The 143,567-nt window shown below is 48.8% G+C and overlaps 3 protein-coding genes across 3 annotated transcripts; 2 read left to right on the top strand and 1 right to left on the bottom strand.

Annotated features, from left to right (window-relative positions):
* The first annotated feature begins 72,484 nt into the window (after window positions 1-72,484).
* On the top strand, window positions 72,485-81,724 carry mRpL19 (mitochondrial ribosomal protein L19). The gene is made up of 6 exons (XM_089571802.1): window positions 72,485-72,553; window positions 72,763-72,877; window positions 73,339-73,463; window positions 76,015-76,149; window positions 78,479-78,666; window positions 81,284-81,724. The coding sequence occupies exons 1-6, from the start codon at window positions 72,499-72,501 to the stop codon at window positions 81,554-81,556; spliced, it is 891 nt and encodes a 296-aa protein (XP_089427928.1). The 5' UTR covers window positions 72,485-72,498; the 3' UTR covers window positions 81,557-81,724.
* Window positions 81,725-88,984: 7,260 nt separating this feature from the next.
* Window positions 88,985-106,711, bottom strand: LOC149359655 (serine/threonine-protein kinase 40-like). Its single transcript, XM_089571801.1, has 8 exons — window positions 106,351-106,711; window positions 105,694-105,779; window positions 105,449-105,583; window positions 102,261-102,488; window positions 98,984-99,152; window positions 96,784-96,928; window positions 93,633-93,752; window positions 88,985-93,226 (listed from the first exon to the last, which is right to left on the bottom strand). Exons 1-8 carry the CDS (start codon window positions 106,460-106,462, stop codon window positions 92,827-92,829), a joined length of 1,395 nt encoding a protein of 464 aa, XP_089427927.1. The 5' UTR covers window positions 106,463-106,711; the 3' UTR covers window positions 88,985-92,826.
* A 175-nt stretch (window positions 106,712-106,886) lies between these two features.
* On the top strand, window positions 106,887-131,099 carry hd (humpty dumpty). The gene is made up of 11 exons (XM_089571800.1): window positions 106,887-107,008; window positions 107,153-107,239; window positions 107,733-107,925; window positions 110,279-110,375; window positions 113,670-113,762; window positions 114,918-115,091; window positions 118,064-118,436; window positions 121,479-121,578; window positions 122,390-122,494; window positions 123,309-123,498; window positions 126,444-131,099. Exons 2-11 carry the CDS (start codon window positions 107,230-107,232, stop codon window positions 126,789-126,791), a joined length of 1,683 nt encoding a protein of 560 aa, XP_089427926.1. The 5' UTR covers window positions 106,887-107,008; window positions 107,153-107,229; the 3' UTR covers window positions 126,792-131,099.
* Window positions 131,100-143,567: the final 12,468 nt, after the last annotated feature.

Genomic DNA, 143,567 nt, shown 5'->3' with positions numbered 1-143,567 from the left:
CCAAGCCAAACACCTGTGGTGTGGAGTAGAACGTGCTCCAAGCACCATTTCGTCATCGCGGTCCGGGTTTGACGCCTTGCAAGCAGGTGTGACGCGCCGTCAGCGTTGTGCTGTGTCTTACGTGGTTGCAACAGGCTATAGTGTTGTGCAATCTTGGTATGCGAGCGAAGAAATCGGCGGCTGTCGCCACGTTGCGTGTCCTTCGCAGAGGTGCTTAGATTAATCAGCGATGACGTCCGTTTTGCCTGTTATATTTCGATGGTCAACATCGTCGATGTCTGTCAGCAATCAGCACAGCCGCGCAGCATACCTGTAGCCGGCAGGGATGTTGGGAGTGGCCCACCCAAAGCGCGTACGCCTATAACTTATGTACGGCACGCCGGGGGCGTGAACAATGGTTTTGATTGACAGGTGAACTCGGAGCTAAACTCGTGAACGTGAAGTGCCCCGAATTCATCTCGGGACTGTCATGGCGGCAGCAGCAGCAGCCTGGGTCATCGCTTCCTCTGACGGAAAATGTCAGTACGGCCGGCTGGACCCGTTTACTGCCTTGGCCGACGACGAATTCCAGTGACATTTTCGCCTCTCCAAAACATCGGTACGATGGTTGTGTAAAGAGTTAGGCGGCGACCCACGCCTGCGGAGAGTGCGTACCGGGCCTCATTCGCTTTCGAACAGCAAGTCCTCTGCGCCCTCCGGTTGTTCGCGACCGGGAGCTTCCAGGGGAGCGTCGGCGCAGACCGTTTTATTGGACGCCACCAAAGCACTGTGAGCCGCTGTGTGAAGGACGTCTCCGACGCGCTTATCGACGCGGCTGTGCAGAAGCGGTGTGTTGCTTTCCCCACGACTGCGGCCGAGCGTGCGTATGTTAAGGAGCGTTTCCTTCTGCGCGGCGGCATCACAGACGTCGTGGGATGCGTCGACAGGACCTACATTGGCGTAAAGGCCCCTTCGAAGTCCAGCTCTGACGTGGTGAAGGCCTACTATTTCACGAGGAAGGCACATTATGTATTGAACACAATGGTTGTAAGAATGCTGTTTTTGCTTTCATGCATGTCACGGTTAATGGAACGTTCTCCCATTTATTAGTGATAGTGGTCCGTGTACTGTGCAGTGTCAGTGGATGTTAAGGAACCCCATATGGTTGAAGTTATTGGCAGCCCTTCACCATGGCATGCCTCCTCGCTTGAGTTACTTTGGGGTATTAAACCTCAAAAACCGCTTCCGTTTATCAGTAACTGAGCAGTTTTACACTCAGCGTAGATAATTTTTTTTACCTCATGTTTGCGCACGTAATAGGTGCATGGATTTTTCCAGCTATTTCATGCATGCATTTTAATGGGTTTTTAAACGGTAGCATTTGTGTCGCTTGGCAGATTGCATTCTTATGCAATATTCATGATCGTAAGTCGCAATAAATGTTTCACTTTGGCTGAAGTGGAAAAGCTCCTGCCGGAAGCACTGGCGTCTGTAAGCCAGGAAAACTGGCATAACTGTTGTGTTCATGTGGAGCAAGTTGAGGCTGAAGTATGGCAACGTGATATGATTGTTGACGCTGAAATTGAACCGGTTGTCTTCAGCATTTCCGACTCGTGCAACTCCTCCTCTGATGAGTCGAGCACTGATTCCAGTGATGAATATTTGAGTGGCATCGAGGAACTTGTCTGACTTCGAATTGATGTGTAATACATATGCTAACGACGAAAGAGAGAGGACTCATCGGCTTGCTGTGATCACCTTTGTGCGTGTGTGTGGAAATGTGAAATATCTGTGTATGTGGGTGTGTGTGTCGATCAGTCTACCGAGAAAATTGTAACATTTCCATCAAATCATTGCATCACTGCAATTCGTTGCATCAAATTGTATTGGGGAGTAACTTGTAGTGAAGGTGTTGAGGTGGTCATGTTAATAGTGTCTGTAGAGAAGTAGAATTTGTAAAGGAGTGCAAATAGTACTTTTTCCAATTAGAATACGTATACTGGTACACGTCGTCAATGTGTGCAGTTTTTGGAAGTTTAATTGCAGAAAAATACGGTGGAGCTTAATGAAGCGTTGTGTGAATTATTCGGAAAGTATATGAAAATTTGAGAGTAAATTGGATTCATTTAAAATAATTTTGAACATATACTGTTTGATTCGTTCGACTAACTCAACAGAAATTTATTCAATTATGCTGTCCAAAAAGTTCGAACATTCACAAACCCCTAGGCATTGGCCTCATTTTGTGTGTGAGGGTTGGGAATGGTATGTATGGGTTTCTGATCTTCATGTCCTGAAAAGGAATTCCTGGTTTGGTGCTGTCTTGCATTACCGTCAATCCCTGGCCGTTTCGACATGTTATGCAGTGCCAGTGTTGAGGTAGCCAGTACTGTATGTTTTGTCCTTAATTTTTCGGAGGCGTGAATGATTTCAAGCTGGCTCTTGCTCAGTTGAGTGTGAATTTGTTTCGGGTCACGTCTTTGCTAGTACATTGGTCAGGTTTTCGTTTTATCAAATAGTGTTGTTCGATGGCTCCACATTTTTTTTTTTTCAGTTTTGGAGCACTTAACTGATTGTGTGTTGGTGCACATCCACTGCACGTGTCCTTTAATTTGTGTGCACTGTGATCCATGCCACTGGCTGTTCCCAGAATAAACCATTTCTCGCAAACACTGCGGGGTCAGCATTCTTTATTGTTCTGTCTCATTTATTGTTTGCTCTTTTGAAAAACATTTTCCTAGCATTGTACAACTTTTTCTGCATTCTTTCTTGACGCTCCCACAGCTTGGAACTCTTTGTACCTGGCTGCATGAAAATCCTGCCTGAGCAGCTTCTGCTCTTCTAGGAGAGCAGGGAAATCGAGCCAAGCTGACTCTTGAGGCAGTACTATTTGCTGTCACTGTGGGAATCAATACTATGTTCAAAATTTAACACTTAACACGAGAAAACAGGCCATATCGAGGTGGTGTATGTATGGTGTATGCGGTATGCATCAAATGAACAGATGCATCCTGTTCCTTTCAGAACACAGAATAATATTCAAGCGATTCTGAACAAAACGAGTTTTCTCCAAGTCACGCGAAATTCAACTTGGGATGAAAAAAAAATGTGGGAAAAAAAAGCTTAACTACGCGGGATTCGAACCCACGCACTGCCATTGCCTGTCGACCCTCCGGAGCGACGCGTTAGACCACACGGCCACAAAACAGCGCGATACACCTCTATTTATTTTATTTGCGGACTACTTCCGTAGCCTTCACAGCGTTGCTAGCCCTAGCGTTGCACATGATGTAGCGTTGGTAGCGTTCCCTCGCGGTACAAAGGAAAATTTAATAATGTATGAATCACTCTAAAGCGCTTTAAATCCAAATCTTGCACACTATAAAATCCTTATAAAGGTGTACTAAGTGCATTATAAAATTCAACAAACCTCGTTTGTTGAATTGCACACGCAATGCACTTGGTGGAGTGACAGACAAATGAAAAGTGCACCGGCGATTGGCTCACGTGACCCGTTCTTTGTAGACCGCCCAAGACCATGAGGTGGCGCCGATGCGATGATAAAGCACGGAATATATCCAGATAACCCAATGAAGCTGGAGGCGTGACGAGGGTGGGATTTTGTCTTGCTACCATTAGTTCACTCATCTGAGGGCGTCGCCAGAACTCGGGAAGATTCCGAGTTTCAGCAAACTCGGGCCTTCCAGCATAGCGCCCCATAGCAGCCAAATTATTCCGGCTATGTGAAAAAATAAATTGCTTAAGAGTTGAACCTACGATTGCTTTAAGTGGGGCCAACTTACAATTATTCGTAGACAGTTTACATACATAACTGATCATGCCGACGATTAATTGAACCAGAACCGTTAATAGTCTTTTAACGTTAATGGTCTTTTAACGTCTTTTAACGTTTTTATCAGGCTATTTTTCACAGGAAAAGTGTGATGAGACGCAGGTTCATGTATAGAGGACCTTCAGTGCTTTTTTTGCTGTCCTGGAAGCTTTTTGCCTCAATATGCTTAGATCACTCGTCAAAAAGGGATAAGAGGAACGCGAGCAGTAGCCTTCAAAAAAGTGTGCTTTGAAGAAAGTCCAGTGTGACTATACTTCAGCCGTATAGCTTAGAGGACGAAATACTGCCTTGTAACAGAATGAAAAGGTGGCCACGACAGTTGAGGGGTGTGTGTTAAGCCGTTTTATCGTTCTTTTTTTTTTTTTTTGAATGTCAATGCCTTCTGGCTTCTGTATGAACGCCACCAGTGTTGCCGGCCGTTTGCTGATTGAAGACAGTCTGGGGCACTTAGCGGACCGGCACGCAGAATAGCCGTCCGTAGAAAGGAGCTCCTCTAGGAGGTCGGCAAAAGCATCCAGGTCCACACGGTTGTCCTCGTCTTTGTCCGCCACGACACTGTCGGAAAGACAAAATGCGTGTTTACGAATAGAGAGAAAGAACGAGCAAAAAATAGAGAGAATTTCTTTCTTTCGAGAGGGAAGTAGGATAGCATTTAGTCGTAAGGAGTAAAAAGTTTGGCAAAAAAGCGGAGAGCATTGGTTTCATTCTTTTGTCCCCTTACCTTTTCTTTCCTATATCACACGATCACATGCGTGTGTATTTACGTTAACTGCTTCTCTGCCGCAGCAAAAAAGAAAACCGACCCACAACTGCGGTGCTTTATTGTTCTTTTTTTTTCTTTCTGTAGTAATATACACAGTTGTAACAGAGGGCTGTGTGCTGCTTGTAGAGGTTATTGTTTGGCTCAAGTGTTCATGACAACACAATGTACGGATTCATCGAGTGTATTTACCCTCCTGAGAAGCTGTTCTAGCACAGCTGCTATTCGCTAGGACCGGACCGAGCATCGGCGCCCCCTATAACCGAGAATGTCGGCAGCGATAGCGACTGAAGACCGCGCTTGACCCGTCGACAGCCATGATAACCAATGGAGGAGCGTTGCAGTCGCCGCTTGATGAGCGCTCGGAGAACCACGCCAGCTTTTCGCTGGTGTAAGCCATGTTATCGTATTAGCGTAACCATTTGTAACTACTGTTAAAACCGCATTTGGAACAGAAATTGGGTTTAAGCTCGAGGAAGACACGGTTTAAAAAAACTGTGCTTTCCCGGAGGACGAAGGGCTATAATTAAGACTTTTGGGTTTATAAAGTGGGACATCACGTATAAGCATGGTTTCGTGTTTCGCCAATGCAGTTGACATTGCAGTTTGCTGTCCGTCTGTATTTGATGCCTTCACATATGCGAAATAGCAACTTAACGATGTGCCAGTACTAACGATCAAAATTATGTTTAAAGGGAGGTGGAATTATTTCTATAAACAGACGAGATTAACCCAGTTCTACGTCAAGTTCGCGAACCTTATCACCGCAACTTTTTAATCTAACCTGCACGCACTACCGTCTGCCGCCCCCTGCTACACGTGATCTCTTATGTAATCTTTTGAATATATAACTAATTCCATACACAAAACACTCCCCTGTGTTACCTTGCGGAACCGTTGGTACCCTTCCTTTCGTATTACATGCCTTGCCCATGTTTATTTCTTCTTCGTGATTTCAGTTAGGACACCAGTTAACTGCATTTTGTTCCCTATCCCTTTTCGCTCCCCCAAAGATAACTGAATCACTATCAAACAAGTCGGTTGCATTTCTGTGCATTCGTTGCAGAGGAAGCTATCGCTTCCTCAAAAGTAAGCGATAACCGGATGGGGACCAACAAGCTGCTGTATGTTGTATTATAACAATGTTTCCGCGAAATAATGTACACACAGCTTATAAAAACTTGCTTTAGTATGGATGGCGCTGGTTATTTTGCCAGCTACGACTGTATCAGCAAAGTAAAAGCAACTGCACGAATAACAGGAGGCGCGTAGTGCGGTGACAAAGAGCCAGGCTGAAAAGGAAACTGACTCAATCGCCCGACAGCTCAGTAGGACTGCATGGGATTATCGTTGCGCGATAATAGCATGGTGGCCTGTACAAGTGTGCTAATTTTTTTCCTCCCGTATAGTTGCAATATGTAAAACGACCTCAATACGGCCGACACTGCAGTGTGCGAGTGAGATGAAATCGGCACCACCTGAAACTACCGCACTAGTATCCGGGGAAAAAAATACATTTGACCCCAGCTTCCAAAGCGGCACTGCCCATGCGTATCGGGTACCGCAGGTAGAGCGGAAGCCAGATCACATACCTTCCCACGGACAGAATGCAAATCCGACTGCCGTGTTCAGACAGCGGTATATGCTTCAGGTAATCAACCACGCTAAAAGCACAAATTCAGAGAAATTCAATTCGCGATGTCTACTCCGGCATCCAAAAACACCCATCGAGTCTTTCATACCAAACCGCACTGTCTCTATTAAATTCTCTATTCTTTATTAGATAAAGAGCACGAAGTTCTCGAAAACATTGCATACAGATGTATACAACTCATCATACAGATTTGTGGAAATTTCCCAGGTGCCGTACTAATTATGGCGATCAAATGCTTCAGTGTCGCCTATCCAAACTTCTAGTTTTCACAATAGAGGCAGAAATTTTCATCCAAACTCTGCCAGAATTCAGGTTTCTCGTGAAATGTCACCTCTAATCAATATGTCCACCACTTGTTATACATTTTACGCTGCAATATTATTTTTCTTTTTTTTTTTAAGAAACCATGTCTTTTGATCCTCGCGTTATATACATTTTTTTTTTTCATTGTATTATACCAGTTATGACCTGTCACCCTGTGAAAGTGCCCCATAAAGTGTGTGTATGGCTTGCGCTGCTGCTGCTTGCACGGGAGTTGAGGGCTCCTCAAACTGCTTGCATGCAGCATTTACCTCGGATTCCTCCATCCGCGAGAATGGGAAATAAAGAAGGAAATGAAATGAAATTGGGCGCACCTTCTTAGTTCTTTTTTTTTCTTTCATTAAAACTGGCAAGCACGTACCTGAGCAGGACACGCTGTCTTGAAGGAGTCGTCAGGGGACGCAGGGACTCCAGCTCTGTGTCAAAGAGTGCAATCAGGAATGTTAGCGGCAGAAAAAGTAAACTTAGATATAGTCGATTCTATATGTATGGAATTATTTCCCCTGTCAAGCAGTGAACGCGTCCCCTTGAAAATCCCAAGCAAAATCGTAGCACTTATGTGTGGGTATATAGAACTGCCGCTCAGCGGAGCCATTCAGTTCATCCAAAAGCGCACCACTCGCCAGCAAGACGGCGTTTTTGCTAACGGCACTTGCGAGATCACCTTTTCGTGCGCGAAGCCGCGTCGCCGAGCAGCCTCGAAGACGAGAAAGCGCAGTCACATCAGCTGCGTGGCCTAGGCTGCGACACGTTCTGTATGTGCTAGCCCTGCAAAGATGTGGTAAGAGCACGTACCGAAAGAACCACCCAAGCAGCACAGTTAATCGGCCCAATATTGCAAATGGATGGTTTCACTCTGGTCCCAAGGGGTTTGCCTCTAAGCTGTTTAGCGGGTTCAGCTTAGAGTTAAGGACAAAGCAGCGAGCTATGGAAATAATAATGATAGGTGTAACGTCAAGAGATCGGAAGCGGGCAGAGAGGGTGAGGGAACAAACGCGGGCTAATGACCCCCTAGTCGGAATCAATAGGAAGAAATGGGCTCGGGAAGGGCATGTAATGTGAAGGCAAGATAACCGCTGGTCCTTAAGGGTAACGGAGTGGATTCCAAGAGAAGGAAAACGTAGCAGGGGGTGGCAGGAAGCTAGGTGGATGGATGAGATTAAGTTTGCGGGGATACGGTGGCCGCAACTGGCGAAGGACAGGGTTAGTTGGAGAGACACGGGAAGGGCATTTGCCCTGCAGTGGGAGTAGTCAGGCTGATGATGATGATCATAATGATGATGATGATGTTTAGCGGGACTCCCTAGCACACCTGGCAGACTGAGAGGATCTGAGACGATTGAAGACGCGAAGCCATTCCTCTTTCGAGAGGTTACGGTCGCTGAGGATGCACTACAGAGCGTGAAGCAGGCCTCACAAGCAAACCCCATTGGCTGTATACATTTGACGGGGAGTGTACATTCCAGAATTACGAACACCGCATACCCAACAATTCTGGACGAAAGCATTTTTGAACGAGAAGGAGTTTATGAACGCCATTTTTTTTCATATTTTCTAAGACTTCTCTATAAAAACAATATACCCGCTAATCTTTCGTCGGCAGGCTTGCATTTTTTTGCTATCGTCAAAAGCCTTCCCCATGGGTTTTTTTTCTATGGCAGTCTGAATTGCTCGATGGGAGCCATGGGAAAACTTTGAAAGAAAGGTTTTGCTACACATCGGAAGAATGGGCCATTAACTTCAATATATCGATAACAGTACCTAACAATTTTCCACTCTTCAAAATTTTTGCCAAGAATGTTGGACATGATTGGTCATATGCGCCTACCCATAGTCTGCCTTAAGAAGAAGATAAGTTCTCTCTGCTGAAAAACTCTTATGGTGAAACTCTTTGGCCTTTTACACTCACTCAGAGAGCATAAATGAAACTCCAGCGACGAGGAGGCACAGCGTGACAGACTTCATTTCTTTCGCTTCCGCGGCGCCTAGAGGAGATTACACTTGACGACGAGACAGATTTCTTGCGCCAGCAGCAGTTCTCGAGGTCGCGTTTTTTTTTTTTTTTTTCGCGGCAAAATGCAACCTTTATAACCGCATATTACGATTTGTTTCTTTTATTTATTTAGCCCAAAAGAATGGGCGCAGCTTTGTAATAATGCTCACTTTGATATGCTGGCACGATAAAAGTTATGCAAATAGCTGTAAAATGCAAAATATTCCATAAGTATGTATCTATAACTCTGCATCTGCGACCAAATAAAAATTCATGTATGAATGACGCCGCCAACAAGAGCTCATGCGAAGTTAAAATTACTTCTAGAAATTCTTAATGCATTCTCGAAAAGGATATCTTCATGAGGCTGTTTAGTTTTTACGCTTATTTTAAAGCACTCATGTAAACCCGCAGTGAAAAGTTTATGGGAGAAATATTTCCATTTCATCGCCGCCTTTCCATAGATCCTGTAAGATATATCTATATTCAGTAGCTTGGGCCAACCAAAAATAATAAAAAATAATAGCCTCCGCCTGCACCACGTAGATACAACAGGTTTAAACCAATTATAGAATAGAAGAGGAAGCCCTAGAGCAATTTTCAGTTTTGCCACCCTAACAGTGGAAAAACAAAATCGGGGGGGGGGGGGGGGGGGGGGGGGGGGGGGGGGGGGAATCTACTATAGCGAACCACAGCATCTACAGCCTAATTTTCATTGTGCGATTCATACTGTGCACCGAAGAAATTTCAATTTCTTCGTAAGAGTCGCCTTCTATGAACATCTGACGCCGAGTGCCTTCATGATCTGGGCAATGAATTTCGCGCCGGGTTTGCGACATCGAAGAGATATTATAGCGGGGTTGCGGAGACGTCTCTACTTCTTTCAGTTCAGAGGTGTCACAGATTGGTTACCAGGACTTCAGTCCTTTTCCTGAGCTATAGGATCAATCGGAGCACAAAGCAGTAACTGTAGAATTTGGTCTGTCTGTATGGATGCACAGGTCGCAAAGATGATTTTACATCGACGCCACACCTTAAACAAACAAAAAAGAAATACGGCGGCACTTAAGGAGCTCACATGCGCATAATTCGAAACAATTGCAATTATATTACAATTCCATTCTAATTCTATTTTAATCCTCTTCAAATTCTATTCTAATTCTTTTGACCTATATTGCAATTCTACTCTAATTCTATTCCTTAGTACTTTATGCAAACGTAATTACTAGTACTGGCTAACATTTTGTATTTTCCCGTCGTTGATGACGTCACATCGTTTTGACCAATCATGAGTTTTGTAACGCCGCCGGGTTTTCGTGTCGACTAGCCATCTAATGCTTTTCCATTAATAAAAATTACATTTACCAGAAGCGCCCAACGTCGAGAGCATAACTAACACCCGCTAACTTCCCTAATGGAATGTTCTCCCGCGCTCCCTATAATCTGTCGCAGTGCGAAAGCGAATCTTCCGCTCTAGAAAGGGTAAGGCTTAACCGAATATGAAACAGCACTATGTCCAATGTCGCTGGAATTGAGCTAGGCAGTCGAGCCCTATTTTATCACACAGGCTCGGTCTTATCCAAGCACACTGGAAACCAATGAGAGGAGTCAATTTGATTCCCGACCGTGACCGATCGTTGGCTACCGGCCAATGCTGCTTAGGTTGAAGCGCTGCTGGAGGGAAGTTGTGGTACGACACCGCAGGTACGGTGTCGCTGCCTTCTCCCCATCAGAGCTCCGAAACCTGGGCCACTTTAGTCGCACGAGTACTCATGGGCGGGGCATCCAATGCGATGGCAAGATAACCGCTGGTCCTTAAGGGTAACGGAGTGGATTCCAAGAGAAGGCAAGCGTAGCAGGGGGCGGCAGAAAGTTAGATGGGCGGATGAGATTAAGAAGTTCGCGGGGATAAGGAGGCCGCAGCTGGCAAAGAACAGGGTTAATTAGAGAGACATGGAAGAGGCATTTGGCCTGCAGCGAGAGTAGTCAGGCTGATGATGATGATGATGATGATGATGATGATGATGATGATGATGATGATGATGATAAGTAGAGACTAATAGCGCCTTTTTCGCGTTCTGCTCGGACCAATGAGTGTGTCTTACCTCTTGTGGTAGCGTTGTTTGCGCTTATATCACGTTATGAACACGCAGGAGCTATCCCTACATCGCACCAGAGCAACAGTTTTGGGGTTATTTGTGTGGTTTTATTGAACTTCAATGCGCTTCCCATCTGCCGCTAAACTTGTACAAGACGTCGCCACATAATAAATCACCTCCTCTCGAAGCCACGCGAGAGTAGTCAGCCAGTAGCGACCAAGTTGAGGCGCCCATAAGCAGTAGCTCTTCTCGGGGGCCGGCAAACGCAGCCACCGCACTGTTGTCCTTGTCTAAGTTCCACAGAGCACTGTTTGGAAGGGCAAGCACACAATTAAAGGGAAACTGAAGAGGTTCTAGTATTCGATAAGTTTCAACAAGCCGAATGAGTGAAACTTGCAGGTAAAGCATGCGAAATATTTTCGCGCTAGCATTTGAAATGGTGACGTAATCGCAGACTAAAGCTGCGTCGGTGTTCAGGTTTCTCTGCACTGCACAGCGACAGGCGGGGGCCGCAATGATGACGTCACGTACGGCGGCGCCACATTTTCAGCGAAGAAGCTGTTGTTTCAAGAAAGAAAACCAAGGTGAAGCTCACGAAGCATTGTTTAGCGGCATCGGAAGACGCACGGCAGCGTGTATACGAAGGCAGCGGACATCTGAAATTTCGGCAGCTATGACGTCACAACGAGTTTCCCCGCCCGCACTCCTCCGGCGCAGTGAGGAGAACCGTGAACAATGTCACGGTTTTAATCGATGATTACATCCCTGTTTTAAATGTTAGCGCAAAACTACTGTGCATGCTTTACCTAGAAGATTTATATATTCAAATGCTTCAATAATCTCGAAATTTCAAAAAAAAACATTTAACCTTCCCTTTAATAAAAGACTTAAAAAGCCCTGAGAAGAGGCAACATTTTTCGGCGTAATGCGTGTTTTTATGATGCAGATGATGCGGTGCTGGACCTGTACACTGTACACTGTACCTGTACACTGTATGCAGTGTACAGGTACAGTGTACAGGACCTGTACACTGTATGCAGTGTACAGGTCCCCTGATTCCACACCAGACGGCTGAAGGAAACTACACGGACAGTCTTAGCCAAAAGTAACCACGCGGCATGGTTTGCTTGTCACTTGTACACTCTAGACAGAAAGGAGTATAAAGGGAGTAAGTGGCCTTCTAGCGCACTCCCTTTTATAAAAAGTAGTGCGTTGGAGAACATCTTGAAGGTGCACTGAAGAGGAATCTGAACTCGTCTTTCTGCCGCGGGAACTCAATCTGCACGTTCCGAGCATTCTTAGAAACTTCGATTTATTGCCCTGTGTTGCTGATTTTCCTAATTAAATCGAATTAACGTCCGGCTCCCGCCTTTTTCTTTGAATTCTCCCTCGTACGGTGGGCGGAGTCGACCAACGCGGCGGCTCCCGCGGCGGCTTGCCACTCTGCCATCGGCGGAGTAATACGTAGTAGTCCGTAGAAGCAAATAGTCCGCGCGTATTTTTATTTCTGCGGGCTTATTTTGCGGCTATATTATCTGCGAATGAAACTATTTATTCACGGAAACCTAAAAAACAAAATAAAGCGAAAGCAAAGCCTCCATGGAGCTGGCTGCAAGGCACTCCACACGTTGGTCGACTCCGCCCACCGTACGAGGGAGAATTCAAAAAAAAAAAGGCGGGAGCCGGACGTTAATTCGATTTAATTAGGAAAATCAGCCACACAGGGCAATAAATCGAAGTTTCTAAGGATGCTCAGAACGTGTAGATCGAGTTCCCGCAGCAAAAAGACGAGTTCAGATTCCTCTTCAGTGCACCTTTAATCTCTTTTTACCCCGATAGAGTCGGGTGTGCACTGTGTGCACACCCTGGCATCGTAGAGGATGTGGAGGTCCTCGGTAAGGTCCGTTGTAGCGACCACAGAATGGTAAGGTCTAGTGTTAGCGTAGATTTGAAGAGGGAACGGAGGAAACTGGTGAAGTGAAAGGCTATTAACGAGTTAGCGTTAAGAGGGAAGGTAGAGGAATTCAGAATGTCGCTGCAGAACAGATTTTACGCTTTAACTGAAGAAGACAACCGTAGTGTGGAAACAATGAATGATAATCTCACAGCTATCGTTACAGAGTGCGCCGCAGTAGTAGGTGGTAGGATGGTTCGACAGGATACCAGCAAGCTATCTCAGGAGACTAAAGATATGATTAAGAAACGCCAAAGCATGAGGACGTCTAAATCCACAGACAGGATAGAACTAGCAGAGCTATCGAAGTTAATAAATAAGCGCAAGGTAGCCGACATAAGAAAGTTTAACATGGAGAAAATCGAGCATGCTCTAAGGAACGGAGGTAGCCTAAAATCAGTAAGGAGAAAACTGGGCATAGGTAAAAACCAGATGTATGCGCTAAAAGACAAACAGGGCAATGTCATCAGCAATATGGATAAGATAGTTGAATTAGCCGAAGAGTTCTACCCAAATCTATACTGTAGCGAATGTAATCATCAAGTTACTGAGGGAGGCAGTCGAGCACAGCAGTGGGACATCCTGCGAGTAACGAAGGAGGAAGTAAAGAAAGCCTTAGGAGCAATGCAAAGCAGGAAAGCAGCTGGTGAGGAACAGGTAACAGCAGATTTGTTGAAGGACGGAGGAGAGATTGTGCTACAAAAACTAGCCACCCTGTATACGCAATGCCTTGTGGCCTCGAGAGTACCAGAAGCTTGGAAGAACGCTAACATTATCTTAATTCATAAGAAAGGAGACGTCAAGGACTTAAAGAATTACAGACCAATCAGCTTATTGTCCGTTGCCTACAAGGTATTTACCAAGGTAATCGCTAATAGAGTCAGGACAACCTTGGACTTTAGTCAACCAAATGATCAGGCAGGCTTTCGTAAAGGATACTCGACAATAGACCACATTCACACTATCAATCAGGTGATAGAGAAATGCGCAGAATACAGCCAACCCCTATATATAGCCTTCATTGATTACGAGAAAGCATTTGACTCAGGGGAAACCTCAGCTGTCATGCAGGCATTGCGGAATCAGGGTGTAGAAGAGTGTTATGTGAAAATATTGGAAGATATTTATAACGATTGCACAGCTACTATAGTTCTCCATAAAGTCAGCAATAAAATTCCAATACGGAAAGGTGTCAGGCAGGGAGACATGATCTCGCCAATGCTCTTCACTGCCTGCTTACAGGAGGTATTCCGGGGACTGGAATGGGAACAGTTGGGGATAAGAGTTAATGGAGAATACCTGAGTATTTTGCGATTCGCTGATGACATTGCCTTGCTAAGCCACTCAGGACAAGAACTGCAAAGCATGATCAATCAGTTAGACAGGCAGAGCAGAACGGTGGGGCTAAGAACTAACATGCAGAAAACCAAAGTAATGTAGCGAGGTGCTGGAAGTAGTAAGAGAATATGTCTACTTAGGGCAGGTAGTGACCGCAGATCCGGATCATGAGAGGGAAATAACTAGAAGAATAAGAATGAGGTGGAGCGCATATGGCAGGTTCCCTCAGATCATGAACGGTAGCTTACCAATATCCCTGAAGAGAAAAGTATACAACAGCTGTATCTTACCGGTACTCACCTATGGGGCAGAAACGTGGAGGCTAACAAAGAGGGTTCAGCTTAAGTTAAGAACAATGCAGCGAGCTATGGAAAGGAAAATGACGGGTGTAACGTTAAGAGATCGGAAGAGGGCGGAGTGGGTGAGGGAACAAACGCGGGTTAATGACACCTTAGTTGAAATCAAGAGGAAGAAATGGGCTTGGGCAGGGCATGTGATGCGAAGGCAAGATAACCGCTGGTCATTAAGGGTAACGGAGTGGATTCCAAGAGAAAGCAAATGTAGCAGGGGACGGCAGAAAGTTAGGTGGGCGGATGAGATTAAGAAGTTTGCGGGTATACAGTGGCGGCAACTGACAAAGGACAGGGTTAATTGGAGAGACATGGGAGAGGCATTTGCCCTGCAGTGGGTGTAGTCAGGCTGATGATGATGATGAGAGTCGTATTTGTGTTTAGAGTGTGTAGTAGAGCCTTCGGCTGCCCTAAAGATTAAAAGGTCTTGGGAGGTGAAGACGAGGTTTCTCCTTACTTCACACAGATGTACAGCTTAGGGGTTGCGTAAGTGCTCCACTATACGACTGAGGAGTAGACAATTCAGGTTCGTTACCTTTTGAAAAATAGTACATATGTCGCAATTTGAATAAAGCGTAATTTTAATAACTGGTGATTTTTGTCCGCCGCGGTGTCTCAGCGCTTATGGCGCTCGGCTGCTGACCCGAAAGACGCGGCTTCGATCCCGGCCGCGGTGGTCGAATTAGGATGGAGGCGAAATTCTAGAGGTCCGGGTTCTGTGCGATGTCAGTGCACGTTAAAGAACCCCAGGCGGTCGAAATTGTCCAGAGCCCTTCACTACGGTGTCTCTCATAGCCTGAGTCGCTTTGGGACGTTAAACCCCATAAACTCAAACTGATTTTACTTTACTGATGTCAACTGGGGGCCACTTCAAGCATGTTCTTACCATGTTTAAAACATTGATAATATGTTTGATATAATGCTAGCGCATGACATGATCCTAGTGGTTGACAAGCCAACTCGTGTGCATAGATCTTGTAGTTCTGTTTTGGATTTGGTACTCATGAGTCATGATTTCACTGAATACCCGTGCATATTCAGCAGGAGCTCACTGACCCCCCCCCCCCCCCCCCCTTATCTGGTAAGTGCTCCCGTTCTTCTTTTACCGCTTAGGAATTAAGAACTGCTGGATTAAGTGTTTTAAAGGTTATTAGCGTTCCTATGATGCCTGGATAATAAAATATATGGAAAGTTTTCTCCATAGTTTCTTTGGGACTAATATCCGCATCGTGTGAGACATTTTTATGCAAATGCGCTATTACTGAATTAATATCTTCGTGCCTAACAAGCGCAAGAAAGTTAGCATACAGGCGTCCTGGATGATGCGTGGCATTATATGCACCAGAAGAGCAAAATAAAACGATAAACGAGAGATAATAAAACGCAGGCTTCATCAAGAACCTGCAGGAAAGCCTTGCACATTCAATGTACTTCAACACATGATTGCCAAACTTGATAAAGAATGCACCGTAAAGTTCTAGAATTACATAAGCGGGAAAAAAAAGGTTGTGTCCGAGATATAAGTTTTCGACTCAACAGTAACTGATCAGAGAGGCATGTCGAAACATTTTAGTGGCCATTTTCAAGGCGTTTTTTTTTTCAGTTATAGTACACACACTTCTATTCGCAGAGTTTCATTACTCTGAAGTTAATTTTGTTTCTTTCTCGGAGGTGCTCTCTATGCTACGGCGCACTTGAAAACTAAAAAGACATGCGGTCCGGATAACATTACGAACGGCCTTTTCCGACTGCATGCTGAATCGCATGCAAAGGCTTTGATTATCATGTTTCGAACAACCTTGCGATTGCCAGATGACTAGAAGACCAGCCAAGTAATTTCTGCACCTAATGAAGGCGATCGTTTACTCCTAGGAAAACTGTCGCGAAATCTCTCAAATATGATTATGTCGAAAACTGATCGAACACGTTGTTGCTAATCACGTGAATAAATTCTTAAACTTGCACTCCATCATATCTAAATTACAAAACAGCTTTCGTAACGACCATTCGACAGCGACTCAATTAGTAGCAATTATTCATCCACTTGCATTGCCCTTTCACAGTATCGGTCAAGTCAATTTAATACTTCCGAATTTCACTAAAGCTTTCGATAAAGCTCGTCATTATTAATTATATCTAAATCTTACTTCCATCGGCATTCCTACGGTGTTACCATTTCTGGCTTCAGACTATTTGACTAACCTCAAGCAGCAGGTTTAAAATGAGGGAACAGAAACCGGACAGAACAAACTTTGATTTACTTCTCGAGTTTCTCATGAGAGGGTATGTGGATGTTTTTTTTATTTCTGCTGTATATTACCGCCACTGTTGAAACTGTTGTTCCTGATGTTCAGAATTATTTTTTGCAGATGGCGGCACGTTGCATCGCTATATTAAATGATCTCATCATACATACATTACTGTCAGTCACAAAGAAGGAAATGCGCCCTCGCTGGTAAGGAGCTCGAGTCCTGACTACACTTTTAGTCTTCTTCCAGCGGACTCCAGATACCAACTTATAAAAAGTGCCTCACAGACAAATGCAGACATCGCCATCAAGAACAAGCAGCATGAATATTGAATAAGTTTTGAAAACGCAACTCTAGTGCACGCTCCGTTGATTGATAACGATTCCTCGTGACACATACCAGCTTCCCTGCGTTTCGCAAACGGAACAGGAAGCTCTGCTACCCAGAAAAACTTGTTACTGGGCTAATTGGCGCTTCATTTTCCAAGGTACCAAGTTAACGCAACACTAAAACATTCACGAAGTAAGGAACTCGTTGTCTTGTGCGTCTGCTTCGTGAACGTGTTTATATAGCGCTACGCTGTCACCCGAGAGAACTGCAATCGAGCCCGAGAATGACGAGGCGAGTAAAGGCTGTTTCACATGGTGCGACGCGCACGAAAAAATACAGCCCAGCCCGTTGCGACGCAATTCGCAGCAGCTATTTCACACGCTAACAATTTCAGTCGGGGCGGCGCGAGCGGCTTGTTTTTCATAGGCAAGAAAGGCTTTGGCAAATATAAATGTTAAACACCTTATTTTACGTTTATTTTATAATCGTGACTAATTCCACTGAGCTGTCTTGCATCTTTACGTTCGATAAAACATTTCAGCATTTTTGCACTCGTCAACACATACGCAACTACGAGCAGCCTATCACCCTTGAAATCCTATTGGTTGACGGCTGGGCCCGGGAGAGGCGGTTAGGTCACATTTTTTGAGGCCGGCTCCCCCTGCCCATGCGCAGCAGGCATTGCAGCAGACTACGACGCTGCGGCCGGCGCTATTATTGGCTGCGCCTTCGGCCAAAGACTCCAAGTAGCCCTTGAGAAAGCGCGTGAATACCGGCACACTTTTTGCCGTGCAGCTGGGATAGCGAGGGCCTCTCCTGAGTTTTCCTTACTCCATGGTTGGGCCGTTCGCAGCGATCGCATCGATAATTCACCGACGGTGCAGCATTGCGATCAACTCGTTGGAATTCTGCCGCAAAGCGTTTGCGACGGCATCGACGCGCGGTTCCGTCGCAAAACGACGGAAATCGCGCAGAGTTGCGGCTACAATCCCTGCTGCTAAGTGCGATGCTGCTAACTGAAGCATGCATTTCAAGCCAGGTCACGATAAGTGCTGATGATGGTGCCGCGCCGCGAGTGACGACAGCTGTGTGGCGTAGGCGAACACGGAGATACAGTCATGATCGATGCTCTTCTGCCCGTTTTGTCGTAGAAGCAGAAATATCAATTACGGCGTATTGTATTCGGTGATCCGGAGAAAGTCTTTTTTTGCTCCACAAACCGAAAATCTTACTTCACTGAACGATTTGGATTCAAATCCGGAATACTTATTGTCCAAGACAGATTTTTGTTTGCATCTCCGTGGATTCAGCGCATAGCTCCGTATCGCTGACTGGAATAGGTCATCCGACATCACCGAACCAGCGACAAATGAAGTTCGATAAGGAGCAAAGAATGGATCAAACAGTCTGATATTATGCCCCCGACGGCTCCAGCAAGGTGGTCTGGAATAAGGAGGGACAAGAGTACGACAAGGCAGATATGATGCAAGGAAGACAAAAGGAAGGGTTGCAGCATCAAGCACGCAGACAGGTTTGTCTCGTTCAAAAGTGGGGTAGTGTACCTGGGCAAATGCGACATAGGACAAACCGAACGTTGCATGAACGTAAGACTACAGAAGCGCCACGTAGACGCATTGTCACGGGATGTGCATCTGGCCTACCATAGTCGCCGCTGCCTTAATTGCACGCCTCGGCTTCGCAACACGCGAATCTTGCAAAAAAGTTGCATTCCAACGCATCAGAGAGATTTACGAAGTGTATTGTATGAAGGAAGAAATTGGCTGTTTAGTCACACTCTCTTATTTATTTTTTTTATTTAAAAATGACTACCATGAAGACAAATTTCCCATGGCACATGATTTCCAGTGGCACCTGATTTCAATTTTCACAAACTGCACTCAGAAATCCACTGACTGCAAGTTGAAGTTGTGCTTATGAAACTGTTAAGCACGTATGGCTTTTAACTCCCATTCTCGCCAATCTCTTTCGAACATTGTTTCGAAATCAAGGCGACGAAGTTCACACTGAAACTGAAGTTGAACGCGACGATCGTCAAAGCCGTAAATTTCATACAAATTGTATAGACGGAAATTTAACTTTTCTAGAGCTGAGAGCTTGGCTCGAACCAACGCCGGTGCAAAGCATGCAGTTAAGCTTCTTGACGCCCAAGTCCACTCGGCCAACGCCACAACATTTCTTTTTCTTTATTGCATGTATTAAATATTGAATTGCTTCATGCCTCACATAACTGTCTCTCATTATACGATCACGTGATACCATCTCGCTTCACAGCCAGCACGTACCGTCTTTTGTAGAAGTAAGATTTGGTAAGTCGCAATTCTGCTGAATATAAATATTCCTGTTGCAGCTAGATGGTTTATCGCATTGCTGACTTTGGCACGCGTGATGTATATTCTGAGATTCTTCCCGGATCCTCGATTAGAGACAACCTGGATGAAGAATAAAACAATGTAAACAAAACAAAGAAAACATAACGCAAGGCCAAACAAGTCGCTGTCACAGCCCTCAGGAAAGAAACGTCGGTGAACAAGGGCTTATTCCAAGGGCTCTGCACTCCTCCTCCACCCTCCTTTCAGCCTTTTTTGGCACATGCTATTTACACATCGCATGGAAATATCAAAAATGTAAAAACGAAAATAACAGTCTCGGCTTGTTGGCAAAATTGGTTCCTGTTCTAAAACCAGATGGCGCCACTAAGCTGAAGTTATGAAGTTATCGTTGTGTCTTCGTTTGCATGCGCTGAACTAAAAGTGTCGATGTAAGAGTGTAAACTCCCGCAAAACGCGAATGACTGAGACATTCTTTGGGCGCAGGCTCTCTTTTTTTATTTTTGTTATTCTTACCGGCGTATACCTAACACCCCCCGAAAAATATTTCTGGCTACGCCACTCTCGGTGAATCGATGGCTACTCGCTGCCGAGAGCTGTTTTCACCGCTTGAAGGCTGCGAAGCAGATTAAATATTTATTCGGCAGAACTATAGTCTGATACAATTCAAGCAAAAAAGAAGGCGGTATTTCCCCGTCGAAAGACTCCCTTCCAGCCAACAGCGTCAGCAGTTTCTCATGAACCTGCTATTGTAACAATGCTGGGACTGGCATTGCAGTCCCCCACAATGCAGGGTGGGGGACTTCACCTTCCCTGCATTGTCACGTTACTCACGCTAGCAGGTTCATGTGAATCGGCCGACGCCATTGGCTGGAAGGAAGTCCTTTGCAGGTGAAAAGCCGCTATTTTTCTTGACTTCTATCCGACTTTAGAAGTCGACATAAGCAGTCTGCGGTCGGAAATGTTAGCGCCATGCGCGTTTCCACCTGTTCTCCGCGCTGACGAACACACAAGCGGGCACCTCTCGGCCGTCGACGTATGCATCCATGGGAGCGCCTCTACGCACTCTCCTGATTCGTCTTCAACTGTACCATCCGGGGTCCCTTCGTCGGCCAAAGCGATGGATGTCATGCATCTTGTTCGTTGGGGGATGTAGGCGACACGTCCTCCGGACAACGCTGGTCCATCTTTGCAGCGTGTAGTTTCTCCTTCCGAGGTGCTCTACTCGGCATACCAGATGCCGAAGCGTCGCCGACATAAAGAGCAGTTGTCTGTTTTAGTAAAAACAGTTTCGAAAGTAAATAATTACTTGCGACAAAACTGGCCCAAAGTAATTCCTTACATTACTAAATCAGTTTATTTTCCCATCTTAAAGTACGGACGGAGGCGTAGTAGAAAAAACTGCACAGGGGCAGCTTCACCAGCCTACAAACCTAAAGTTCAGATGGGAGGCAGTATGAAAGGTTGCACAGTTTTAAAACAAAGACAGATACTTCAAAGAATATACAAATAATACAAGAAACAGCAATATGTATACAAGTAAACTTAAGCCATGTTAAATGAATACATAGTGTGAACTTCTCGCCGCGAACAGGCAAACAAATCGAAAATCAATCCATTTCATCACATTACCGAAAAAAAAAAGGAATTTACTACTGTAATTTCATTAAAGTAACTCAGTTGCTGCCATGTCTGATCCTGAGGTCACGAGTTTGATCCCTGTCGCGGTGCAGCATATCTGTGGAGCCTGAATACAGAAATCAGGGAAATCATCATTATCATCAGCCTGACTACGCCCACTGTAGGGCAAAGGCCTCTCCCATGTCACTCTAATTAACCCGGTCCTTTGCCGGTTGTGGCCACCGTATCCCCGCAAAATTCTTAATCTCATCCACCTACCTATCTTTCTGCCGCCCCCTGCTACGCTTGTCTTATCTTGGAATCCACTACGTCACCCTTAAGGACCAGCGGTTATCTTGCCTTCGCATTACATGACCTGCCCAAGCCCATTTCTTCCTCTTGATTTCGACTAAGATGTATTTAACCGGCGTTTGTTCCCTCATCCACTCCGCCTGCTCCCGATCTCTTAACGTTACACCCATAATTTTTTCTTTCCATAGCTCGCTGCGTTGTCCTTAACTTAAGCTGAACCCTCTTGGTTAGCCTCCACTTTTCTGCCCCATAGATAAGTACCGGTAAGATATAGCTGTTGTATACTTTTCACTCGGGGGATATTGGTAAACTGTCATTCATTACATGAGAGAACCTGCCATATGCGCTCCACCTCATTCTTATTCTTCTAGTTATTTCGCTCTCATGATCTGGGTCAGCGGTCACTACCTGCCCTAAGTAGACATATTCTGTTACTACTTCCAGCACCTCGCTACCAATTGCGAACTGCTGTTCCCTTGCTAGGCTGTTGAACATTACTTTAGTATTCTGCATGTTAATTTTGAACCCCACCATTTTGCTCTGCCTGTCTAACTCAATGATCATGCTTTATAGTTCTTGTCCTGAGTGGCTTAGCAAGGCAATGCCATCAGCGAATCGCAAATTACTCAGGTATTCTTCATTAACTCTTATCCCCAACTGTTCCCATTCCAGTCCCCGGAATACCTCCTGCAAACAGGCAGTGAATAGCATTGGCGAGATGGTGGCTCCCTGCCTGACACCTTTCCTTATTGGAATTTTATTGCTGACTTTATGGACGACTATGGTAGATGTGCAATCGCTACAGATATCTGCCAGTATTTTCACATAACACTCTTCTACACCCTGATTCCGCAGTTCCTGAGTGACAGCTGAGGTTTCCACTAATCAAATGCTTTCTCGTAATCAATGAAGGCTGTATACAGGAGCAGGTTATATTCTGCGCATTTCGCTATCACCTGATTGATAGCGTGATTATGGTCTATTGTCGAGTATCCTTTACGAAAGCTCGCCTGATCATATGGTTCAGTGAAGTCTAAATTTGCCCTGACTCTATTAGCGATTACCTTAGTAAATACACCGTAGGCAACGAACAGTAAGCTGATCACTCTGTAATTCTTCAAGTCCTTGACGTCTCCTTTCTATGTATTAAGGTAATGTTAGCGTTCTTCCAAGCTCTAGGTACGCTCGAGGTCACACGGCATTGCGTATACAGGGACACCTAATGGTATATGTGTCGGCAGTGCAATAGCATTCGAAGGTGTTGCTGATTTTGCTGGAAGTGACTAGCGGGACTCGCGAGACCCAGGTTGTCGAGCTTTTCCCGTACGCCACCTGCCACCTGCTACGGTTCGCAGGTGGAGGCTGCACACAAACGAACCTTGTCTGGTGACGTCACAGCCGTTCTGGTGACATCACTTTTCTATGGCTGATGGGCATTCTCTGGTCTGGTGACGTTACCCCATCTTTCTCTTGTCGAGGTCTTCCCGTACATCACACACTCATGAAGCTAGTCAAGTGACGTCGCTTCCCTCCTACCAACAGGCATTCCATGATCTGGTGACGTCACACCCCTTCAACCAATGGGATTTCTCCACTCTGGTGACGTTGTTTATGATGTCCACCAGCCAATCAGGACTTTTCTGGACGACACCGTACTGTAGCCGCCGGCGTTTCGCTCTGGTGAGGCTTCTACGCTATCGCATAAAACGCCCGTGCGCTGTGCGATATCAATGCACGTCAAAGAGCCCGAAGCGGTCTAAAGTAATCCGGAATCCTTCTCGTTCTGGCAGCAAAAGACGCATTATGGCTGAGCAAATAGAATTCAAACATTTTCCCGCTATCTGTTTCAAAGTTGGGACGTCTACATCGAGCAAGACTGGTTGCCGCCTCTGTGAAGTGAATAGCGATGTAACATAGAGATCCACGGCCAAAATTCGATGTCAACGCACTCACTTTGCCTGCGAAATCGGCCAATGATGGCGACACTTGTGTTTCTGTTTTTGGTCTTTTCTAGCTTGGAAAACATCCCTTTTCGCTGAGAGTGGTCTATTTCTTGTTAGAGTGCCGTAATCTATCGAAACAGGTCAACTTCAATTTGTCCACAGCGTTCTGTTAAACCCCACGATTAACAACTTTACGAGAAATATGCTCTCCCGACACTTTGGTTCCGCAACGCCGGCGTGGCCACTGATGTTTATACTGAATCGAATACTTCCTCGTAGCCTATGAATGCCATAAGGGGAAAATGTTGTATTCCGCGAATTTCTCAATAATTTGATCGATAGCATGAATGTAAACTATTGCCGAGTACCCCATCCAAAAACCTACATAGCTGCTCTTTAGGCTGGTTGAAGTCTAGTCTTACCTAACTCTGGCAGCAATTACCTTAGTCAGTGTCTTTAATTAATTAAATAACTGTGGGGTTTTACGTTCCAAAGCGACACATGGGCTGTGATGGATGTCATAGTGGAGGGATGCGCATTAATTTTAGACCACCTCGTATTCTTCAACGTGCGCTGACATCGCACAGCAGACGGGTGCCTTTTGCGTTTCGCTTCCATCGCAACGCGGTCGCCTCGGTCGCAATTGAACACGAGTCCTCCGGCTCAATCGCCGAGCAGCCTAACCATTGAGCCACCGCAGTGGGTGTCAGTGTCTTGTACAGAATGGAGGGCATAAGCTAGCCTACATATGATTTTTAAGGCGAAAGCCTTTAAATGGCTCATACTCCCGCCCGTCCGTACGGCGTTAAATCCAGCCCATAGGGTTACTCGTCGAGGATGACGGGTGTCCACCGAGATATGAGAGACAGTTACTGCTTAATTTCCGTTCCTCAAATGCAATTTCCATTTTCTTCATTACGGCCCCTCTTTCTCTTTCTTCTTTCACTCCCACTTCCTCCCTTCCTCTACAAACGGATGACGGGTGTCCACCGAGATATGCGAGACAGTTACTGCGTAATTTATTTTCCTCAAATACAATTTTAATTTTCTTTATTACGGCCCCTCTTTCTTTTTCTTCTTTCACTTCCACTTCCTCCCTTCCTGTACGGTGTGGTTCGGGTGTCCACCGAGATGAGAATGAGTGCGATCTCCTTTCCTCAAAAAGCGTTGTGTTCAAAGGGGTTCCCAACCGGCCAGGCATCGCGCTGAACGGGTGGTGGCGTTCCGTGTGCTCCCTGGCAGCGCTACAGCACGTTGTCGCGTTCCACTCCTAAAGACGAAGCTTAAGCGTCATTAATTAGCAGTTAATTAGTATTTAGCCATTAATCAGTAATTAGTCATTAATTAGTAGTTTGTCCTTACTTAGTAATTTAGTCATTATGTGTGATGTCATTCAGTGGTGACGTCACCAGTGCCACAGAGGCAGACAAAATGGTGCGGAAAACGCGTTCGCCTCTATGCACTTAGACAGTCAATGTGCGCCCTGAATTTTTAGGGATTCAATATCGCCTTTTCATCCAGTGAGTATAATTGTAGCGTTCTTCCGTGTCGGTGATGTTCTTGCACCGAAACCAAATTGCCTTTTTTTTTTGTGCACCGGCCCCAGGGTGCCCACTTCTGATATGGCACCTCAACATGTCCGCGGCCATCGACTACAACGTGTAAATAAGCTTCGCAGGTCACCGCTTTCGGAACGTGCAGGCCTCAGCTGACGTTCGCCAGTCTCTTGGTCCACCGTGCTCTTGGTGCGCAGACGGCACTGCAACCGTATTACCGCTAGGGTGCCCCAGTGCGCGCGCTCTGTACAGTCACTAGTGTCCTGCGGCGGTGGAGCGGGCGCATTGAGGCACCATAATTGCCAGTGATCTCGGCCTAAAGAGAGAGAGAAACCCTTTAATGAAAAACAGAGGTTTGAAAATGGAGTAGTGAGATAAATTTCCGCGTCCGAAACAACAGCAGAGATCAGCAAATTTCGTATAGTAACTGCATAATTAGTTCACAGAGTTTATTTTGGTATGCACATAAGTGAAAACTGGCAAACAAAAAATTACCGACGATTACGTTACTTCCTAATGCGAAATTTGAGCGCAGCAAATAAACTGTTTCACCTTTTCGATAGATTGAGGCAAAGAAATCGAGCAACACATGTATGCGCTATCACAGAATTTTTTTTTTATTTTTCACACGTATTCCTTTAACAAAGACTCCACTAACAGTTCTTGACAGTCATGAAGGAAGCTTTGTGGTCGGAGAAATAGACTGATATATGTTCGACTTGGTACACCAATGCTTGATTCTCAAAGACGAGATCTATACAAGTGCCTCGCGAGGTTGTCACAGCCGTGGGACGCGTTACGAGCGAGAGGAACGGGATGTTCTCCCGCATAAGTGTTAGGAAATTGCTGTTTGTCTTTATGTCAACATTAAAGTCCCCCACTACTAACATCGGTGTGGATCGATGGACGGTTAATACGTCTTTCGTGAGTGCGGTAGGGGCGAAGTAGGCAGCTACTACCAGCAAGCCGTTGGGCAACTTTGCGGCGCACAGTTCGCCAACTTCATGTGACGTGCCAAACATTTCGACTGGTATTGCAGAGAGACCTGTGCGCAAGTAGATAGCGACTCCCGCCGCTCTGTTGTGGTCTCTGCGAGCACCACAGCAGTATAGGAAATCTATGATTTCGAGAGGCTCTTCGGGATCCATCCAGGTTTCAGCAAAGCAAAGTACAGAGGAATGGCGCAGAATGTGATCGTGGTGTACGTCCTTGGCATGTGCGGCAAGGGAGCGTACGTTAAGAATGTGGTTGTGAATGATGCATCAAGTGCTGCCAGCGAATGACGCGTCCATTGGCTGTCTGCGTGTGTTACTGATGTGTGGTTAACATGTTAAGCTTCGCCTGTAAGAGTGGAACGCGACAGCGTCTTGCAACGCTGCCAGGGAGTCCACAGAACGCCATCGCCAATTCGGCTGTACGCCTTGCTGGACGGTAAATTTATTTTTTGAGGAAAGGAAATGTATCTCTCTCGCATATCTGGGTGGACACCTGCACCTCGCCGTAAGGGAAAGGGGGAAGATGGGAGTGAACGAAGACGCCGTATTAGCTAGACGCGCCTTTGTTCATTCCAAACCATTCAGCTGGCATTACAGAGTGGCTAGCGTGCTCGTATCGCACTCCGGAGACCCTGGTTCGATTCCCCAACTCGACCAATTTCGTTCTCGGTTTTATTGATTTATGCGGTCTAACTAGAAAGGTTAATTAGGCTATTTCATATTTATATCATTGTATTTCTATCCATCGTGTTCTGTATTAACCTGTCAATTGTTGGAACTGTCTAGGATGTTCGACACAACGTATATGAAACGAGCAACGTCTTACTGAGTAAAAGGAGTATCTGTCCTCGCTTCGGCGAGCGCGGCTTCGGCCGCTTATCCGATTCTTTCAGCAGCGTCCGCTCCGGCGGACGCAGTTGTTGCTGCGACGCGCGTATTTTCTTGCCTTTCTTCTTTCCTCTGATCTCTTACCTCTCCTCTATCTGCACGTGGCAGCGGTGGTGGCTTGGCTAGAGCCAGTAGCAGGCCCGTGCAATTTCCTTTTCATCCTTCTCTCAGTCACAACAACAACTTACTGAGTGGGGAAGTGCGTGGTGGTGGAGGGAACGCGGCTTCGTACTTATGTTTTTTTCAGCAGCGTCTCCTTCCGCGGACGCTGTTGTCGCTGCGGCGCGCGTCTTTCTTTTCTTTTCTTCTGACCTCTTCATTCTCCTCTATATTAATTAGGCTAATTGATTAATTAAGCAATTAACTAAACTCAGTCCAACTTAGTTGCAGCATCACTATACGATCCCTTTGATTGGTTGCATGGTTACTAGCCAAAGTACAATTGGCCCCATTTGAAATTCGCGCACTGTGACGTCACGAGCATTACGACCAATTGAAAAGCGTGACATTGGGGGCGGAGCTGGTTACGAGGCCGACGACGACGCGAAATCCAGGAACGGACGCCAAAGAGCTGCGCTCTAAAAATTAGCTGCGGTTCTATCTGCTGCTGTACCTAGTTAGAGAGCGAAAGCTATGGCGTATCAGGCAACTATAAGCGGCTTGGCGTCTGTAACGTTCGTTCCGGACGCTGGATAGGCAGCGCACCCGCCGTGCCACCCTAGCAGGTGGCAGTTAATGGTTTATCGCGATGGTTTCCTCACCCAGTGAACGCTGCGGCCTATTGCAGCAGTGCCGCGTGCCTGCCACAACGTTGTCAGCGCTAACGCATGCAGCCCACATTTCTCTCTCGTCACCCCACGCACATACCTTACATAAGTGCGATTCAGGCGTCCACAGACCCAGGGAGCCAGTTATGCGCACTTCCTTTCCTTAAAATCATCGGAGTGTAAAAAGTTGTCAACGCCAGTGAACACAATGTACGCCTACGGCCTATGGCTTCAGCATCGCGTTTCTGGCACAACGTTGTCAATGCCTGCAGCGCACATCTCTCTCTCATGACCGGAGTTTCGAGAAGAACGAATGATACGTGGCGGAGTAATATAGTTTCGCGGACGCACTACTTCAGCAACCTCCGCAGCGTTGCCTGCTATGTTTGAAACGCAGTATAGGGAGCCAGTATTAAGGCAAAAGCCTTTAATGCCTCATACTGTCGTTAGCAGACGCGTCGGCAGCCGTGTCGACAGACGTGTCGGCAGGAGTGTCGACAGACGCGTCGGCAGCCGTGTCGGCAGAAGTGTCGACAGATTCGTCCGCCTTTCGGCGCTCAAGGTTCCAGCATGAAGAGAGAGAGAGAGAGAGAGAAACAACTTTATTGCCATAGATTGGCGGGATTTAGGGCAGGTGGGCTTGGTGTGGCCCCCAGGTGGGGGCGACTTCCTGGGCCCACGAAATGAGTGCCAGTTGGATGCTCTTGTCTGGCCTTCTGAGGAGTTGGTTCCATCCGTCTTCGGAGGGAGCTGGCAGTAAGGTTCGAGGGGGCGGATTTCCCGCGCAACCCCAGAGGATGTGAGCCTGGGTGGCGATTTCTCCCTGGTAACAATTTTGGCAGACGGGGTCGTATTCCCCGTCTGTGATGAGTGAAAGTCTAGAATGGCTAAGGATGGAGTGTGTCTGCAACCTGCGGAGCAAGGTGGCTTGCGCTCGATTCAAGTCGGGGTGTGGAGGAGGGAACTGGCGTCTCATCTCTCTGTAGAGGTTGGTAATTTCGGCAAAGGTCTGGGGAGCCTCGGCAAGAGCCTCTGGGTCCGTGGGGCCGGCCGCCCGGTTGGTTAGTCCTCGGGCTAATCGGTCGACCCCTTCGTTTCCAGAGTTTCCCGCGTGGGCGGGTACCCAGACCAGATTGATCTTATGGTCGGGAGTGCAGCCGCGAAGGATGCGTGCAGCGGGGTGGCAGATAAAACCTGCCGAGTAATTTTGTATCGCTCTTTTGGAGTCGCTGAGGACTGTGCGCGTACGTGGGTCAGCGATGGCCAGCGCGATGGCGGTTTCTTCTGCCGCTGTCGAAGAGTGAGCTACTACTGTGGCGGCGGTGACGATAGTAGATTGTGGCGTGGTTGCACAAGCCACGTATGTGTTTGCACTTTGCCGTGCAGCATCTACGTATATTGCGTGTTCGTCGGCAAGGTATGTGGCATCTAGTGCTTGGGCTTTCAGCTGACGGCGAGTATCATGGCGGCCAGGTAGCATGTTTTTGGGGATTGGTTTTATAACTAGGCGGCTATAGACCCCTATCGGTATGGGCGTCGTGGGGTGGACGTCGCCTATGGGGTTGATGTTGAGACGGTCAAGTATGAGCCGCCCGTGTTTAGTGCGTGAGAGGCGGTGGATTTGGGCGGTCTTGTGTGCCTCTATGAGTTCTGTGAGCGTGTTGTAGATGCCGAGTTGGAGGAGGTGCTGTGTGCTGGCGTACTGAGGTAGCCCCAGTGCCGCTTTGTACGCTGAACGTATAATGCTGTTCACAGCTTCCTCGTCCTTCCGGCGGAGGTGATAGTAGGGGTAGGAGTAGACTATCCTGCTAATGAGGAAAGCTTGCGTGAGCCGACAGAGGTCATCCTCCTTCATACCTCTCCGGCGGGTGCTGATGCGGCGGATAAGGCCGTTGATCTGATTGGCTGTGGTGCGGAGGCGCTGAATGGCCTCCGAGTTTTGCGTGTTGTTCTGTATTAACATACCCAGAACGCGGATGGTGCGGACCGGAGGTATGGGATGGGTGTCGACTTGAAGCACAATAGGTTCTTGCGGGTCGGGTACGGGCAGGCGAGCTCGTCTGTCCCTGATGACTAGTAATTCGGACTTCGTGGAGGAGCATGTGAGCCCGTTCGCCTGTACAAAGGAGTGTACTTTATTGATTGCTGTTTGGAGGGAGTTTTGGATTTCCCCGTCAGAGCCAGAGTTGGTCCACAGGGTAATGTCATCGGCATATATTGAGTGTTTAATGTGAGGTATCTCTTCCAGGAGCGGAGGGAGGCCTCTCATTGTAGTGTTGAAAAGGAACGGAGATAGCACTGCTCCTTGTGGTGTTCCTCGGGTGCCTAGTGTGATCTTCTCGCTGTGGAGGTCTGCAATGTGAAGTTCTGCTGTACGGTTATGAAGAAAGTCGGCGATGTAGTTGTAAGTGCGAGTGCCTACATTCATTTGTGAGAGGTTTGCCAGGATGGAAGCATGTGACACGTTGTCGAAAGCCTTGCTGACATCTAGGCTTAGGATGGTTCGTGTAGCTCGGATGGGTCTCGGATCGAGGATGTCGTTCGTGTTGGATTTGCCACATAATGTCTTGAGTGGAGAGGCCGGTCCTGAAGCCGATCATAGTGGGGGGAAAAGGTCCTCTTGGTCTACATGAGTGTGGAGTCTATTGAGTATGACGTGTTCCATGACCTTTCCCAGGCAGGACGTGAGCGAGATGGGCCGAAGGTTGCCCAGCTCGAGTCGTTTGCCTGGCTTAGGTATGAAAATCACTTTGGCATGCTTCCAAGTGTCTGGAAGGCGACCCTCATGCCAGTGTTGGTTGAAGAGGTCCGTGAGTGCCTCGACGGACTGATCTTCGAGGTTACGAAGCATCTTGTTGGTTATGTGGTCGTCGCCAGCGGCCGCGGTGGTTTTAATTTGGTTGAGGGCGGCGCGGACTTCTCCTGCCGTGATGTCGGCGTCCATGTTGGTGTTCTGAGCACCCGTGTATCCTGAAGGGATGGGAATTTCAGTGGAAGTATTGATGTATTTGTCTTTCAGGGTAGCGAGGAGTTCCTCATTTGTTCCCTGAAAAGCGTGTATGACACGAGTGAGGTTCTTGTGAGATGTGGATTTTGTGTGGGTTGGGTCCAGTAGATGTCTGAGCAAGAACCACGAGTTTTTGCATCCTAACTGGCCGTTAAGACGGTCGCAGGTTTGATGCCATTGCTCCTGACTCAGTTTGATGGAGTAAGCTTCCATCTCTCGCTCGAGGCGAACGAGACGGAGCTTGAGGGGTCGATTGTGTTTTTGGCGGAGCCAGCGAGCGCTAAGACTGCGCTGGGCCTCCCACATGTGTATGAGTTTGGCGTCGGGAGAGGGGCCATCCTCGTCCTGGGTAGTCGTGGAGGTGGCATTGGCGGTGTCTTCGAGCAGCGAGTTTGTCCATGTGTCCAGGTCGTCTATGGGGGCCGAAGTGCGTTTGGCGCGCACGTATCGGAAGGCGTCCCAGTTAGTGTGCCTGATTGTTCGGTTGGGGGCTTTGCTGTGTGTAGCCGTGAAGGTTGTGCTGAGAACATAGTGGTCGCTACCTATGTTCATGCCGAGGTTTTCCCAGCGTGCGTCTGGGATGTTGCGGGCGAAAGTGAGATCGGGGCAGCTGTCCTGTGAGACACTGTTTCCAATCCGAGTAGGCCTGTCGGGGTCTAGGAGTAGTGTCAGGCCCAGTGTTTGGGCTGTCTCCCACAATTTGGCTCCCTTACGACCGCATGCTTTGCGGGGGTAGCCCCACTCGGTATGCGGCGCGTTGAAGTCACCTAAGATGAGTAGCATCCCTGTTTGTGCAGTCGCGCAGGCCTTACGAACGAGGGTTGCCACTCGTGTGCTTTTGTCGCTAGGGGGGCTGTAGACGTTGAGGATGTGGAGCGGGGCTTGTGAGCGGCTGTTCGGTAGGACCTGTACGAAAGTGTGCGGAACCTCGGGGTAACTAAGGTCTATATGATTAGCTGCTAAATTTCGGTGGACCAGGATGGCGGTGTTGGGCCGGTGGTCTGGTGTCGTTTGTTGGTTATATGCGGCGTAGCTGGTAAGTTTCGTGTCCATGTAGGTTTCCTCAAGTGCGATGATGTGGGGGGTGTGCGGCTGGGCCTGCAGGGTGTGCTCCAAGGCTCGCCGCTTCGCCTTGAAGCCCCTGCAGTTCCATTGCCAAACTGTAAAGGGGGAGCTAGCCATCGCGTTTCCCGTAGGGTTCGGGGCGCTGTGATAGCACGACGGGTGATTTAAGAATGCCGCCTGCACGTGAGCGCGCGGTTGCACTCTCCGACGTGGCGACAATAATGGGTGCTGGGTAGTTAGGAGGGGTTGTCGACTTTAAGGGGGTTGCGGATGTCGGGGGATTCGTGAGGGTATCGAGCCTGGCATGAAGGGTTTGGATGTTGGCTGCCATTGCGGCGCAGCTTTCTACTAGACGGTCAATGGTGGGGGCGAGTCGAAGGAGGGCACCCTCGAATTGGGCCATTCGCGTATCAGCTGCCTCGAATTTGGCATCTATGTCTGCTTGTGAGGAGGGGGGAGGTGCTTTACGCTTGGTGCGCTTAGACTGCTCAGTGTCCATGCGTGGATCACCTACGGGGTCGGATGTGGGAGCGTGAGCCACCTGCTGCGGTTGCAATTTGGGGTTTGCCTGTGCTGATTCTAGGCTATGAATTTTAGCGTTTGCTTTGGCCAATTGTAGCTGTAGTTCCTTGACCATGTCTGCCAGCTCCCTTACCAGTGAATCTGGTGGAGAAGCGGTGACTTGTGCAGGAGTCTTCCATCCAACTTGTTTGGCTGCTTTGATCTCCGGCCGGCCTTGAGAGCTGGCCCGAGAGCTGCGTGAGGCGGATGTGTAACGGCTGCGAGTGCTGCTGGAAGGGCTGTCGCTGCCAAGCGGGGGGAAGGAGTCGTCCCGCAGTAGGTTGTGGTCGCCGCGTTTGCGGTCTCGGGACCGGGACTGGCGTCCGGGGTTTGCCGAGTTGGAGCCGGTATCGGTGTCAGTGACCGATGGGGAAGACTTGGGACGAGTGGAGGACGTGAACCGGTATTTGCAGCTTCTGCTGCCTGTAGGGTGGGCACCTTTGCAGACGATGCATGAGGCTTGGCACGTGGGCGGTTGGCCAGCTGGAGGAGGGTCATGGGCTGCGCCACAGCGTCGGCAGGTTGGTTGTCGCGGGTGGGGGCACACATCCGCCCTGTGGCCTAGCTTCCGGCAGTTGAAGCATGCCTCCGGACGGCTTTTGTAGGGGAACACCTCAAAAGTGAAGCCGAGGTACCTCACGTAGCGGGGTAGCTTGGCATTAGCGATAGTCACCACGAAATGTCGTGTGCGGCCCATGCGGCGTGCGGCGACTACGGGGAGATCGGGGTTTCGAGCTTGGAGCTCAGCGAGGATCTCAGCGTCGGTCTCGTGACTGTAGGCTCTATATATGATTCCTCGCACGGAGTCATCGGGGGCTGGGGCGTACGTGGCTACCAGGATGGCGTTGGAGTCAATGGTTAAAGTTCGTATTTTAGCATACAGGAACGCCCGTTCTTTCTCCGGTGTGCTGATGGTGACAGTGTTGTTTGTGGGGTGGACGCGGACTTGGTCGGCGGTGATTGCAAGGCGGCCGTCGATCTTGGCGGCGTTGTAGATGGCCATCGCCAATTTGGCCGGGCCGATTGCGTTGAGGTCGACGGTGCCTTGCGGTCTGAAGACGATTTTGTAGTCCTCTATAGGCAGGCGAGGAAGTGGCCGTCTTTTAGTTGGCGGTGGTGGACGGCCGCGGGGTCGTTGGTCTGACAGGCCAGTGGTGGCTGCTCCCGGCCGCGGCGGCTAGAATTTCTTTGGAGGAGAAATTCTAGAGGCCCGTGTACTGTGCGATGTCAGTGCACGTTAAAGAACCCCAGGTGGTCGAAATTTCCGGAGCCCTCCACTACGGCGTCTCTCATAGCCTTAGTCGCTTTGGGACGTTAAACCCCATAAACCATAAACCAGTGGTGGCTGCGGGCGTTTGGGTGGTGGCCGGCGGCGTTGCCGGTGGTGGCGGGCGTCTGTAGCGGCGTTGCATTTCGAGTGCCGTCCAAGTGCCATCGGCCAGCTCCGCGGCGGTAACATCCGTGCCGGTGACTGTGTACTGCATCTTTAAATGCAGGGAAGCGCCGTCGAGGCGAAGCGGGCGTCGCCGCCGCAGGTGGGAGCAGAGCACGCACTAGGCGTGCTGAGCCGTTAGGCCTAGCTCCCGCGGTCGGGAGTGGCCGCAAATCGGCCGTAAAATTGAAGGCACTCGCCTGAAAGTGGTTAAAAGTCCCACAGGTGACGCCGGATCGGTGGCGGGCCGTCCTGTGAAAAATTGGTGGCTGTAAATAGCCGGAAACTGGTGAAATCGCCGGGAAATCGCAGACCGCATATAAGATGCGTCCGCTCGCTCCGAGCGCAGTCGGCGTTCTTCTTCCAGCATGAATAAAGGCGCATCTAGTGAATGCATGGGCTTCATAAATAAAATAAAAGGAGTAAAGTCAAAAGGAAAATAACAATAAAAATAAGAAAATAAACGAAAATAAAAACAAAATATAGATAAGATGTGAAAATAAAAATAAATAATAAAATTAGAAAAGGAGTAAAAATAAATAAAAACAAAATATGAACAATAAAAAAAGTAAGAGAAAACAAACAGTGGCCAGGAAACGCTTTCGCCTTGCAGCACTTTAGAGAGCCAAAGTGCCCCCTGAATTTTTGCGCATTGTGGCTGCAACGCCGAGTTTCTGGCACAACGTTGCCAACCCCAACGCATGCAGCGCACATCACGACCGCCACCCGCCGCGGTGACTCAGTGGTTAAGGCGCTCGTCTACAAAGCCGTAGTACAGGGGTTCGAACCTGACCGCGGCGGCCGCGTTTCTATTTAAGCGGAACGCAAAAGGCACCCGTGTGCAGTGCGATGTCAGCGCACGTCGAAATTATTCCGGAGACCTCCACTACGGCATTTCAATACATCCTTTGATGGCGCGTGCCAGTTCTGTGGGGAGGTGGCTGACACCTTCCACATGGTTTGGGCGTGTCAGTCAAACCCATCTATCCCCCCCAACCCCAACCCCACCAGAGAGGACTGGGAGGCGGCCCTGCTCGGCTGTCAGGACCTAAAGACCCAAAAGGCCTTGGTTCACCGGACGCGGGCGGCGTTGCTTGCCAATGGGGCCCCGGAATAGGGGCTCCACCTAGTATTGTTAGGGGAAAGGGCCAATAGGGCCTACCCCAATCACCTCTCTGTAAATATTTATTGCATTATAAATGTTTTTCACCACCACCATCCACTACGGCACCTTTCTTCTTTCACTTCCACCTTCCTCCCTTCCCTAAGGCGCGGTTCAGGTGTCCACCGAGATAGGTGAGATAGAGAGAGAGAGAGAGAAAACTTTATTTACAAAGGAATTCCGGGCACGCCCCAGGGTCCCCGAACGACCCCACTGCACTCAAGTGTTTATGTTCCTGAGGTCCATAACACTGGCAGCACGGCCGGTGGCGATGGTCTGCACGGCCGGGTCCTCCGAGCGCAGCAGGGTCTCCCAGTCCTCCCAGGTCTTGAGGTTCTCTAGGTCCCGCGGGGGAGGGTCCGCCGAGCAGAGGGAAAGGATGTGGAGGGAAGAAGCGAAGGGTTATGGGCATAGGGCGCAAGCAGGAGTGGGGAAGGAGGGATGATAGTGGGTTACGGTAAGGGGCGAGGGGAGAGTATGTGTTTGTAATCTGCGCCAGAGTGTTGCGGGTCTGTTATCTAGGGAGGGGTGGGGCGGGGGGTAGAGCTGGCGAGAGGCTCTGTATGCCTGGGTCAGCTCACTGAATGAGTGCATGCGATCCTTCGTGAATCCCCGATCCGAGGCCACCTGAGCCCGGTTTAAAGAACCTCGGAGAGCGCAGGCGCCCATATCAGCTCCACATGGCGGGGCGGGGGTGCATCGGGCGAGTCCAGTATGTCAAAAGCAGGGACATGAACTCGGCCTCGAGCAAAATTTAGAATCGCAGTTTTAGAGTCAGTTAAAATATACCGGGCTTCCGTGCGGGTTATAGCAAGTGCAATGGCGGCTTACTCTGCAGCCTCTGGGGACGTGTCTGGAGGGAGAGGTAGTGTGAGGAGGGTGGATGAAGAGGAGTCCACCGCAGCTGCTGTCGCCTCGTCACCCGTGCAGGCAGCGTCCACCCATACGGCGTCCGGCTCGGGGCCGTACGCTCGATGGAGTGCCTTCGCACGGGCTCTGCGGCGCTGCTCATGGTCGGACGGGTGCATATTCCTCGGGAGCGGCCTGATGAGAAGCTCTCGGTGAAGGGATCGTGGGATGGCGAGGAGAGTTGGGTCGTTGGCCGGTATCTTGATTCCCAGGGAGTCCAGGATATACCGACCTGTGGAAGTTTTTGTGAGCCTGATGTATTGGGCCTGTCGGTGGGCCTCCACCAGTTCCCCGATCGTGTTGTGGAGGCCCAGACCTAGTAATCTGTCTGTGGGTGTGTTGAGGAGAAGATGAAGTGCTACCTTGAATGCCTTGCGAATCAAAGCATCCAAAACGTTTATGTCATGTTTGGATAGTTGTAAGTATGGGGTAGTGTACAGTACACGGCTGAGGACAAAGGCATGAATGAGGCGACATAGGTCGCGCTCCTTCATGCCTCTATGATGTCCCGAAACCCTGCGGATGAGGTGCGATATCGCGCCTGCAACCTGCTTGAGTTTCTTGAGGATAGTGGTGTTTTTGCCATCGTTCTGGATGTGCAGGCCCAATACACGGAGGGTGCCAACCTCAGGTACCGGGTAACCATTTAATTCAATGGCAATGGGGGAGCGGGGACAGCGGCGGTTTAGGCCGGATGAGGAGCAGTTCGGACTTCTCTGGGGAGCAAGACAGTCCGATGGTCCGTGCGTAATTTTGGGTGAGGGTGGCTGCTTCCTGTAAGGTGTTCTCTATGTCGCCGTCACTGCCGTGGGTGGTCCACAGGGTGATATGGTCGGCATAAAGAGTGTGCTTGAGGTGGGGAATAGTTGCCAATTTCCGGGCGAGGGGTATGAGGGTTATGTTAAAGAGAAAGGGGGAAAGGACGGACCCTTGAGGGGTGCCGATACTCTGAAGTGTGTAGGAGGGGGAAGACAGAGGGCGAAGTGTATCTTAGCCGTGCGGTCAGTCAGGAATGCTTGAATGTAGGCGTACGTGCGCACACCCACATTCAATGGGGATAGAGCAGTCATGATCGCCTGATGTTCAATGCGATCAAAAGCTTTGGAGAGATCCAAAGCTAAGACTGCCTTGGTGTGACCTGGAAGAAGCGGGTCAAAGAGGTTGTGTGTGAGTTGCAGCATGGCATCCTGTGCGGATAGATGAGGGCGGAATCCCACCATGCTATGCAGGTAGAGATTGTTGTCCGCCATGTGACTTGTGAGTCTCGCTAACACAACATGCTCGAGGAGCTTCCCGAGGCATGAGGTTAGCGAAATCGGGCGAAGGTTTTGAATGGTGAGTGGTTTGTTGGGTTTTGGTATAAATATTTCCTTCGCGTGGCGCCAGGACCGCGGGAGGTTACCCTCCCTCCAGCACTGGTTGAAGTATTCCGTAATGTGGGTGATCGATCGGTCATCCAAATTACGGAGCATGGAGTTTGTGATTTGGTCTGCACCAGGTGCGGAGTTGGCGCGGAGAATTAGGAGGGCCGCTCTGACTTCCGTCTCCGTGATGTCGGTGTCGAGTGTGGGATTTGGTTGTCCTGTGTAGTGGGGTAGAGGTGTGGGGCTGCCTGGAGATGTGTACATGGTTTGAAGTGTGTCTAAAAGGGTGTCGATAGATACTGCGCCATTTCCTCAGGAAGATGGGAGTTTACGAAGCCGCCGTATTAGCTAGACGCGCCTTTGTTCATTCCAAACCATCGAGCTGGCAAGTCGGAGTGGTTACGGTGCTCGTCTCGCACTCCGGACCTGGTTCGTTTCCCCAACTCGGCCAATTTCCGACTCGGTTTTATTTATTTATGCGGTCTGACTAGAAAGATTAATTAGGCTAATTAGTATTTACCATTGTTCTAATGCCATCCATCATGTCCTGTCACTCACCTGTCAAGTGATGGAACTCTCTAGAATGTTCGACAAAATGTCTATGAAATGTCTAGAAACGACGTCTATTAGTGATGATTAATGATAGTTAAGCATGACTTGTACGGTGTGTTAAAAAGGTCATGGTGTTTCTGGGTGGCCACCCACTTTGTATACATTTGTTTTACCCTCAGTCATGAGTGTGTATGCAATGTTTTGCGGCCGGTAGCCACGTTTGACCTTTAGAATGACCTCTGACGTCATACCAGGGTGAGAGATGGGCTACCAAGTCGAGTCGTCGCGCAGCGGCGGCCGGTAGCCACGCGTGACCTGTAGAGAGGAACGCGCGCGTTCGCACGGGGAGTCAGACGTGCTGCTCGTCGGCTTCGGCGATTTTCAGCCGGAGCAGCGGAAGTTTCCGCCTGACCCTAGCAAGATCATCCCCAACGTGCACCGAAAGCTGTCGGGGACATCTGGACACCAGTTTTTTCCAAGGTGGGCCCGGTTAAACCCCTTTTTCGGGCAACACATGGCCCGATGGGGCCGGTGACGCGGCTAGGCCTAACGGCCGAACCGGTACCCGGCACATCGGGGCCTCTGGCCACTGACGCCAGTATGGCTGCTACGCAAATCTCCTGCCGAGGCTACGACCCCGAGAACATGCACTGGACAACGGTTAACCCAGCGGCAACCGAAGGCCCAGTTTCGGCAACGGTTACCCCAGCGGCAACCGGAGGCCCAGATTCGGCAAGATTTCGCTGCGCCGCGTTGAACGCCGCAGTGCTGCGCCGAGCGCAAGACCAAGCCTTAAAGCCGGCGTCCGTAGACGCGGCCGGCGTTCACGCCGGAAACCAGCAGTCACCCGCCCCGCGCGCGGCGGGCCGCAGTCGGCGAATGCTCACGAAGTGGAAACCGCCTGTTATTCCCAAGCCTGCTCCAGACGACTACGTCGTCGTCATCAAGCCCCGGACCCGCGTCTCGTTGTACGAGACTTTCCAGGAGACCGGCTACGGCCGGGCGTTCACGGCTCTCCTGGGCACGCAACCCGCAACAGATCTTACCATAATACCGGTAAGAGAACAAAACCTCATTATTGTTCAGACTGCGAAACCTGAGCTAGCCGACCGTATCATCGGCGAATTTGAACTTAATGGACCCGACGGGAGGGTCCCCCTTGTGGGGCACCTGCGCCAAGACGGCAAGGACGTCTGCTACGGCGTCATTACCGTGCGTAACTCTGAAACTACGGACTCGCTCCGTACTAGGCTCCAATGGCGCTACGGCACCATCGTGGAAGTGCGAAAATTTGGGACATCCAACAAAGCGAGACTGACTTTCGCCGGAACAGAGAAGCCACGTTTCGTGCACTACGACTCGGAGCTTGTACAAGTTAGGCCTTACCAGCGAACCATTCCAGCCTGCCGACATTGCGGTGTGGTCGGCCACCGCGTGGACGCCTGCCCCGGCCAGAGGCTGGACCGGTGTGACCTGTGCGGACAGCAGGCTCTACTCGTTGAGGGGGTGCGGGCCCCTCACCAGTGCAACCCAAAGTGTTCAGTGTGCGGCGGGGCCCATGCCACGGGGGGCCCTGCGTGTACGGCTAAATATCGCGCTATCCAGCCCACGCATGCCGAGCGCGGGCGTAAATCGAAGCGGAACCGACCCAAGCGTGGCAAGCGTCGCCCGGACAAGCTGAAGGCCAAGGCTGCCGACCAAGCCATGGACCAGCCTGTGAATTCCTCTACCGGGAGCCAGGGGAAACCTCCAGCTGCGCCACCGCCGCCTCAAGCCGGTGCAGCGAAGCCCCTCGGACCTCCCCAGAACGGCGGCTCCAAGACGTGGGCAAACGTTGTCAAGCAACACTCCCAGGTGAGCGGCGCGGGCAGGGCAGCTTCTCCCTTCCCTCCCCCTTCCCAATCCCAACCACGGCCAATCTCTGCCGAACAAAAAGAAATATCTGCCCTCCGCGAGCAGGTTGCAAATTTTCAAAAGCGCCTCGCAATAGCGGAGGCCCGCCAAAATTCCCCCAACCACACCTCTGCCTCACCCGCAGCAGAGGCAATGGAAAGCGACGCAACCCCTTCAGGACAGGCTGCGCATGCCCTCACGGCACTCGAGGCGAGAGTGAGCGCGCTCGAAACTCAAGTTAACAACAGAATATGCGCATTGGAGACGCAAATCAATGCCACACTTACGGCGGCACTCAACAAAATTAGCCACCTTGCGGCATCTATCCCAAACCTCATAACCGCTCAGTTCGCTGAACTCACCCGCGCTCCCAAGCGCGCTGGCCCGCTCAAAACCTTCGCAGGCCGGCAGCTCAAAGCGTCTAGGCGTCGAATCGCTGGAGAAGAAGAAGAGGTCCCCTGTGCCATCCTCAGTATAGAGAACGCTCCTCTCTTTGGAGCCACTGGCTCTCGAGCCTCCTCTCTCCAAACTCACAACTCTACCCTTGATCATGGCGGGCGCCCCTAGAAATAGGAAGCATCCGCGAAGCAATTCAATCCCTATTCAAATTGTACAGTGGAACTGTCGCGGATTCAAGGCACGCACAAAGCGAGCCGATCTACGCCTTTTCCTTACAACTTTCACAGAATTACCTGCTGTGGTGGCCCTTCAGGAGCCAGGAAATGGCGCCGCCCTTGCCAGTTACACGGTGTACCAGCAGGATGCGCAGAGCTGCCTCTGCGTACATAAAAATTACACGGCCTCCCAGGTTGACCTGGATCTTAGCGCTAATTTCTCCTATGTAATGGTGACGATCCTTCCGCTACGCAAACAGGACCCCCCATTGCACATACTCAACATTTACTGTCCCCCAAAGCTACCAAATGTTACATTCGCAGATATCTTCACCCGGCTTTGAAGGTCGCGAATCGGGATCCCTCATAATCGTTGGGGACTTTAATGCTCCCAGCACCTTATGGGGGTACACACGTGAAGAGAAACGCGGACTCAAGTTGGCGGAGCTTGTTTCCACACTGGGCCTTACTCTTCACACGGATCCCGCGCAACCCACTCGTATAGGTAACTCCGTTACACGCGATACGTGTCCGGACCTCACCTTTACGAAAAATATTCGCTATGCAGATTGGAGGAACACCGAGGAATCCCTCGATAGCGACCACTGCATAATTACCACTACAATCCATACCAAGCGACTCACAAGACCACAGGCCAATGCAAAACTACCCGACTGGACCAAATTTAGGAGCAGCTACACCAATCCTCAATCGATAATGGACCAAGGATACTCAACGTGGTCCCAACACCTAGTATCCCACTTGAAATCAGTCGAGCAAAATGTTCAACTCTCAGAGGCTAGCCCGGCGGTGGATAACCACCTCCTCCACCTCTGGGAGGCACGACACAGCCTAGTCCGCCGCTGGCGTCGTCAAAAACACAATCGGAAAATCAAAATTCGCATCGCGGATATCACCCACCAGGCGGCACAATACGCGGCCCAACTCGCCGACTCCAATTGGGTGCACCGATGCAACACTGCAGCTCGGCAAATGTCGAGTCGGAGTACGTGGCGCCTCTTCCGCGCCCTTATTGATCCGGCACAAACCCGTACTGAGACACAAAAACAGCTTCAAAGGGCTATACATAACTTCACTGGAGACACGGCCAAACTGGCCGATGCGCTCCGCGACAAATATTTGAGTCTACACCAGGATCCCCGTGGTCAGGCGTACTCGTATGCAGGTTCCGAGAACGCGGATTTGGATCAACCGTTCCAGCTCCATGACCTAAAAGCGGCCCTGGCTAAAATGAAGCGAGGTACAGCACCAGGCCGGGACAAGGTGACGGTAAAGCTTATTGCCAACCTCCCAGATCCCGCCTACGAAACTCTCCTCGATTACTTCAACACTATCTGGATTGGAGGCACACCACTCCCCATAGATTGGAAAACGGCACTAGTAACTTTCATTCCCAAGTCAGGTAAAGCCATTAACACCGACAACCTCCGGCCCATCTCCCTCACTTCGTGTGTGGGGAAGCTGATGGAGACTATGGTCCGCGACAGATTGTCGGCTTTCCTGGAGCAGCAAAACATTTTCGCAGACACCATGTACGGTTTCCGCCCACACCGGTCCGCACAAGATGTCCTGTTGCAACTTCACAAGGAGATTCTCGACCCCGTCGAGCACCCCAGCAATGATAAAGTAGTCGTCGCACTTGACCTGCGGGGGGCTTTCGACAATGTGACCCACGAGATCATCCTATCCCACTTGTCGCAAACACATTGTGGGCGCAATACTTTCAATTATATCAAACAATTCCTTACAGATCGCCAATCATATATCCGGCTGCAAGACACAGAATATGGCCCATATCAACTTGGCACACGAGGGACCCCACAGGGAGCTGTCCTCTCGCCATTACTATTTAATCTGGCCATGATGAAGCTCCCTACCCAGCTGGCAGAGGTCGCCGGTGTGCAGCACGCTCTGTATGCGGACGACATCACCCTCTGGGCAACACAACAATCGGTTGGAGACATCGAGACCAACCTGCAACAAGCGGCAGCTATAGTGGACGAATACGCTCGTCGCTGTGGTCTTGAATGCTCCCCGAGCAAATCTGAATTTGTGCACATACGCCCCAACTCAAAGTGCACAACCAAAATTGCCCTTTCCCTACTTAGCGGACCGATACCTGAACACGAGGAGATCCGGGTACTGGGGCTTTTCATTCATCATAGGCGCAAGATAGACACTACCCTAAACAAGCTACGTAAGGTGGGGGACCAGGTGGGTCGGATGCTCCGCCGGGTGTCCAAAGAAAGGGGGGGACTACGATGCAAAGATGCCCTGCGGCTGGCCAATGCATTCGTGACCAGCCGGATTTTATATTCGGCTCCCTACCTCCACCTACGCAAATGCGATGAGAATGCCTTAGAAGTAGTTCTCCGCAAGATTTATAAGAGAGCGCTTGACCTCCCCATAACGACGTCCAACAAGCGTCTCCTCGGTCTGGGGATGACCAACACCTTTGGGGAGTTACGAGAAGCTCATCTTAACAATCAATACTTGCGCCTAAGCAAAACACCTGCGGGGAGCCGCCTTCTGACCCGCTTACACATTTCCTACGCAACACATACAGAAGAACGGGTCCGCATCCCTGAAGCCTGGCGCTTTGCACTCCAGGTGCGACCCCTTCCGAAGAACATGACTGCAGACACCCATGATGGTCGCCGTCTCGCGCGGGCGGAGGCTATTTCTCAACAATATGGCCACAAGCCAGGTGTCTTCTATGTGGATGCGGCCGGCCCACACCATGGGGGTTGGTACACGGCGGCCGTCATCCACCAAAACACTACAGTTCAGGGCCTTGCTTTCCGTGCCCCAAACATTACATTTGCGGAAGAGATCGCCATTGCACTGGCCGCCGCAGATCCAGAGTCCCGAGTCATTATTACGGACTCCAGGGGCGCCTGCCGCAATATTGAGCAAGGGTATATTCCAGACCGTGCTTTCAAAATTCTCCACGCATGCGATTACACAGGGTTTCCGACCCATCGTACCATCGTGTGGGCTCCGGCTCATGCGGGTCTTGAGGGGAACGAGGCAGCCGACGCTGCCGCCCGCGCGCTTACTCACCGGGCGTCGCCTCATCCGCAGCCTGATCCGGAATGCAATTTCAATCCGGCCATCACCTTTAAAGAGATCACCTCTCTTTATCAAAATTTCCATGGTCTCTATCCCCCTCCCTGTAAAGGCCTAGAGAGGGTGGAGGAGCGCTGGCTTCTCCGCCTCTATACCAATAGTGTACTGTGCCCGGCAGTACTTAAGCACTTCAATTCTTCTTTCTCGGGCGCGTGCCCACACTGTGAGGAGGAGTTTTCGGACACCTACCACATGGTGTGGGCATGCCCTTCCAATCCTGCCTACCCACCCCACCTCCACCCCACTCGAGAGGACTGGGAAGCTGCCCTGCGCGGCTGCTCCGAACTCCATGCCCAACAGGCATTGGCAGCTAGAGCCCGGGCCGCTGCGGAAGCTACAGGGATCCCGGACTAGGGATCCCTCCTAGTGTTTGTAAGGGGCATGGGCGTCCGGAGGGGAGGGGCAAGGGGGGGCGGCTGCACCCCCTGGAAAATCACTCACTCGAACCGTGAGTGATGGCCGCACGCCAGGGGCGGTGGTGCGCTCAGCCAAAAGGGTAAAAGCAGCCCCGCTTCGACGCTTGGTCACATCTGCGAAATGCCGCGTCCGGGCGCGCGTCGTTCCGCCGTTTTCAAACCACGCCACCGCCAGCTCTGCTGAAGGACGACCTGTTGCAGACATGCAGCGGCACCGGCGAGCATGTGCTTCGAGCCGTCTTGAGATGGGTGTCTGTTTCTTTGATCTCTAGAGAGATAGCGACACGGAGGCAGACAGTGCACAGGGCACAGGTCGCTCGCTATAATCATGATACGTTCGTACGCCGGCCACCGATGAATTCTTGAGGGGGGAAGGACAAATCAGCCGTGTCCACCCCCGCTTTGTCGGGCTGCTCAGGGGCAAGCGGGCGACGAGTTGGCGCCGCCGCCGCGCGCTGTCTCCTCCGATCCACGGGAGAGCTCGGTGCGGTAGAAGCGCCGCTTTCAGAACCTTCGGCAAAGGGGATTAGCTGCTTTTGTTCACGGCGACGCAGTCTCCAGAGGCGCCCCCACACCAGCGTTCCTTGCGTCTTCTCCGAAAACCAGCGCCTTTGGTCAACGCAGCCCGATGGCGCCTGCCTGGCTCGCCTGTCACCTCTGGCTGGGCCTCAAATGACAACAGCGCCCATGTACTGTGCGTGTCAGTGCATGGTAAAGAGACCCAGGTGGTCGACATTATCCGAAACTCTGTACTACTCCGTCCCTCATAGCCTGAGTCGTTTTGGGGCTCTGAACCCCATAAAAGCACAAAAACAAATTTTCCGGCCGAATTAGTTGCGGGTGTCCCTTCCCCTCGGAAGTCGCGCGGCGTTCCTTACACCCCAAAAGTGCGCATTCGTGGATATTGTGGCAAGTAAGCCCTTGCACGTGTGCGCGCCTCTGTGTTTGTGCTTCGGTGTTTTTAGTGGCGGGTTGTCAGCGAAGGTGAGAACAACCAAGACAGCGGACGAGAAAACGACGAGCGGCGAGCAGTGTGTGTGCGGTTGCTCGACTGTGCGGATGCGCGAGCAAGATGGAGCGAGGTGTATGAAGCTGCGAGCGTGCATTTATCTTGTAAATAAGTTTTCGTTGTATATATAGTCATCTTTTGTTTTCAACGTACTCGTTCAACCATTTTTCCAATCAATATATATGATGACTGTGCACTGAGAGCGTGTAATGAAGCGCAGAAATGAATTTATCACCCGTGTAACTACGCAATTCGCCCAGAAAAATCCGAGGCGCCTACAGTTGCTGTTCAAGGAAGACTGACTGAGTGACTGTAGTTGCGTGTTTGTGAACATATTGCGCTGTGTGCTGGTCATCAATTCGGGTGAGTCGAGAACCCGTATGCAGTAAGACTGAGCACTTCGAGTATTGATAGTATCTTTTTGCATTTTTATTAATTTTAATTGTTTCTTTGTTGATAAACTCCAATGTATCTCTACAATCCGCGCTTTAATTTGCTGCTTGTAATTTTCTTTCATGTGTGTATTTTACTTATTTTTTATTTATATATAAATAAATAAATTTACTCCGCAAATAGTGCCTTTTCGCTACGAATATACCCCCCCCCCCCCCCTCCGGCGCCAACAACCAATGGGCCCCCCCCTGCAAAAAATTCTGCGGACGCCCTTGGTAAGGGGCGGGCCCTTCCGGCTCGCCCCATCGACCTCTCACTGTAAATAGAAATAAAAGTTTTCCTCCTCCTCCTCCTCCTCCTGTAGACGCGACGCACTGCGTTCCTTCTTTAGACGCGGCGCGCCGCGTTCCTTCCGTTAGAAGCGCCGCGCTCGCTTTCGCAACCTACCAGGCTTAACCAAAGCTAAGCCCCCCGCCAACTTTTTTAAACGCCGGCTAAGTTCTAATAAATAAATAATAATAAATTGGTTTTTGGTAAAAGAAATAGCGCAGTATCTGTCTCACTTATCTCGGTGACACCTCAACCACGCCGTAAGGGAAGGGATATAAGAGGGTCTGAGAGAAGAAAGGGAGGCAGCGCTGCAGTGGAGGGCTCCGGAATAATTTCGACCTCTGCTACTGAGCCGAAGTACCCGGGTTCGAACCCGACCGCGGCGGTAACGTTTCGAAGGAGGCGAAACTCAAAAGGCGCCCGTGTTCTGTGCGATGTCAGTGCATGTTAAAGGTGGTGTTAAAGATCCCCGAGCGCGAGGTACTTTTTATTAAGCATGAAATGCTTTTAGCTCCCATTGTCGGCAGTGTGGTGACGTCACGCCGAGACCGAGAGCCAACATCCGGGCACTGAATTCCACTCATCCGGGCACTGAATTCCACACATCCGGGACCTGAAACGAGAGCATCCGGGCACCGTACGAGATTTAACGAGGCTCTCAGCCCTCCTACAGGACTGGCATACAAGCGCCGGTAGCTTCGCGCCGAATGGGTGGTGGCGTTCCTCCCTTCCTGTGCGGTGCGGTTCGGGTCTCCACCGAGATGACAGAGAATTACTGCGTAATTTCCTTTCCTCAAAAAGCGTCGCGTTCAAAGGGCAAGGCATCGCGCCGAACGGGTGGTGGCGTTCCGTGGACTGCCTGGCAGCGCTACAACACGCTCTCGCGTTCCACTCCTGAAGGGGAAGCATAAGCGTCATAAATTAGCAGTTAACTAGTATTTAGTCATTAATCAGTAATTAGTCAATAATTAGTAATTTGTCATTACTTCGTTATCAATTATGTGTGACGTAATCCAGTGGTTACGTCACCAGTGTAACATAAACAAAGTGGTGCGGGAAACGCTTTCGCCTCTACGCACTTAGTTTCGAATGCGCTGCATATACATTCTTGTCAGGCCTGCGTCTCGTCGTGTCCGCGTACGATTCTGAATCGTCCTGCATTCCAATCCCTCCACCGTCACAGCTGCTTGCTTAAGCCGAGCAATGGAGCCTGATGAAAGGAGAGGTAGGAAGCGTCTTGCGGAAAGCGATCGCTTTGCGAGTGATACGCCACAGCAGAAGACTGCTCGCCCCTGCCGACAACGCCATGATTATCAATGTGTTATGCCCGTAAACATTTCATTCTTTGCTCTCGGTGACGGGATGATGAAAACGTTTATTAAAGCCTTAGTTGAAGGGAAGGCTGATCGGGTCCCTAGTCCGGGACGCCGTTGGTGAAAGCCGCTACCCGTGCTCTGGCGACGAGGGCTCGTTGTTCCTCGAGGTCCGAGCTGGACAGGGCCGCCTCCCAGCCCTCCCGCGTTGGCTGATTTATGATCTCAATGCTGTTATTTTTCTGACAAGCCCATACCATGTGGTACAAGTTTGCCTTCTGGCCACAAAATTTGCACTGTGCCGAAAAGGACTCGGGCTCAATGGCGTGAAGCGTAGCTGGGTTATTGAAAGACATAGTTTGTAGCCTGCGAAGGTGACATTCCTCTGATTTACTGAGACCCTTAGCGGGCCTCGGGAGTGTCTGCCTTTCAAGGCGCAAATGTTGCAATATTTCTGAATATGTCGTTAGCGGAGAGGGGGAGCCAGAATCAGGAAGGGAGGACGTAGAAGGATGCCGGGGAAGAAAAGCTCGGGCCGAAGCGTGTGCGCGCTCGTTTCCTTCAACTCCCCGGTGACCTGGTACCCATATTAATTCCTTCCGTTCAGCTGAAGTCCTACATTGACTAAGAATTTTGCAGGCCAGCGGCGTGATTCTGCCACGCATATAGTTTCTATAAGCCGCCTGGGAATCTGTAACTATGTATTTAGATTCGGAGTGCGTTGCGGCTAGGGCTATCGCTACTTCCTCCATAGCCTGTGTATCCCCGTTACGAACTGAAAGCCCGTCCACGACTTGCATTTGGTGCACCACTGATCTTGTTGATATTCCTTGTAGAGGACCCGCAGCGTCCACGAAGAAGGCTCCTTCTTTTGTTGAATAGCACTCGTTCATCTTCTTGCTCCTCGCCACTCGTCTAGCATGATGATGCTCCGGGTGCATGTTTTTGGGAAGCGGAAGCGTAAGGAATTTGCTCTTTCACTCTTTAGGTATATCTTGTCTCCCAGCCACTTGCTGCGGAAAGCTAATGTTTAAGGTTTAGGTTTATGGGGTTGTTGTGTCCCCTTATTGCTTTTGTGTGTGTGCGCCCCCGCACCCTCCTCCTAACGACCACTCGCATCCTCCTCCTAACGACCACTCGCATCCTCCTCCTAACGACCACTTGCCCCTCGTCGCACGCTGTCGCCAGATGCCCCCCCCCCCATGGTGCGCCCCCGCATCCTCCTCCTGTTTTGGGAAGCCACTCCCTCCCGTGGACGCTTCTCCGCTCCCTCCTTTCTTCGGGCGGCCAGTTCGGCTCCTGCCTCGGTCGACGCTGGTCGCACCCTCATCGGCTTAAAATAAACGAAGTCTTAAAGTACCGTGTGCGTCTTTCGCTGCATTCAACACAGCGACCGGACACGACAGTGGCGACGAGAAAGTGGATTCGACCCGCGCTACGCAACGCTATTGACAAGCCATGGCTACGCGAGGGTTTCCCAATCAGATACCAGAGTTCAACGGCTCATCGTGGTCATCGTGGGTTGGACGCCTTCAGTTCTACTTTGAAGCTAACAACATCACAGACCCAGCCTTGAAGAGGGCCAACCTGCTGACGCTGTGCGGGGAGCAGACCTACGATACTGTCTGCGCCCTTATTCAGCCAAGCACACCAGCGGCAGTGTCTTACGACGACATCGTAAAAGCGCTGCAAAAGCACTACGACCCAAGGCCATCCGAGGTCTACAGCCGGGCTCGCTTCCAACGACGAGATCAACTGGGAGGAGAAACTGTGAGCGCCTACGTAGCCGCGCTCAAGAAGCTCGCTGCCGACTGCAATTTTGGAACGCTGTCGACAACAGCTACCGGGCAGGAGGGAGACGCAGCTTCTTCTGCTAACACCACCATGCTTCCCTTGGACGTGATGTTACGCGACAGATTTGTGTGCGGACTGAGTGACGAGTCACTGCAGCAGCGCCTGTTCGCTGAGAAGGACCTCACATTCAGCAAAGCTTACGACATCGCCGTTCGAGCGGAGAGCGCCGGTCACCAGCAGAGAGGGATTCGCCGGAACACCGAGCCGGTACACCAGACAAGCAACCAGGTGCGCAAGCCTTCTGTTGTTGTAAAATCGGTCAAAAAGGCACAACGCTGCTGGCGGTGTGACGACCAACACAACCCCCAGGGATGTCGATTCCAGTCAGCCACGTGTAATTTTTGCCACAAGCGAGGGCATATCGAAAGAGCATGCATTACGAAACGGAGACTTGCCAAGATAAAGTCACCTTCCCAGCCTAATCACAGCGTCAACGCCTCAGAGAATACGCCGCTATCTGATCTCCATGGAACAACATCAGCAACACCATCTGTGTTGTACGACCTGAACACCATGAATCTCGGCACGCGACCGAAGATTTTTACAGAAGTAAGCGTACATCACCAGCTGATTAAGTTCGAGGTGGACTCCGGCGCAGCCTGTACTCTGATCAGTGAGGACACGTTCCGAACTTCATGGCCATCTGACGCACCCGCCCTGCAACAAGACGACACGCACCTGCGAACGTGGTCAGGACAGAATCTGCCACTATTGGGCTCTGCCAACGTGCAGGTTAACTACAACGGCCAGACCCATACGCTACCTCTGCTTGTTGTGAAGGGCACAGGATCAAGCCTTCTAGGGAGAAATTGGTTTTCTCCACTAGGCGTGATGATATGCGGCATACACCAGACGCCGAGCCAGAACATGGTTGAGCAACTGCAAGGGAAATACGAAAGAGTATTCTCGGAAGAGATTCCAGGAAACGAAGGGCCCCCGGTCACACTGGAGTTGTTGGACAACGCGCAACCCAAATTTCTGAAGGCCAGGCCGGTGCCGTTTGCTCTCCGAGATTCAGTTGAAAAAGAGTTGGACAAACTGGAGCAGCAAGGTGTCATCGAGCCGACGCAGCATTCAGAATGGGCCACACCACTTGTCGTAGTTCGCAAGAAGAACGGAACCATACGCCTCTGCGGAGACTACCGGAGCACCGTCAATCTTGCGACTAAAGCGTCCTCTTACCCGCTACCGACACCTGAAGAAGTATTCAGTGTACTACGTGGCGCAAGAGTCTTCAGCACATTGGACCTCACCCAGGCGTATCAGCAGCTGAAGGTGAGCGAGTCAACTGCTGAATTATTGGCAATTAACACACTGAAAGGCTTGTACAAAGTCAAGCGACTGCCTTTTGGCGTAGCTGCAGCCCCGGCCATATTTCAAAAATTCATGGAGACAGTGCTTCAGGGCATCCCAGGAGTTTGTGTCTACCTTGACGATGTCATCATCAGTGGCACTTCCACTGAAGAGCATGCAGTGCGCCTAGAGCTCGTTCTCGAAAGGCTAGCAAACGCTAATTTGTGCATAAGCAAATCGAAGTGCTGTTTTGCGGTGCCAGAGGTGCAATTTCTGGGACACCGAATTGATGCGGAAGGCATTCACCCTACCGAGGACAAAGTGCGAGCGATCACAGAAGCACGAGCTCCAACAAACAAGCAGGAGCTACAGGCTTTTCTCGGACTCTTGACGTTCTACGACCGGTTCTTGGAACAAAGAGCTACCGTGGCCAACGACTTATACCAACTCCTTCGGAAAGATGTGACATGGACATGGTCGCCACGCCATCAGCAGTCATTCGATGCCCTGAAAGACCTGATTCGAAGATGTACAGTCCTCCGCCACTACGACGAAAGGAAGCCTCTGCTTTTGGCTTGCGACGCATCACCGTACGGAGTCGGCGCGGTTCTATCGCAAACTGACGAGCAAGGAAGGGAAGCTCCCATCGCCTTCGCCTCACGTACGTTGTCGCAAGCAGAACGCAACTACGCGCAACTTGACAAAGAAGGGCTAGCCATCGTCTACGCGGCGACACATTTTCACCAGTACATTGCCGGCCGGAAGGTGACCTTTATAACCGATCACCGACCGCTATTGGGCATTCTGGGACCACAAAGGCCTATGCCACCAACTTTGTCTCCGCGAATGACACGTTGGTGCATCAAACTCTCAGCGTACGACTACGCTCTGGTCTACCGCAATGGGAGTAAACATCAAAACGCCGATGCGCTAAGCCGTCTGCCACTAGACGCAACTGTTGACGAACCATTTCCACCAGGAGACGTTCTGATGTTCGAAGCACTGCCAGAACCTCCGCTTACAGCAGGCACAGTTGCAGCATCTACGCAGAAGTGCGCAGCTCTCCGGCTAGTTTACACAGCTGTTCAACAAGGCAACGTGCATAAACTCAAAGGGGACAACTTCGACGCTTACCGCAGGCGAGCTACAGAGTTGAGCACCCATCGCGGCTGCATCATATTTGGGTCCCGAGTTGTGATGCCGAGAGAACTACGCGCACAAGCTATGTCTCTCATCCACGCCGGACATCGGGGCATCGTTGCAATGAAAAAGTGTGCCAGAAGCTACATGTGGTGGCCTGGCATTGACAACGACATCGAAACAGTGGTGCGAGAATGCAAGCCTTGCCAGAGCAGCCGGAGCGCCCCGCCGAAAGCTCCTGTCCCAGAATGGGAAAAGCCAGACACACCATGGCACACACTGCACATTGATTTTGCAGGACCAATTGAGGGCTGCACTTTCCTTGTGGTCGTAGATGCCTACACAAAGTGGCTTGAGATAAGGCAAATGGGACAGACGACTTCGGCAGCAGTCATTGACAACCTCCGATCACTATTTGCAACGTTCGGCCTGCCGCGCAAGGTAGTGTCGGACAACGGAACACCGTTTGTGTCTGCAGAGATCCTCAAGTTTTATCGCGACAACGGGATCTCATCAGTTACATCGGCCCCCTACCACCCAGCGACAAACGGACAAGCCGAGCGCTACGTAGCCGAGCTAAAACGCGCCCTTGAAAGAGATCAGACAGGCTCGCTGCAGCGCCGCCTTGCGCGCTTTCTCTTCAAGCAGCACACGACGGTTCAGAGCACAACAGGCGAGACCCCCTCGAAAATGATGTTCGAGCGTGAAATGCGAACCCAGCTCACAGCCATCCTCCCCGAGCCAAAGGCAGAGACGTTCCGGGAAGAAAAAGCAATTCCGTGCTGCGGCACGCTTAATGAGGGGCAGCGCGTCCTCGCCCGACAGTTTCTGAAAAAGCCACGCTGGGAGGAAGCTACAATTGTCAGACGCATAGGCCTGCGCTCTTGGCTCGTCAACATACATGGCACAGTAGCACGCCGACATCTCAACCAGCTGCGTAGATTTACGACGCCGTCTGAGAGCTGTCCGCCAGCGGAGAGAACACGTGCACCATCTTCCCACATAGCCTGGCACCTCTTCCCGGAAGAAGAGACTTCGCCCAGGACAGACCTAGGAGACACAGCGAACAACAGCCAGCCTACAAGTGTTTCTCCCCCGAGCGCACAAAGCCAGCGCGCCTCCACGCGTGAGCGCCGACCCCCTGCACGATACCAGGCAACTTTCTAAGGGGGAAGGAACTGTTGTGTCCCCTTATTGCTTTTGTGTGTGTGCGCCCCCGCACCCTCCTCCTAACGACCACTCGCATCCTCCTCCTAACGACCATTCGCATCCTCCTCCTAACGACCACTCGCATCCTCCTCCTAACGACCACTTGCCCCTCGTCGCACGCTGTCGCCAGATGCCCCCCCCCCCATGGTGCGCCCCCGCATCCTCCTCCTGTTTTGGGAAGCCACTCCCTCCCGTGGACGCTTCTCCGCTCCCTCCTTTCTTCGGGCGGCCAGTTCGGCTCCTGCCTCGGTCGACGCTGGTCGCACCCTCATCGGCTTAAAATAAACGAAGTCTTAAAGTACCGTGTGCGTCTTTCGCTGCATTCAACACAGCGACCGGACACGACAGGGGTTTGACGTCCCAAAGCGACTAAGGCTATGAGAGACGCCGTAGTGGAGGGCTCCGGAAATTTCGACCACCTGGGGTTCTTTTACGTGCACTGACATCGCACAGTACACGGGCCTCTAGAATTTCTCCTCCAAAGAAATTCTAGCCGCCGCGGCCGGGATCGAACCCGCGGCGGCTAGAATTTCTTTGGAGGAGAAACCAAACCAAACCTAATGTTTAAATCTTCTAAGACCCTGCGGCCGGTCGTAGTTGTGGCCAGTCGCACTACCTGGCTTGTTTGATGGGCGCTAATCAATTCATCAGCCGTGTTGTGTACCCCTAGTTTTAGTTTGTGTAGCGCGTGCCGCTACCGCCACCGCGTACCGTGCCCTGCCACTGCGCGCTGATGACTGGAACGTGGCTCCATCTGGCAGCCGCGCCCTGTGATCTTCCTCAAGCTGCCGATGCGCTCTGGTAAATGTGAAACCAGTGTCTTTTTAACGCGATAGCGTGAAGAGCCCCGAGTCGCAGAAAAGCCGGTGTCGTCGTCGACGCCGCTGGCCGTGAGCGAAAAATCCCAGAAGCATTAATAAATATTTCGGGTCGTAGCTTGGATTAGTCTGCAAGGTTTTAACTGATCTATTGTATTGACATCCTGTCGTATACGTCATTCAGGCTTTTATCGGTACGCAAATGCGGCTCGGCTACTGCGTGCCTCTGCAAACGTCTGAGCATAATAGGGAAGTTATGCAACTGTTGTACAACCTTCGCGCACTGCTGCTTAACCAGTTGCGATCGCACACTCGCACTCCTGCGTCATGATGTAAAACACGCGTGAGTGCCCCGGCCATGTTTTAATTTCTACTTCCACTGCCCATCTGCACCCTTGCGTTCGAAGGCTAGCACTCACGCTCGCATGTGATGCCGCACAACCCGCATATCTTTTACTCTGGGGTTAAGGTTAAAAAAAATGACATGACGGTCACCACGTGTCAACGCGATATTCAGCGACAGCTTTTAATGCGATATGTTGTGACATAATATGAGCGCGACCTCTTATCTGTGCAGTTTTATTACGAAAGCAATACTACGCCAGATGTCGCCTATTCGCGGTACCGCATCTTACCCTTCACGGTCGGTGGTCGGTCATGTGACTACTGACGTCATACCAGAGCGAGAGATGGGGCACCAAGTCGGCTCTTCAGCGCGCCACAGCTAGACTTCGCGGCCGAACGACAGTTGGCGGTCGGTCATGTGACTACTGACGTCGTACCAGAGGGAGAGATGGGGCACCAAGTCGGCTCTTCAGCGCGCCGCAGCTAGAACTTCGCGGCCGGTCGGCCACCTGCGAACGGCGGCAAGCGATTGACGTCATACAAGTTGCAAGAGCTTGCAGGCCTTGCTGCGGTGATGGATGTGTGTTGCAGCGTGTGGTTTGACGTCATCCACAGACATCCAGGCGCTATCGGGTGTAGAGAAAAGTAGCGCCTGCTCGCCGGTTCTACGTTATAGCTATGGAAGGCTTCGGACGAGAGTCACGATTCTTGTGTTGTACCGTTTAACCTGATGGGGGCTATGGATATCGAAGATGCTACAAGCTACACCACTTGCTTTCGCAATTACCTAGGCTTAACCAAACGAACGCTTGTAGAATGGTGGTGGTATGCAATGGCTCGACCAGGTCGATTCCGCCAAGCCGTCCTCAGATACAGTGCTGCTTCCTATTTCATAGATATGTACAGAGAGGTGAAAAGTCCTCCGATGTAGAATAATAGCCAGAGCCTCTGGTAGCATTTTTTTTTTGGTTTTGCTTCCTTTGAAGTGCTTTTACATAAGGCAAACGTGTTGGTTTTGTTGATCTAATATAAAACCCCAAAACATGGCCAAACGTACATTCATTTATTAACACAGTTTGCAGTATATTTACTGTTTGTCCAATCATCAAGCTCGCGCCCGGTGATGTCACATCCACTGCTAAAAACCGCCACTCTGTGGTGACACCCTCAGCGCCAACCGGAATATACGCGGTACGGCCAATTCTAATAGCATCACTATAACTCATTCTATGCAATCAACAGCTCCAGGTCCATAGCCATATTCGCCGCGAACTACTTATCAAACCTCTCCCCAAACACATGCACTCCACTTTACCCTCCCCTTATATACGCTCGCGATATCACGAAGTCCACCCAAACCCCTCCTGTACCCTCTGCCACCACCTCAAAGCCACTCTCGACCATATTCTTTTCCTCTGCCCGGCGGATCCTCCACCGCGGGGATTGGAGAGAGAGAGAAAAAAAAACTATTTCAACAGGAAGTCGAGGCAAGCCCCAGGGTCCCCGCACGACCCCTCTGCACTCAAGTGTTTATGTTCCTATGGTCCATAACACTGGCAGCACGGCCGGTGGCGATAGTCTGCACGGCCGGGTCCTCGAGCGGTCCTCCCACGTCTTGAGGTTCTCTAGGTTTCGCGGGGGAGGGTCCGCCGGGCACAGGGCAATGATGTGGAGGGAAGAGGCGAAGGGCATAGGGCGCATGCCGGAGTGGGGAAGGAGGAATGATAGTGGGCTAGGGTAAGGGGTGAGGGGAGAGTGTGTGTCTGTAGTCTGCGCCAGAGTGTTGCGTGTTTGTTATCTAGGGAGGGGTGGGGTGGCGGGTAGAGCTGGCGTGAGGCTCTGTATGCCTGGGTCAGCTCGCTGAATGAGTGCATGCGCTCCTTCGTGAATCCCTGATCCGAGGCCACCTGAGCCCGGTTTAAAGAACCTCGGGCTAAAAGGTTGGCGGCCTCGTTTCCGGGATTCCCGGAGAGCGCAGGCACCCATATCAGCTCCACATGCCGGGGCGGGGGTGCATCGGGCGAGTCCAGTATGTCAAAAGCAGGTACATGAACTCGGCCTCGAGCAAAATTTCGAATCGCAGTTTTAGAGTCACTTCAAATATTCCGATCTTCCGTGCGAGTGATAGCAAGTGCAATGGCGGTTTCCTCTGCAGCCTCTGGGGACGTGTCTGGAGGGAGAGGTAGTGTGAGGAGGGTGGATGAAGAGGAGTCCACCATAGCTGCTGTCGCTTCATCACCCGTGCAGGCAGCGTCCACCCATACGGCGTCCGGCTCGGAGCCGTACGCTCGATGGAGTGCCTTCGCACGGGCTCTGCGGCGCTGCTCATGGTGGGACGGGTGCATATTCCTCAGGAGCGGCCTGATGAAAAGCTCCCGGTGAAGGGGTCGTGGGATGGCGAGGAGGGTTGGGTCGTTGGCCGGTATTCTGATTCCGAGGGTGTCCACGATATACCGACCTGTGGAAGTTTGTATGAACCTGATGTATTAGGCCTGTCGGTGGGCCTCCACCAGTTCCCCGATCGTGTTGTGGAAGCCCAGGCCTAGTAATCTGTCTGTGGGTGTGTTGAGGGGAAGATGAAGTGCTACCTTGAATGCCTTGCGAATCAAAGCATCCAAAGCGTTTATGTCATGTTTGGATAGTTGTAAGTATGAGGTAGTGTACAGCACACGGCTGAGGACAAAGGCATGAATGAGGCGACATAGGTCGCGCTCCTTCATGCCTCTATTATGTCCCGAAACCCTGCGGATGAGGTGCGATATCGCGCCTACAACCTGCTTGAGTTTCTTGAGGGTAGTGGTGTTTTTGCCATCGTTCTGGATGTGCAGGCCCAATACACGGAGGGTGCCAACCTCAGGTACCGGGTCACCATTCAGTTCAATAGCAATGGGGGAGCGGGAACAGCGGTGGTTCTTAGGCCGGATGAAGAGCAGTTCGGACTTCTCTGGAGAGCAAGACAGTCCGATGGTCCGTGCGTAATTTTGGTTGAGGGTGGCTGCTTCCTGTAAGGTGTTCTCTATGTCGCCGTCACTGCCGTGGGTGGTCCACAGGGTGATATCGTCAGCATAAAGAGTGTGCTTCAGGTGAGGAATAGGCGCCAATTTTCGGGCGAGGCGGATGAGGGTAATGTTAAAGAGAATTGGGAAAGGACGGACCCTTGAGGGGCGCCGATACTCTGAAGCGTGTAGGAGGGAGAAGACAGAGGGCCGAAGTGTATCTTAGCCGTGCGGTCAGTGAGGAATGCTTGAATGTAGGCATACGTGCGCGCACTCACATTCAATGGGGATACAGTCATGATCGCCTGATGTTCAATGCGATCAAAAGCTTTGGAAAGATCCAAAGCTAAGACTGCCTTGGTGTGACCTGGAAGAAGCGGGTCGAAAATGTCGTGAGTGAGTTGCAGCATGGCGTCCTGTGCGGACAGACGGGGGCGAAATTCCACCATGCTATGCCGGTAAAGATTGTTGTCCGACATGTGACTTGTGAGTCTCGCTAAAACAACATGCTCGAGGAGCTTCCCGGGGCATGAGGTTAGCGAAATGGGGCGTAGGTTTTGGAGTGTAAGTGGTTTGTTGGGTGTAGGTATGAATATTACCTTCGCGTGGCGCCAGGACTGCGGGAGGTTACCCTCCCTCCAGCACTGGTTAAAGTATTTCATAATGTGGGTGATCGATTGGTCATCCAGATTACGGAGCATGGAGTTTGTGATTTGGTCTGCACCAGGTGCGAAGTTGGCGCGGAGAATCAGGAGGGCCGCTCTGACTTCCGTCTCCGTGATGTCGGTGTCGAGTGAGGGATTTGCTTTTCCTGTGTAGTGGGGTAGAGGTATGGGGCCGCCTGGAGATGTGTACATGGTTTGAAGTGATCGTCAATGTGTTCATGTGTGAGGCGTGTCACGTGGTGCTGTGTTGCTGATTTGGTGCGTGTGGGGTCAATGAGGTGTCGGAGGAGTTGCCATGCGCTTTTGCTGGACAGGTTTCCGGCGATGCCGTAACATATCTGTCCCCAGTTTGGATCGGCAGAGCTCCTCAGAGTGCTGTTGTATTTGTGTCTGCAGCGCGGCCAGCCGCTTTTTAAGCGTTCTCTTGTGTTTGTTGCCTTTCCAGCGTTCCAGGATGCTGTGATAAGCCTCCCAGAGGCGGGCTAGGCGTGTGTCGAGGGTAGGGGTTTCGGTTGTAGTTTCAATGTGTCGCGTTTTGAGGTGAACATCATGCTTGAGTGACTGCACCCATGCGTCGATGTCTGCGATGGGAATGTCTGGGAGGGCGGTGCGTGCAGCGCGAAAGGCATCCCAGTTAATGAGTTTGTGTGTTGTATTTGCGTGACGGGGTGGTTTGTACGGATCAGTGATTTGTATAATGTAATGATCACTGCCCAGTGTATGTTGTGTTCTGTTCCAGGTAACGCCGCGGATGCAGCGGCTCAGCGTCAGGTCTGGACTGGTGCCCTTGCTGACACTGCTGCCGATCCGCGTAGGCGTCTGAAACGTGTTGTGCACAGTGAGTAGGAGGTTCTGCAGGAGCAGCCAGAGCCTGCGACCTCAATGTGTCGTGGTTGTGTATCCCCAGTCAATATGCTGACTGTTAAAGTCCCCACCGATGAGTAGGGGATGCTTCCCTGCTAGATGGTGTAGTTTTCGCAGAAGTGATTCTAGCGGGGCCATCGTCAGAGACGGGGGGTGGTATATGTTTGCTATAAATATAGAAGGAAGCGAATATGTGTGATGTATAAGTTCTGTGATCACGCAGGGCGCCTCAGACGTGATGTGATGAGTTTTGTAGGTGAGGCTGCGAAGGATGTGTGGACGCCCTGGGTGTGTTAGTGGTATCCGAGTGTGTAGATGTGTAGCAGGGGAGGGTTGCCCGGTGTGCAGTCTCGTGGAGAAGTATGTGGGACGTGGGTGTGATGGTGGGAAGGAGAAGTTGCAGAGGTGCGCGCTTTTCCCGGAAGCCGCGTTGTAGTGACGGCAGTCCAGCGGTCACGAAAACACCAACAAGACTTGGAAACGAAGCTCTTTATTTCGGCTGACTTGCGCCCGGAAAAGAACTGAATCACTCGGCGGCGGCGTAAGCAACAAACGTGCTCATCGGTCGTCGAACTACGAATGTCCGCCGCTCGCGGCATCGCTCAATTTAAAGCCGGCAAGGAAACTTCCAGATAACAGGTCAAGATCATCTAGAGTAATCTGGAAAAACCTAGATGCAGCCTTTCATGGCTGCGATTAATCGAAATTAGTCTGGTCGCTTCTCGCGTCACGAACAAAAGTGATAACGACCCTTTCCTGCTGCCTTGAGCGTGAACGAACAAACACTACAATGATACGTGGCATTACCCCCCTTCCAAAGAAGCATCGCCTCGATGCTTTAAAATGAAAATAAACACGGAGAATGAAACTTCGAGTCCTTTAGCGTTCATAATATGGCTTCAGGCGTACGACATGTACGACTTCCGGGCGTGTGCGTCGTCGCTGAGATGCCGTCGTTCCGTCGGGGATGACTTCATAGTCCAGGTCACCGATGCGGCGGAGAACCCTGTACGGGCCAAAGTAGCGTCGCAGCAACTTTTCACTCAATCCACGGCGGCGAATTGGTGTCCATATCCAAACACGATCACCTGGCTTGTAATGCGTGTCTCGTCGGCGCAGATTGTAGCGTCGGGCGTCGGTGTGCTGCTGGTCTTGAATGCGAAGCCGCGCAAGTCTTCGGGCTTCCGCGGCGCGATGAAGGTAGGCGGCGACGTCGAGGTTGTCTTCGTCAGAAACGTGCGGGAGCATTGCGTCGAGTGTTGTCGTGGGCTTCCTGCCGTATACCAGCTGGAATGGGGTAAACCTGGTTGTCTCCTGGACGGCAGTATTATACGCGAAGATCACGTAGGGCAGAATGGAGTCCCACGTCTTGTGTTCGGCGTCGATGTACATGGAGAGCATGTCTGCTATGGTCTTGTTCAGACGCTCTGTGAGTCCGTTGGTTTGTGGATGATAGGCGGTTGTCCTCCGATGGCTTCTCTGGCTGTAGTTTAAAATGGCTTGCGTCAGCTCCGCAAGCCAAGTACTCCAAGTACTCCGCTCCGGCGGATATCCTCGACAGAGAGCAGGCCACCACGCTCAGACGACTACAAACAGACACCTACCCAAGCAGAGCCATGTATCACAAAATGTGGCCGAACAGATACGCGAAAGAGTGCGTGTGGTGTGGGGGCTACGCCACAACGTACCACGCCACCTGGGGCTGCGAAAAAAGCCCTTTACTACCAAAGGTAAATAGCCCTAGTCTAGAGCAGTGGGAGGCCCTCCTGGCTGACTCCGACCCGAGCACTCAGCTTATGCTGGTGACGAGGGCCAAGGCAGCGGCGGAGGCCAACGGTATCCTGGACTAGGGAAGACCGACCACTGTAGCTCCACATCTATCTATCCCCATCCCCCTACTCCCTAACTCTTCCTTTTGAAAAAAAAAATAAATGTTTTTACTACTACTACTCAGCTCCGCTGTAAATGCCGTCCCTCTGTGTGTGATGAGCACTTCAGGGGCGCCGTGTCGCAGGAGAACTTGCTCGACAAAAAATTTTGCGACTTCTGTTGCGGTACCATTAGGCAACGCTTTTGCTTCGGCGTATCGGGTCATGTAGTCGGTGGCCACGATGATCCACTTGTTACCTGATGATGAAGTCGGAAAGGGGCCGAGGAGGTCCATTCCTATTTGCTGAAAGGGCTTAGTTGCAGGTGGTATGGGGTTCAGGAGTCCGGCGGGTCTAGTCGGAGGCGTTTTGCGTCGCTGACACTCACGGCACGTTTTCACGTAATGGGAAACGTCGGTAGCTAGCCGCGGCCAATAGTACTTCTCCTGGATGCGGTGCAATGTGCGAGCAATCCCGAGATGCCCTGCAGTCGGCTCATCATGACATGCCTGCATAATTTCTTGCCTAAGATTCTTGGGCACGACAAGAAGATGTACTGTCCTGTTGGGCGCGAAGTTCTTCTTCAGGAGGACATTATTGTGAAGGACGAAGGACGACACTTGGCGCTTGAACCCCCGGGGAGGCGATGCGGTCTTGCCTTTCAAATAATCAACTAGGCTTTGCAACTCAGGATCCGAGCGCTGCTGCTGCGCGAAACTGCTGGCGCTTACCGGTCCTAGGAAAGCATCGTCGTCTTCCTCTTCCGGTGCTGCGTCTACGGGGGCTCGCGATAGGCAGTCTGCATCGGAATGTTTGCGGCCAGATTTATAGACTACAGTTATGTCGAATTCTTGAAGACGCAGGCTCCAACGAGCAAGGCGGCCGGAGGGATCTTTCAAATTGGCCAGCCAGCAGAGAGCATGGTGATCGCTCACAACCTTGAATGGTCGTCCGTATAGGTAGGGGCGAAATTTCGACGTGGCCCAAATAATGGCGAGACATTCTTTCTCTGTCGTCGAATAGTTGGCTTCGGCTCTCGACAGTGAACGGCTAGCGTACGCTATAACTTTCTCCTGTCTGCCATTTTTCTGAACGAGGACCGCTCCTAAGCCCACACTGCTTGCATCGGTATGAACTTCGGTTTCGGCGTTTTCATCAAAGTGCCCGAGCACAGGAGGGGACTGTAAGCGGCGCTTCAGCTCGTTGAAAGCTTCCTCTTGCGGCCTTTCCCATTTGAAAGGCACGTCAGCCTTGGTAAGTTGGGTCAAAGGTTCAGCGATGCGCGAAAAGTTCTTGACGAATCGCCGGTAATAAGCGCACAATCCAAGGAATCTGCGTATAGCTTTCTTGTCACTAGGCTGCGGAAACTCTGCGATCGCAGCCGTCTTCTGGGGGTCTGGGCGAACTCCATCCTTGCTTACGACGTGACCAAGGAACAGCAGCTCCTCGTAGGCGAAGTGGCACTTCTCTGGTTTCAGTGTCAGGCCTGAAGACTTGATCGTTTCCAGCACTAGCCGAAGCCTTCTGAGGTGGTCTTCAAACTTTGAGGAGAAGACAACGTCATCTAAGTAGACGAGGCAAATCTGCCACTTCAAGCCTGCGAGCACCGTATCCATTACTCGCTGGAACGTCGCTGGTGCAGAGCAGAGGCCGAATGGCATCACCTTGAACTCGAAGAGTCCGTCTGGCGTGATAAACGCAGTCTTCTCGCGATCTCTTTCGTCGACTTCAATTTGCCAGTAGCCGCTCTTCAGGTCCATCGATGCGAAGTACTTAGCGTTGCATAGCCGATCCAGTGTGTCGTCGATGCGGGGGAGGGGGTAGACATCCTTCTTCGTAATGCTGTTCAGGCGGCGGTAATCGACGCAGAAGCGAAGGGTGCCGTCTTTCTTTTTCACTAGGACAACTGGTGCTGCCCATGGGCTCCTTGATGGCTGGATGACGTCTTCACGTAGCATTTCCTCAACTTGCTTGCGAATAGCTTGGCGTTCTAGCGGCGATACGCGGTAGGGGCTCTGTCGCAGTGGTCGGGCGTGTTCGTCTGTGACAATGCGGTGCTTGGCAAGCCGGGTTCTTCGCACATTCGATGCTGATGAGAAGCAATCGCTGTACTTTTGAAGAATACTGCGTATTTGGTCTTGTCTGCTCCGTGGTAATGCTGGGTTGATATCAAACGTTGGTTGATGGCCTTGGTCAGATGGTTCTACGGGTTGGTCGGGTAGGGCAAATATGTCTCTGATGTCTGCCAGCTCGTCGAGGAAAGCGATCGTCGTACCTTTGTTTAGATGCCGGTATTCTTCGGTGAAGTTGGTTAGCAGCACCTGGGCTTGGCCATTTCGGATTTGGGCGACTCCCCTTGCGACGCCCAGTCCTCGATCAAGGAGTAACTGGGTGTTCCCCTCGACGACGCCTTCGGCAGTTTCGACGTCTCCAGTACCTATGCAGGCGAAGACACTTGATCGGGGCGGCACGCTCAGTACTTCGTCAAGGACGTTTAAGGCAATGCTATCAGTCGCTGTCGTCGCTGCAGATATGGCTTTGTCCGTAGAAAGCTTGATCGACTTGGATCGAAGGTCGATGATCTCCCGATGTTCATTCAAGAAGTCCATTCGTAAAATCACGTCTCGCGAGCATTTCTGTAGGACCAGGAAGGTTGTAGCATAGGTTCGCCCATTTACTGTAACTCTCGCGGTGCAGCGTCCTGACGGCGTAATAAGGTTACCACCTGCGGTGCGGATCAGCGGGCCATCCCAAGTTGTTGTCACTTTCCTGAGTCGGACAGCGAGTGGCCCGCTCATGACTGAGTAGTCAGCTCCCGTGTCGACCAAGGCAGTAACCGCGTGACCGTCAACCGTAACTTCAAGGTCGCTTGTTCGCGTTCTCGTATTGCACGTTGTCTTCGGTGTCCGATCTCGGCTTCGTCGAGTAGTGGGGCTGCGGTGGGCGTACTCCGACGTTACTTCACTGGGCAGCGGTAAAAGCTTCAAGTCTGGCCGCGTCGTCGTCGTCGTCGTCGGTGTTGTCGTCGTCGTCGTAGTCGAGGTATGGTCTTGAGTAATCGTCGATGGAGGATCTTTGTCATTGCGCTTAGAAGCAACCTCACCTCCAGAGGCTGCTTTATTTAGTTTAACCTTCGGGGGCTGGGGGAGCGTCCACGCACGGCGTAACCTCGGTTAGGAGATACAAAGCGTGGTGACGATGGCGACGGAGAACGTGACAGGCGGCTCGGCGATGAGCATCCTTCCCGACGCAAAAAATCCTCGATTTCGGCTGGTCGCTGGCCGGGTCGGGGTCGTGGAGCGTCGTAAGAGAACCCTCGGATGTCCAGTCTTCTGTATGGGCAGTGCCGGAGGACGTGACCGGCTTCGCCACAGTGAAAGCATAGTGGGCGCCGCTGGTCGGGAGTTCTCCACTCGTCGCATTTCCTCGGCTGAGTGCGACGCTCGTACGTTGGGCGGGTTGGGGCGAGAGGGCGGCGGTCCAGCGCAGCTGGCTGAGGGCGATAGGGGCTTGGGTCCAGTCGTCGAGGAGCAGGACGGCGCACAGCTGCGGCGTAAGTCATGGCTGGGGGCTGCAGAGGCTGCGTGGGTGTCGGCACCACACCCAAGGCCTGTTGAACCTCGTCCCGGATGACGTCGGTGAGCGAAGTAAGCTGCGGCTGCGTTCCCGTTGGCAGCAATCGTCGGAGCTCTTCACGCACAACTTGACGTATAACCTCCCGCAGGTTACCGTTGTTAACGGTGTCCATGCAGCTTGCTGACAAAAAGGGCTGCTGGCGGTCATACTGGCGGGCTCGGGCGTCAAGAGTTTTCTCCATTGTGGATGCCTCTTCTACGAATTCCGCGACGGTTTTCGGTGGGTTGCGAACGAGGCCGGCAAATAGTTGCTCTTTAACTCCTCGCATAAGCAACTTCACCTTCTCTTCTTCCTTCATGCTCGCGTCGGCACGCCGGAAGAGACGCTTCATTTCCTCAGTGTACACAGCAACGGTCTCGTTTGGGTGTTGTATGCGAGACTGTAGCAGCTGCTGGGCTCTCTCCTTTCGCACAACGTTCGTGAAGGTCTTTAGAAGCTGCTCCTTGAAGGTTTCCCAGTTCGTGAGGTTAGCTTCCTCATTCTCAAACCAGACTTTTGCTGGTCCCTCCAAGGCGAAGAAGACGTACCTAAGTTTCGTGGCATCGTCCCAGTTGTTGAAGATAGCCACACGGTCGAACTGCTCCAGCCATTCTTCGGGGTCGGCGCCAGGCGAAGCGTCGAAGGTTGGTGGCACCCGGGGCTGGTGAAGAATGATTGGAGTCATCGTCTGGGGCAAGCTCATGGTAGACGTTGCGGCTGGCTTCCGCTTCCGGGTAGGGTCCGGCAGATTCCCGAACTCTGGTGCGTCCCCTTGAAGGCGTCGGCTAGCGCGGTGGACTGGACTCAGGTCCTGCGGTTGATGACTCAGAGGGCTGGCGTCACGGCTTGTAGGGGGTGTCCGGTACATGGAAGGCTACCCAGCACCTCCACCAGATGTCACGTTGTAGTGACGGCAGTCCAGCGGTCACGAAAACACCAACAAGACTTGGAAACGAAGCTCTTTATTTGGGCTGACTCGCGCCCGGAAAAGAACTGAATCACTCGGCGGCGGCGTAGAAAGAGAAGTTTATTTTTTCTGTTTTAACATAGAAAATACAAAACAAAACAGATGAACTTAATTCTCTGATCAGTCAAGCACATGCGCAGTGACGCAGCACTGCGCACGTCAGTAATGCAGTAAAAATGCCGATACTCGACCGCCGCGCAGGACGATAAAGTATGTCGACCATTTGCGCAAGAACTCAGCCTCGCTCATTGACAGAGCGTCCATGCATGCTTGTTCAAACAGGCGCGTGCGCAGGCGCTGCAACATTGGGAACATTGTTCTTTGCGGACGCCCATTTAAGGATGCCACTCCACGCTGCCGCCACAAAACGAACATGCCGACACACAAGAGCATATTTTGAAACACTTCGGGAGAACTAGTGCGCGCTTCCAGGCGGGTTAAAAACATGCGTGACACTAATGTCCAAAAGGTGCGCGCAGCTACACACTCAAACATTGCGTGCTGCAAAGTTTCAAGCAGACCGCACTGCGGGCATTGGGCGGAGGGCGCCACGCCCCACGCCGCAAGGCGGTCTCTTGTGGGCAGGACCCGCCAGCCTCGCAGCCGGCCGAAGTCCCTGACATCTGCAGGAAGCGTAGCTGAGGTCAGTTGGCGCCAGCGTGCCCGTCTCGTTTTCTGGAGTTGTTCGCGGGTCAGCGCGGCGACCGTTAGTGCTTCGCACATTCTGGAGGGCGGGGTTTCATCAACATCCAGATCGGGCACGCCGGCAGTCAACGACGTCAGTGTGCGACGCACATTAACGAAAAATGCCGGCGGCTGCTCGGCTGTAGGGCCAACCACGTGTTGTGAAAAAAACACGTTACGCGCTGTACCCAGAAAATATGTGAGGAGTGTTCTCCCGGGATAGTCTGGGTTGCGTACAAGATCTCGTACTCCTCGCAAGGCGAGCACATTGCACATGGTGCGGATACAAGGTATACCAAACCCACCCATGTACGATGGAAGGCGCATGAACATTCGTGACACAAGTTCGGTTTTGCCCGCCCAAACGAAAGAGCCACAGGCCGAGGTTAGCCTGCGCGCAAACGTGCGCGGTGGGTTTGCGACGCGGGCGACAAAAACATGCGGCTAGGATTGTGGACTTAACTATATAGCAGCGCTCTGCCATTGAAAGGCGGAAAGTTGACGCCACCGAGAGGCGTTTCTCAGCGCTCGTGCGGAGGTTAGTCCAGGTTTCGCGGGCTACTTCTCCGCTGGCGAGGAATACTACTCCCAGGACTTTCACTCCCTGCACCCACTCCACCTCACCCGCAAGGTTCGGTGTGAATGTGCCAAACCTTAGTGCCTTGCTTTTTCCCCTGTTCAATATAGGGCCCCAGATATCTCGCTGTACTCGAGAAACAGCCGCGAAAAAGCGGCGTAGCTATCCTCGTCCTTGAGGAAAAGCGAAACGTCATCGGCGTAGGCCGATACCTTGATTTGGCCCTGGCCAGGCAGAGGGAAGCCGCGTATGGATGAGCTGTCGTTAATGCGCCGGATGAGAGGATCCAGGCACAACACGAAGAATGTTGGGGAGAGAGGGCATCCTTGCCTTATGCCCCTGGTGACTGAGAAGGGAGCGCTCTGGTGGCCGTTTACGGAGAGACGAGCATTCAGGTCTGCGTAAAGTAAGCGCAGCCTGCTGACAATTTGCGGAGGGAATCCGAAGGCTTCAAGGACTCCGAACAGATACGAGTGTTCCACCCGATCGAATGCTTTCGCCTGGTCTAGTGAAACAAAGCACCCGCTGAAGCCCGTCCTGCTGGCAAATGTGAGCAGGTCTCTAGTGAGTGCCAATGCATCAAACACAGAGCGGTCAGGGACGCTGCTGGTTTGAGCCCGGTGGATTAGGTGAGGTAGGATCGTCCGCATTCTTGTGTTCAGTAAAGATGTGACTATTTTGTAATCTGCGTTTAAGAGGCTTATGGGCCGCCATGCTTGCGGGTCGGAGGGGTCACCGCCCGCTTTCGGAATGAGTATGATGCGACATTCGCGGAAAGAGTTTGGACGTAACCCATCCGCGAGGAAGCCGTTGACCATCTTCAGGAGCGCTCCTTGGATCTCGTTAAAAAAGTTTGAATAAAAACTGGTTGGAATGCCGTCTGGACCGGGAGCAGAGGCTGCATTCATACTCTGCAGGATGGCGTGCAGCTCTTGGCTTGTGGCTGGTGCGCAAAGGTTTTCATGCAACTCTTCAGCTACTCGTGGCAAGTTTCCAAAAAAACTTTGTAGAAGCCGGTCATAACCATCTTGAAGATGTAGCCAACTGTCCGTAGAGAACAGGTTCGAAAAGTGGCTTGCGAAGATCGTGCAGATATCGGCCGTGGTTTTGCTTTGGGTGCCGTCTGGGAGTGTCACGAAAGGCACAGTAGCGGGAGCGAATTCCTCTGCCGTGCCTGCCCGTACGTGTCGTAGCACAGCCGGGTCTGATATCGGCCGCCCGAGCTGGTGTGCACGACTAGCTGCCCGTGATGACTGGCAGAGCAACACGTGGTAACGTGCTTTAAGTAGACTCAGGTAATCGCTCATGGCAAAGGTTAAGGGTGCTCCCCTTTGCACTATACGGATGCGCTTGAGGGTGTCATTCAGTGCATGAGTTACCCGGCGTCTGCGGTCTTGACCGGCCGCCACCAGAGTTGCCTGCCAACGAGCCTTGAGTGTGTCCCATGAATCAGTCACAACGAAGCTCTTGCACGATGCTGCCAACGCCGTACGCAGTGACGCCATGCTTTCCGGGTCCGCCAGTAGGCTCGTGTCCATGCGCCACGTAACAGTACGTGGGGTGTCCTCACCAAAGTCGAGCCTGACTGACAAGGGGTGGTGATCGGAAATCACCGGCGTGCCTGCAGGGAACGCGAGAACTTCGCAGCTAACGACAAAAGAAGCGAGCTCTGGTGGAAAATAGAATTTGTCTATCCGACTCGCTGACTGTGCTCTCTCAAACGTCGCTCCAAAGGCATCCCCGTGAAGCTGCACCCACGCGTCAGACAAGCGGAACTGAGTCACGAGATCGCGGAGCGCGGGGGCACCGCAGTAACGGCGACCGTGACCCTGTCCGCGGACGTCACGGTCGATGTTAAGTACACAATTGAAGTCACCGACAATAAAAGTGGGGTAGGGATCAAGGAGGAATGAGTCGAGGCGCTCAAAAAAATCAGAACTACTAGTCTGCCGTGCTGGCGCATATACAACCAACGCACGTACCCGCCGCTGGTTTAGTGTGAAGTCGACCGCAAGAGTGCGGCCGTCCAGCCCGAAAGTGCAATGAGCACCCGCGCGCAGGCAGGGGTTTACAAAAACGACACCAACACCGCACATATGAAAATCAGTCAACGAAAAATAAGCAAAAACAGAAAACCGGGTGGTGAAATTCAGCACATCAAGTGAAGTACGGAAGTTGCATTCCTGTAAAAACAGGATGTCGACGCCCCTAGCCCTGGCAAAGTGCATCACCTCTCTCTGTCTGTCTACGGATTGAAATCCCCGAACATTCAGGGAGAGGAGATGCACAACCGCCATGACTGCCAAGAGCACCGACGGCATAGCATACAACCTAAAGAGCGCTGCCATGGGCGGCGCTTGGCGCGCGCGGCACTTTTTTGCTAGAACGTTCGTTAACTGTCCCTTCGGATTCCGATGATTGGGGGTGGGCACGTTTGAAGTCTGGTCGGGAAAAGTCCATGTTTTCGGGGCCGTCGGCGCTTGTGGCCTCGCTCACCGGTTGCTGCGTGGTCTTGGCGACGCTCGCAGCTGAAGCCGATGCCGACGCCAGGGTCGCCGATGGGAGGGTGTGGCTGGCTGGTGACGGGAAGCGCGCGTCGTCCGCACCTCCAGGAGTCGTCGGTCCTGACACCTGGCCGCACGTCAAGTCGCCTGTCAGGCGAAGCGGCGTGACTTTGTCCGGTACGTCCACCAGGTCGCCCGACGCCACGCTCGACTCATCGCCGCTGCTGCTCTCGGTGTTGAAGGAAGCTGTGCGGGGTAGCGGCGGCAAGGGTTCCGCGAAAACAGCACCGAACGGCTCCACCTCGTTTGAAGGCGTCCCCTCGAGCTGCTCCTTCACGGGCACCTCCGTCGCGGGGGTGGGCTCGGGCTCCCTCGGGCTGCTGGTCGTAGGGTCCGCGTCGGCAACAGGCGTCCGGACGGTTGGAGGGCTCCGCGTTTCTGCGGCCACGTTGTCCTTACTCGGTTCCTTCCTCGAGGCGGCGGCCGCCGCATAGGACCGTGGCCGCAGGCAGTCAGCTGTGGCGTGGCTTCCACCGCAGCGCCTGCAAGCCGCTCCGCATCCGGCCGTGTCGTGGCCGAACACCTCGCAGCGAGCGCACCGCGGCGTTCGACACGCCGCGCCGATGTGGCCGTCCTGCCCGCAGCGGGAACACACCTTCCGGACGCCTCGGTAGTCAAACATGACGCGGTGGCCCTGGACGGTCAAGAAGTTCGGCACCGCCTGCTTCATCTCGATCCGGACCACGCGCGTCCCGTTGCCGACGTGACGACGGCCCTTGAGGACGGGGTGGGTGATGTCCAGCACCTTGCCGAAAGAGCTCAGTGCCGCTGCCAGCGCCGCGTCTCCCACGAACAGCGGCACACGAAAAGCAGTCACGTGGACCACGGCAGGACCCACGCAGGCTACTGGGACGGAAGTGCCGTTCACGTTGAAGGCGCCTTCCACGAGCATCTTCTCCGCCGCCGCAGCCGAGGCCATGGCGACGCAGAACTTCAGGCCTCCATGGTGCTGGAGGCTCTCTAGCCCTTTCGGGCCGACAACCAACTCGATGCCGTCGACGATGTCGTCAGCTGTCGCGTCGGAAGTAACTGTGAACGAAAAACAGTGCGCCTTTGGGGGCGGCGCACGGAACACCGGAGGGGCAGCAGGTCCCGGGCCTCCCATGACGTCACGGGCGGCCGACTGGGCTGCTGCTTGAAGGCCAGGAAGTTGCCCGAGCACCGGCAAAGGCACGGCGCCTGGGCTGGGAGGCTGGTTGCGGATCCTCGGGGTCGCAGTGGATCCGAGGCCCGCCTGCACTTGTCAAAACTTCTCAGCAAGCCAGCGCCGAAAAAACTTCGCTGGTTCTGGACGAGCTCGGGCAGCAACAAACGTGCTCGTCGGTCGTCGAACTACGAATGTCCGCCGCTCGCGGCATCGCTCAATTTAAAGCCGGCAAGGAAACTTCCAGATAACAGGTCAAGATCATCTAGAGTAATCTGGAAAAACCTAGATGCAGCCTTTCATGGCTGCGATTAATCGAGATTAGTCTGGTCGCTTCTCGCGTCACGAATAAAAGTGATAACGACCCTTTCCTGCTGCCTTGAGCGTGAACGAACAAACACTACAATGATACGTGGCAATATCTGTCCCCAGTTTGGATCGGCAGAGCTCCTCAGAGTGCTGTTGTATTTGTGTCTGCAGCGCGGCCAGCCGCTTTTTAAGCGTTCTCTTGTGTTTGTTGCCTTTCCAGCGTTCCAGGATGCTGTGATAAGCCTCCCAGAGGCGGGCTAGGCGTGTGTCGAGGGTAGGGGTTTCGGTTGTAGTTTCAATGTGTCGCGTTTTGTGGTGAACATCATGCTTGAGTGACTGCACCCATGCGTCGATGTCTGCGATGGGAATGTCTGGGACGGCGGTGCGTGCAGCGCGAAAGGCATCCCAGTTAATGAGTTTGTGTGTTGTATTTGCGTGACGGGGTGGTTTGTACGGATAAGTGATTTGTATAATGTAATGATCACTGCCCAGTGTATGTTGTGTTCTGTTCCAGGTAACGCCGCGGATGCAGCGGCTCAGCGTCAGGTCTGGACTGGTGCCCTTGCTGACACTGCTGCCGATCCGCGTAGGCGTCTGAAACGTGTTGTGCACAGTGAGTAGGAGGTTCTGCAGGAGCAGCCAGAGCCTGCGACCTCAATGTGTCGTGGTTGTGTATCCCCAGTCAGTATGCTGACTGTTGAAGTCCCCACCGATGAGTAGGGGATGTTTCCCTGCTAGATGGTGTAGTTTTCGCAGAAGTGATTCTAGCGGGGGCATCGTCAGAGACGGGGGGTGGTATATGTTTGCTATAAATATAGAAGGAAGCGAATATGTGTGAATATGTGTGTTGGTGGCGGAAGCGTCCGTCGCAGTAGGCCTAGCTCAGGCGAAGAGGTCACTGAGAGAAGAAAGGGCCGTGGGTGCCCGAAAAATGGCGTAGTCGGGCCAAAAATTGATGGCGTGCGGCGCTCACATTCGTAGGTCTGTGGGTGATGAAATTTGGGCCGATTATGCTGGCGATTGGCGAATTCCGGTGTCTTTGTGCGTAGCCGATGTGGGGTGCGTCACCTTACCACTTGGGAGACTTGGGAGGCCCTACCACGGTGGGCCCTACTGCGCTCCGAGGACCCGGCCAAGCAAGCCATCGCCGCATGCCGGGCTGCCAGCGTCATGAGCCTCCGGGACATGAACGTTTGAGTGCAGTGGGGCCGTGCGGGGGCCCAAGGACCTACGTGTCCAAAACTCCCTTGTTCCAAATAAAGTTTTCATCATCATCATCAGGGAAAACAATGCACTGAGTATGTGTTTCTTGGCCCCTTTAAAGACTCCAGGTGGTTGAAATTATGCTGGCTACCTCCACTACGGCACTTCTTTCTCTCTCTCTTCTTTGCCGCCGCGGTGGCTCAGTGGTTATGGTGCTCGGCTGCTGACCCGAAAGACGCTGGTTCGATCCCGGCCGCGGCGGTTGAATTTCTTTGGAGGAGAAATTCTAGAGGCCCGTGTACTGTGCGATGTTAGTGCACGTTAAAGAACCCCAGGTGGTCGAAATTTCCGGAGCCCTACACTACGGCGTCTGTCGCTTTGGGGCGTTAAACCCCATAAACCAAACCAAACCATCTTTTTCTTCTTTCACTCCCACCTTCCTTTTTTCCCTTACAGCGCAGTTCAGGTGTCCACCGAAATGTGAGACAGATACTGCGCCATTTCCTTTCCTCAAAAACCAACTTAGCAATTCATCCAAACGCTTTTTTTTTTCAATCGGACAAGACTGATGATGGATTCTGTTATTGTAGTTTTTTTGTTATTTAGCTTATTTGTTTTGCTAGTTTTCACTTACATGCACACCAAAATAAACTATGTGAATTAATTAGGCAGTTACGATATGAAATTTGCTGATCTCTGCTGTTATTTTTGACGCGGTAATTTACCTGCCTCACTACTCCGATTGCAGACGTCTATATAGTCGGTCATGGGCCCTCTGTTCATCAACGATTAGCTCATCACTGTATGCAGGCCATATTTGTGCGCAGTTTTTAGCGCATTTGCGCTCGATCCCGTTTTCGTGAAATGATTGCGCCTTAAAGGGACACTGAGGAGAAATTGAAGTTGTCTTGTATCGACAGAATACCAGCTCCTGATTACAGAAACGCCACTCATACTGACAACAAAGCTCTTGTAACGTAGACAAGAGCAAGAACCAAAATGCAGGTATCGCCGCCACAGGCCAAACTCGCAAGTACAAGCGTGATGACGTCATAGGACAAAACAGTGTTGCTAGAACGTTCTAGCAACACCAGGACACGAGATTCACGAATCACTGAGGCGCAGCCATGCATGCGCAAATCTCCTTGACGTCGCCAGATGGCGCCACGTACTCGGCAGCTACGCGCGCGCGCGCCTGCAGCATCAGCCTGCTCACCGGCGGTAGGTGGGCTCCCGGTATTCCGCTAGCGGTAACAAGGTACACGGTATGCTAAAGGTGTCTATTTGCGAGAACTTCGTTGACGACTTCGAGAACGGGATCTATCGTAACGGTGGCAAAACGCCGGTGCAAACGTAAACGAAGCGACGGTAGCGACGGTAGCAATAGCCGATAGATGCCTTCAACGTGCGGCCGGCGGTAGCTTTCTTTTTGGCTGCTGCTAGGCCGCACTGCTGGCCGCTAGAAATCACGGAGTCTGCGTTACGTCATGTGTACTTCATGTTTCACGTCATTTAGTCCTGTGTCGTCATAAGAGAATCCCAAGTTTGAATCAGAGCGGCGGGAAAAACTTTTTCAACTTCGAATCCAAATTTCTTAGAAATAAATGCATCTTTTGCCGCCGGCCAAGTGGCAACAAAGCCATGAAATGCCGAACTATCGGATTTTGCTTTTAAAAAAAATATTAATACAGCTCTCCTCACTGTTTAATGGCGTCTTGCGATTGAGGCAAACGAAACCAAAACTACATTATCTTGCAATTTATTTAAAATTACAGGTCAAGAGTTTAATAACCTATTTATTAAACTAAAAATTAAATGCTAAATGCGCGCTTGTTTACTAATTACTGTTAAAGTATTATTTACTAGTCTATTTTTTTTTTCGCCTTTTAGATGCAGCATCAAATATGGCGGCGTCCAGAGTGCTCACGAGTTTCTGCAGGCGTGCATACCTACAAAAAAGTACGTTGGTCGTTTCTTTAAGGCTGTTAAGCTTGCCCACATTCAATGCCAGAACTCTCAAGAAGCGTCGGCTTGCTTGTCTCAATACGGAACTCTCTTTAGACCGCAGCATTGTCCAAAGCTTACACCCGGTGTTGAGCTCGCTCTTAGTTTTGGAAGTAACTGTAAAAGGTACTACCTTTTAAAGAAATCGCCGAATGTTTTTGCAGCGCCTTGCAGGTTTCTCGCGTCACAGTCACCGCAGCCGTCCGATGTGCAAGCAGAGAGCGTTGCGCCTGCCAGGAGGCACCGCTCAAGGATACCCGAGAAAATGGTGGACTACAGGCAAGTGCATTCCGCTCTGGTCTTTGCGCCGCGGCACTACGTTGGTGAATGACAGGAATCGTAGGTAATTATTGGACGTAATTCCTAGACTTTAGCTTGCTAAGCGAGTTGACTTGAATAGTAGCACCAAGACTGCGGTGATACTGCACCAGAGCCCCTAGATTTTGTAAGATGTTACGTGTGCGCGTCACTTAATCAATGACCAGGGAAGTTTTTTTTTTTTTTTTTTTGCCATGACAGTAAACCAAGACTCTTTGTAACCCTTTATTTGCGCTTCCACCCAGCTGATTCGGCTTTACCGACGTCTTGATAATTACTACGATATAAGAAAAACACAGCAGTCCCTTTCCTAGGAAGGAGACTGCTGTGTTTCTAAAAAGGAAGGAAGTAAAAGAAGTTGGAAAAAAAATGCTTACCGAACGAGAATTGATCATTTCTCCATTATCTCTGCGTGTCCTCAGGTTCATCTACCCTGAGTTTCTCCCAATCACTGACTTCAGTTTGAGGAATGCAATTCGAGAGAAACTGGAACGAAAGGACATGCTCAACCGGCGGTCCGTCATTGAAATCCCCGAATTCTACGTTGGTAAGACTCATCTACCACACTTAAAAGCTTGTCAGTTGAGAGGAGCACGTCACGCGGCATTCATTTCACTGATAGCAGTGTGGTGCATTGCTTATGTACACCTTCTCAAGTGTGGAGGCAGTGCACCTAAAGCAACCCTTGAAGACCTCTCTTTGTTGGCTATTTTCTGTTGCATTGCTTGTAATTTTTTCATGGCACTTGTGACCCTGCATTTGCATTTAATTTTGGATGCTTGCAGCTGCTAGGTTCAAAAAGCTAATAAAACCAGAGGTTCGTGTCTTTCTTAACCTTATTGGTTGCGTTCACATGAAGAAAACTGCCTTAATTTTGTGATAAACAGTGTACTTTAACTGCACAATTATCGCTTGTCTCAAAAGATGTTTGCCAGTGGTTTGAAGGTTTTCAAACTTTGATAACTTGTAGTCGGGCCACAATGAAATGTGAGCCGTTTGTGTGAACAAAACGAAATATTTTACCTGTGCACTTTAAGCTGTTGTATACAACTAACGCGCACCATTCTTCTGGGAAAAGGGTATACCAAAGTACATGTTCGTAAACCAGTTGTGAAGGAATGTCTCGCTGCAAAGTAAAAAAGTATGGTATACGGGTGTTCACATTTTATTCCGCCCTGACTGTGCATAAAAATTCGTGTTTTCATACTACACCTTGTTCTGTGTAATTTATGGCAGCACCCGTTGTCCCAGGCAGACTGAATATTTTTGTATATATAAATAAACAGAAAAAAAATGACTAACATTGCTTCTGAAACAAGTTTCTTCATTTCAGATAAGTTTGGGTGTTGCAAGAGGCTCTTCACCTACTGTTTTTGATCCTATTCCTTTCATTTTTCAGCTTCTGTAGAAAAGCTGCAGTCAGAAATGTATAAGGTCTTTATACATGAAATTCGTAATCATTAAGTGTGTAGAAACTAATAATTTTGCCAATTTTAATACAAATTAAGGGACCAGTGATTATCACTGTTATTAAGTAACTAATTTAGGTTCATTTTAACCTGTCAAACTTTCTAGCTCACACAGTCTATATTAGGCCAGCGCACATCACCACGACACATTTTCTAGTGTGGGTGTGGGTGTTCTAATGTTCTGGTTCTAGTGTGGATGGGCCCACAGAATACCTGCATGCATGAACATAATGCACGCACATGATGTATGGATAAATTAAAAGATGGCATATTATGTAGTTTCTGATAAGACTGATAAAAACTTGAGGACTGCCTTTACAGTATGTTGGGCTTTACCAGCGCCCATTGAGGCACCCAAAAGTGTCTGCCCTGATAGAGTGTGTTAAATAAAGCAGAAAACAGTTTATAAAGCATCCGCAGCCAGTGACAGGGTGGGGAGGTTGGGCAAACTGTGCACTTTTTCCAAAACCTGACCATGACAAAACTGGCCCATAGCTTCTGTAATAAGATCTGGGCTTGGCATGGGCAAACAAATGCCTCGAACTTGAGCTGTACAAAACCCATCATATATGTGCCGCTCAGTGTGCTGGCAAAGAGTGTAATGGGGATTGAGAAGGCGAGTGACAGCAGATAATTGCAGGACAAGGATCACAAGGAGAGCAGCCAAGGCCATTTATCGAGCTTTCTCATTTACCTTGACACCAACATGTAAAGGGGTCGACCAAAAGACCAGCAGTCTCTTCCCCTTGCAGGCCATGATTTTGTTGGCATTAACTTTCTCTAGGCAGTTAGAGTGACATGTGTCACATAAAATGACACTGGACAAATTGCAGCGTTAAAGAACAATGTGTAGTCTACCACTGAGGCGTGTATTAATCACCGAGTTAGAGCTGATGCTGCATAGGTTTCAAGCAGGTACAGTCTTTGTCAAAAGTTTAGAGCCCAGGGGGTTCGCTTCTAAGCCTCGCAGTGGGACTCCTGTATCATTCGTGGTAGTCCTACCCACTGGAGGAGGCAGGACCAGAAATCTTCTTGCCTTCAGCAAATTTGGAACGCTGGAGGTGCATTACGAACCAGACAGTGTGCTTCAGAAGCAAACTCCCTGGGCTCCAAACTTTTGACAAAGGCTGTACCTTATCCAAATAAAGTGAATTTTGCTGTGAAACTCAGCACCCTTTTGTAGCCAGAGTCTTCCATAGTCACGCAAAGGGAGATCCTGAGTGGTACTATATAGCTGCTTGTGCATCAAGTAGACTCACTTGTTTAGGCAGTTGAGCGATGGAGGAACATGGCTTTTGTTGCTTTCTTTGTGTTTGCTTATATAGTGACGTGACGTGTCCTTGTTTGGTGGAATGCAGCAGTTCTTGAAACACTGGCACTAGCAACTGAATAATATCAGTGTCTGCATTGGACCACAGGGCACTTTGTTACCAGACTGCTGGCATTTCATGTTGGGTTTCAGAACGGACAAGCGTTTTTCGAAGTTTTTTGTGCTTTTATTTCGGAGCCTTTCCTTCTTAATGCCAGGCTTAAAATTCATCCCTCTTCCTGTTTCTGCCAGTATGAGAAGCAGTGCATGCCACAGTCCCTCTTTCTCCCCTGTGTTCTGTACTGTTTCACAACATTCAGGGACCATCATGGCAGTCACTGTGTCTGACAACAATGCCCCTGGCAAGCAGAACCGCTTTGTCGGGATCTGCATCATGCGCCACGGTGTTGGCACACGGCACCAGTTCACACTCCGCAATGTTGTCGACAACCAGGGTGAGACATGTTTCCGTCGTGTTTGGAGTTGCAACTGTTTCTTTTGACTTGCATTATGATTCTCACTTTGTGGCTTTGTGGTTTATGTTGTTTTGTGCTCCGCACATGCGTTGCCTTCTTGTGAGCTGTAGCTACAATATTCATTTTTAAGTGGGTGCAGGCTAAAATTGTACTTTAAAGAAACGTGGCATAAGAGCAGCTCTATAGTTATCGCTACCACTTCTTCACCCCGATGAAGGGCTGGGTCTCGGGTCTTTTTCCATCTCGGGCTTTCTATCTAACTTCAGCATTGCATGCATGCTGTGAGGTGCACCCCTTGTTCAGAGTATACAGGCCACCGTGTGCATGACCTGAACCTATTTCACTGCGCATGATGGGGCTTCTGAGGCTCTCTTTTAAAAGGCATTGCAAAGCCCTTGAGGGCGAGGGTTCTTCCTGCCCTCCAGAACGCCAACATCCTTCAGATGTAATAGTCCCCTTCTTTCTTTAAAATAAGCACTGCCACGTAATCCTTTGCAGACATGGGTTTTTTCTGTGTTCCAAAAAAATTAAGCCATAATGCTTATTGTTAACTTTTCTCTGGTGATTGCGGCTAGCAGTTCTTCTTTTGTTATGCAGAATGGCTGCTGGAGTCGGTCTGTCTAAACAAGAATGAGGTCTTTGAACTGTGATTCCTTGCATTCCCTGCTCAGTTGCTTTGGCATTTGGCTGCTGATCCCAAGGTTGTGGGTTCAATCCTGGCTGCGGTGGCCGTGTTTTGATGGAGGTGAAATACAAAATTCCTGTGTGCTGTAATGTCAGCGTATGTTAGCCCCAGGTGGTCTAAATTAATTTGAAGCCCTTTACCATGACGTCCCTCATTGCCCATGTGTGGCTTCGTGAGGTTAAACCTCACAATTTAGAATTTACTGGCTTTACCCAATGCTTTTAACATTGGAACAGCTCTTATGGTATGCTTACTCTAGTATAGCAGAAGCCACATTACTAACTGTAGCTCATTATGAAGGAGCTGCTCACCGCTATCACTGTTTATACAGGGTCTGCTCTGAAAGTGGTAGGACTGGTTTTTTCCTGGGCGAACGGGCGGACGAGAGGTGGTCTGCGCATGCAGGATCGTTGAAGGGGGATATTGGGAATGCTGGGGAAAATCGGCAGTAGGCTCTCGGCCGTTGAAGAGAGGAGGTCGCTTGTACTGCGAACCCCTGTTGAAACGTCTCGTCACGCAGAATCGTCGAGCGTTTGCTCGATCAGCGATACGCGTTCAAATTTTGCGTAAATCTTGGTAAAACGGGCAAAGAAACTCACAACATGATTAAGGAGGCCTACCGTGACGCTTCGATCGGTAGATCAGGTGTTTTTTGAGTGGCACAAGCTTTCCTGAGAAGGTAAGGAAAGAGTGGAAGACGACGACCGCTCCAGACGCCCTTCGACCAGCAAGACCAACGAAAATGTGTAGCGAGTGAAACATTTACTTAACAGTGATCGTAGAATGAGTATCAGAATGATTGCTGATGACTTGAGCATTCCTCAAACCCAAGTTTTTGAGATCGTGACAGAAAACTTATCCATGAGGAAAGCGTGCGCGAAGTTGGTGCCGGGAGTGTTGTCAGAGGAGGAAAAGGCCAACCGGTAGGATCTTCATTATGTGAATGAGGACCCCGATTTTTTGCCCAGCACAAGGCGGCAACGCTGCCTCAGCCCCCCTACAGCCTCGACTCGGCCCCGCCAGACTTTTTTCTATTCCCGAGAATAAAATCGACGCTCGAGGGGAAACATCATGGATCGGTAGAGGTGGTTCAACAGGCCGTGACGAGGGAGCTAAACAGCCTTCCGGTCCAGGCGTTCCTGGAGGCGTACGAAAACTGTAAAACTCATTGGCAGCAGCGTGTAGGTGCGGAAGGGTGCTACCTTGTAAAATTGTAATCGTTTGTACTATTCTCTTGAATAAATTTTGTTTAAAAAAATGAGTCCTACTACTTTCAGAACAGACCATGTATTAGCAAGCGCAGCTTACCCAAAGCATCCTGTTTTGAATGGTCATTGCTAGGAGTGGCGCTTCCAACAAAAAGAAGGCAACTGTAAAACAAGCAGTGCATCAGTTTTGAGGCACCACCAATTGATTCAGCAGCTTTGCAACTCTAGTCGCTGAGCTAGAAAATGAAGCAGCTTATAGTTCTTCCATAACTGTCACTTTTCGACTGAAGTGCCCATTTTGGACCATTGCTTTTCAGCCGAAATGGGCGCATGCCCAGCGAGAATTTTGCTATGGTCAACACCTAGCCCCAGCATTGAGCTTTATTGCCATCTTCTTTTATTTTTTCTCCCACAGGTGTGGAGATCATGTACGATCTCTACTGTCCTCTGATACTGAAAATCGAAGTGTTGCGGCTCGAGAAGCGCTTGGACGAGCACCTGCGGTATCTGCGGGATGCGCCTCTCGAGTACAGCACGTTTCCCTTCGACATGGAGGCCCAGACACACACTGAGGGTGCAGCCGTGCCCATAAACACACTCAAGGTGAAGGAGGCCCCTGCTATGTAAAGGGCCTTTGCCTTTGGGCAATTTGGTTTTGCTGCTGCGCTGGTGCTGTGATATCCACCCTTGTTATCCACTTATTGTGACGCATTGGGTCATCTAGTCTTCATAGCCATTCCTACTTTGGCCAATAATTGTCCTCAAGAATGCAAGTTTAAAGTGACAAGGAACATATAAGTTACTCGCTTTAGACTGATGCATTTTTGCATTCTAAGATAGCAGGTGTGCCTGTTTAACTAACCCAAAGCTTCGATAACCAAGAGGGTTACAAAAAATTGAGAAGATGATTATGATAGTTAGCCGCCGCGGTGGCTCAGTGGTTATGGTGCTCGGCTGCTGACCCGGAAGACGCGGGTTCGATCTCGGCCGCGGCGGTTGAATTTCTTTGGAGGAAAAATTCTAGAGGCCCGTGTACTGTGCGATGTCAGTGCACGTTAAAGAACCCCAGGTGGTCGAAATTTCCGGAGCCCTTCACTACGGCGTCTCTCATAGCCAGAGTCGCTTTGGGACGTTAAACCCCATAAACCAAACCAAACCAAACCAGTTGGTAATGCGAGATTTGAGCGCAGCTCTTCACCACTGGTAGGTGGCGTGTACACTGATAGCCACCCTTTGGGATCTTCCTGTAGCAGCCACCTTCCAGGTGGCGTTTCGCTCTGCTACTTGGACAACCGGCGGTTACGCCGACAACGATGCAGAATGCAAGAACGAGCACGTATGAGCTGTGCTCTGAAATGTAAACTAGAGGTGGCAATTTCCCACATTAGTACACGTTGCCTTACATCAGGAATGGTGCCTCAGTGGCCCAGAGTGGGTGGACTTGACTGAGGTTTATAAGAAAAACTAAAAGCTGTACATCTAACAAAGGAAGTCTGTACTTCTGAGCACTTGCCAAAGTGATGTTTTGTTCGCACCTGCCGAAGCAGTGTGTGCCTACGTAGGACAGAAAATGGTCTCCTATAGTAGTTCTGCCATTAGTTGATATAGTTTACGTGGTTTTTTTAGTGTAATACTGTTAAATGGATTTTTATATGCCAAATCAACATTGTAGGCTTTAAGACGTGCCATAGTGGACAACTCGTATGCATCGGGAGCACCTGGCCCCTTCTGATAAGCACAGAAATCTAAGCATTCAAGTGTTTTTATATTTTGCCTTCATCAGAATGTAGCTTCAGTGCGTTCAGTGCATCAAAATGCAGGCACTTCATGCGATGTGCTTTGGATTTAAGTTGTTAGCTTATTTAATTACGCCTATGGCATCTACATTGTATGTGTTGGGAAATATGTGAAAAGTTCTATCGTATATTGAGACACTGATGCCTCGAATGGGGTGACTGCCTTGCATTGCTTTGAGGCTGATAGCTCTTTTACCTTAGTTGATGTGGATCTTGATATATCTTGGTGTATATATCTTCATGGGGGTCAAATGCCCGTCAGCAATTTGTGCATACGGATGGAGTGCAATATGATTGAGAAAATTTCCTGCACGTATCAGGCAGAATTGTTCTTAAGGAATGTGAAGTTTTGGTCTGTCTGAATTTGTAATTCATTCTTTGTAGCATTTGTGGCCATTCATTATGGCCGCATGCCTGCTTGGCACATTGATAGCTTGCTAAAATTGTTGCTTTCTTTAAGCCGCACAGTAAAGTGCCTGTGGTGTTAGAAGGAAGCTCCCTTTTCTTTGGCAGCACTGTGCTATTTGCTCATTCTCTGGTATAAAGGTCGTGAAGTAAGCGTTGTCTCGTTTTTACTGTGGCATCTTTAATGCAGGGTGTCACTGCCATCGTCATGATTTGCTGTTGCTGTGCCCTGTGTACCATGTCACTTACTGTATTTATTCACATCTTGAACACAGCTTCTTATCTCCAAGAATCACTGCTAATTTGCTGGGTGTGTTTATTATGTAGCCTAAAATGTACACTGTCATCAAGTAAAAAAAAAAATCCAGAATTTTTAATGACTAATGCAGGGGATGCATCTGTCAGGCAAGTGCGTTTGTTGTGCAAGTAAATGCAGCAAACATAAATCATGCAGCCAAAGCTTCTCGTACAATTTTAAAACAACTGAATGAATGATGACGAATTTTAATGGCACAAGGGCAACTGTGGCCAAAGCGCCATGAAACAAGGCTTTTTCTCCTACTCGAACTGGGGTCAAAGACCTATTTCTTAAGCATTCCACCCTAAAAAAGCCGAGCACCAGGCAGGGGAAAGCTCGTACCCATTGTATCACCGGTGATCACCCGGCAACCCTGGGTGTCGAACTCCGCACCTCCCTCAAGCAAGGTGGATGCTCAAATGACTAGGCCACCACTGGCGTTTTAAAACAACTAATTTTTTTCTCCATATTGGAGGGGTAGGATATTCAGAGGCATAGACTGGTCACAGCTGGCTCAGGACTAGGATGCTTAATTGGACATCACTGAAAGGAACCCTTATGCTGCAGTGGCCAGTGACAGTGATGGCCTTTGTATTTTCTTGCATCACAAGGCAGATGGATAGACAGAACAGGATGGATTAGAATGCACCTCAAATACTGCATGCGTGTGTCTGTGCATGTGTGGCCATCTTTTCTTTTACCCTTCGTCTTCCTGGTGCAGGTAAAGCTCAAGCCGCGACCGTGGCTCGAACGCTGGGAGCGCCAGAAGCTGAAGGGTGTGCAGGACCTGGGGCTTCCACAGCGGTTCTACGACAAGGCAGCTGCGGTGGAAACGCCCTGGGAGCGCTACGACCTGATGAAGCAGTATCGACAGGTCATCACCGAGGACGACCAGCTGCCCATCTGGGAGCAAGTGGACCAGCACCGCTCTACCGTTGAGGACGCACAGAGGCGTCAGCGACGACGACAGCTCCTCCAGAAGGGCAAGAAGTGAAGGGGGGAAAGCAGTGTTAAAAGTGACTGTAGTTCTCCCATCATGCAACTGTAGTTTCTGATGCCGGTTTGGACTTGAGCTTTCCTCCGCTGCATTGTTTGCATTCCGGTCAAAGCTACGCCCCATGCTGCACTGAAAGCGCAATAAAGCCTGCCATTTGGTGCTGTGCCTACTGCGTCTGCAAAGCACAGTGGTTCATCACTAAAAAACCACTCAATGTGGCTCATTGCCTTCTGCGTGTGTTTTTCAGAGCAGTTTTCTTTGGGCTTAGCCTTCTGGGTGCAGCTGACCGAAAAGAGAGACTTTGAACCTGCAGTGGCGACTGTATGCACATTCACTTTAGAAGCCAACTTGCTGTTTCACTAAGTGGTGGTGGTAATCACCACACTAGTCTTGATTGCAGTGGGCTGTCGTTGATCTGAGCTTGCTTAACTTAGTATACTTCTATTTTAATCGAACTGACAGTAGGCTTTCATGAACATCAGGTGTGTTAAAAAGGCTTCCCTTAATTTCAACGCATTTTCAGACTCTTTTTCAGTTCAAAATGGTCGAGGCGACTGTGGTTTCTATGTGCACCTGGATAAATATGAACACAGCGAGCAGCATAATGCAGTGTTCCAGCTGCACTGAAGCCCCATTTTAATGAGAACTGGGAGGAACAGTGTGTGGTGTGCAAATGCATTCTCATACCTCTGTGTTTCTGCCAAGATCAGCACTGCTGCTACGTGAACAGCAGCATGCGCTTTGTTGAACTGCTATGATGTGTGTTCACCCTTGGTAAACTGGGTGTACACGCATCGTACTTTGTAGTGTACGGTGCACATGCATACGTTCTGGGGCAGTTCCGATGTAACAAATAAGTTTTCCCTTCCAAGTTTGTCTCAAAGGAACTCAACGATATTTTCAGGGCGATTGCTTTATCTAGCACTAGCAGTGTGAGTAGGCAACTGCGGTTGAAAGAAGCTATGATGGCAAACAGCTGGCAATTTTTAGGTCAGTGTCACTGATAGAAAATCTAGTCCATAGTTTTAATTTTTATTTTATTTGGTTTCTTTGTTTAAGACATGGGAGGCTAGGACTAAAGGCTCTCGGAAAACCTGACAAAGGCTGAATCTTCCCTGTGCACACCACGACAGCAGCAGCTTTTGGGCTTAGTACTTTGTCTTAAGGTGTTGGCCTATTCGTATGAGTGCCTGAATTTTTATTTTACTATTTGGTTTGTCGGTTTATGAAATGGGAGGAGTTAGACTCGGGTCCTCGGTGGAGATAGGGGTCCATTTGTTTATACGACATGTTGCAGGAGGGAGATGAGGCGTAGATGAACTTCTTGGAAGAAATGTACAGCTTGGTTATTTATTTACAAACTATTTACACATCGACCAGGGGGGGTGCATCAGGCCAAAGCTCGCCCCTACGAAACTCTGTCCTGCCTGACCGACTTAACTCCCGCTGTGCATAACGGCTCCTCGTTCTTCGGAACGTGGCCAGAGCAAAGCTTGACCCTGTCGGCACTCTAGCGACTCCGACTCTCCGCCAAGAGTCCCTGCCCAAGTCTCCGTTTGGCACCAAAACGCCTCCTTAAATCAGTTTCCCCAGCATTCTGGGGACCATTTAAGTGACCAATCAGAAATGAGCTTAGAGCTAATCGGAGCATTTTCTCTCAAACTGAACGGACCAATGAATGCACACAGGTGCCCACGACAAGGACCAAGTCAGTGGCGCCCGGGGTGAGGTGTGTACGGCCCACACTGCCCGCAAACTCAACTCCTCCTCACCAAGATTGTTGTGGGTACACTTGCTGTACGCACAACAAATTCTCTACACTGCCGTCAGCTGAAGCCTCGAGAGGAAACGGCAAATAAAAATGGCGCACTCACAGCAAAACAGCACACACACAAAAAACAAATCAGGCATACACAAGACGTTAGCATGGGTCAAAGAAAGCATCCCTGCAAGCAATACAATTATACAAACGTTACACTGCCTACATAGGCGAAGCATAAGAGCACAAATATTACCAAGTCGTAAACAACAATAAACGCACAAGCTGAAGCACCAGTTCATGCAGCACAGTACAAGAAGAAACCAACATCGGTGGAACCCCACCCGTTCCGTCCCCGGTAAAACATGTGGCTACCACTGCCTACCTTTTGCTGTGTGGCAAAGGTCTTATCGAGTCCTTCCCCTTCAGTTCATGTCCGTCACTCTACCATTTCCTTCACATCTACGGCAAGTGCAAAACATGCCTTTCTCCGCTCCTCGTCATCCGCTCTGACAGCTACTACTTCCTCTATGGCTTTATCCACGAAGGGTTCACACACCTCCCCCACCGCACATTCACTATACATCACATGTTGGTACGCTGTCGCACGCTGCCCTTTCGGTTAGTTTTGAGGTATGTGACCTTTTAGCTGACTCTTGTGTGTCCCACTCTTTCGGCTTAGTTTGTTGGCAATCCCGCTGGTAGTGGCCTGGGCGGCCGCAAGAGGAACACTTGGGGGCAGGCCTACGACCAATATTTGTTAGGTCTGGCCATCTCGGCTTATCCCCTTTTGGGATATCTGCCCCTCGCTGTCCCATTTGGTGGGGGCTCCTTATGCTAGCCTCATATTTTTCAGCGAGTTTCGCTAGCTCTCCAGGTTTAAATTGTTCTCCAGTTTTGTGCTGTGTAGGTCCTCAGATCATCGCTCATACGCCATTTGAGCCAGTCAGAAATGAGCAATGTAAGCAGCTCTTCTAACGATTTTATCTTCTGGCTGCTCAAGTAATACTTGAGGAGAACTTACAACCTGGTCACGAATAGATTCCACGTTTCATTCCCCTTTCTGCCTGAGAAAAACCTGCGTTGGTATTCCTTTGGTGTCAACTTTAGTTCCGCCAGCATGAACTCTTTGATTTCCTCGCAAGTCAGCGGCGCCCAGGGCGAGGTGCGTATGGCCCACTGCCTGGCGGCCTGCATACTCAACTGGAGGCTAGGACTAAAGGCTCTCGGAAGGCTTGACAAAGGCCGAATCTTCCCTATGCACAGCACAACAGTAGCTTTTCGACATAGTAGTACCTTGTCTTAACATGTCGGCCTATTCGTTTGAGTACCCGAATTTTTATTTTACTATTTGGTTTCTCGGTTTACGAAATGTGAAACTAGGACTAAAGGATCTCGGAAGGCCCGACAGAAGTCTAATGTTTCCTGTGCACAGTACGGCAGCAGTAGATTTTTGGACATTGTCTTAACACGCTGGCCTTTTCGTATGAGTACCAGGTTTTTGCAACTGTGAACCTTCCCTCAACAAAGCAGCCATTTCTTGGCCCCTGAAGCTTCTTTTCCTCACCGTAATGTTACTAGCATAGCGCCCTCCTATGCCGCACCACGGAGGCACTCACATATGGCGCCATAACGTCAACTGTGAACTGTGAAAGAGGAGCGAAATAACATGCACAGCACATGTGCGTTCATAAGCACAGCACGCACAGAACCTGCAGAACCATTCCAGAAGCCTGCCAGGTTGGACCACTTTGCCTGGCTCTCTGTTGCGGCCCCACGATTCCCAAGACTGACATACTGAAATCTAGGAAGGCTTGCCTGAAGTGGCAGGTAAAGTGTTTTCTATAATAATCGTATAGCAGAATCTCGATCATACAAATCTTGCGGGACCATGAAAAACAGTCATGTCATCCAAAATTCGTATAATCTAAAACTAACTAAATTCATTTGCAGAAACATGGAAAGGGCATTCACGCAGATCTGTTTACGGCTGACAGGATTTATTTGTGGTCGCACAGCCACCGCTGACTGCTCTCAGTGCACACTGCATGACTGGTGATCGCGATGTTGGTGATGGGTGGGCCGAGCTTAGTGCTCAAGGGTGCGGTTGCAGTTCGCACATTAGTCTTATCCCTAGTGGCGCAGGGGAGTGTTCTGAACATTCGAAACTCTGCTCATTGTACACAAAGCACTCCACCCAGAAATATTATAAATTCATGTCAACTGTGATCGTGTCATTGATATTCTACTGTAATTGCTTACGAGGAAAGAAAAAATCACAGTAACTGTCTCACTCAGGTTGGACACCTGAAGTGCACATTAAGGCAAGGGATGAATTGGACCCAGCACTTGGCAAATCAAACAGCCTGCTGCTGTTCCTGTTCTAGCGATGCACGAGTCTCTCCATTCAAGCTAGAAAGCTGGCCTGTGGACACTGGGCCACGCGCTAGTCAAGACACCAGGGGCCAAAGAAACACGCCGAAAGCCCGATGAGGGTGGTTTTGGATCCCTTTGAACCGGAACTGCATGCCAGTTGTTTCATGCACAATCAATCAGAGCAGCGTGGCTTTTGTGGTAATTGCTTTAATGCCACTGCAAGGTTTTTTTTTTTCCTCTGCAGCTCTCCTCAAGATTTGTACAATCGGTTACAAATTCAAAAACCTAAACACAGGACAAAGGGCAGTCATGCGGTTAAGAATAGCACCTACGCACCATAATCATAAAATAAACAATCACAATAAAAGCTAAATAGTAGGTAGATACAAATGTACATAAGCAAGATGGTAGCCTGCACGTAAGCACTCCCATGCCAACACCCGAAACTGACAACACAAACTATCACTTTCTACCAGTAACTCGAGAGGATAGATTTTGTCAGTGGTGTCAGTAGGCCAGCATAAAGATAAAAACACTTTCTTAGACATTTGCCACCCAAGAATATGCCTTACTAATATATATATGGACATCTGGTGGTCATTATTTGCGTGTGATGCCCCAAATTTAAGCTTGTAGCTGCACTTTTAGTCCAGGCAGTGCTATTCTGGATTATAATGGCATTCTTCTTTCAAGACGTTAGTGACGGCTGCATTTTATACATGTACTACAGGTCAAGAAACACACTGATTTTTTTATGATTTTTAATATCTTCAGCTCCACACGAGTTCCTAGTCACTCAACGAAATGCTTTTACAACGAGCATGCCCAGATGAGGAAACAGACAACTAGTTTATGCACTGCACAAAAAAAATTTCTGACGTAATGCCTGTCAGTACCGTATTTTCCGGTGTATAAGACGCACCCGCCATATATGCAGGCTGTAATTGGAAAAGTTGGTATATAAGACGCACTGATGTATAAGACGCACCCCAATTTACCCTGTTAGGCTAGTAAGGATTAATTAAAGATGCTTGTGCGGCCATCGCCAAAATGCACCGTACCTGTGAGAGGTTATTAAACAACGCGAATTAATCGAAAAAGGCAGCACTCCCGCCATACACGCCCACGTTCTTGCAAAAAAAAAAAAAAAAAACGAAAGAATTCTCCTTATGTCCATAACAACATTACATTTTTACTTAAAACCTTCGAAGTCTTAATCTTCGGATGCGCTATCAAAAAGTTCGCCCATTTCTGGAGGCAACACGGCTGAAACATTCTCTTCGCACTATGTACGTACTACGTATACGCGGAGCAAACAAAGTTGCAAAGGGTGAATAAAAAAAACGTCAGCTTGTCTTGGCTTGTCTTGACAATGGTGAGAAGCATGATTGTCGCCACCTTTTGGCATTTCACATTTCTTTTGCTTGGGGCCTCCGAAACGGCCGCATGTTTATGAACCTGGAAGTCGTCATCCCCACCGTTTCATGATAAAGTTCACCTAAAAAAGTTCCACACCGCGGTCCTGGTATGGAAGTATTAACCGTGTTACAACCGCATCATTGGTAGTGATATATTTCGGTGAAAAAAGCTTGCACGTGAACCTGAGTAACTTCTGAACTCGCAAAAAAAAAAAACGAAAAATTCGCATATAAGACGCACCCTTGTAGAGGACGCACCAGCAAGATTTTTGAAAAAAAGCCATGTCTTATACACCGGAAAATACGGTACGTCCATTGCAAGCTGTTTTCTGCGCATGTTTTACAGCTTGGTAACCTAGCAACACGGTGATTGGCTAAACAAACATCTTTCAGGATTCGATAGGAAAGGTATTTCAGCAGCCAAAAATGATGAGAATGGCGAGAAAGGAATGGAAGGCTTCATGAAGCTCTGAAACCAGGTTTTTTTCCCTTTGTTTCCATTTCTGTGGCTCGGCAGGTACAGCAGCGGTATCGGTATTCAAGCAGCGTGAAGGTACCATTGCACTGACAGGTGATGCAGCTGCAATTTGAGCAACTGCTATCGGCAATGCCATCACTTTTTCAACTACACATATGCCACAAGTGAAACATACTGTGCGTTTGAATGAACATGCAGACTTTCCACATCAGCCATGAATGAAATGGCTACAGCATAAATGACATCATCAGTGCATCAGTCACAATGAAGGAAGCAACATGAAAGTAATGTCAGAGCAAGACGGAAGCAACAAATGCTTATTAATGTTTGTCACATTCATCACCAAAAAGCAGTTATAACAAAGCCACCAGCAGTGTCGTAGCACATCAGTTGCATTCCAGAAAAGCCATGGATGCAGTTGAGGCGAGTGTCGTGCTCCAATTATGTCGCATAACGTATTGTGCGTTTTTATCATAAAGACTTTCAAAAATTTTCCCGCCTCAACCGCTCGCTCATTTGCGGTGAAACTGCACACAGAGCTTGCGTATTATGGTAACTTTTGTATCATAGCAAGTTTTACAACGGTACTTACTTAGTTGAGCCGTGCACGATGCGAAATCGTAGTTGTCTGCATAGAGATCGTCGAACCAAAACCCGCAGACGCCGTTTTTTCGCTGAAAGGCGGCAGTGGCGTTATCTGTTTTCAGCAGTGAAAAGCGTCACGACAAGGCGCCGAGGTAGCTGAGGTGAGCGTTGCATGAAGCGCGTGCCTACACTGTACGCGTGCCCTTTGAATATGCCGTTTTTTCGGCTAACTGAGCGAAAAAAAATATCAGAACAACTGATTTAACGAGGCTTTACCTTTCAGATGATATTATTTGCAAAATCGCCACGTCACCTTGTCGTGACGCTTTTCACTGCTGAAAACAGATGGCGCCACTGCCGCCTTTCAGCGAAAAAACGGCGTCTGCGAGTTTTGGTCCGACGATCTCTACGCAGACAACTACGATTTCGCATCATGCAGGGCTCAACTAAGTAAGTACCGTTGTAAAACTTGCTACGATACAAAAGTTACCGTATTGCGCAAGCTCTGTGTGCAGTTTCACCGCAAACGATCGAGCGGTTGAGGCGGGAAAATTTTTGAAAGTCTTCACGATAAAAACGCACAATACGGTATATGCAAGAGGCCATAGCCACGAAGGAGTGGCCGGTCGCACAAAGGAAAATATTGGGACATTGACCACAAACACACTGCACAACAAGATGCTCAAGTACGTGCCCACACAATTCGTACACCATAAAGTACTCATTGCAACTCTGCCAAAACATAGCTCAAGCTCAAGCATGGCAGTATTCAGGGCAGATGCAACAATTGCAAAAGCACAAGATGGAAAAAATTGAAAATTGTGGGATTTAATGTACCAAAGCAAGACAACAGGCTATGAGGGACGCTATAGTACAGTGCTCCGGATTAATTTAGACCATTTGGAGTTCTTAACATGCACCAACATCGCATCATAGTACACCTAGTGCTGATAACCCACATTACTACAGGCACAAATGCCAATAAATTTTTTTGTTGGCTGCTAAGTTCCAACCCCACAGGGAAGTACATCATTTAAAAGGATAGACACATGAAGTTTTTGTGTGTCAGCATTTTTGCTTTGACAGATCTTTAGAGGCATAGTAATCACGAAAATGAGCTCAGGAAGTCGACTGCAGCATGGCTATTTAATTTTAACCCATTTTCTTTACTATTGGTTTCGGTTCGCTAGTTTATGGTTTATGGGCATTTAACGCCCCAAAACACACACATCACGCAGCAAAATTCACTGAGTTCTAAGCACCAAACAGCCAGCACTGTGACAACACATACTATAACACAAACACTCGATACCATGCAGGTTCGGTACACATCAAAACAATGCACAACCACTACAGCAATAACTGAGGTCACGACATACGATTACCCAGATGTTTTTGCCAGGAACACAAAATGACGCATCAATTTTCACTGGACATGAGGGTTTAAGGGCACGAAATGGGGTGAATAGCTTACGAAGTACACAAAGCACGACATGAAAAGGCACTCAACATTCAAAAAGTGCCTGAACAAAACAAAAAACCACCGGATTGGTTCCAAAAATAGCTGCACCTTCAAGATAGAGTACACATCATTTATCAAAAAATAAAACCATATCAGCAAAAGCCATTGAAGCAGGAACTCTCTGTACCTCAATATCACAAGGGCCCTGGGAAAGCTTAAAGGGACACTGAGGGAAACTGCCAGCAAATTTTATTTGTCCTAAAGATCGGTTCTATGGGTCATGCTGGGCATAGTGAGGCTTGCCTAGCAGCATCACGCACATTAGTTGCTAAGAAAATCGCATTAAAAATTTTTTTGCCATTCAATTCAAACTCATGTGACGTCCACACCAAAAAGGAGTCCATGATCACAATTTTGAAGTTAATGGAGCTGTAACCTAGCCTCTGGAATCCATGCAAAAAAAAAAACATGCTGATGCACCTCGCAAAAGGCCGCCGATGGCGACGCCCGTATTTTTATTTTTTGCCCTTCCTCAGCTTATTAACCCTTTCACCGCCACTCCCGAGATAACTTGGGATACCACATATGCACACCCCCTGCCTCTCCCCAGTTAACTCGTTTTGGCTTTTTAACTCACCCCCTGCCGCTCCCGATAATACTCGTGTAAAAGAAAACTATGCAAACATGTAGCGCCATCTATGGAGAGACTCCGTAAATTCATAGATCTTGTAGGGTAAATTTTAAACAACAGATGGCGCGCATGTTTCCACATCCGAGTCGCTTCGTTTTGGTTTCCGCACAGGAGCCATGTCAGGCAATGTGCCACACTCATCCGCGCTTTGACGGTCGAAGAAATTCAAAACTGCTTGTGAATTCGAAGTCAAACGATAATGAGAACGAGGAAGGAGCCCACCTAAGGGCCTTGCCGAGTGATGTCAGCGATGAAGTCCCCGTTCCACCGAAAAATCCGCGTAAGAAGTGGAAATTCGACAGGCACGATTGGTGCTGGAAGATTTGATTCAGTACAACTAATATCTATAAGATTATCCTGAATAAACATGTCTACATGCCCTGCAGAGCATTTTAGTGCGTTACTAGCAAAAAATTTCCAGGAAACTAACATGCGAAAAAAAACCCGGCAGGGTGTGTGCAGCTGTGAGTAAAAAAACCTGGCAGTGAAAGGGTTAAAGCTCCCATTTACAGCGTAAGTAATGTCTTTGTTGTTAGAATACGGTAACCTATCAATACAGGCCAACTTCATTATGTCCTCAGTGTCTGTTTAATATAAGCATTAGCGGCACACCTGAACTTTGCCTTAGCACCTTGCAAATTATATTAAGTACATTAAAAATTATAAGGCATGCTAGGATTCATTTACATGATGTCAAGGAACTACCTAGTTAAGACATAGATCATTTAGGAGTTGTACAACACCCCAAAAAGGGAAACGAACAGTTAAGTTAAACCCCTCCCCACTTAGCCATAGCATATAGTTTCAGGCTGACTCGTATAATACAGTGGCTACACTAGTCCGTACACTCACTGAAAACATTTCAAAGTACTGCATTCACTTTCCCCACGCCACCTGGCATGGAAGGTATACGGCTGCCACACTCAAATATTGCCAGAACAGGAAGCACCAACCCTTGCAGGTAATTTTTCTCAGAACGTCTCTGTGCTTTCCCCTATTGCACACAAAAATGTGCAAGGTGCTACTCAAACAAGGTTCAAAATTGATTTTTTCAGTTTCATTCAAGTATTAGTTCATGATATTGCTGACGTTGGCTGAGCGAACTAGCAGAGGTTTAATTTATCACTGATTATAACAACGCAGTAAAGGCTGACAAATGGAACCACCAATATAACTAGTACTCTGCCTGGAACGTCAGGTAGTGGCAGGCATATATACCTTCCAAGTGCGATGGTGTGGATAGGAGGAATACACCTGGCATGACAACGGTTTGTCTCCAGGCTCCAATACACTCCCCAGCTTCTCCAAGCTAAGAATATGCTCTGCTTTTGCACACAGCAACTCTGCTGCTACATTCAGTTGCCTGCTATGGCAACAACTGATGGCACACATTGTTTATTTGGAAACAAATCTAGCACCAAGCTACAGGAAATTATATGCAGTTGTGTTTGGGCATGCATGCTGAAATAATGCACCTACCATATTCCAGCTGGGCCCAACAAAAGCCAGCAGCAGCATATTGTAAATCCTGATTACACAGCACTTGCACATCTTGAAATATTAGTTTGGTCAAGATATTACGCCACGGACTAAACTCCAACGCTACGAGACAGAAACTCTGGGCACAAGACCTTTCACAACGCCCCTTTTACCGAAGAGAGTTTTCTTTTGTAGTGAAAGCTACACTAAGCAAGCAGAAGCGCATTTCGCAGTGCCTACCAAAGGCCACTACTGCGCACGTGCTGTTACCATAGCAACCATGGCGTCACAGCAGCTGGAATATATAAGCCAGAAAGATGCGCTCGCTCCTCAGATGCGCACCATAGAAGAAGGAGAGCAGCCGTACTCGTCATGGCAGCAGTGCAGGCTGCATGAAATTCGAGTCTTCCGATCCAGAAGTCGTCGCATGGTACAAGGCCGGCCAACAGCGCGAAAACGAGGCGAAAACGAGGCGAGAAAGGCCAAGCGGGTGGCCGAGACACCCGAAGAACGAGAGGAACGTCTCGCAAAGAGACGCCTCGCCAAGCTGCTGAATGACGACGACGGCTTGTCGCTACTGAAATGTCAGTAGAAGAAACTGCTTTCGCTATGTATATCCTGGCCTAGCTGAGCTAAGCCCCTGCCAATTTTTTCTTTTGCTGCATTTTTAAGACTAACTTAAGGTGGATTTACTGCAGTACTGTCACATTCAGTGTCACATACAATATCCATGTGCAATGTTCAAGTTCATGCCACAGCATACTCCTAGGATGAACAGTGGCACCAATGAGCTTAGCCCTTCACAAAGACTGGTTGTCAACAGCTGGCCTTGCAAGTGAAGCCACTAGCAATATCAGACTGTGATGATAACAGCATGAACGAGTGAGATGCTAAGCAGAGTGGGTATGGTGAAATCCTGCAGCTGTCATTCATATCTGAAGTGCAGGAGGTTTTTGTGCGTTGTAGATTGCTACGAGACTACACCCAAAGATAAAAAAAAAACAAGCACTCAGCATGCCTCAGGACAGTGAAGAGCTGGACGAAGAGGTGTGACGCAGCATGTTCTGGAAGTGCATGCTCTCGATGGCGGTCAGGGGTCGAGCATCTTCGTGCACTCGCTGGATGGACAGCACGCCGGGCTGCCTCCGCTTGGGTGCGGCACCGACGACGACCGGCTTGCGTGCGTCCGGCACGTAGCCAATGCCCAGGCGTGTGCCAAAGATAAAGTCTCCCACATTGCCTCTCAGGGGCTGCAGCAGTTCCATCAGTTCACTGGAAGCGGAAGAGGAGGATGCAGCTGCTGACCCCGAAGCGTGGTGTTCGGGGCGCTTGCCAGTCGACGTTTCTTCGTCACGGGCATTGTTGTCATCAATGTCAGGTACAACTTGAAGGGGTTTCCCACTCGTGGCCAGGGTGTTCCTGCCAAACAGCAGCAGCAAAAGAAGAGAGACAACCACATTGAATTCATGCGTGCAAGACAAGACGCAATTCTGGGGATACTGGGAACAAACAGAAGTTGGCGTGCATCAATAGATTACTGTGTTATAATTAAAAGGCGGGCCTTGTGCGACATCAGGTATTTGGGTGCAGGCCTTGTATTCTAGAAGGCGTTCGCAAGGGATTCGGATAAATTAGGCATTTTCACTAAGACTGTGCAAAACTCGCAAGTTAATGCCTGCTCCATAACTGAAACAATACATTGCGGCCATCAGCACTACCACCATCAGGTTAAATCCACTCTCGCAGTGAAATGATGGAAAGGGAATCACAGGGAACATGAGCTGGGCCCTTAGGTGCCACGCCCCCTGTCCCCCTTCTTACGCACCACATGGCCAGCGTGCTTTCCACAGACTCGAGCACCTCGTCGGCCCTCATCCTCTGCTTGGGGTTGAGCACCAGCAGCTTGTGGATCACCATCCGCGTGTTCTCCGACAGGGGCGATTCCCTGCAAGTGCAGATATGGGGGGGGGGGGATGTTGCGTCACCATCAAATAAGGTAAGGATACTGGCATACAGTGTAGGGAGGCCAGCACCCTGTTGTCTCGCATAAATAAAATGAGGCTGTTACGCTCAGTTCGTTCTGACTGCGACAGGCAGTGAGGTGACATCACGTGTTGTTTGCATGGAAATTATATCCGACATGACCGCCTTTCATGCTTAGCATCTACCTTCGATTCCTGCAAATTAGGCACCTACCTCTACATGACAATACCTCTGCACTTCTTGTCTAGCAATAACAGTCGAGCACACTTTGTAACGAACGCTCGGTTAGCACGAACAAAACCAATGTGTACACTACGCATTAGGCATGTGCAAATATTCAATGATTTTGAATATTCGGTCGAACAGTACTAAGTATTTGATATTCAATTCAATCCGAATGTTTGGTAACCGAAATCTTGAAGTATACTGTGGCATCCTCACGGCAACCTGTGCATGCACAGTGGCTCCCCATGAAAGCGGATCGTGCTATGCCAACTTTCCCTAATCGGAGGGCTTGCAACTCCCTTGACTTCCGCGGAACGAATTTGAGCAGACTGCGGCTGCCGCAGTCGCTTTTCTTAGCTTGCTCACGGCCTCAAGGTCTTCAAAAAGTTGGATTCTCCTCGCAGCTTTCAAGCTTAGTGGTGAAGCCACCTCACAAAAAAAAAAGCGCCGTTTTGTCGTATTTGGCATTTATATGCCTCGCGATCCTGGACTTCGCATGTGCCTCGATGTCATCATTCCGCAGGAAGTACATCACCACGGCCAGATGCTCTTTATTATAGCCGTTTCGAAAAAAAAAATATTTACAGTAAAAGCTCGTTAATTCGAACTTCACGGGACCGGGAAAAAAGTTCGAATTATCGAATGGCCGCGAAAAAACCGGCAAGAACCATTTGCATTACGGTATATGTACCGTATTTACTCGCGCAACGAACCCACTCGCATAATGAACCCACCCATCCCCGACTTTTGCCAAAGAATTTGAGAAAAAAAAAACAAAAAATGCATCCCTCCGTTTCACGCCGTCACGGTCCACAACGCATTTCTTGGCGGTGCGCCAAGATGCTGCCCAGCGATAACATCACGGTGTGTCTACTTTTGGCGTTAGCTCTAGCAAGTGGGGAAGCGAACTTGGCAGAGTGCGAACGCTTGTCCGGTTACACAAGCCTCGTTTTCAGTACGTTTACCTTGTTTGCCTTATCGTGCCATGGGCAATTGGGGCGGACGCCATCTACTGCCACTCAATCATCGGGACGCGCGATAGCAGCAGCAAACGCCTTTTGCAGCGAACGATGCTAAAAGCCGACGTCAAGATCGCGGCGGACCGCGTGCTTCCGTTGGCGACTGATGGGTGGAAGGATGGACGACATTCGCAAAGAAAAAAAAAAGTTTTTTCGCGCATAATTTGTAGCGCCCGTTCGAAGTCATAGCCTTTCACGGGCGTTGGCTGGGACCGCACCGACAGTACTTATCCGTATTTCCGAATTAACAGGGCTCGAATTAACGAGTATTTAGTTGCGAGTTCCGGAGGTTGCGCGGAAAAGAGGATAGGCAGCCGCCGCCGCCGCCGCCAACCCCTACCCTCCGGTGCCGCCGCGCCGGCGATGGCGCCATGTAGGCTTTAAACACTCATCCACGGTTTTATCTGGTTCCATCTTTTGTCCCCGTTTAGGACTTGGGCAGCCTCTAACTATGCGGAGATGCTTTCTTTTTGGGGGGGGGGGGGGGGGGGGGGGGGGGGGGGGGCACGTGCTGTGTGCCAAGCCGCACAGGCGCGGCGGCGCGCAGTTCGAATTATCCGTAGCGGAACCGACTCGCTTTCGAATTAATGGGCTTTTTTATACACAGATCTCTATGGAGCTTGGCCGGACCAAGCAGTGTAGTTCGAATTATCCGAAATTCTAATTATCGAGGTTCGAATTAACGAGCTTTCACTGTACTATAACCGAAAAAATTAGCAGTCGTCTATGGAAGGCGAAATGGGACCGCAGCTTTACTTTACTATAACAAAGTTTTTACCATAACCGAGTTTACTATAGCGGGGTTCTACTATCAAATGAAAAATTTAACCGGAGACAAGTTACACACACACCTGCAAGAGACAAAAAGCCGTCTGTCACTTAAGGGGGGACCCTGGTCTTGAAAAAAAAATTTTATTAATCTAGATATAGTAATGAAATTTTCAGGGCACATGTATTTTTGTGTGCTGATTTTAGATATGTCATTTAATTTTGTGTAAAACAATTCCTTGAGCACTTATGCAGTTTTTATGCAAGTCTTTTGGAGAGAGCATATAAGAAAATTTGCTGCAGGAAACTCGCTGAAATGAATGCCATTGGGCTCTCTTGACACCAAGGAATGCAATAAGGGTAAAATTATCATCCTGGCTATCATAGAACATGAGTTACAGGGTACTGAAGCTGCCACTTCAGAAACAGGAATACACACTTTTCTTCTCATTTCTGAAGCGACAACTTCAAAACTCTATAACTCAAGTTCTATGATAGCCAGGATGATAATTTTACCCTTATTGCATTCATTGGTGTCAAGAGAACCCAATGGCATGTATTTCAGCAAGTTTCCTGCAGCAAATTTTCTGCAAAACTTTTCCCAAAATACTAGCATAAAAATTGCACAAGTGCTCAAGGAATTGTCTTACACGAAATTAAATGACATATCCAGAATCAGCGCACAAAACTACATGTGGCCTGGAAATTTCATAACTGTGACTTCATTAATAAAATTTTTTTTTCGAAGACTAGGGTGCCCCCTTAACCTCAACATCCCCAGTGCTTGTGTGGGCACACCCAGCAGGATGGATAACCGAGATGGCTGGTACTGGTTTATTTTATATAGTAGAGGGCACAAATGGATTGCAACACAAAGCAGAGGCAAACACACGCACACAGCCCTGCACTTCAATGCATGCTCTGTGAGGACCAAGGGACCACAGACTAGGCCACTCAGCAGGAAGCAAGGCAACGGCTCACTTGGGCAGGGTGAATTCAGCAGCCTTGATTTTCCTAAACAGTTCCTGCGGGTTGGAGTCGTAGAAGGGGAACTGTCCGTAAAGCATGGTGAACAGCACCACACCCAGCGCCCACATGTCACTCGGCTTGCCCAGGTAGGGCTTCCCTGCAAGGCCGATAGGGACACACTGTCAGTGCACCTTCAAGGTCGTCATTGTTCGCACAGCAACTACAAAGCAAGCTCACCCAGGCTCACATCCACCACCATCATCATCATCATCATCAGCCTGACTACGCCCACTGCAGGGCAAAGGCCTCTCCCATGTCTCTCCAATTAACGCTGTCCTTCGACAGCCGCGGCCACCATATTCCCGCAAATTTCTAAATCCCATCCGCCCACCTAATTTTCTGCCGCCCCCTGCTATGTTTGCCTTCTCTTGGAATCCACTCCGTTACCCTTAAGGACCAGCGGTTATTTTTCCTTCGCATTACATGCCCTGCCCAAGCCCACTTCTTCCTCTTGATTTCAACTAGGATGTCATTAACCCGCATTTGTTCTCTCACCCACTCCGCCCGCTTCCAATCTCTTAACGTTACACCTATCATTTTTCTTTCCATAGCTCGCTGCGTTGTTCTTAACTTATTCCGAACAATTTTCGTTAGCCTCTAAGTTTCTCCCCTGTAGATAAGTACCGGTAAGATACAGCTGTTGTATACTTTTCTCTTGAGGGATATTGGTAAACTGCCATTCATGATCTGAGATAACCTGCCATATGCGCTCCACCCCATTCTTATTCTTCTAGTTATTTCCCTCTCATGATCTGGATCAGCTGTCACAACCTGCCCTAAATAGACATATTCCCTTACCATTTCCAGCACCTGGCTACCAACTGCGAACTGCTGTTCTTTTGCTAGGCTGTTGAACATTACTTTGGTTTTCTGCATGTTAATTTTTAGCCCCACCATCATCACTGTGACTCAACATAATGGCACAGCACAAGTATGGTAATGCCAGGCCAAATTTAAATGACATTAAAGCCATTCATGAATACTATGAATTTGCAAAACTGTTTTCATAGCAGCCCGAGCCACACTAATTGCTCACTATAGACAAACATGAAAAAGCAAAAAATTTCATCCTACTCACAGGTGGTGTTCATGTTTAATGGCCTGATCGTACCATGCATCCCAAGCACCACATTGTACAAATGGCAGTGGTACTGCAACTAAATGATGCTCATGATCTCAAAAGCAGTTTTCCTGGCACATGCAAAGCACCTGCTAATCACAATCAAACCCATCAGCTGACAGCTTTAACCCTTTGAGGGTCGAATTATTTTGAAGAAAACTTTCCCAGGTGGTCAAATTACTTTATTGCGGATCTTGAATCTACAAAATGTATATAATCGAGAATAAGTAGTAAAAAAAAATTAGGAACAGTACTTTGGTGACAGCATCACTCACAACTGGAAAATGTTCAATAGAATTTCACGAGCGACGGTGATAAACAAGCTAAGAGCAGCACCAATAAAGATAGAAATCAACTTCCGCCGCCTCTGCAAGAGAGTGCCCAAAAAGAGAAAACACGTTTCGCGCGACTCCGTTGCGATCCCGCGGCGGAATCAAAACCGCGTAGGCGCTTTGCCGCAGAGAGCGAGAATACCTCGCCAGCAACGGTGATAAGCAAGCTAAGAGCAGCGCCAATAAAGATAGAAATCAACTTCGGCAGCCCCTGCAAGATAGTGCTGACAAAAAGAAAACTCAAATTTCGCGTGACCCCGTTGCAATCACGCGGCGAAACCAAAACTACAAAAGGGGTGTTGCCGCAGTCTGTGCCGCCGCGCTAAAGCTAGACATAAGTTCTGCTTATCTCCGTAAGAAGGCAGCACAATATTCAAACACTTCTTGTAAGTCCTAAGAGGTGGCAGCACCCCCCAGTGAGCACGCATTGTTCTTTTGGCGCAAAATTTCAAACGGAAGATCGAAACCGTACCCGTACGGCAAAGACCTTGCGGGACAGAAAACCGCCGCCGTACATATACGGCAAAAACCTTCAAAGGGTTAAAGAAACACATAGGACAACTCCATCCAATATTTGTCCTCAGCGAAAATCGATTCTAATGCTCTTTCTGGCTATGATGATCTTTGTCCAGTGCCCGTTCTAGTGCCAGGAACAGAGCCCGTTCCGGCAAGCCCACCACCCCCGCACAGCACCACCCACCACTGAGCACGTCGGGGCTGATGTAGGCGGGACTTCCGCGCTGGTCCTTGAGGAGGTCATTCTCGTTGATCAAGTGCTTCCCCAGGCAGAAGTTGGTGATGGTGACCCTGCGCTTGCGCTTGTCAAACACCATGTTGCCCAGCTTCAGGTCCCGATGCACTATGTTCAGCTGCGCAGATACGGAAGAGGAGCAACATGTCGTCCCCAGTTAAAACGGCGAGTTGAGCGAGTTGGTACATCTTGAGAAAAAAACAGCACAGGAACAGGGACACAAGAAAAGAAGACGCCCGCCTGCGTGAACATAACACCTCTTTGAAAGGGCCCCCTTCCTCGAACCTAGCCTTGCACTACAAAGAATGTGGTAGTAACACCTCCGCGCCTGCTGCCCAACAATGTTTTCCACTTTTTAACGACACAAAGGTATTGTACACTCACAAAGATAGATAACTAGGGAAATTAACGAAGCATTTCATGTTCAGAAAAACCATGACACATGCGTAAGCACCCCATCCGTCCTCGTTCATGACTGTGAGATAGCGTTTCTTGAAGATCATGGCTGATTGTAACTTCATATCAGTGTTGTTGGCGTCGATCATGCGTGCTCCTGGTTGTTTGTAGAGTATATTTTTTCGTGTTCCGTGCAATAAACCTTCAGTTGCTAGTAACAGCGCCTGTCCCGTCGTCTTCTTTTCTTGTGTCCCTGTTCCTGCGCTGTTTTTTTCTCAAAATGTCCCCAGTTAATTTTCAGTTTTAGAGGGAACAATCATTTATACCAACCTTATACAGGCATTTTGAACACCTTTACACAAAATTCATAGCAAATAGAACTAATATATCATGATTACAACTATCTTGGTTATTTATACATAGAATTCAACCACATTTCGTAAACATATGTACCTCATCGTACTGGCACCACACCACAGTACAGTTACAGGCGTCCATTCAGCTTTTGAAGTTAAAAATTCAGCACCCTCTCCACTAATCTTAATCCCTAAGCTAGCCTTGCTAATCCAGAGTTCTGTGCCTCTTCAAATGACTGGTAATAGCTACCATTTTTTTTAGTTTCAGCAGCACGTACCATGAACTCTTGAGAGCTCTTTGCAATGTGCCAAGCTGTGCTTCAAGCAAGGCATTTTGCAACCAGCAATCCCTTTAACTATACCAACTGGAACTAGTCCTTATATACCATGCGAAATTTCTTTGCATTTGGAATTCAGTACAGGGAAGTAGTAACTAGTCAGTTTTTCAGCCCTCAACTACCATGCAAAAACTTTTAACTTTAGGCTACACGTCACCTCAGCTTTAAGGCAAGGCATAAGTGATAGTAACAGGCATTGTGGGGACGAAGGCTGCGTTCACTTTCCCGCATTGCACCCCCTACTGTAGTTAGCTCCTCCGAAACGCGCTCTTCTCAGTTTTGGTTACTTTAACTAACAGGGGAGGGCGCTCGCGTCGTAGCGACACCAGCGCCACGGATGGCGTGTTTTGCTGCTCGCGTGCGGGGGAAGGCTCGCTCTCTTCTGCTCGGCACTGGGAACGCAAGCGGACGTTTCCGCGCGCCACTCCGCTCTTCGCCGCGAGTGCCTCTTGGTCGGAACTTGCTCCCGCCGAGCCCGTCCCGTCGGGCCTCGGAGTTTATCCCTTTGCCCTACCGTGGGCGAACGTTCGCTCGTAGCCGTGCTGGTGAGTCGGACATCCTCGATTCCTCAGTGTATTTTGTTGCTAGCTGGCGTTATTGTTGTTATAGCAATAAATGCCTTGTTTGTGTCATCCAGTGTGTCGTTCCTTTGTTCCCGCAGAGCACGGCCCGCCGTGGTCGGCGTGCGCTCGGTAGCGTACGCGACCGCGGGGTGGGGTAAGCGCGGTTTTGAACTGTGTCAGCCGCGCTTAAACGGGGAGAACGTGTTTATCTCCCTATTTTAAACCCCACAGCATGTAGTGCCTCTTTTGCTAGCATGCTGCTAAACATGCACGCACTTTGAGGATATTTATGAGCTAAACGCACACATTACTTGCATCCACTATGGTATCTTTTTAACATTCACCATCACTGCGGTCAGCTTGCACAGTATTGGTAGGCACTCCTTAGCATTGTGCAGCCCGCAGTGGTAAGCCCTCATTACACGCCCCATCCATAGAATAACTTCCCCAACAGCCACCATACACGATTGGTGTTGAAGGCAATGAGTTAGAGTTCAGCACAAATTACTGTGCTGCATTATTGAAACCAATATTGTGCCACTTCATTCTCTTGCATTTATTTTTCCAATTTTTTTTTATCTTTCTCTATATAGTAAATATTTCTCTAAATTTTCTTTTATAAGGTGTCATGACTGGGCCTGCAAGAGACCTTACAGTGGACACCTGATGTGTGCTACCCTACTCTCGCACCTTACCCCGCCGCGATGGCTCAGTGGTTACGGCGCTCAGCTGCTGGCCCGAAAGACACAGGTTCGATCCCGGCCGTGGCGGCCGAATTTCCATGGAGGCAAAATTCTAGAGGCCCGTGTACTGTGTGATATCAGTGCACGTTAAAGAACCCCAGGTGGTCGAAATTTCCGGAGCCCTTCACTACGGTGTCCCTCATAGCCTGAGTCGCTTTGGGACGTTAAACCCCAATAAACCAAACCAATCTCACATGTTAGCCAAAAGCTGGCTTGATCTTCTGAGATTCTCATTCTCACGTCATTCTCATTTCTCATGCATTTCCCTGTGGAATAATTTACCGCCGAGTTTAAAATCGCCTATGTCTTTGTCTATGTTTAAATCGTATTTAAAAAGTTTTCTTTTGCAGCAAAATGTGGAGTGAACTGCTTCTATTCCCTTTAGAAAATTCTTGTCAATTATTTGCTAGAAATTTCTACTTTGTTTTTTTTTGTTTCTTGACAACTGTATCCTTGTATTCTCAATTGTTGCTTTATATGTCTTTTCACAACGCTGTATTTTGTTCAATATTATTTATAGTGGGTTGTTATTCTGGTTTTGCTTGTCTGTTTGTTTTTGCCCTGCTAATCTATTTCATTCTCATTATATAAATGTTACTTATTTAAAATACCATTGTTCTTACTGCTAATTGTACCTGTCTGTGATGCTGCTTGTTTTTTTTTAATCAAGTTAGTATTAATCTACCGGGGGTCCCGTGACAGTCGCTCGACTTTGGGACCCTCGCCTGTATACTGAATTTATGTAACCGATTTGTACTCAATAAATTCTTATCTTCTTATCTTATCTTAAAAAAAAGTGCAAGCCGAAAGGGCACGGAGGCGTGACTGACCCCGTGCAGGGCGGTGACGATGCGCACTATGTCCTGGAAGATGAACAGGGCCTCCCGCTCCTGCAGCCGCTTCTCCCGGATGACGTAGTGCTGCAGGTTGACCAGGTCGGCCGTGTCCGTGCCAAAGTCGTGCCGGCACAGGCAGTCCAGCACCAGGCACAGGCGCTGCTGCTGCCGCCCCGTGTACACCAGCCCCTCCGGGGTCTCCCGCATCTCCCACGCACGGTCCTGGGGCACCACACAAGGCACAGCGCTCTTTTAGCGGCACAGCTATGAGAGAGCGTCCTTTGGAAAAAGAGGCAGTACCACTGCTGGACAGCCACAGAACAATAAAAATGCTTTTAAAGGGACACTGAGGAGAAATTGAAGTTGGCTTGTATCGACACAATACCAGCTCCTGATTACAAAAACGTCACTCATACTGACAACAAAGCTCTTGTAACATAGAAAAGAGCAAGAACCAAAATACAGGTATCGCCGCCACAGGCCAAACTCGCAAGTACAAGCGTGATGACGTCATAGGACAAAGCAGTGTTGCTAGAACCAATGGTTCTAGCAACACTAGGACACGAGAAGCCACGAATCACTGAGGCGCAGCCAATGCATGCGCAAATCTCCTTGACGTCGCCAGATGGCGCCACGTACCCGGCAACTACGCGTGCGCCTGCAGCATCGGGACCAATCAGCGCCTGCTCACCGGCGGTAGGCGGGCTCCCGGTATTCCGCTAACCGTAACAAGGTACACGGTATGCTAAAGGTGTCTATTTGCGAGAACTTCGTTGACAACTTCGAGAGCGGGATCCATCGTAACGGTGGCAAAACGCCGGTGCAAACGTAAACGAAGCGACGGTAGCGACGGCCGCAATAGCCGATAGATGCCTTCAACGTGCGGCCGGCGGTAGCTTTCTTTTTGGCTGCTGCTAGGCCGCACTGCTGGCCGCTAGAAATCACGGAGTCTGCGTTACGTCATGTGTACGTCATGTTTCACGTCATTTAGTCCTGTGTCGTCATAAGAGAATCCCAAGTTTGAATCAGAGTCGCGGGAAAAACTTTTTAAACTTCGAATCCAAATTTCGTAGAAATAAATGCATTTTTCGCTGCCGGCCAAGTGGCAACAAAGCCATGAAATGCCGAACTATTTGATTTTGACAAAACTTCAGTTTGGGCTAGATGGTGCATAGCTATAAATGAAATGAAATCTAAGCGCACACGAAAAACGCACACAAGAGGAGATACACACAGGACAAGCGCTTTTTCATTTATATTTGATTTTGCTTTAAAAAAATCATTCACAGAGCTCTCCTCACTGTCCCTTTAGATGTCTCTTGAATTATACCTTCAACATCCACTTGGAAGGCACTGCCAAGAAAATAATCTCAGACAATAATTTTATTTTTCTTTTGCATGCAAGCATTTCAAGCAATAAAACCCTGCTCAGTCCATTTGCCCTTACTCAGACCCTACTACATGCTTAGCTTTCTCAGGCCTATCAGGGTAAGTATGCCTGTCCTTTGCCATGAAGGCGCACTACGTTTTTTTTTTCATTCCCCATATTTCTTTGTGTGTGCTCTTGTGCCAGGGCACACCCAGGTCCTCTCAGTTGAATGTGTGGCCTCGCCATAATGCACACAGCAGAGCGATATATTTCCAAAACAATCCTAGGGATGTGCTCAAGATAATGCTCTTCTTCCCACATGATGCCTGAATCAGCTTAGGTATCCTTTAAAATGGGAAGAAATTACAACATCCCCAAAAGCGCAGGCCATAACTATGCAAAAGAACCTGGGCAGCACTAACAAATCTTCACCTCTATAATTTGTCTGTGTTGGTTCTGAAGAGGGATGTAACAATAAGCAGAATTCACCTGGGCACAGGCATTCGACTAAGACTTGATTTATGCTGTATCAAAGCTTTGCAAATTTTTTACAGCTGAAAAAGACAGGAAAAGGAGACTGATTACACGAAAGGCAAAAGTGGGGAGAGAAAATGCTTCAACTAAGGATGAACACGTCCGTCCGCTGCATTGTGAGGGAACAGATGCAGTGCAACATGAAGACAAAGAGAAAAAAGTGCAGGTATTTATCGCACACAGTTAAGAGCCAACGAAAACCTCAGAAAACTGAAAACTTCCTCCAACACCATGTGAACATTAATAGTTAACGTTAACTATTAACGTTAACTCAAGTGAACGTTAATAGTACTACTTATTTCCTAGGTAGGAAACCCAATCTATCTTGAGATATTCTCCTGAACACTGTGCATTTAGACAGCCCATTCAGCCCTCCATTCATTTATTCTCACAACAGTGAGCCACATTGCTGACAATGAAGGAGAGCCCTGTGAACGGCTCAACATTCATTTCGACCACTTGGGGTCCTATAAAAGGGACTGACAATTTATCAGAACGGGATGTGCTATTATTATGTTGAAAAGAGAAGGACTTTGGCATATACTGCCAGAGTCAAGCTTCTCCCATATGACTGCCTTCCCCAGAGACATGTGAAACCAAACTGATCAAAATTTCCCTAGTACCCCCTTTTGATCGTCTACCCATTTTTACCTCCCTTCTAGTGTGCTAATGCGTTTTGTGTTGTTAGAATGGTTTGGTGTCACTTGATGGTTTCTTTGTAATGTTTCTTGCACCATAGCACGACTTCACAATAATGAATGAATTAATGATTTTTACACAGAAAGGAAGACCCCCAGTCAATGTTACAAATATCACGTTAAGAAATGAACACATATGTACACATATATTGGGTGTTCGATCCCGGCCGTGGCGGCTGAATTTCGACGGAGGCGAAATTCTAGAGGCCCATGTACTGTGCGATGTCAGCGCACGTTAAAGAACCCTAGGTGATCCGATATTTCCGAAGCCCTTCACTACGGCATCCCTCATAGTCTGAGTCATTTTGGGACGTTAGAACCCCATAAACCAAACCAAACATATACTGGCAGAATCAAGACCCATATTCTAAATCTTGCAAAATGTGCTCCAACAAGATGTGCTCTGCATGTAGCTTTTCAATTTTTAGACAAATAGGTCAGTCCACCGTGCGCGGAGAGACATGGAAGTCAAACGAGCGTCAACGGACACTGCTCAATGCGCCCACCAAAGCTGCTGCAGATCAGGTAATTGCGGGGTATTTTCATTCCCCGTAATGCAACGAAGCAGCTGATCGGCTTGCCTTGAATATTCCGTGGTGGTGCACAACACCGTCCTGATCGTGCAGCATGGACAGCAGCGAATACTCGGTGTGCAGCAACATTTTGCCTTGCCGGTCCTCTTGGGTTTCCTCCTCTGGGTTTTTTATGATGAGCACCTGAAGTAAACAAAGCGATCACTGACGGTTATGCTATAGTCGATGACAAAGTGCAGCTTAAGTGTGTATCATACGACATGCAGCCCATTTAACAGGTGAATTGCAGTTACCTTAATAGTGTAAAAATCGTCTGTGCCTTCTTTTTTCGCCAAGCACTGCGTGATGCTGCAGACTGGTGACGTTCCTAGCTTCGGCCCTGAAAAGTTTATGACGATGATGAAGAATACCCAGCAGAGCCACAGTGCATGAAATACAGACAACAAGCCGCGAACAGTTTCGACAGACCTAAATGCGAGCAAAAAACATAGCAGTCCTAGTTTGAACCCATGGCAACTAAGCAGCGGCAAAACACATAACGTACGTCATTTTTCATTTTTAAATTTGCATCATCGTGATTTCTTTAAAAGTAAAATGCTTTTACACCAAAAGAAATAAATGAGGTAATTCGAGTCAAAACCCGTGTCAAAGTCACCATGTAGGCCAGTACTCGTATCTAGTGATAAAACCTTCAATGGTTAAAGATTTTTTTAAATGCCACAACGCGTAGGCTATGGAGGGCTCCGGATTCATTACGGCCACTCGGTGTTTGTTAACACGCACTGATCGACATCCCAGCACATGTGCGTCCACAAATGCAAAAAACGTGAGATGTCTTGTTAATGCGTAGGTCATTTATTTTTTCAACAAAGGCGTTGCAGCAATTTCTTACAAAAAGTAGCCGTGGCAGCGAAACGGCCTCGGCTACAAGCATGAGCAAGACCATTTACCGAGTAAGTATGGACCGGCCTTCCTCACTGTATTCAACTTGACAGGTGTGCCTTCTTTCGGGCACTCGCTGCTCGTCGAGGGCTGCGGGTCGTCGTACCTAGCCCGCTTCATGCTTGCGCGCTTGAGGATCCGTTATTCGAGGAAACCATTTGATTGCACTGTCTCATGCGTCATTGACGCACAGCCGCAGCCATGAAATAAAATACGCAAACGCATGTCAGACTAACGTTCGTTATCTCCCGCTTGACCAAAACATTGTCCACAAGTCAACCTACAGCGAGAAGAAAACGATCGCGCTAACAAAGCAACCAAGATCGAAGTAATCTCGAAACGAACCAAACAGCAGACACCACAACAATCACAACGACGCCATTGCTATTAGTGCCGCAGAAACTCCTTAACGTACTTTTTTAACGTTTTCAAAAAACTTTGTCCTAGAAAATTTTTATTAAAAAACAAAAAAAAGATATCCTAACGCTTAATGAAAGTTTAGTTAGTGATTTTGTATTTTGTTCTGCGGGCCCGCTCTGGTACCTTTCATCCTGCAAGGACGCTTGTTAAGGCGGCAGAATTTGTGTGCCAACGGCTGTTGTATTGTTTTCAGCTGAATAAATTTTAAGATAGTCATGGATTGAACTCGCATGACAATATGCTTGCGTGAGTATCTTCAGCAAATTTTGTTTCATTGAAACATATGAAGCCCCGCGCTGTGTTAACCGTTGTTATGCTTGGGCGTGGGGTAGTGGCTCATCTTTGAGTGCATCTGCTTCATTGTGTGACACCCTCGTTTTTATAACGCAGAAGTAAAGCCGTGAAGCGTGCAAGACCAACAGAATCACGAAACTGTTGACAAAAGGAAAGCCTACTACCAAAGCACCATGGATTCCGGTAAGTGCCCCAAGGCGATTTAAATTTGACGAGCATAAGAATCTGTTTACAGTGTCCGGCGCCACACCTGTCCCTGAGAGCTACACCTAGCAGTATTCGCACACCGTTTTAACGGAGACGTTTATTTGCTGGAATATTTATTTCTTCATTCAACTTTTCGCGGATATCGCTTTTTCTTTGCTTGCCACGGCCGCGTTACGTAGCGCCTTAAAGATAGCCGGACAAAGTGATGCGTAGAACTCGGGTCCGATCGAAAAGTTATGCTTCTTTTTTGCTAAATGCAAGGATTCGCCTGTTTCCTATCATTCTTGTTTCTCCTTTGTCTCAGTGCATGCGTCACCGTGTCGATAATTTAAATGAACTGCTGGGACTTTGGCTGTGAATGCGGTTCAGCTGAATAAATTGCAGATGAAAGCTTCTTTTGCATGCTCCATTGCTCGTATCAACACCGCAGCTCTTCGGTAATACCTCGCATTGTCCTGTTCATTTTTAGCTACCTTGGCCGACGTCGAAAATGTGGCCGCCAGGCCGGCGGTTTGGATGAAACCTAACGACATCCTCAAGCTTCGCAAGGGCGTCAAGCGACGTCTTCAGCCCAGAGCTCTGCAGCCCGTTAGCTTGAACGCCCTCAACAACACCGCAAGCGCCGCTGCCCCGAAACGGGACTGGAGTCTCAACCCTTTCCGGTAAAGTGTCGGCTTGTCGGTGCACCATGCTAAGGCGTTCCGTGAAATCTGCATCAACTGTTTCATTCCTCGTGACAAAGACGTGTTGATAAAAAGAGCAGCACATACTGTCACGCTGTTTAGCGCGAATCGCATCTCTTTTTGCTTCTCCCGTGTCATTTAGCTAAGCCAAGCCATTGGATACTTAGTACCTACACATTTCTAAAGGGTCTGTGGTTACTAAAATAGTTTCTTTTTGCTGGTTTCTGTGCCCACACTTAGCAGGCTGGAGATATGCGCTGGATGGATAGGATGGAATGTTGTTTTGAAGGAGAACCTTTGGTGTTCATTAGACCAAATGTAGTAGCAGATGAACCTTTTCCAGGCTGATTCTACCTGAACAGCTGTGCACCTAAACCATTTAGTGAAGAAATTATCTTCATAATAGCTGGTTGGGTTCAGTGTCATTGCTTCGTTGGACTCAACGTAAGGCTTCTTGGAAGTCCAGGGTATACATCACATTTGAAAGCATGAAAGCCACAATGCCTGCATTGCAGTGCATTTGTTGTTGAGTCTTAGCAGAAATGTGCTAATGTTTCCAACATAGCATCATAGGTGTGTAGGTCTAATATGCCTATGTTGCTAAGTGTTGAGCAGCATAGCACTGCTCACTGGGGTTTGTGGGGGAGTGTGAGGCCTTCCGGTCACTGTGTAAAGGAGACAGAGGCATGGTGATCATTATCTAAAATAGAAGCATTCAGTACAAAATATGTAGCTGATGTATAATGTTTTTTTTAGTGTGCTGACGAGTTCAGTATTTGGAATGTTTGTTGGTCATGGCACTTTATGGGAAATAGGCACGGTCAGTCTTGTAGGCAGCTGTTGGGCATGGGGGAGTCTTATTGACACAGCGCATTTCTTGAGCTGTTTTCACTGGTAGAAATAGGGGCCAGTGCAGTTTCCCCTTAGAAAAATTTTTCACTAGGGGCTCACCCCATTTCTCCTTTAATTCCATTCCTGGAAATAGGTCTGTCATGCTTTCCACGCTTCACTTCTCTGATTCTCTGTGCCTTTCAGTTAATTTCCGGTAGCCAACTTTGCTCTTACCTAGTAGTTGGCTGGAATAGTACTGTTACTTGAGATAGTGTCATTATTCAGGTGTAATTTCAGACAAGTTTGTAGGCATCTTATGTTCGCATTGAGTGCGGACATCCTGGCTGTTTCCTCCATCACGGCACAACTGCCATGACTAGGCAACTGCCTTTTTAGCGTTGTGAAATCGCAGTTTTGCTAGGCATAAGGCTTGCTGTGTGTGTACCGGAGCTTACCATCAAGAGTTGTGTAATATTTCATGTGAATTTGCACTTCAGCACAGGATCCTGTTTCCATATATAAAATGTTAAAATGGTGTCTATGAAGTGAAATTGCACTTGCCTGCTGTGTCATTTCAGGGATAGCAAAGGTTCTGCTTAAAGATCATTTTTCACATTAGAACATTCTTATCCTCACATATGCCGCAGTGAAGCCAAATTATAACAAACTGTAGGCGTGGACCCTGCATGCAGCAAACTTTAGTTTGTTACACTTCGTTAGTCAAATTTGACACCATTCTCACAAATTGTGCGCAATAAAGAGGCAAAAGACTTCCGCATACTCTGTAGTATTTATCAAAACTAAATTTTAGGATCTATTTGAGAGTACATCATTTTTCCTTACCCTGTGTTGCTAATGCGTTGTATATCTGCCAAGTTACCGTGCATGTGCATACTTTAGTGTAGTTTACTTGAGAGAGCGGCAGTGCCAGTGAGACTCTCACTCAAATGGTTGTGAGCATAACCTCTCTCTGTCAGTCATGGTCTAGGAGGCGTATATTGCTATAACACACAAAAGTGCTTACTTTTTGGAGGCACAAGTGTACGCTTTGAATTCTGTATATATCCAGCACTTGTGTTACTTAACCGTGATAACTTGTACAGTTGCAGGTGTGTGACCTATAGGGTATAATTTTCTTTATTCACGTTTGTTTTGGTTTGGGTAGATTGGGTGTTAGTTCACTATCACCTTTGCTGTATGTCCTTTTCGCTTTGCAAGAGTTGCCCACAGTGGCTGCAAAAGTGTAATATGATTCCTACTTTCATATGTTGCGTTGCTGGCACTATAGAGAATGGCAGGGATAAGGGAGTAGGAATTTGAGGGATTAGCAAGGAATGTTGAGAGTTCTTTACCAGAGACTCATGCATTGTTAGCCTGGGTGGGATGATAGTACCAAGTTCCGGGCAGCGTTGCCCTTAGTTGCGCTCTGCCCTTTTGAGACAGGTTTCAGCCATGTTGCCCCCTCGGCGTGGTGCATCATGGGCTTTGGTTTTCCTGGCAGGTGTTCGGTGCAGAAGAAGCCTCGAGTAGAAGAATTTCACACTCTGCTGCACAGGACGACAACACCTACCCCTGCTGCTTCGGCTGTCTCTCCTCAGGTTAGTAGGCCTGGTTGGCTGATGTCCTGACTCTTGCACAAAGCAGCGTTGTAAAAAGATCAGGACCAGGCCTTAGGTCATTGCAATCAGCTAAAGGCCGAGGAAGTGGTATGGGGGGAACCATTTCAGTAAATTTTTTGGTTGAATGAAAGTAGAAGAAGCATTGCACCACATGTAGAAATGGAACATACAGTGTCTGCCATTATACATTGGTCTCCACTCGTGGGCACTTTGCCTTTATTTTTTTAGTATAAAAATAAATAAAAGTAGTCGTGCTTTTCCCCCATGTGTCTGTAAAAGCGATTTTCTTTTATTGCATTTGCCTTCTTCGTTTGTTTACCAAGAATACTTCTCAGCTCCCACTTTCCATGGGGCAGCATATGCTTCACTATATGAATCATATGCTACTAGTAAAACCCAGGAGTTTCTAGCCTGCAGACGCCTTGAAAGTGCCAGAGAATTGAGAAACACTTCGAAAATACGGCAAAAAGTCAGGAAAAACCTTTTTGAGTAATCATTGAGAGTCACTGAATAAAGTATAAAAAGCAGCCAAGTTGAATAACCCTCCTTTGCACACTTGCACCTTTTTTTTTTTTTTTTCATTTGTTCTTGGAATGACATCAATCCTGGAGTGTGCCTCGCCGATTGTGCCTAGCTCAGCCAGAAAGAAATACATTTTGGGCATTTCGTGTGATACTAAATGTTGCACAGGAACCCCGCTACAATAAAACTCACAAAACCTGTGAAAATTTTCACTCAGACAGAAACTTTGTTGTTGGGGAAATCAAGATTCATAGTGTTGAATCTAATCTGGCTGTTTTCTGGTTTGGTTGGTGGTTTATGGGGTTTAACGTCCCAAAGCGACTAAGGCTATGAGAGACGCCGTAGTGGAGGGCTCCGGAAATTTCAACCACCTGGGGTTCTTTAACGTGCACTGACATCGCACAGTACACGGGCCTCGAATTTCTCCTCCAAAGAAATTCAGCCGCGGCGGCTGAATTTCTTTGGAGGAGAAATTCGAGGCCCGTGTACTGTGCGATGTCAGTGCACGTTAAAGAACCCCAGGTGGTTGAAATTTCCGGAGCCCTCCACTACGGCGTCTCTCATAGCCTTAGTCGCTTTGGGACGTTAAACCCCATAAACCACCAACCAAACCAGAAAACAGCCAGATTAGATTCAACACTATGAATCTACAACAGAACCCCGCTATAGTAAACTCTTAATATAGTGAAGTAAAACTGCGGTCCCATTTTGCTTATCATAGACAGCTGAAAATTTTTTTTTTCCTTTCGTTTATAGTAAAGACACGGTTATATAGTAAAGAGCATCTGCCTTTGGTGACTTGCTCCGGTATGATGACAGCGCAGCGAATACCAAGGACGATAAAACAGCGCTCTTTGAGATGTCTTAGCCACCAGGCTCATGAGCTGCGAGAAGAAGCCAACTTTTCAAAGGCCTTGTGGTCGTGAGACAAAGCACATCGTGCGCGTGGGTGGTGATTAAAGCTGGCTGTGTACATAGAAACAAGCAGCACAGGTCGCTGAGAAAGGAAAGGCGGTAAAAGTGTGCAGTGAGAGTAGGGAAGAAAAGGGCGAATGTTCGCAGCAGTGCAGAGCACGAAGCATGAAGCAGCGGCAGAAAGAAGTGAAGGCTTCCCAACACTGCGTGGGCAGTTTTGGTGCACCTGATAATTTGCACGCATTATTTAACTATTGCCTATTAAATGACACTGAGACCGCAGATGACTATGCCATGTTCACTCAAAGCTTTGGTTTTTCGCCTGGGATCAAAGTTGCGTTATATTTGTAGCTGCGTTTTATTCGTGCAAATGAGGTACTTAGACATCAACAAAATTGCAATTGTGGTAACATAAAATATGACAACTCAAGATAGTTTTGACATAAAGGGACGGTAAGAGCAGGATGGAAGGTATTTCTGAGTTTTTTTTATAAATCGACATGTGTTTAGTAAGTAGCCAGTTAATTACCAAACAGCATCCTCGAAGCCGTGCCATCACCAACAAGCAGTGTTTCTTTTATGAACCGACATGATGTGTTTAGTAAGTAGCCAGTTAATTACCAAACAGCATCCTCGAAGCCGTGCAATCACCAACAAGCAGTATTGTGAAGACACCGATATAGTAAAAAATTTTGCTGTCCCGAGTGACTTTACAATAGAGGGGTTCTACTGTGTTTCCTAGAATCTTGTCATGTTTAGTCTTTCGCTGTTTCGAAGTTTGATGTTTGCTCGGTGAATGCTCTGGCTATCAAAATGCATCTCTTCTTTTTTTTCACGCGTGTGTTATAGAAGCACCCCTGATTTTGTCCCGCCACTGGTCATGCTGACGCAGCGCTCCCTGGAGGCATTCTGACACATAACTTCACATTAAAATAAATGTGCCACTGATGTCTGTCCTGCCTTCCTCAGTGAAGAGAAAAGAGGATCGACTGCCTCGCACTGATGGCCGCAGGTCGCAAGTGCAGAGTGCAGGCCGTCGGAAAGGCTGTTATTTATTTATTTATTTATTTATTTATGTACATACTGCAGACCATGGTTCGGTCCAAGCAGGACGGGCACTGTACAGACTGAGTAAATCAGAAAAATCACATGGCAACAAAAAGTCACATGGCGAAAAAAAAAGAAAAAGAAACATGCATACAATTACAAAGCATGGCCGATGTCAAATATGTCAGTGTTGGTCCGTGTGGGGCAGAGAGTTCCAGTCCGCTATTGTGCGCGGGAAAAAAGAAAATTTGAACAGATTTGTGCGTGCGAAATATGGTGCTAACAGGCTGGTGTGATAGTGGCGTGTGCTTCTTGCGGGCTGAAGGAAAAGATATAATGACGGGTCAAGTCCCAACTTACGGTTGAGCAAGAGGGAAAGAAAATCTAAATGAGTACCATGTCGACGCCACTCAAGTATCATACAATCATACAATCTGGTGTATGATTGGAGGCAATCATACACCAGATCACATGTTTGTGCGCACACGTGTCTGCTCATTAATCTTGATTTTTCAGGAAGTGTCAGCAGTGCTATAGTGCACTGACTTAGGCGGCTGTGAGCCCAAAAAGGCAGGCATATTTGGATGTGCAAAAAAAAAAAAAAGGAAAATGGCTGCTTACTCGCAAAAACTTCGTTACTAGGTGAAATAATTGCCTTTCTTCATATGTTTTGCTGAGAGCAAATCAAAACTACTTTGTTGTAGCAGCATTTGTTGTTGAGGGGTTGCACTTTACTCTGTGCAACAGTGTTTTTATTGATTTTTGGGCTTTCTCTCATGCATTTTGCAGAGACTGACTGTTTCGAGAGTTGCCGTTGACTCCTACGATGATGAAACGCGGCACTCTCTAGCGGATGGGGCAAAGCCTGAAGAGCCCAGAAAGGTGAACACCCAGTTTGTTCTTTTTGTCTTGGAAATGCGTTGTGCATGTTCGAGATTCAAATAAAAATTTGACTATCTCATCATTGAGAGTAGATGTAAGCATGAAATGCATTGCAGGAAAGGTGTAGCGTAATCTAGGATGGCTCATTGATACTGATAGCCGCACTCGAGTCTTGGGGAGCATTCCACATCGGCCGCTTTTCTTTCCGAAGCTTTCTTTCGCGAGTGGCAGCACGCTTGCCTTTCTTCGTTGCTTTTTAAGTATGGCAGCCCACATGACCTGGTTACTGGTTGTGCTGATAGATGGCGCCACATGACCTGCACTGCCGGCTCACGCATTAAGTAATGACAGCAGCTCACACAGCGCTGACACCTCGCTCATCAAGTGCCACCAGGACTGCGCATGTGCCTCTCGGGTTACAGAGCAGATCTTGGGCTTATTCGCACCGCGGGCTGGCTTTTACCACCACAGGGCCATGAGGACACTGTTGTTGATGCAGGCGCTGCTCTGGCGGCAGTGCAGAACATAGGCACTGGGGCGGCTGAACTGAAAGTTTCGCCAAAATTCGTTTAGATTCGGTTCACTATTCTCCTCCTGCGGCATGCTGATGGGAGCTAAAAGCATTTCATACTTAAATATTTTGTAATGTGCACTGTCTGCATATAATGCACTCAAACCTACTGATAACTAAGTGATGACTAGAGTTAGGAGATGTATATGTGTGTGTGCGTGTGTGTGTGTGTGTGTGTCGCATTTTTAAAGTGAACTGGGATTTCATATTTCACTGCTCTAAGGCTGAAGTGTAGTTGTATTTTTATGCAAGTTGTATGTATTGATCTAGTGAACTTGTGAAATTTCCATGCTCTGTATCAGTTGTTAATGTAGCTGCTGCGCTTTGTTTTTGTCAAGCCGTCATCTTTGCTGAACAGCAGCCACTGGTAGCCCCTGAGGGCAGGTATGCTGACGTCACATTTGTGATCTGTGGATACAGGTTTTTGCGTGTCTTAGCCCCTCCGTGACTGCAGTGGTGAGGATTATCGCGAGCCTGAGTAAATGGCACCCTCCAGGGCTTGTGTAAATGCACAGAAGGTTGTGGTTCTGTGTTGTGGACTCCGCATTAACTGGCGGAATGCCCCTGTTTGTTTGTGCGCACAGTTGTCGAGGCAGCCGGGGCTGCCCCTGGACTGGAGCCTGAAGACCCGCGTGCGCTTCTGCTCGGCGAGCCGCTTTCCCTGGAGCGGCAGCCTCAAGACTTGCGAGGAGGCTAGTGGCACCACGGGCTTTGTGAGAGGCATCCACTCCGGCGGCTGCCAGGAGTCCACCACCGAGGTGAGGGTCATTTCCGCTGCCCTTTGTCGCCTTAGCAACAGAGAAGTAAAAAATTATGGAGTGGTGGTCAGGGCAGGTGTGGTCATTTAGCATCTGCTATGCATGCTCTGCTGCCGTTCTGGTAGCGGAGCGGCTGAAAACGGAGGTAGGCGGGGGTGGTAAGAATGCTAGCTGCTCTGTGTGTAGACATTGCCACAGCCATGCTTGGTGTCCGCACGTCATTAACCCTTTCACTGCCACTCCCGAGATAACTCGGGCTACCACATATGCACACCCCCTGCCTCTCCCGAGTTAACTAGTTTTGGCTTTTTAACTCACCCCCTGCCGCTCCCGATAATACTCGTGTAAAAAAGAACTATGCAAACATGTAGCGCCATCTATGGAGAGACTCCGTAAATTCATAGATCTTGTAGGATAAATATTAAACAACAGATGGCGCGCATGTTTTCACATCCGAGTCACTTCGTTTTGGTCTGCGCACAGCAGCTATGAGGCTGTGTGCCACATTCGTCCGCGCTTTGACGGACAAAGAAATTCAAAATTGCTTGTGAATTCGGAGTCCAATGATAATGAGAACGAGGAAGGAGCCCGCCTAAGTGCCTTCTCGAGTGATGACAGCGATGAAGTCCCCCTGCCACCGAAAAATCCGCGTAAGAAGAGGAAATCCGACAGGCCAGATTGGTGCTGGAAGATTTGATTCATTACAACTAATATCTATAAGATTATCTTCAATAAACATGTCTACATGTCCTGCAGAGCATTTTAGTGCGTTACTAGCAAAATATTTCCAGGAAACTAACATGCAAAAAAAAAACTGGCAGGGTGTGTGCAGATGTGAGTAAAAAAACCTGGCAGTGAAAGGGTTAATGCCGCGGCCACCGCTCGCACGGTGCATGCCCACGAGTCCCAAGCAGTGGGGGCATTTTCACTGTTACATCGGTCCAAGCAGATATGTAAACACACACGGGTGCAGCTTCGCGAGCATCCAAAATTTTGGAAAGCATATTAGCCCATGTTGTGCAGCTTTTAACATTCTCTGCAGTTTTTTCTGAAGGGATAGACTTTTCTGGCCATATATAAATTCACTTTTTTGCATTTTTCAAGCTTGAACATTCGAATTTTATTCATTTTCTGAAGGTAGGTGTTTCAGCTGATGCGAATATCTTCTGTGATCCCGTGAGATTTGCGTCATCGATACGTCAGTGCAGATGCAGATTAGAGCACTGGGTAGGCTAGCAGTGAGGAGTGTTTTGTTGTCAGTCTCAGTTCGTTATCACATAAGAGTAGTGGGAAAAGGCCTTCAGGATGGAGTCTTCCTGCAAGAGGGTGGCTTATTTCTTCCAGTATCACATGGTATGTGCGTAGTTGGTTAGATTAATTGTGCATGGTAGCTAAAAAAACTCCTTTCTATGCTACTTTGTGTGGCACTCTGCAACGGAACCTGAACCGTGGCAAATGCTTTACTGACTGCATAGAAACTGCAGAAAGAATCCAAATGGCAATGTGCCATTTTAGTGTGCTTCATCTGTGCTCAGTGTACTTTGCAGCCTAGTTTTAGGGATTTCCTGCACCTTGCTCTTGATGCAGAGTTCCTAGTGAAGGGACTCTGGGTGCCAAAAAAAAAAAAAAGTTGATTTAGGCCATTAGCTAACCTTTCAAGTATATCCTCAATGGGACTTCAGCAAAAACAGGGCTTCGTTAAGTTAGGAGATGTGTCTAGCACTGCGTGGCAGCTCACTCTACAAGTCGTGACCGTTTATTGGGCGAGAAACTTCGTTTGCTGCGCCTCATGAATTGTCTGAGAAACAACACTCCGAGCATGATAAAATTGAGGCACTGCTTCATTGGGCAGTGTTGTTTGAGCAGCGCGGTTTTTCCTGTGGTTAGGTGATTGTGCCGTGAGACTTCTGCTATAAAAAATTACATTTTTGTCAGTTGCATCAGTAATAGTTCCACTAGGTCATCTGTGGCCATGTTTATTTGAGGGCTGCCTGAGAGATGATAGCGGCAGAGCAGCGGTGGCAGTGTCCAGTCAAGGCCGAGGTCCAAGCGTTCTCTCCAGCGCGTGCCTGAACAGTGGCGGTACAGGCTCTTAGACCTTCACCGACGTGAACATTTCATTGGGCAGTTTTCTGAGGTGCTACACTTTTGTGACACCCATTTTAAGGCGGAACCCTTTAATGCCTCATCGTTGTAAGCAGGAGTTGTCGACAGAAATGGCACGCTTTTCAATTGGTCGAAACGGTCGTGACGTCACAGTGCGCGAATTTCAAACGGGGCCAATTGTACATTGGCTAGTAACCATGCAACCAATTAAAGGGATCATATAGTGATGCCCCAAGTAAATCGGACTGAGTTTAGTTGATTGCTTCATTACCCAATTAGCCTAATTAACCTTTCTAGTGAGGACAGATAAATAAATAAAACAGAGTAGGAAATTGGTCAAGTTCGGAAATCGAACCCCGGTCTCCCGACTGCGAGACGAGCACGCTACCATTCCGCCATGCCAGTTCGATGGGTTGGAATGAACAAAGGCGGTCTAGTGAATAGGGTGTCTTCATTCACTCCCATCTTCCTCCCTTCCTGTTACAGGGTGGTTCAGGTGTTCACCGAGATATGCAAGACAGATGCATTTCCTTTCCTCCCGAACGGGCGATGGTGTTCTATGGACTCCCTGGCAGCGTTGCAAGACACTGTCGCGTTTCACTCTTACAGGCGAAGCTTAACATCTTAAACACACATCAGTGACACAAGCAGCAACACCACGCTTAAGGCTTTCGCCTCACCGCACTTTAGGTCGACAAAGTGCCCGCTTGAATTTTTCGCAGTTCTCCAAGTTAGGTTTTATTACCAGTTCTTTGAGTGAACAGTCAGCACATGCATAGCCGTCAAAACGCAGACATTTAGATGGTTCTGTAGTTTTGCAGAGTTGACGTCATTTCATCTTTGCCCTCCGTTTCTTTCACGTGCAGCGGGGCAGCCTGGACAGCAGCCCCCAGGCGCGCTTCCACCAGCAGTGCCTGGTGTGGATGCACCCACACCTGCCCTGGCTGCGGCTCTTCCCGCGCCATGGCACCCTGACCAATGCATCGGTGGGGAAGGAGGCCTCCTCCTCCCTGTTTGCCGACCCGGCCAGCCCTGCCCGGGCCACCCTGCAGGGGGACTGGGCGCACAGCTTCCGCTCCCTGTACCAGCTGCTGCGTGCCCGCCAGTGCCCCTACTTCTACGTGTGCACCGCCTCCTTCACGGCGCTCTTCCGGGCAGCGGGCGTGGCCGGCCTGGCTGACCTGCACGCCCTGCTCACGCCCACCACGCGGGGCCTGAGGCAGGCACTGCGCGACGAGGGTGAGGGGCTTTGTTGCAACGGTCCCAGGGCATGAACCACTGCCGCTTGTTTATTGAGGCCTCCAGCAACCTTGGCCATGTTCATGGTAATGGTGGTCAGCCAGATAATACCATATTTACGCGGATATAGCTCGAGTTTTTTTATGGCTGACAGAAGTGAAAAAGTCGTCCCTCGAGTTGTAAATGAATCTCGAGGTTGTGTAGGTCAACCTCCAACATGGGGAATGGGCATGGGGACAAAGGTGGCATGTCTGACGGGTGAAGCAACACAAACTCTGAACCATGAAAATTCAGCCAAGATGACCAGCACAGCACAGTATATACCATGTAAACGCATGAAAGGGCTGCATCCATGTGCAGACCGCACCCTGTTTTCCCGAAGGAAATATTAAAAAAAAAAGAAAATTCGTGTAAGGACTCACCCAAACTTCCCACGACCCCTGCAGGAATAGCCTTCTAAATGCACGCGTCTTAGCATCCGCAATCAGCTCCAGCTGCGCCTGATCGTGGAGGCCACACGCACGCACAGGAGCTTCCAGGTGCCACCCAAGGATGATGCCCGAGGCCACAGCTCATAATCATCGTCAACTTTTTCTTCCGCCGTGAGCTTTCGCTATCCGTATCGGCATCAATATCACCAGCTCCAGCTTTTTGTGGCTGTCAAAGCACGGAAGTTGGGGTAGCGTGCAAGTTCAACGTAGTTGTGGCTTTCGTGTGCTGCCTTCGAGCGTTGCTGTTTTAGCACGATGGGCAAGCACCTTAATAGCTACACAGCTCGGAGTTCGGCCTCAAACGCAGCAAGCGTACGGCGGGCAGGAAATTTGACATGGCCAAGAAGTGCGTCCGAAGACTGTGCAACCAAAAGGATGCACTGAGGAACACAAGCTGCAAGAAGTGCATTTTCCGATGCAAGCAGTGCAATTTCTCCCCAACTGGGAGAAGAGCCGCTTTCCTATGTCATGGAAGTGTGTGGAACAACGGTTACGCATTGACAGTGGACATGCTGCACGACTTGTGGGATGGGCCTGCACCAGAGCACAGCACCAGCTCAGAGTCCGAAGACTCTGCAAGCGACGATTGAACGTAGAATAAATTCCGCTGATTCCCTCATTGGTGTTTTCACTTTGAAAAAAAAGATTTTCGCACATTGCTTGTATGGGCTGCACCCAAAAAGTTGTTCCTCGAATCTGGAAAAAAAGTGCAGCCCTTACACGTGTTTATACAGTGTGTATGTGGGAGCAGTGGCTGCGAAGTAAGAAAATCGTCACCAGAGAGAGTGCACTTGAACACTGCGAACGAATTTGATGCGTGGTCTCAGGAAATGCATAATAGAATTCAAGAAATATAAAGACCTTCATTTCAGTCTGTTAAAGTTCAGAAGACACCATCAGTATCCACAGCACCATTGATATCGTACATTAACAGCAGTGATCTTCTGTCTGTGCACAAAAGCTTGACAATGCTCGTGGTCATTGAAAGGCACGCTCACTGCTTTCCTCAGTTGCATGCTGTTGCAAAATTTTTCGACACTGCCATGTGCATAAGATGACGACTTAAATGCTGCTGAGAACGGTCACCAGTGTTCGGGAGCCATGACTCGCCATATGGTTGAGCGACTGTACTCCGCAACAACTTTTTCTGGCAGTGGAGTGGAAGCTATGGAACCAAAACTCGTCCTGTCTTCCTATGCAGCGAAATACTAGTTCCTGCTTGGAGTTACTAGTTTGTGCTTAAACATTGTAAATATTCGTTATTTAATGCGTATTTCTTACACAAATGCCAAATCCCAGTGTTGAAAAGTCACAGAAAAAGTTTTCTTGATTACAACAAGATCGCTCGGCACACTTAGTTACAAGAAGCTTCCGTAAATGGCACCAGTGACGGGAGTGGAGGTACCGCTGACAGAGCAAGGCACCAGGCAGGCAGCCAAGCACATCGTCGTGTGACTGAACTATTTCGTGGAGTGACACGGTTCCAGACATTCCGCCCTTGTAGCCTTCTCTTCATTGCCAAGGAAAGCTTCGCCAAGTATAAAATTTTTATGGCAGCACCTCAAAAGCGCATAGTTGACGTGATGACGTTTATCTTTGTATCGGCTTTAACTGAGTATTTCCTGCGCATCTGTTGAAAAGGAAGGGGCGCTTGAAACCTTCAAGCTATGATGGGCGTTTAAGCAACTGTTGTACATTGTTTGGGCTCGAAGGCCCCCCCAACAATGTAGTGCACGCAACGTTTATGCAACTTTCAGTATTTTGCAGTCTTATTCCTGACGGTACATTCACGTACCTTTTTTTTTTACACTGCACGCCCGTTACGCGCTCATTACACACCCGCAAAAGCAACCCTCGCTTCACAGTCATGGTCACTATATTCGGGTAAATATGCCAACTGCTTTGTGTTCTACAGAGTGTCCACAAATTCACTTGAGCCCTAAGCACTCATTGGCAGCAGCCTGGGCCTCCTTTCTTTATGTTGAAGAGTCTGCAAGTTAGCCATAGCATAGTATGTGCCATCAATCACTACTAACTTGTGTGAGGTGGTATACTGCCTGTGCATGCATTACATGTGATGTCTGTGGTCATGTGCGCAGGAGCCATTAGATGACTGCACATTTTGCATAGGGCCTGTTGGTAAGGGAAGGTATTGGTGCTCGCACTAAATCTGCACTGGCAGCTACCAGAAATTTTCACTGCCAGTGGTTTAGTTTAAGTGTCATACTCATTTCACTGACTGTTTGAGATCATGGTTGGCTTGTTTCCTTGTTGCAGTAAATTTGATATGCTTTAGCACAGCTTTGTTTGTTCATCAACACGGCCCATTAAAATAGATATGGCAGTCAGTTTGCTAATTCACACATGTTAAATCATGCTGGTCGCATGGAATACTGCAGTTTGAAAAGAAATGCATCTAATGCACCATATGTGTTTGAACCACCATATGTGTTTTGCACCATATGTATTTTACCCTGCAGTGCAGAACACACTGTGTGCTGATTTATACATCTTGCACTCACTTTTTTATGCTGAAACATTGTTTTCCCAGGAATTTCGTTCACCATGCCCCTTTGCACCAGCCAAGAGCAGATGGACGATACCATGGACGGCACTTCGCAGTCGCCCCCTGTAGAAGCCAAGACTGACGGGTGAGAGAGCAGCCTTGCTGCTGGCCTCATTTACAATTTTTAAGCCCTTAATGCTTGTCCTCTCTTGGGGCTTTGCATTGATGCATTGGAGCTCGGGAATGATCAGTGACCCTTTTCTTGTTTTTATTCTTTGTATTGAACTTCAGTGAATGCAGCTGCTTTTGAATGCCACCAATGCGAGGCCGGGTTTAGAGCAGAACCCTTCTTGCAGTAGCACCTAAGCACAGTCCCTACGCAGAAGGATGAGGCCTTTGCTTGTCAGTCTGACTGAAATTTATTCTTGTGCTCTGCTGTCCCTTTTACATTCATCTTTGAAATTGTGCAAAAAAACACACAGGACAGAGCAAGGGGCACATACACGCGCAGTTTCGAAGACGAACATAAAGCACCAACTAGTCCGCCAGAAAGCGTCCTTTCACTTATGTGCCATCATCAATCAAGTCAGGCGCTGCTCAGTTTGCTGAATAAAAAGAACTAATTTATTTGTATAACGGATGCATGGGCACAATAATTGCACTTACTATTTCATTTGTAAGTGTATTAGCACGTGTAGTGAATACTCTGGACAAATTTCTATTTTCGGAAAAAAAATGGATTATGCCAGTAAATACAGCCGATGCATTTAGATGTTTCACTGCTGTGGAGCGCTTTATACTAGAACTTCATGCTGTACTTGCTATGTGTGCTGTCATTTATTCTGCCATGGGAAAGAAGCATGCCAATTCAAACCATGTGAACAGAGCAATGCGTGTTCCTTGGTGCGGATCCTCTCGCTAGGCGGCTAATGTGCATTCATGTTTGTGGCTTGCAGTCTGGAAGAGAATGCACCTGAAGAAGAGGAACCTGTGACTTGGCTGGAGAGTTTGGGCCTCAGCCAGGCAGATTTTCCATCCCTCAACCCGACGAAAAACAAAATGTATCCTCTTGTGGTTTCCTGCGGAAGTTTTTTTTGTTTTTACATGGTACAGGCTAAAACCTGCTCAGCCATGTTTTTTGAACATTTTTAATGCCGGTGTGACCTGAAATTGTTTCAGGTTGCTTTGTTTTCAGGATGTTGTGAAGGTGTAGGTTGCGCAACCACGGGACGAACCAAAAAGAAATTGTGCACCGCGACTTGACGAGACCGTGATACTAGGAAAAAGCAAAAATGAACACGCGCGGCTGGCTTTGGAAGCTTTCCACATAAAGGAAAACGCTGGAGACTGTATCAGTGACACGTCCGTGGCTCTGTACATAGCCGAAATCAATTTTTTGCGTTCGCGTCTGCGTTAATAGCCCTTGGCATGACTATTGTTGTTAAAGATTGCATTTGAGCATGCATGGCCAGGTGTATAAGTATGCGTTCCCAGGAAGAAGTAAACAGTTGTTAGTGCGCTTGTGTGTGTCTCTGTCTTTTCTTTGTGGTTTGTCCCGTGGTTGCACAACCTACACCTTCACAACATCATGTACCAACTAGGCCCAACCCAAGTTTATTGAAATTTTCTTTGTGGTTCGTCCCGTGGTTGCGCAACCTACTCCTTCACAACATCATGTACCAACTAGGCCCAACCCAAGTTTTATTGAAGTTTTGTTTTCAGGAGTTTTCCAGTGGCTGTGGATGGAAGGACAAAAAATGTATGCGGTTAATGCATTGCTCCATTAAGCCATTGTGCCATGAATTGAGATCGGTGCTGCATCGTAGCTTATGTTGCTGTGAAACGGTGCACTCCTTGACTGCCATCGCTGGCCAGGCTGGACGAGAGCAGAGAGGACCGCCGGCCACGGTCGCTGGTGTTTGTCGAGCGGGGCGAAACGCAGGCCCTGTTCAACTTCCTCCTCAACAGCCGTGCCTGCATCTGCCCCACGGGTCCCCTGGCTGGGGTGCCCCCCACACTGCTCGCACCCGTGGCCTTCCATGGAGCCAGCCTGCGCTCGCTCAAGGTGAGATGATGCGCACCCCCGACTGTCGAGTGCACCCTGTAGCCCTTAAAGGGGGGACACTGGTCTTGAAAAGAAAATTTTATTAATTTAGTGATAGTTATGAAATTTTAAGGGCACATGTATTTTTGTGAGCTGATTCTAGATACTATGCCATTTCATTTCATGTTAAACAATTCCTTGAGCACTTATGCACTTTTTATGCAAGTATTTTGGGAAAAGTTTTGCAGAAAATTTGCTGCAGGAAACTCGCTGAAATGTATGCCATTGGGTTCTCTTGACACCAAGGAATACAATAAGGGTAAAATTATCATCCTGGCTCTCATAGAACATGAGTAATAGGGCACTGAAGCTGCCACTTCAGAAACAGGAATACACACTTTCGTTCTCATTTCTGAAGCGACAACTTCAAAACCCTATAACTTAAGTTCTATGATAGGCAGGAAGACAATTTCACCCTTATTGTATTCCTTGGTGTCAAGAGAACCCAATGGTATACATTTCAGTGAGTTTCCCGCAGCAAATGTTCTTCAAAACTCTCCGCAAACTACTAGCATAAAAACTGCATAAGTGCTCAAGGAATTGTTTTACATGAAATTAAATGACATATATAGAATCAGCACACAAAAATATATAGTCCCTGAAGATTTCGTAACTGTGACTTCATTAATAAAAATTTTTTTTTCAAGACCAGTGTCCCCCCTTAAAGGTGCACTGAAGAGGATTCTGAACTTGTCTTTTTGCCGCGGGAACTCGATCTACACGTTCCTAGCATTCTTAGAAACTGCAACTTATTGCCCTGTATGGCCGATTTCCCTAATTAAATCGAATTAACGTCCGGCTCCCGCCCTTTTTTTTTTAATTCTGCCTCGTACGATGGGCGGAGTCGACCAACGCGTGAAGTTCCTTTCAGCCAGCTCCGTGGAGGCTTTGCTTTCGCTTTATTTTGTTTTTTAGGTTTCCATGAATAAATAGTTTCATTCGCACATAATATAGCCGCAAAATAAGCCCGCAGAAATAAAAATACACGCGGACTATTTGCTACTACGGACTACTACGTATTACTCCGCCGATGGCAGAGCAGCAAGCCGCCACGGGACTGGGTGAAAGGCACTCCCCGTGTTGGTCGACTCCGCCCACCGTACGAGGCAGAATTAAAAAAAAAGGGCGGGAGCCGGCCGTTAATTCGATTTAATTTGGGAAATCGGCCACACAGGGCAATAAGTCGCAGTTTCTAAGAATGCTAGGAACGTGTAGATCGAGTTCCCGCGGCAAAAAGACAAGTTCAGATTCCTCTTCAGTGCACCTTTAAAGGCTTCTAGCTTACAAAGGAATTGGCTGATGCTGGGTGAGATTGCCTCCAGCAAAGGTTTCGCGATACAAATAGGACCTTGGGAAGTCTTTATGTGTTGACTGGCACTCTGAGCTCTGGTAGAGAAAGAGGATGGGCCCCACCTGTTCTGTCAGGCCTGCACGGTGGTGTCTGCTGAGCAGTGTACCGTATATACTCATGTAAGAGCTGCGTTTTGTTTTGTTTTGTTTTTTTGCACAATTTTGGCTGGTCATGGCTCTTACATAGGACCTACATTTTTCCATAAAATTTTTGCGACTACAGTGGAGCCCTAATTACGCACCCCCCTTTTGTGCTTTGACACCCCCCTTTTTTTTCTTGCTAATTAGTGCTGCCCCGGAGTATGGATAAGACGCTTGCCCGACGGCTGGCACAAATTAGTAACCACCTGGAGTACAGCCGGCTGCTAGATCGGCTTGCTGGTAAATGTCGTGGTTTTAAGTTATTATGGCTGATAGTAGTAATGCCGCAGCTAACTGTTAGGAGCAGTGCTCATGCGTGCTGCTATCGACCGTCAGTGTGAGGTGGCCTTCACGTGGCCTGCTTTTCCGCACTCATCATCACTTCTTTGGGGAATTCAGTTGTACTTTACTTTTAGTGGGGAGTTATTGCGTGATGGTGAACTTGTAACAAGGTTAGACCTTCTCTGTTAAACTGTGACTAGATTCAAAGCATTTTTGCTGCAGCTTCAATGCTAAGGCATGTTAGGCTTAGCGGCGTCAGGTGCCCGAGCCTGATGGGCGGTGCGTTGCCACAGGGAAACACAGAATTAGTATAGGTGCACCTCATTCTAGCTTACGCACAGCGTATCGTTGCACTTCTGGTGCGAACTCGGAGCACTCAAGACGAGTCGGCAGCATTGAGGCACCATATGTTTGCAGTTCCAGGTGGAGTCCGCTGCATACCTAGTGTCACAGGCAGTTAACATCGGTTTCCTGCCAGCGGGCAAAATTATGCACACATGAAACAGTTCTTTGGTTGACTTTTTTTTTATATATATAACCGGCTTCCATGTTGGGTATGTACAGGGTGGTCCACTCTAAGTGCGAACACGGCGCCGCGTGGCCGCGCTCCGCGGAGCGCCAGCTGATCCGGCGCGTTCGCGCATCAAAGCAAAGCCGCGCAGGCGCACAGGGGCCCGGGGGAGGAGCTTCGTGTTGTCTGCTACCAGCAATGCAAGTGAGGTGCGCGCCAGTGCTGTAGCAGACGACACGAAGCTCCTCCCCCGGGCCCCTGCGCGGCTTTGCTTCGATGCGCGAACGCGCCGGATCCGCTGGCGCTCCGCGGAGCGCGGCCACGCGGAGCCGTGTTCGCACTTAGAGTGGACCACCCTGTACCTTACACGGGGTAGGCCCTTGCAAGAGTGTAAACAGTAGAAGAGTAGCCGAGCGTCAGTATTCAAAGTTAGCTTGGCAGTGAGGACGTGCACTACTATTATCATTGTCACTTTTTTGCCCCAGAAAAGGATGAAAATTGTGTGTGTGGGGGGGGGGGGGGGGGGGGGGGGGGGGGAGTTTGTTATTCTCGTTGCTATCTGTCAGCATAGCTCGTGGTGAAAACACTGCTTTGCTGTCTCCCTCCGTTGTCCCGACACCAGGTGCGGCAAGGCTGGGTCAAGCAGAACGGCACGGAGATGCACATGGTGGAACTGAGCGGTCCCATCCTTCCCAGCGCCCTGCACGGTCTCTGCACGCTCTTTGGCAGCAGCCAGGACAAGGGGGCCTTCTCGTTCGTGACGGCACCCGAGAGCCACACAGCGGCATTCAACGCCTTCCACCCTCAGCCGGCAGCCGCACCGGCCGCCTTCGCCACCGAGGCCCTCAAGGACTGCGGCCTGTCGCTGCCCTTTGTGCAGCACATGTGCACCAAGCCCCAGGGACCGGCACCAGTGCTGACCTCCGTGCAGGCGGAAGAGAGCGGCTACGACGTTTCCGCATGCACTTAGAGGGGCTCCAACTAGACTGTACTGCGGTTTGTTTTGTTGAGAATGGTGGTGCACACTGGGTGTAAATTGGGAATGTTTTTTTTTTCCTCCATTCTCTGTCATAAGCATGCGTGGTTCTCTGTGTTGCTGTGTACAGAGTCAATCACACTTAGAGGGAACACTGCTCCGCATGGCCACGTACCTGCAGAGTGCCATTGCATCTAAGCCGTTCATGAATCAGTGCAGAGTGGCACACAAGAAGAGGGACCTCGACGTGATGCTTCGTGTCATCGGCTCCTTTGCACGGGTTTGCTACCAGCTTGGTCGCAATAGTGCTCCGCGTGTGCGCAGCCATGTTCCCTTTAGTGTGATTGACCCTGTACACGTTGCCACACCCATACAGAAAAGTTTCAATGCCTACCAATTTGGTAAACCAGTTGACACATTGGTGGTCAACCTCTCGTCGACCTGCTCGTCTCTGTTTTTAGTGCAGGTCATTGGTGTACGTGATCAGCTGCGGACACATTTCCTTTTTTTTTTTTTTCCCCCCCATGAAAAAAGCTTCCTCTTGTCATGGCAGGCCACAGCATGCAGAACTGCGTGTCAGCTGTTACTGTGATGATGGTGGCTTTGTTGTTGTGTGATTCACGCCGTGTGGGATGCTGTGGTTGGCGTTTTAGTGGGCTTTTATGCGTTTCACATGTGTGTTTTGAATGAACTGAGCTTATGGCTCCTCCAGTGCGCTTGGCAGTCTGTTATAGCGTGCATATGCGTCACTTTACAGCGACATATGCACATCATAAACTGCTCTGTGCAACTCTGTCAGCTAGTTCTGTGTGGGGGAAAACTTGGGCTTACTGATTTCCGTCATATCTCATTATTGTTTCAGCTGATTTACCATTTTTCATATCCCCTTCAGGCGCAGTGTCCACATGCGTGGATGCAATCTGAATGCTACTAAATGTCGCCTGTACAAGGGGCAATTTCCACAAATATGGGCACAATGATTGCACTGAAGTCTGAAAAGCGCACAGAATGATATCGGGTCAGGCATGTGAAATTAGTGCAGGAATTCGGTTTTTTAAATGGATGGCACTATTTTTTGCGCTAGTTCTGGAATGGCTCGTGTCAGGTCAATTTTCCGTCGCTTGTATTGCAAGCATGAACAATTTGAAGTGCCTATAATGTGTTGATTTGTTTGCATAACAACCATTTGTGACAGGAATGATGGTTGGTTTGGTTTATGGGGTTTAACGTCCCAAAGCGACTAAGGCTATGAGGGACGCCGTAGTGGAGGGCTCCGGAAATTTCGACCACCTGGGGTTCTTTAACGTGCACTGACATCGCACAGTACACGGGCCTCTAGAATTTCTCCTCCAAAGAAATTCATCCGCCGCGGCCGGGATCGAACCCGCGTCTTTCGGGTCAGCAGCCGAGCACCATAACCGCTGAGCCACCGCGGCGGCAGTGACAGGAATGAGTCGGGAGAAGTATAATTAAGGCGTTAAATGTAATGTCACGATGTGGAGCCGAGATAAATTGCACAGTTACTTATCGGGGAAGGGTGGAGTTTTTTCTGTGCAATCCGAGCATGCTTCTTAAGAAAATCTGAAATTATAAGAATTCGCACCTAAAGGGGGTTTCATCTGGGGCCATTTTTTCTTCACAGGTATCGTTAGTCTTGTCGTGCCTCATCAGCTGTAACAGCTACTTTTTTTTTTCTCTTCAAATTTTGAAGGTTTGTATAGGCACCGCATATCCTGTCCAAAGACTGTAAGGTTAAGCACATTTTGGATGCCTTACAAGCTGAAAACACCGCTGAACACACCTTCCGTGAGGGAGGTGTGAGCTAGTTTTTGTGTGAAGCTTCTCACTTTTTTTAAGTTTTATAATGCCTCTAGCTGCACTCTGTGCAGTACGTCACTGGGGTAATACCGAATATATCTTGGCCAGTTTTATGCAATCGTGTTTTAAACAACCTCTGCTGGACAGTGCAACTGAAGTTGGAAGGCAGCGTAAGTTGCTTGTAACCATTGCTTCACTTGTCACGCCTTTATCACAAGTACAAAGAGCAGCACTTGTGGCCTCGCACACCTAAAAGTGAGACCATTTTACAAGTTGCTGCAGGTACATGCGCTTTATTTTTGGTCCGTTTCAGGCGAGCACAAATGTATTTGGTTGGGTGTGTGGTTGTGGGTATTGCTGAGAAATTAAGCCCACATTATCTTTGGTGTATAAAGTAATAATGCATGGTCGTTGCTAGTATGGTTTGTGGTGCGAAAGCTTTCCTTTGGTATTCAGCCTTTGCATGCCTTTTCAGGGGTAGTTCACGGTATTTTAATTTGTTATATCCGTTTCTATGCACGAGAAGTATGTGTTTGTCTTGTAACGCTTTCTAGGGGGCCGTAGTGGTGTCATGACTACCATGAATGTGTTTGAGTGTTTTGTGACTCATTTTTATCTCCTCATTGCTTCACCCCTTCATCTGCAAGTTGCCACCAGTTTAGTTTTAAGGTTGCTCAGTATATTAACTGGATCTTCCGTAAGGCATACATTTGGAGGATTTGCTGTAACCACTGCCAAGAAGGGTACTGTAGATATCTGTCACCTATTTTTTTTTTTTTTTCATGTCATTCATAGCCTGTATACTGGGGAAAAAAAAAAGTGCACGCGATGTTTTCATGTTATGAAACATGAGTGGAATCTTGCTGTGTTGGATGAACGAAACATGAACAGAAGAATGCAGATGGGAATGCAAAAAGCTAAGCTTCACCTACTGGGTGCAATAGTAAAAATTGACCAATCCCAACACCGTGCACTGCAACCATGCACATTGTGGGGGTGCTAGTAGGGGGGAATAAATGTTTCCCCCGTTTAACCATGGCTGACACATTTCAAAACTGCCAGACCCCATCCCGTGATCGTGTATGTACACTACCGAGCACCCGCCGACCATGGCAGGCCTTGCTCTGAGGGAACAAAGGAACGACACTCCGGCTGACACAAACAGCATTTATTGCTACTATAACACCAGCTAGCTGCAAAATACGCTGGGGAATCGAGGACGCCCGACTCACCAGCACGGTTGCAAGCGCATGTTCGCCCACGCTAGGGCAGGGGAAGCTCCGCGGCCGGATGGGACGAGATGCGGGAGAACATTCCCCCCCCCCCCCGAGGCTCCGCCATTCGCCCCGCCGGCGAGGAGCGGAGCACCGCGCGACACGTTCGTGCACGGCCATATCCCGAGCCGAAGAGGGTCGCCTCACCCACACGCGCGCATCAGTCACGCCATCTGTGGCGCTCATGTCGCTGCAACACCGGTGCCCTCCCTTGTTAGTTAAGGTAACTAACCAAGCTAAGGAGGGTGCATCGCGGGGAAGCCAACCAAAGGGGATCGGCGGGAGCAGGTCCCCACAACTTAGCTGACATTTGTTTCCTAATGCACCCATAGACAAACAGCTACTGTCTCCCGCTTGTAATGCACACCATCTTAAGTAATCTGTAGGAAGAGCAACCTAGAAAACAATGCCAAGTCACCACTAGCAGAATGGGTGGTAGTCTGCCACTTGAACATTTCATTGTGCTCCCGACAAAGGGCCAGATGCAAGCTTCTGCCTGCAAAACAAGATTGCACCGGTAATTTGGTGCAACTAAATGGAGCCAGATTCTTCGAAAATTTCAAATCAAATTTTGTGTTCAGCACATCAACCGATGCCGTTTGTTCACATTCAAGTGTTGCTACTGTTTGCTCTGGCTTCTACTAGAATGTCAACCTTCGTTGTCAGATAACTTCACTTTCCATTTGGATACAGGCATTACTGCCTGGATTTTAGTTCAGTGTAGTAACGTGGTCCTCTGATAGAGTGAAACACCCTTCATGCATGATGTCTAACTAAGCAGTTACTTCTTCATCGTCATATCTCTCAGTTTTTGCATTGTCATCTTGTATTCTCCTGTCTGCATTTCATTGCTCTGTAGGGGTGCATGCTGTCTATAAGTTCTGGCATCACTTTGCTTGTCTTTCATGGCAGTCTCACTTTACAAGACTCCACTCAGTCCTCCTATCCTCCGTGAAGGAGCTGCTGAAACCTGCTGCTGTAGCTTGTTGAGGTGGCTGCTCCTCTGATGCAGTGGCAACAAACTGTTCGAAGGACCTGTTGCCATTTAGGCTTTTATGTTGAAAAAGTTGAAGCGGTCTACCTTTGTTTTACTGTTTGAGGTTTTTCCTGGGCATGCACTTTTAGGCTGTTGGAGAGGATTGAGTGGGGGATACTGCATTGCATTGGTTTCATCTTATGCTCAATGAAATAAACTATTTATTTTACTTCTCGAAGTCTTTCTGAGGGTTGCTTGCTTTGTTTTATCAGTTTCGGAGCATTCAAACATTTCGATTTTTTTTGCCTCTTCTTGTAACTCCAACTGAAAAAGACAATCAGCTTATAAATTCTAAAAAGGTGAATACTGATTAACAGCTTGCATTTGTTAAGTCTTAATTTGTTTGATTGGTGCAACTTTTCCCGTAATATTAGTGCCAACAGTTTAACAGTCTCTTCCTGCACTTTGATTTATTATTTTGATTTCATATTTTTAGGTTGCACAGGCAACCTAAAAATTTACCCCATGCTCTTGGGGTAAAGCAAGTCATGAAGTACTGAAATCTGTCGTACGAAACTCATGCTACGAAACTCAGTACCTCTCTCTCTACTTTTACTTTTTGTGTAACCTCATAGTAATGGCCTATGGACATGTGCAAAGCTGATCTCCCATTCCCTAATGGGCCCTGGAACTCTCTTAGACGTCCTGTGGACGTCGTAAATGTCTGCAGGACATCCATGGGAGTTTTAATGTCCAGTGGGTCCTCTTTTCTCTTTCATTGTCTCCCTTTATTCCTCTTCCTACATGTAGGATAGCATACTGGGTGTCACCTAGTTAACCTCCCTGCCTTTGTTTCTCTCTCACTCTGCTCTGTGCAGGGGCAGATACGGCGCTTCACTTCTAAGGAGTATTTCTATAAACTAATGTTCATGTGTTTTGTTTCCATCAGCTTCCCTTTAAATTAATGCAGTGTAGGGTGGCTGGAAAGACTGCCTTGGTGTTGAAAGATAATTGGACTTGTTTGTGAGCTCTCATTAACACATAAAAGCAATGGGACTAAGACACAAGGGCATGTTCTATCAACTGCAGGTCTACTGCACAAAAAAGCCTGGTTTATACACTATCCTTGGTGCACATTATTTGCTTGCAACTAATGGGCAATAGTTAGTTTTTCATTAGGGCTGCAAGGGTTAATGCAACATAAAGAGAGCTCACAATCTAGAGATACTGTATACGTAGAACACACTAGGTATTGGGTGTGATTTTTGTGAACCAAAATAAAGAAGTGTATTAGCATACTTCCTCTGAGTATTTCAGATTGTTCATAAACCTAAATGCTCATAACAAAACTTAGTGATCCAATCCGTGCTGTGCCTAGATTACCCCACTGCAGGAATGTGTGTGTGTTGCTCAGTGTTTTGATGCATGTATACATGTCACCAAAGAAACCTAACGCACTTGTTTCGTTAAATCACTTGTGAGTGCCCGACAATGACATGGCATACGTGTACGGCATGTCTGCTTTGATCATTGCTTCTTTTGGCATCTGGGCACCAGCATTGGTTTTTAATTTCATTTACTTGATGCGCGGATCCTCGGGAGAGAAATGCACCCTAAACAGAAAGGAGTAAAAAGGGAGTTAGGTGTTCTCTAGAGCACTCCTCTTTACATACTGGATTGCACTAGAGAAAAAGAATGGTAAATTGGTTTTTGAGGAAAGGAAACGGTGCAGTATCTGTAGTATCTTGGTGGAGACCTCCCAATGGGCACTGAAACTCTCTTGGACGTCATAAACGTCCACAGGACGTCCAAGAGAGTTTCAGTGCCCATTGGGCTGAACCCCACTGTAAGAGAAGGGAGGTAAAGAGGTGCCAGAATGGAGGTCTCTGGGAATAATTTCAACCACCTGGGGATCTTTAATGTGCAACTGATTGCACAGCACATTGGGTCCTTATGCGTTCCCCTTCCATCAAAACGCGCCTTTTTGCTCCTATACAGATTAGATTAGATTGGTTTTTGGGAAAGGAAATGGCGCAGTATCTGTCTTGCCTATTTCGGTGTACACCTGAACCGCGCCGTAAGGGTAGGGAGGAAGGAAGGAAAAGGTGTGTTTAGAGTGTGGACACTGCAAACGTGCGAGCCCTGGAAAGAGCACTTGCGAGGGAGGCCAGGAACGCGACAGAGAACATAGAAGAGACACACAGTGCGTTCAAAAAGCATGAATGAGTGAATATATGTTTATTTAGATGGGGCTGTTCTTAGGCCTAAAGGAGGACGGGGAGTGGGCTTTTTACACCTCTCAACATAAAGGAGTAAAAAAGTAAGTTGTTCTCTGGCACACTCCCTTTCATAAAGGGGAGTGCGCTAGAGAACAGCTTGCTCCCTCTTCACTCCCATTCATTCGTGTATTCGTGTTTACTGCGTAGACGGTGTAAAAGGCCCGACTCCCTTCTGAACGCCAAAAGCGAATCCAGCAACGCCCGTGAAGAGTTTGACGATCCGCTCGGGGGTCGAACCAACCCAGGCCTCGTACGTCGGCACCAGAGTGCAGTCGAAGTGGGACTACCTGGTCCGACGTGTGCCCGGCGCACAAAGATCGGATGGGTTGCGGTGGGCCTCTCGACGAGACCACAGTCCGGGCAGCAGGGTGCCGGCGCGGGGTCCGCTTGCGGGGCCGGGACGTCAAGGTCCAGTGCTTCGGGGTCGGTGGTTTTAGTAGGCTCTCCTTCGGGGCCTCCACGTGTGGATTATGTCTGAGGACGAAGACTGGGCGGAGATGGTGTAACAGCACCTGCTCTACTCTCGGTATTACCTCTGGCAGTGGCTCAGCATCAGGTGGTGTCTCCTTATACCGGTTTCGCGACGCGCATGGCCCAAGAAGGGCCGTGTAAAACCTCCAAAGTTTTCAAGTAGTCTCTGTTTGGTAATCTCGTGAGTAAATTGTGCATTCATAAGAAGATAAAATATATTTTTCACATGGAATTCTTGCTCTCCTCGAGCTTCGCTGCGCACGAAATTGGCCCATTTTTTTGTGTGTGGCGCTGCTTTTAGTGTTGCACAAACTGCAAGCTAGCTGTTACATGAGCAACTGGCCTTTGAATTAGCTTCTACGATTTAGGACGGCGAGAGGAAAGTAAGGCATGCTTTCTTCGCCTTGGAAGGTCCACCAAGAATTTAGTACTAAAACCTTTTCTGGCGACGCGGGAATCAGGCCGGTGTTCCTCAAGACATTCACAAGCATCGTCAGGAAAGAAAGTGCAGCTGCTTCTGCAGTCACGCATCCAGCACCCGAATGAGACGTACAATGGTTGCATGCGTAAAAAAAAAAATTAAGCCTTTTTCAACGCCCCGATCCTGACATAGAGGAAGAGAAGGTGAAGTTTTGATGCGAGGTGCTGAGGAGCACTTTTCGCCAGTCTCGCCCGCAATCCACTGAAGACCGTCGCTGAATTCACTAGCGAAGCGGCCCCCATCGAGAAAACGCTGGAAGCATGAGCCTGCCGTCACCCTCGAGTCTCGACCGCTACGGTTAGTGACCTCGGCAACCCTACGGGATGGCACAGCATTCGGAGACAACCTATGGGATGTCATCCGCGACATTATACAGTTACAGATGCGTCGCCTATAACCATCGTCTAACCAGCCTCAAGTACCGACGCTATAGCGGAAATCGTCCGCGAAGAAGTGCAGCACGCGCGCATGGCTCCCCGTCATCGACGCCTCCTGCGGAAGTTCAAGCCATGACCTACGCCGCTGCAGTGCGCAGTCCTTGGCCCTGACGACACCCCTTAAAGTACTGCTAGACGTGAATCAATTGTTCCAGAACAGCCTGCCCTAGCGCCCCGCGCCCGCCAGCTTACAAGCGACGCTCGAGCCCCAGGAAATGCGACGCCTGCGTCGAGAAGAGTAACTGGCTTAGCCTGCCACTACAGTTGGGGTTGCGTTACTTTCGGTTTGTGGATTTGGCTCATTTCGAAAAAAAACTCCTCATATGTGCCGAGCCGCCTTTCCCGCTCACCATCACCGTCAGCCTCGCGCAGCAGCTACGCAGCCGCGGTGCAAGGCAGGTCCTCGAGCCCGCGTAGGGAAAACTAACATCAACCGTGGTCCTCCACGGAGCACGCCGCGGAGCACCAGCTACACCGACGCCACATACAAAGGCAAGCTCAATTACGACGCCACCCCCGGCTTCAGAATGACTCTGCAGCCCAGTAAACTCAATGCGATTATCGTACGCAGCCACAATCGCAGTATACGGCGATGCCGAGATCGGGCACCAAGGCCAACGCGCAGTGCGAGGACACGAACAAACGACCTTGAAGAATATCGACGGTCGCGCGGTTACTGCCTTGGTGTACTCGACTATTTGGTCATCAGTGGACCGTTCGCCGCTCAACTCAAGAAAGTAAAGACCACCTGAGATGGCTCGCAAATCCGCACCGCGGGTGGCCACGGGGCGATGCGCTGCAAGAGTAACAGCAAATGTACAGAGGGCAAAACGCATGTCTAGAACAAGCGAAGTGTCTGTTCCGCACCTCTCAAAGCCGCTGCGACCAGGAAGTAAAAAAATGACAACGAAATCCTATAAGTTTAACTGCACATGCTTACATCCAGACCATTTTTAACCAAATGTTATCTATAGATATCACGTGTTGAGTCCGAAACACGCCCAGAGTGTGTTCTAGACATGTATTTTGCCCTCTGTACGTAACGTACTTATCCTACCAGCTCCGTGATCCTGCGGCTATGTTCCCGCGACGTGATTTTGGGTATGGATTGGAATGAACATCAAGCGATATCATCGACCTTCGATCGAAGCTCACGACGCTTTCGGCGGTTAAAGCCATACCTTCTACAACAGAATTTGTCAGAATGTGCTTGATAAAAAAGTGAGCATTCCACTCCGGTCTAGTGTTGTCGTCCCCGTGGGTGCCGGAGATATCGAGCCCGTCGAATACATCATCGAGGAAAACACCGGTTGCTCTTGGACCGAGAACTCGGCATCGCAAGAGGCATCGCCCGCTTCAGGAATAGAGAAGCTCGAGGTACTAGGTAGTGATGAACTTCAACAAAGAATACCGACATCTCACCAAAGTCACAACGATTGCTTTTCTGGACGAACTGGCAGATTGATTCTGGTTGATTTGTTTTGATTCAAATCAATCAGAATGTCTACCCCCTCCCCCACATCGAAGACTCGATCAGTACTGAAATAGCTCTGCATCGCGCGTCTACGGGGAGCGCAGAGCGACGTCAATCAAATGCGCCGCTCCGTGACGCACATCCCACGTGACAGTCTGCGCCGCCCATGCAGCGCTTTGCGCTCCCTGCAGGCGCGCGGCTTTCGAATGGTGCGATAAACGGCCCAAATTAGTTGAGCCACAGTGGCGAGGGTGATGGCTTTTTCGAAATTCTAAAAAACTGACGTGGTATTAAATGGCAGGCTACAAATCTGTAATTGCAATCGGGGGCCTATAGGCGATAGTTAAAATTATATATTAGAATTTATTTAACCATTTTAGGTCAAATGTTTGGGGGGAATCTCCCAAGGTGCAGCTTATTTGTATTAAGGGAGTAATTTCTCATTGGCACCGACCCAAGAGCAGTCATACGGCTACAAAGGGAAGCTATACAGCTTGCACAGAAACTTCATGGTTAATGAAAAATTCGCCTGTTTGTTGTTTTTTTTCGACGTCCGCCAACACTGATATTGTTATGCAGCAAAAACCTCTTCTTTACATCAAAAACCTTATTTTTAACAATTAGTGATTGGCTTCCCATAAACACGTAGTATACTACTGGCCACAACTGTTTGCAGGCGTCGCACTGTACGTCAAAATATGCCGTGAATGTGAACAACGAAAGACGCCATCGATCAGGTCAACTGGACTATTCAAACCCATACCGCCACCGAGAAAGCTCTTTTAGTAGATTGGAATGGATCTCCTCGGGCCCTTCCCAACGTCAACGTCGGGCAACAAGTGGATCACAGTGGCGACCGACTACCCGCTGATACGCCAATGGTGGTGGTGGTGGTGGGGGGGAGGAGGCATTTATTTGGTTATATTTGAAGAGGGGTGCTCGAAAGAGGCCCCTAGTGGGTCTCGCCCCTTACAATACAAGGCGGAGTCCCTCATTCCGGGATCCCTTTGGTCTTGACTCTTGACCGCTGCTCAGGTCCGCCGAATCAGGGCCTGTTGGGCCAATAGTTCTTGGCACCTGAGCAAGGCCGGCCCCCAGACCTCTCGGATAGGGTCGGATAGGGGAAGGGGTGATGGGGGGAGAGAATGATTTTGCCTGCATGCCTAAACCATGTGGAAGGTGTCGGCCACCTCCCCACAGAATGAGCAGCGGCTGTCAAAAGAATAACCGAAGTGCTTGAGAGCCGCCGGGCACAGCAGGGTGTTTGTAAAGAGCCGAAGGAGAGTTCGTTCGCCAGCTTTACTCAGACCCTTCATAGGAATCGGGTAGCGCCAGTGTCGGCACGATAGTGCTCAGTAATACCTTTAAAGGAAAGAAGAGAGCTGTGATCTGGGTTAAGGTCCTCTCAAGGGTCTCCTGGTGCCCGGTGAGTGAGCGCGCGGGCTGCCTCATGGGCGGCTTCGTTATCTCGCGTGCCTTGGTGGCCGGGGACCCATATGATTGAGCGATGAAAGCAAAAGTCCTGCCGAGTGTACTGCGGCGGAAGTCGCAAAATTTTCGTCGAACAGAACCTTTTGTGCCATGGCGCCCCGGAAGTTCTCGTCGCGAATAGGGGAACAGCATTTACGGCCGAGCTTACCCAAGCCATTCTGAACTAGCTACAAGCTACCAGCGAACTACTGCCTACCATCCGCAGACAAAAGGACTTACGGAGCATCTGAACCAACGCCTTCTTTATATGTACAAAACCAAGGCTTAAAGTCAGAAGGGTCTGAAGAAGGGGAGGTGTTTCGGACCCCTCACGCGCAAGAATGTATGGAGACTGCCTGAATCAGAAGCAGGCAACCATTTTTTATTCTTCTCAGTGGTGGTCGGGACGTTACCCTATCGTTTCGAAAATTTCAGCATGATTTTTAGTGAGCATATCATTAACATGGTTCCTAAAACACGATAAGAAGGAAAGATTCAGGGGGACACTTTGTTGACCTAAAGGGCGGTGAGGCGAAAGCCTTAAGAGCGGTGTTCCTGCTTGTGTCACTGATGTGTGGTTAAGATGTTAATGTTAATTAAGTACACAACTGTTTGTGAATCTTAAATGCTGGAGACACTGGAGGGCGTTTGGGAGGCATCCGTCTGATTCGGCGCCTTTCTGTAAACACTCTCCAGCGTCCTAGACAAGGAGAACTACATATGCTTTGGCAGGAAGTAGCGTAGCCATTAGCACGCTCGGCTGCGGAACGGAAGGATGGTGGTTCGAATCCCATCGTGTACAAATACTTTTTTTCTGGTTTGACTATATACTAAAGCGTGGCACCTCTGCTAACAACCTTCTGTCGACAACGATGAGGCATTAAAGGTTTTCATCTTAAAACAGAAGCCGGCAGCACTACACAAAGGCTGGAACAAAAAGGGAAGCCCATGCTCTCACACCACGAGTCAGTCCAAAGCTGGCCACTCAGCTCCAAGGCTACAACAATGACGAGCACAATGGAAGAGCTTTGAGATCACTTGTTTCAGGTCTGTCATTTTGCGCGCTCAAAATGCCCGTGTGACACGGTTACTAATTAAGCGATAACAGTTTAAATTGGTACGCGTATGCACGGTTCGAGGAGTGGCATTGAGTGCGCGCGCATGTCCGTGTGTACGGCGCAAAATGTGCACACGCTCAAGTCTGCTATCGCGGACAGAGCTACGAAGTCATAAGCCCAACGTTTGCTATCGACGTTTCGAATGTGTCATTAATTTCAAATGCACTGGATGACAACGGAGGAATTAGAATATTCTACCATAGCACGATGAACCGCAAGAATGATACGCTCAAATGTTGGAAGAGAAATAATGGCGTCCTTGAAGCAGTACATAACCTAACTTTTGGCTCCGTGTTTTCTTTGTAATGATGCGTAGGGCATTATTGTACATGGATTGCCATATCGTATTCTCCGGTTTCGGTTTACGTTTCAACAGCCGACCGATGACTGCGCAATATAATCGTGCTTCTACATTTTGGCTCTTGAAGAAGGCTCGCTTCAGCACCGCAGTGAATTGAAACGATGAAGCAGCGATTATATTTCAGGTTTTTCATGCCTCACATGACATATAACAACACTTAGACGCCACAACCATCGCCAGGCTTACGACCAGGCTGTTGAAACCGAAACCGAAACATGACAGAAAAACCGCGAATTTGGAAAGTTCGAACATTCTATAAACTCTGTAGCTTGCCTGGCAGGCTGGATATGACGCGCCACTGAGCGTCATCTTTTATCGCGCTCATTTAGTATGTTGAAAAAGAAAATTGACATGTAAAAGAAGAAAAAAATCTTGGTAGAATCGCAATATCTCGCCACGGGCGATCTGGACGCGGCGGCGACGCGTGCTTCGCGTCGCCACCGCATGCAGTTCGGCCGTGCTTTCGCAATCTTCGATTTCGAGGCACAGGAACTGCGATTGAAACCTGAAGTCTCTGGAATTCACGTGCTTGTGATTCGCTTAGTGGCGCTTGGGTAAAGCGAAGGTATATTAACGGTCTACGTCCCTGTCTACTTCTCTGTCCGTGTCTTTTATTGCGCCCCTGTGTCCTCCTGAAAAGAACAGATTTTCTTTCTTGGATCCTGTGGCCTCACTACATCGCCTTTCACTTCAACACGGTCTCTGTATCTTTTAAACAGCCAAACTATATGGCGTCAAAGTTTATTATAGGTCGTGTGAGACATCAAAAACCTAGCTACGATATAATCGCGGCTTCGTTGTTTTGATTTTAAAAAGTAGAATTTCGATTATACGATCCCGGTTGATACGAATTTTTGGATGATACGAATTTTCCAAATTCACTGCCAGAGTGCACTGTGTAGTATACATTATAATGAAAACTTCAGCGAGTTTTGCATATACAGTTGAACCTCGTTATAATGGAGTTGAACGGACCCGGAGATTACTTCATTATAGCCGTAGCTGACCAAACTTCCAAGAGGAATCGTCGTTCCGTCTTTATATTCATTATTTCGTTATGCCGAGGTTCGAGTGCGCATTGTAGCGCACGAAAACGAGGACAACAAATGAGTCTTGTCTTCTCGTCTGTTCTCTTTTCCGTGCGCTACGATCGATGTATTTGCATTGTGTACTATAGGCAGAATTGCGGATGTTCCGGACACTCTCCCGCGCCACTACGGATGATACGAATGCGCGAGCTGCGACTGCACCCTCCAGCAACTTCGTTACCCGCACATCGCCGACGTCGGGAGTGGGGGGTGGCACGCGGCCGTGAATAAATCCCGTCAGCCGTGCACATCTGCATATTCAGTGCTTCTGCACACGGATTTTGTTATAGTAGGATACAACTTTAAAAAACAGCAGTTGCTAACACTGGGCCGCGGTCCGCGGCGTCCTGTATTACTCCGCTGGCCAATCGCAACGGTAAACGAAACCAGCTTAAATTTTTAATGCTTGACTATGTCAAACAATCCAGGTGTCAAAATCCTAGAGCTTATTTTTTTCTTGTGATAAGCTTCTTATTTACATAACCAGAAACGTTTAAGCAGCGGACTACCTTTTTGTCGTGGAGGAATTCTGTGCGCAGAGGCTGAATGTGGGCGGAGCTTCACTGCAGTCTTAAGTTGTATCCGACTATAGCTTTGGATGAAACGAATTTTGAATGATACAAACAACTTTCAGTGAGCTTGTGAGATTGGTATCATCCAGATCTGTTGCCAAAGAATAAAAAAGAAGCAATTATATTGCAGTTTTTTATGGCCTCACGCTGTTGAAACTAAAACTGAAACAGCGTGAGAGAAAGTTTTCAATTTTAAATTATGTGAAATACCACGTGCTGATCCATACATACTATGGTAGAATAAAACTTTAAAAAACTGCAGTTGCTAACCTTGGGCCACGGTCTGGGACATACTGTGTTACTCCACTGGCCAATCGCAGGAGTAAACAAAATCAGCTTTTTATAATGCTTGATCATATTAAACAAGCCAGGTGTCAAAATTTTAGAGCTCATTTTTTCCTTGTGATTAGCTTCTTGTTTAGGTAATAAGAGAAATTTTAACAACGAACTACTTTTTTGTCGTGGAGGAATTCTGTCCTGAACGTAGGTGGAGCTTTACTGCAGACTTTAGTCACATCCAACTATAATGTCTTGCTCATCATTAGAAAGAAGAAATTGTGCAACAAAAATTGGGTGTCTGTAGTCCTTTAATAAAATAAGTATTTACAATACAGTTTTGGTAAAATTAACTTTTGCATAAAATTATTGACTCAATGGCAAGTGCAGTTTAAGCTGAGATGACGAAACAGGAAAATCAGGCCAGTTGTCACGCAGTTGTACCTCCGCATCTGGGACACCCGTGCAGCCAATCAACATGGACTGAAGTGGATGTGCACACTTAGTAGGCAGTTCCAATAGGCTGCATTTTTAGACTGGTTGAATGTCATATCATGGTTACAAATAAATCAAAACACAATTATTCCTTATGCATACTGGTTATCGATGAGCGCTAAAATGTTCATGCAAGAGGATCGATCAAGAAGGCATGTGTTTATATAGCTTTGAACAAGGCTCTGCCATGCTTTCCCGGCTATTAGACCGAGTACAATAGTCGGGCAAGCAGCGAGGATGCCCGATGTGCTCTCGACGCCACCTCAAAGAAGAATGAGACATGTAGGTCCAGACCCGACCAACCAGCTAAATAAGGCAGTACTGAAATCGCCCTCACCATTTTTGTCTAAGTTCAGCTTGTCAGCATCCACTTTGGTGCACTGGCGAGAAATGCCACTAGTGTGATGCAAGCAGTTCAGAACATCAAGTATCTGCAGCATGGAATTTCATTTTTGGTTGCCTTATTTTGTCAGAGCTAACAAAAGCAGTATCTTAATTGTGTAGCTTTCTATATCAGTGCAGGATACCGGGTGTATAGTGACAAAGGCTCATAGGTCTTTCTCTGATATAACATCACCTCTGTTGTGTTTATAGCTGCATAAGCATAGCAGCCTTACAAAACCGAATTGAATACAAATAAGGAGATTACAGTGAAATCAAATCTGAATCGTGTAGCTGAAATCCGAATCGAACATGAATTGAATTTTTTACAAATATTCACTACTTGTGTGATTATTCATGCAAAACAACTAAGAGCTAGTGGCTACTCTGTGGTAAAGCACCACAACTTACTGTGAAGAGACGCAGCGCTGACCTTCATTAGTGACTGTGCTACACACATTTAGTATACTGATTTTATGACCATCCTGTCATATGCGTTAGAAAATTGCTTTTTGGTGCTGGCGACAGCAGCAAAGAAACTAGCGCCACACTTCAGTAGATGGGAGCGGTGAGGGATAGGCATGAGTTAGGGGTTCCAAGGAAGCGTTTGCTACTGCAGCCTTGCCTAATCTTGAAATCCATATGTATAAGCATTATGAATGCTGCCGCATGATCGGAATGGTCATGCCGCTCAATCCTCCATCCACGCTGACCGATTGTGACAGCATGATGTACATGAGGCACCCGAGTGGTGGGCCGGCCGTTTTTAAATACAGTGACTGAAGAAAGCTATGCCATGCTTTACTTTAACTTCATGCCAATTATCTTAAAACTATTCGAAAACTTGAGGATATATTTGATTAAATTTGAAGAATTTTAAATATGCAATAATTGGTTTGTCCAGCAAATCTAATAGGAGGATATTTGACTAAAATACTGAATATTCACACACCCCTAAAACTAATTAAGGCTAATGTCCCAAAGACGATTCAAATCATGCTGCTCTCTGGCTGAAATATGGTGAACATTTCGAAAATGCTCTAGTGTATTATGTTTGCATCTCTCAAAAACTGGAAGCGATTAACTACATCAAATGATATCTACCGCATGAATGACTAAGGTTTTCAAGATTAGTTTGTCTTCAACAGCCACATCGACAAGTTTTTCATGCAATGGTTTCCTGTCAGCAGTTTTCAGCACCACACAATGCATATCTGATGCCTGGTATGTGCAGTGTGCATGCTGAGAAAAACATTTAGTTGAAGATCACGGTGTATCAATGTGATGATGATATATGGGCCACATGTATATAGCCCCTCTTTTTGTATCACAGATGGTGGCAAGCTTTAAAGTGGGTTTCTTGAGAAGATCTTCCTGCTATGAATGGAAAGCCTGGGTGCATGCAGTTGTGATCGGTTCAGATTACTTCAGATAATGAGGCAGTAATATATTTCGTAAACCAAGACAATTGAAGAGCAGAGGTCCGAAATGTATAGTTGCACAGGATAGTTGCAAGCCATATCAAAGAAAGTGAGAAATGAGAAACAGCGCAAACCTGTCTTGGTAAGTAAGCAACCGGCTGCTTTGAACATACTTCTTTATGCATCACTTTTTTCTCATTTACAGCTTTAGTCTCTATCAGCATGTTCATGTGAAGGCTTCTGCACTGTACGATATGACCACACTATTTTGTTATGTAGTGCACTAATGTACTACCTGGCACAACACGCATTCAACTAGACGCTATCGTTGGTCTCTGCCATTGGCTTATCATTCCCCGCTCAGGTGGAAATTTCGCA

This window comes from Amblyomma mixtum, chromosome 2 (assembly GCF_055824585.1).
Source record: "Amblyomma mixtum isolate Tamu chromosome 2, ASM5582458v1, whole genome shotgun sequence".
Taxonomy (NCBI): domain Eukaryota; kingdom Metazoa; phylum Arthropoda; class Arachnida; order Ixodida; family Ixodidae; genus Amblyomma; species Amblyomma mixtum.
The sequence above is the reverse complement of the archived record's forward strand: the minus strand, read 5'-3'. Positions and strand labels throughout refer to the sequence as shown.

What these genes read in the sequence shown, in the direction of transcription:
- mRpL19 (XM_089571802.1), top strand. Translation starts at nt 72,499, where the DNA reads ATGGCGGCGTCCAGAGTGCTCACGAGTTTCTGCAGGCGTGCATACCTA. An exon ending in AATCCCCGAATTCTACGTTG is followed by an intron (nt 73,464 to 76,014) that starts GTAAGACTCATC and finishes CACAACATTCAG; the next exon opens with GGACCATCATGGCAGTCACT. An exon ending in TGCCCATAAACACACTCAAG is followed by an intron (nt 78,667 to 81,283) that starts GTGAAGGAGGCC and finishes TTCCTGGTGCAG; the next exon opens with GTAAAGCTCAAGCCGCGACC.
- LOC149359655 (XM_089571801.1), bottom strand. Translation starts at nt 106,462, where the DNA reads ATGAAGCGGGCTAGGTACGACGACCCGCAGCCCTCGACGAGCAGCGAG. An exon ending in TCGTCACCGCCCTGCACGGG is followed by an intron (nt 99,153 to 102,260) that starts GTCAGTCACGCC and finishes GTATCTGCGCAG; the next exon opens with CTGAACATAGTGCATCGGGA. An exon ending in GCTGAATTCACCCTGCCCAA is followed by an intron (nt 93,753 to 96,783) that starts GTGAGCCGTTGC and finishes CTGCACTTGCAG; the next exon opens with GGAATCGCCCCTGTCGGAGA.
- hd (XM_089571800.1), top strand. An exon ending in TGGAGTCTCAACCCTTTCCG is followed by an intron (nt 107,926 to 110,278) that starts GTAAAGTGTCGG and finishes TTTTCCTGGCAG; the next exon opens with GTGTTCGGTGCAGAAGAAGC. An exon ending in GTAGAAGCCAAGACTGACGG is followed by an intron (nt 121,579 to 122,389) that starts GTGAGAGAGCAG and finishes TGTGGCTTGCAG; the next exon opens with TCTGGAAGAGAATGCACCTG.